This window comes from Mercurialis annua, linkage group LG7, assembly GCF_937616625.2.
Source record: "Mercurialis annua linkage group LG7, ddMerAnnu1.2, whole genome shotgun sequence".
Lineage (NCBI taxonomy): Eukaryota > Viridiplantae > Streptophyta > Magnoliopsida > Malpighiales > Euphorbiaceae > Mercurialis > Mercurialis annua.
The window spans coordinates 29,653,215-29,797,393 of NC_065576.1; the positions used below are offsets into that span (position 1 = coordinate 29,653,215).

Sequence of the window (144,179 nt, forward strand, 5' to 3'; positions counted from 1 at the left end):
AAATGAAAAAATAGGTTTTTGTCTCGCACAAACGCAATTTATAAGCCTGATTTTTAGGTCCGCTTCACTCTTAAATGAGAAACAACGAGTAAACTGAATCTACAGTCGGTTTAACCCAGAGGTCCGGTTCGTAGGTCCGGTCCACTCCAAAAACACTCCAAACGACGATTCCAACGGTCGAATGCAAGATAATACTCTTAGGAATAACATATCCAAAGATGAGCCCGATCTGATGATTCAATTGCAAGATATGAATGTTTTAATAAACCATGACAGGTTTGGAAAACACACTAACATTGTTTCGATAAGGCCTAATTACTTAAAAGCCATCCACCTTTAACTGTTTTTGCATTTATACTCTGACTTAGAAAAAAATTCAGTTGTACCCTTATTTGGGTTTATATGTCTCACCTCTACCCTCGAGGTATTAAATTGACCTCTTTTCATTTGACAAAAAATTTAAAAGAGTCCTTCATTTTTAGCATATATTCTAATTACATGTTAATGTTATTAATTATACAAAAACACCTTCTTCTTTAAAAAATTCAACTAATAATAATTATTTAATTTATATTAATTATCAATAATTTTTAAAAATCAAAAACTGTAAAAAAACTAAAATTTACATAAAATAAATAAAATATTTCCGTCGGACCAGTTAACTCCGACTTACCACCGTACTTCAATTTAAGAACCCGCTATATTCTCAATCAATGATTTATAAGTAAATGGATTCATTAAGTACTATAACCACCTATATTACTCTTTAATCGCTCCATCATTAAAGTATTTTTTATCGGAAAAAGACAAGAATAGAAATGAACTAGCACTACATCTAGGTAAAACTCATTTCCCATACCACTTAATTAGTCTTGCATTAAGACCTCACTCATAATGACTAGTCTCTCCTATCCAAGACGTACGCAACGCTCAAAATGGAAAACTAGCATGAACATACTTAACAACATCGGCCTAACCAATGTAAGATCAATCAAACGACAATGCCAAAAAAAGAAAATTTGGTAAGAACAATTACGAATTTGTAAAATTTACAAAGTGTAATATTAAAGCGTAACTTATCAAAATCCACGAGTTTTAAAATCAAGATGCAAGTCTTAGTAAAACACGTGGAATCCCCAAGTCAAGCATCATCTTGAAAATATAGCGAGTAAAAGAACAATGTACCAACTTGTAAAAACTTCACACACTAAGCACATGAAAAACAATAATATATGGCCCTATTATCGAAAACTTTATAAAAAAAATTTCCGAGTATTTGACAAGCAAAACACAAATAAGTTTTTGAAATTCTCAACCTTCTTGTAGCATGATTAATACACGTTAATTAATACCATAATTATACTGATGATCTTACCACGTCCTAATTTATTTAACATATGTAAGCAATAAAAATTCATAATCGCTACCACACACAACTCCTTGGTAAAATATAATCAAGTTGGTCAACACTCAACATAACTGAATACCACACTTTCGCTCTAGCAACACTTACGGTTATAAACCTTCCGTGTAACCCCTTCTCTCAAAATATATTAAAATTTATTCAAAAACATAATTGAAATTTATTATCATAAAATCTCCTGTTCATCGTATATTAAGTTTCTCAAAATAATAATATCTCAATAAATCCACAAAATAAAAATATAGTCTCAAAACAAAAGACACGTAGATTAATCAAAGTAATAAATAGATGTTCTAAACACTCCCCAAAATAACTGTTGTAAAGAAAAAGAAATCTAATTTGGATGACATCCTTGACCCACCTAACCAAACCAAATCAGCTGACTACACGAAGCTAAATAAATGGATCACTGTAGTCTATCTCCTGAAAAATAGGTGGCAAGGGGTGAGCTGTCTACTCAATAGAATATAGCTAATTATATTTATATATATATATATAGGCCTAATCACTCAAAAACCCCTCACCTTTAATTTTTTTTTCAATTCCACCCCGACGTTGAAAATTTGTCAATTTTACCCACTTTTGAATTTTCCGTTTTCAATTGTACCCCAATATTTTAATTTTTGTTAATCTTTTTACTTAAATGATGAAATCATTCAATTAATTAAGTCTAAACATGAAATTAAATTCTTTTTTATTCAAAAAAGTACAAATAAGTCCTTTATTTTTAAAAACTAACTAAAAACCATAATCAAATTAACACTAATTTAAATTCTTAATTAATTTAACTAAATTTAAATAAATTTTAAAAATATACAATTAATATATGCGAGACATGGAGAATGTTTTAAACAAATTTCCAAACGCAAAAGACGTTAATTTAATTTTTCAGGGTACAATTGAAACACAAAAATGCAAAATAGGGTAAAATTGACAATTTTTCAACGTCAGGGTATGATTGAAAAGGGGCTAAAAGGTCGGGGTTTTTTAAGACATTAGGCCATATATATATATATATATATATATATATATATATATATATATATATATATATGATAACAACAAATAAAACAAACAACATAATATCATTTAATTAAACCATAAACCCATCAACTCTCATATACCATCCCAAATATATAATCAGACAAATTAAATCATTATTTATTTTACTTCTTTAATTAGGGCCCTGCTTAACCTATCTGAATCATATCCAATGGTTTCTCTCAAAATATATTAAAATTTATTCAAAAACATAATTGAAATTTATTATCATAAAATCTCCTGTTCAACGTATATTAAACTTTTCAAAATAATAATATCTCAATAAATTCACAACTAAAAATATAGTCTCAAAACAAAAGACACGTAGATTAATTCAAAGTAATAAATACTCGTTCTAAACACTCCCCAAAATAACTGTTTGTAAAGAAAAATAAATCTAACACGGATGGCATCGTTGACCCACCTAACCAAACCAAATCAGCTGACTGCACGAAGCTAAATAAATGGATCACTGTGGTCTATCTCCTGAAAAATAGGTGGCAAGGGGTGAGCTGCCTACTCAATAGAATATAGCTAATTATATTTATATATATATGACAACAACAAATAAAACAAACAACAGAATATCATTTAATTAAACCATAAACCCATCAACTCCCATATACCATCCCAAATATATAATCAGACAAATTAAATCATTATTTATTTTACTTCTTTAATTAGGGCCCTGCTTAACCTATCTGAATCATATCCAATGGTTTGACGGCCATTAAAATCACATTAATAATATATATCGCATAAGATACCAAACACATTAGTATCCCGACACCACCCCAGTGTCTAACAAAAACGCACAAGATATTCTTTGCTTCCGAGAATATCCCGACACCAAAGTTCCTAGCAAAACTTTTATCACATCATTTGTCTCATCGTTCCAATTTAATCGTCACATCTCTAACCATTGTATATAATCAGTCCTAGGTAAGCAAACTACCAACTTCCTTAATTATCGAAATTTATTTAGAAACTGTCTCATCAAACATAACCAGTTACTGACAAACATGTATCCAGCATAATCATACCTCTCAAATTTGACAATCATATAACATATTTAATGCAACCAAAAACAAATAGATAATCCTATGTGCATTCAGACCTCTAGCATATAACAATCATGTACCACGATAAATGACAACCACTTAGTAACATAACTCACAATTAGAAATTAATTAATATACATAAATATAATTAATTATACTTACTTCAATTGTGCAACAAACTAATTACTTGTTGGTTCTACTCGACAATCTACATTATTCTCGCCTCCTAAAATATTTATACCGTAAATACTATTAATTATATATATATCAAAAGAAAATATTACAAATCATATATATTATTATTATTATTATTATTATTATTATTATTATTATGCTGTATTTAAAAAAAATATGTATCTCTGTCTAAATATTTTACCAAATACTCTCGGTGAACTAAATTTTTGAAATCATGATTTTATTGATTAAATTGTAAGATTATAAGCTTTAGGGGTTTATATATTATTACTTTAATAAATTTAAGAATCAAAATCATAATATGTACACATACAAATTCTCAAATAAATAAATTGAAAAGTTATTTTTATGGGAGTAATATATTTCGGAAACCGTGACAATTAAGAGTTACTTTTTATATAAAAATATCTTTAAGAATCAAACTATATTCTTTGTCAAATCTAAATGGTTAATCTTTAATGACCAAAATAGTTTTGTGTAAACTAGAACCAAACCAAAAGAGAAAAAGATGGTCACGGTTTTTCTCAATCAATTGGTGAAAAGTTATGATAAAGTGGGGCCATATTTCTCTTTTACTATTGTCTTCTTCTCTCCATTTTTCTTTGATGACAAAATTATTAATATACAAAGAAAAAGATTTCAAATAAATAACCATCTAAAAGTAAAAAGATAATACTTACGATCTATTAATCGTCAAATAAAATAAAAATAAGATCCAATTCAGAAGTATCAGATGGTGTACGTTTTCTTTCGTTATTGCAGAGAAAAATATTATTTGCCAATGAACAGAATTTTGTGACGGCTGTGTTTTCTTTTCCATTAAAATAAACTTCTCTCCTTTAAATAAATTTATATTAGGTTTAGGGTTTTATTTTACTAAAACTTTCCAACTTTACCCTTTAAGAAATTTTTATATAACTCCTACCATTATTATTATTATTATTATTATTATTATTATTATTATTATTATTATTATACGGACGTTACATTCCGCCCTAAACATTTTAGGTTATATTTTGAGATTCTATTTCCAATATATAGTCAAGGTATTTGGCACAAGAAAATGACATGCAAAGAGGAGTTCCAAAAACAAATTCTAACACCAAGTTTTTTTCCGATAAAATCATTGCATCCGTAAAACACACTTATGTGATTAATTCCTTAAGATCATCTATAAATGATCGACTCAACGTAACTCAATAGGTACAAAACTCATTTTAATTCAATACTTGCTTCTAAATCTAATTACATATACGTGTTAGAAAATTAAATTTTCTCGCAAAACTAAATACTTAAACAATTCCCCTTTCGCTTGCAAAAAAATTTACCTTCAAAAATTTTCTTTCCTTAGGCCGAGATTTCACTCTCAAACCCGAATCACTCTATTAAAATTTCACTCTCAAAGAATTTAATTTACAGAGACACGTACTCCAGCACGGTTTAAAAAAATATTTGACACAAATTTACAAATTTTAGTAAAGCACAACCCGAGTCAAAAAAATCTAAATGAAATCTTTTGATGAAGATACAACTAGTGTTAAAATCATCCAATTCCTCAGATTTCTAGTATGTGACGAGTTTTCAAATCATTTTCCAATATAAATTTAAACGTTTCAAGAGTGGATACAATGTAATTTGGTTCCAAAATTTATTAAAGTACCTCATCGGTCAAATTCTCTCGACTTATAGTTCGATAAACACATCGTTGGGAGAAGCAAACAACTCCATGCTTCTATCCCAAAATCAAATTCACAATTCAAAACTCTATAATTTAAACGGTTAATTGCAAATAAATTCACCAATTTTGGCCTAATTTGCAATTACATCATAAACTTTCAAACTTAACAATGTCATCAACGAACTTTATAATTTGACAAATAAATATGCCGATATATTTCTGGAATATTTTTGCTGAGTTAGAAGTTGGAATTGTCATGTATAATGACACAATGGATTTCAGTATTTGCCATGTAACTTAGAATGTTGAAAATTAAATCACGAACTTTAGTGTAATTTGCAATTACAACACTAACTTTCAAATTTTGGCAAAAACAGGCATCTACTTTTACTTTTTGGAAAATCAAAAAACCGTTTATTTTGCAACGTGTCAACCTACGTGGCAGTACCGGCTTCCAATTCAGCATATTTTTATAAGAAAATGGACGGTGTTTGATTAGCCAAAAAGTGAAAGTTTGTATCCGACACTGCCAAATTTTAAAATTTATGTTGTAATTGCAAATTACGCTAAAGTTCATGATTTAATTTATAATTAACCTAATTTAAAACACATCAATAAGAAAAAATGTTCAATATCCAGAATTTACAATAAAACATTTGAAAACTCTTAATATATTTTAAAACCAAAATGGAGCATAACCACACTCAAACAAAATTAATCCAATGCAACTCACCAAATCATTTAAAAGCAAAAATGGTAAAATAGAAGTCCTCCCGGTAAATGAACGACGACGAAAAATCTTGAGTTTTAAAGAATTTAATTATGAAGCATATTTTTGTTCTCGAGTTTCAAGGAATTAAGTCAACTCCACATAAGACTTGAGAAAAATAGCATTTAATGATCTCCTAAAATTGGATACCTCAAATAACACTTATCACATGTCTACTCTTAGAAGAATTTAACGCTTGGTCAAGGCATCCTCAAAGTCAAGCATACTAAAACCTCGATTTCATAGCGGATCATATCTCGTCCTATTATTCAAACGAACACACTAACAACTCACAATATACTCAAATAACTACTTGGCGAAAAAGAGTCCTAATTTGCAATCATAAAAAAGGATATCAGAGAACCTATTGGTCGAGGATATCCGAACAAGCGTACCCTCTAACACACATCGACGCTACTAACATGTTCTTAACCTACAGAGTCATACTATCACTATTTTGAACGCAACTAGCACAACACAATTGAAAATTGCCAACTACTACAAACCATAAAACAAACTAGTCGACCAACGCATCTCAATAATCCCCATTACCTTCATGTTTGAGTTCACCGCACTTGCCATAGAGTCCATGTATGAATTCCAAGACTTTTAAAAAATAAAACCTTTTCAAAATTGTTTGACCCGCCGCAATGTTCATTCCAAAGCGTGAGTATGATAAACCGAAAATAATCCTTAAACTTTTGAGTATTAAAACATTTGCGTATTGTGCACTAGAGTGATGACACCTCTCATCAGTAAAGAGTTTGTTTAACTCAGCATTTATCTACCATACATACAATGCTCGTGATGCATGTAGTCATTTAACTTATATTTTTTTTCGTTAGTTTTCATGCACTATGATTCATGCCATACTACTAGTGTTATTGCATAAAATAAATATGACGGGTATGAGAACAAATTATGCAACTAAAAATGGTTTATTAAAGTCAAATTCAAAATGGTTTGACAAAATGTTTTAACAAAACCTCATTTTAGTAAGTTCCTCTAGGACTTGAACTCCATGTATAGCAACCTCAAACAACTACACTGTTCTAACCATATCACCAATTAATGCCATTACCGTACAACATGTGAACTCAAAATACGGACTAAACACAACAACTTTGGTCAAAACAAGGACATACGACTATATGGCCGTATGATTAACATTGATCATACACCTCATATATTTTAGATCGCGACAACAGCCAACAATTTTGAGGCAAAACAAACCAATAAATATATCACAAAATTACACATCACTCAATCTTTAACACATTAATTCGAAATGCGTAAAGTGAATACCCTTGGAACGCTTCGATCACAATGTCACATCAAACCAATATGAACCATATAAAACAACATATTTGAACAGTACATAAACTTATCGTTCAACACATCATGGTGAACACATGACCATGTATCGACTCACACAATACAACTATACCAACAATATAAAACAATCATACATATGAACCTCATTTAACACGTATACTTCTCACGTGCATACAAGTGAAAAGACAATCAATCGATTCCAATAGGAAAACAATTATCCCAACATGTATATCCTACTATAAGTGTCATACCTCGCCTTACTTAGCACGAGATTGAAGGTTATTTAAAATATATTTATCTCCAAATCAAAATTAAATAAAACGTGTTCTATAAATAATTAAGCACAAATATATAAAAACCTTTTATACAACATTTTAATTAAACCACTGTATGAAAACTAGGTATCGTTACAAACTTTTATACATATGATTCAAAATACATCTATAAGTACAAATACGTTTATTATAAACCAAAACATCAAGGCATCTCAAAACTCGGAGATGTGGCCAACCTCTATGTCTCAAGCCCAAACTCTAAGCCCAACTCCCTCTCTAGTCAACTGTACTGTAGATTTGCCTTGCTAACTGAGAAGGTTTTTAAAACAACTAAAATGAGCGAAAACTCAGTGAATAGACATAACAAGCATAAAACATTTATATACTTAAAGTAAGTATATCATATAATAACGAATACTAGAAAACAGTTCAATACAACACAAAATACTTATAAAATTCATCACGAACACATTTACAAATATAAACGATATCAAAACAATTTCACTTTAAATATGAAATGTAGTTCGTATCAATCATCAATTATAAGATTGATATATAACCCTGTAACAATAATATAAATCATAGACCTGTAATCAGGAACACAACACTGATCTACAGTCTAACCAACATATCTAGGAACACTTGATGGCTAACCCTTCTCCATCATTAGCATGGCTCGACCCTTCTCCCTTCACTGACCATCAACCAAGTGCCCTGTGTCAAATGCGCATAAACACTCACAATATCTCACATGTGCATATAACTATCTCAGCACATAACCTGGTGCATATCACAACTCAGCAGCTCTCAAATATATCGTTACAGAGTAGCCATATCACATAAAATAAATCTCAATTCATTTCATCAAAACTCAATACAATTCAATAATAAAACCATTTCAAATTCTCATTCAAAGTTAACCAAATCAAACGACTATGCATTACACTTTCATATTCAATAAGTTAACATATCAAAAGGATAATATATAAACTATAATCAATTCCACATATTGATTTAAATCAAAACATCTTTCATTTATAAACAACATTGCATAATGTATCATTTAAACGTTCAAAGAAACATTTTATCGAATACCTTTCGTGCATTATCCAAACAACCATATAGAACCATTTAAAACATAATAAACCTTAACACTTTGAATATCAAAATAGCATATTGATTTCAGTAGCAAGGGCTAGTATATCTACTCACCACACAACAACCAAAACTAGTCCAAAACATCGTCAAAAGCTGCCTTACTTTCTACTTGCACCGTCGTTGCCAAAACGAGCACCTAAATGAGTAATGTAAATCACAAAACACCATCACAATCATATAAACATACTTATACAGATATCTAATACTGATTTTACCTAAATTCAGATCCTACAAATGTATTTCTATAAGATTTATGCATGATTATAAACTTGGTAACAAACCTACCTTAGTAGGCAGAACATTAAGCCTCTATTCAAACATGTCATGCGAATAGTATAGATATAATTATAACAAACCCTTCGGTGAACCTTTATCTCTTTGAGTATAAAATCCAAATCAAAAAGAATGTCATCATTTCAATATCTAATCAATGAGTTATACCAGGTTTAGTGAGGTGAGGTCAAACTGTTTTCACAGTTGAAGCAATAAAATGTCATGGTCAATTACAGTATTAATAAGACCGAACCATATTAACCTAAAAGAATAACAGTTGTAGTAGACACGCTAAAGTTTTTGTGAAATCAAGAATTACTCAATTTGGAGTTATAGAACTCAAGATATGCATCTCGCACTAAACTGAAAATACTAAATTCAAAAACAGAATATGATATCACTAGGTAAACTTCAAATACACAAACTATTTAGATGGAATTACTTACCAATTGACCTTGAATATCTTCCTAAACCTTGAGAACTCAGAGAATATGTATTTTAGAGTTTGTTTTGGGTTTGAATAAGATGAATTTCGTTTGAATTCTCTCCATCATAATATATACACATTAATTAGTAATTTACTAAAATAAACATAAGTAATTATCCTAGATTGGACACACATGTCATTCTTATGGATAAATTTGAAATTTATACATAGATGGATAGGCTTCATACAAATGTCCTTTTAAACCATTAATGATATATTAAACATATCTTTTAATTCTTGAGTCTTTTCTTTCATTCAATTAATACCGATTCAATTAAACTAATCGTAATTTTTGTTTTCAATTTAGTTTTGACATCTAAAATGCATATATCCTTATTTCAATTTCTCTTTTATAATAATTAGACATGATATGCAAATGCATAATGAATTCTAAATGAAATTACTTATTGAATTCTAAACGAGATTAGGTTACAGTTATGACAATTCTCCCCACCTTAGGAAATTTCGTCCTCGAAATTAATCTAGAATAAATGAGGGTATCGACTTCTCATATCCTCCTCTCGTTCCCAAGTTGCTTCCTTACTTCCGTGATGTTTCCACAATACTTTTACTAGAGGAATAACCTTATTTCTTAACCGTTTATCTTCCTTTGCTAAAATAGTAACTGGTTCTTCTTCATATGATAAATCATCCTTAAACTCTATAGGCTGAACTTGTAAGACGTGACTAGGATCACTCCTGTATCTCCGTAGCATTGAAACATGAAAGACGTTATGAAACTGCGATAACTCTGGAGGTAAGGCTAATTTGTAAGCCACTGGACCAATCTTTTCAATTACTTCATATGGACCAATGAATCTTGGACTTAGTTTCCCTTGCTTGCCAAATCTTAGTATCCCTTTCCATGGCGAAATCTTGAGAAACACTTTATCACCCACACTATACTCAATCGGCTTCCTCTTCAAATCAGCATAGCTCTTTTGTCTATCTTGGGACTCCTTGAGGCGATCTCTGATAAATTGTACTTTTTTTGTAGTGATTTGAACAATTTATGGGCCTATTAACTGTTTTTCCCCAATTTCATCCCAACACACTGGTGTTCTGCATCTTCTACCGTACAATGCTTCATAAGGAGCCATTCCCAAACTTGAATGATAACTATTGTTGTATGCAAATTCCATGAGTGGCAAATTGTCACGACCCAATCTTAGAGCCGAGACCGGCGCTAGGGAATGGGAGTGGTTGCTCCGAAACCCGTAGCAAGCCTAAAAACGTGAAATAATTTTTTGCGAAACACAAACGTCATGCATGACATAAGCAAACACGTGTCATGCAGAAGCACACATGCCAGGCACACATACCCTCTGGCAGTCACAATATATATAACGCAGCAAGCGTAAAACGTTTAAAACTTTAAAACGTTAAAGTTATTTTTACAGAAAACTACACCCACAAGCTGACTTACAAAACACTTATCTACTGCAGCTCTAAGAGTAAAGTACTGTTTCTTTACATACTCAAAAATACAGACTTCTGGAAGTAGGATAGAAGTCCGTTGCTTCAAAGCGTCTTTATCCTGAAAGGAAATCTGTGAGGAGTCAGTATATTGGGATATACTGAGTGAGTTCATACATTTACTAATAAGTATTCAAATAAAACATAAAATCGTAATCAACCATATGCAGCCATGTATAGGATCCGAATGAAACCTTAATCCTCAAACATACTAATAATCAATCGATCAACCCAATCATAAATATCAATTGCGATTCCAACTCGCTGGTGGCCCAGCCACTAGATACGGGGACTTCCAGGCTACACCGTAGCCGAGTTCACTCTCGTATCGAAATCATAACCCAATCGTAAATTTCATATTCATCATCAGCTCCCAGCTGAGTTATATCAAAACTGGTTATCACACAGTCCTATTGTCGCCTAATAGGTAGCACGTTCCATCGGATCAATAATGGTTTCATATCAAACATATGCAATTCATAAAAAGAATTCGCATATAAAACATGCAATTCAAATATAAAGCAATATAAAATAATTGCTTAAATAAATACTTTAAAAGCAAATCGTATAAACTCACAGAAAACGCTTATCAATAAAAATACGTCGGGGCTTTAGAACGTCAAGCTTCCCGAACTCCTGGTCCAGCTGCTTCTTGCCTCGCCGGATCTAAAACAATTTCAAAACATTTGACTCACATCAGAATCCTATTCTAAGATTGACTCTAGACTCAAGACTCGACACGTTTTACTTTCATTAATCGTCGTGCTTCTCACGCATATCCCATTAAATGATATCAAACTCGTTTACGGATCGCAAATTACTTCTAATTCAATCTTCTTATAACCTCATTAGGTTAACTACTATTCGATTTCCGATTCAATACGTGAATTCCATTAATTCAATCGAGGTACGAAGATTTAGGGTGCGAGAATAGGAGGGTGCACGCTCGTGCAGGGAGGTACACGTTCGTGTACCTTGATGGTACACGTTCGTGTACCTTGGTACACGGTCGTGTACCACATGTTGGTACACGTTCGTGTACCTTGGTACACGGTCGTGTACCACATGTTGGTACACGTTCGTGTACCTTGGTACACGTTCGTGTACCATTGATGGTACACGTTCGTGTACCACAAGTACACGATCGTGTACTGTCGTGCACGATCCCCCAGAATCAATTTCCGGGGTTTCCGACCTGCTATATACGTAAAAACGCTCCAAATTCAACCAAAACGCATATTCTAAGCTCAAAACGCTATATATCAATCCTATACTCAATAAAACGATAAAATCATTTCGTGGCCTAAAACTTTGAATCGATATAACTCAAAATATAATCAACGAAACGGTAAAACGTCAAGCTTACCGTGATTCGCCTCGAGAATACGATCAATTCGAACTATTAAACGTCAAAAATGGACGAGAAACGGAAACCGCGCGACGAACCGTAAACCTTCGTCGAAGAAAATGAGAAAGGAGAAGAAGTTGGAGAGTGAAGGATCTGGATCCTTCAACTGAAGGAAATATTATGTATAAAACGGCTAATTTGCACTTTAGTCCTTGAAACTTTTCAAAAGTTTCAATTTAATCCAAAACCTATTTAATTAATCTTTCTATTAATTCAAATACGTATTATTTATATCCGAATAAATAATACTAACTTAAAATATAGATTTTTATCGAAAATCCTCCAATTTCTATTTTCGGGCTTAATTGGCTAATTTGCACTTTAGCCCCTAAACTTATCAAAATTTACAATTTAGCCCCAAAATACCTCCACATCCAAATTTTCAAAATTAACTCCTTAAATTCCGCTAATTGACTCATTAAATTTTTATTCTGAATTTCCGATATAATTAAATTAAATTCTCCTTAATTTAATTTATCGGAAATTTCGACACGTGGCACGACTTAATTATCTTAAAATACTTTGGGGTATTACATTCACCCCTCCTTAAAATAAATTTGTCCTCGAATTTAAAATCTAGCCACGTACCTTGAGTAAACAGATATGGATATTTCTGCCTCATATCCTCTTCTGTCTCCCACGTGCACTCTTCTACAGATTGACTTCTCCAAAGAACTTTCACCATTGGAATTCTTTTCGTTCGCAATTGTCGTATCTGCGTATCGACAATCTGCACTGGCCGTTCTTCGTAAGTTAGTTCCTCGCTCACGTCCACCACTTGCGGTTGAATTATTCGAGAAGGATCTGGTACATATTTCCGAAGCATGGAAATATGGAAGACAGGATGAACTTGCGACATTTCCGGTGGCAAATCCAGCTTATAGGCAACCGAGCCTATGCGTTCTACGATCTGGTAAGGTCTGACATATCTCGGTGCCAATTTACCCTTCTTTCCGAAACGAATTACTCCCTTCATCGGTGATACTTTGAGAAACACGTAATTTCCGACCTGAAATTCGATGTCCTTCCTCTTGGGGTCCGCGTAACTCTTCTGTCGACTGGAAGCAGTATTCAAACGCTGCTTTATCAACGGAACTTTCTCTGACGTAATCTGGATGATCTCTGCTCCAGTGAGCTTTCGTTCACCGACTTCGTCCCAACAAATAGGAGATCGACATTTTCGCCCGTATAATGCTTCGTATGGAGCCATCTCGATGCTCGAATGATAGCTGTTGTTGTAGGCGAATTCGACTAGAGGTAGGTACGTATCCCAACTACCTCCAAAGTCTAATACGCAAAGTCGAAGCATATCTTCTAACGTTTGAATCGTCCGCTCAGACTGACCGTCTGTCTGAGGGTGAAACGCAGTGCTAAAATTCAATCGTGTTCCTAACGCGTCTTGTAAGCTCTTCCAGAAATGAGAGGTAAACACGGAACCTCTGTCTGAAACGATTGACACGGGAACTCCATGTAGGCTCACGATCTTATCGATATAAATCTCTGCCAACTTTGCTGCAGAATAAGTCGTCTTGATAGGAATGAAGTGCGCTGACTTCGTCAAACGATCCACGATTACCCAAATAGAATCAAAACCTTTCTGCGTCTTGGGCAATCCGATTATGAAATCCATCGTGATTTGCTCCCACTTCCACTCCGGGATGGGTAACGGCTGAAGAAATCCGTAAGGTCGCTGATGCTCCAATTTGACTTGCTGACAAGTCGGGCATTTCGCCACAAACTCCGCGATATCTTTCTTCATTCCGTACCACCAATATGTTGTCTTGATGTCGTGGTACATCTTCGTGGAACCAGGATGAACGCTATACATCGTTCCATGAGTCTCCTCCATGATCTTTTGTCTTAAATCTTCCATATCTGGAACGCACATTCGATTGCCGTATTTCAAGATTCCGTTGACGATACAGAAATCTTGACTCTTTCTTTGTTGAACTTCCTCAATTAAATGCTTCAATTGAGGGTCGTCTGCTTGCAACTCTTTGATCTGATCTATCAGCGTCGATCGTATCGTTAATTGAGCCATTAGGTTTCCGAGAGATGAGATCTTAAACTCAACCCCTTGGCTAAACATCGTATGAATCTCGTTGATTAATGGTCTCCGCCACGTCGTTGTAACGTGTGCGAGACTTCTTGCCGAATTTCTGCTTAAGGCATCTGCCACTACGTTGGCCTTGCCTGGATGGTACTGTATCGTGCAGTCGTAATCTTTTAGTAGCTCCATCCATCTCCGCTGTCTGAGGTTTAATTCTCGTTGATCAAAAATGTACTTCAAGCTTTTATGATCTGTAAAGATCTCACACGTAGCGCCGTATAAATAATGTCTCCAAATCTTTAGCGCAAATATCACTGCTGCTAACTCTAGATCATGCGTCGGGTAGTTTGTTTCGTGCTTCTTGAGCTGTCGCGACGCGTACGCTATTACTCGACCATGTTGCATAAGGAAACATCCCAGTCCAACTCTTGATGCATCACAGTATACTGTGAATCCTTCCGTTCCTTCTGGTAGCGCTAAGACTGGTGCCGTCGTCAGACACTCCTTCAGTTTCAGAAAACTGAGTTCACATTGGTCCGTCCAGTTGAATTTCGCGTTCTTTTGAGTTAGCTTCGTTAAAGGTACAGCGATCTTCGAAAAGTCCTGTACGAATCGTCTGTAATATCCCGCTAAACCAAGGAAACTTCTAACTTCCGTAACTAATTCAGGCCGTTTCCACTCTATCACAGCTTCAATCTTCTTTGGATCAACCTTAATGCCGCTTTGTGAAACCACATGACCTAAGAAAGCCACTTCCGTTAGCCAAAATTTACATTTAGAGAATTTGGCGTAAAGCTGATGCTCTCTTAGCGTCTGCAGTACTATCCGCAGATGTTGAGCGTGCTCTTCTTCTGTACGCGAATAAATTAAAATATCGTCAATAAACACGATTACGAACTGATCCAAGTATGGTTTGAATATTCTATTCATCAAGTCCATGAAGGCTGCTGGGGCGTTCGTCAACCCGAATGACATAACGAGGAACTCATAATGTCCATATCGAGTTCGGAAAGCAGTCTTTTGTATATCATTATCACAAATCTTCAATTGATGATAGCCTAATCTCAGATCAATCTTGGAGAAAAACTTCGCTCCTTGTAACTGGTCGAACAAATTGTTGATTCTAGGTAACGGATACTTATTCTTAATCGTCACCTTATTCAGCTGTCGATAATCGATACATAGTCGAAGCGATCCATCCTTCTTTTTCACGAACAACACTGGTGCACCCCATGGGGATACACTCGGTCTGATAAAACCACGATCAAACAATTATTCTAGCTGATCCTTAAGTTCTTTGAGCTCTGCTGGCGCCATTCGATAAGGAGGTATCGATGTCGGCTTCGTGCCGGGAGCCAATTCGATACAAAATTCAATCTCGCGATCTGGGGGTAATCCAGGTAATTCCTCTGGAAAAACGTCTGGATATTCCGACACAACTGGCACGTCACTTAAATTTACACTTTTCTTCTCCACGTCACGTACTAACGCTAAGAACCCTTGACATCCTTTCTTCAACATTCTACAAGCTTTAATAGCTGAAATGATACTCGTAGAAGATTCCATCTTATCACCCTGAATTGAAACCGCTTCAATTCCAGGCGTGTTAAACGTCACCATCTTCTTCCGACAATCCACATTAGCGTAGTGCTGAGCTAGCCAATCCATTCCTAATATGACGTCAAAAGCTAATACTTCGAGTAAAATCAAGTCAACTAACAAATTTCGTCCTTGAACTTTCACAGGACAAGACGGGTAAACGATACTAACTTCCACACTTTCTCCAACTGGGGTAGCTACGGATAAGGGATTCCTAAGATACGATGGTTGCACTCCTAACTTACTAGCGAAACTAGGCGAAACAAACAAATGCGTAGCGCCTGGATCAAATAAAATTAATGCGTCTTGAGAAGCGATAGAAAAGGTACCTTGCACCACCGCATTGGAAGCCTGAGCCTCCTGAGGACTCAGTGCAAAGACCCTAGCTTGACTTCCGCCAGCCTGCAAAGTCTGACCAGTACCGTGTCCTCCGCCATTTTTGCCTCCTCGATTCGCATAACCACGGCCTCTCTGGCCAGTAAAGGTACTTCCTCTTTGATCATATCCTGACGCTATCTGATGCGCAGTTCTCTGCTGCTGATAAGAAGGCTGTACTACAGTAGTCATCGAACCCTGGGGCATCTGCCTTGGACAATCTCTAGCAAAGTGACCTCGTTGACCACAGATAAAACATGCTCCATTAGCAGTGTAACACGCGCCATAGTGCCTCCTATTACAGTTCAGACATAAAGGAACTCCGTCTCCCATGTCACTCATCGATCTGGCACTAAATCCGGTGCCTGAAGTACTGACTCTAGTTCCATACCGAGCTCTCTTATTTTTCTGCTGACGTGATGGAGGTCGAGAATAACTCCCAGCATATGATCGGGTAGGTGCGCTCTGTACGCTGCGAAACGTATTATCTCTCACAGGTGCAACATTGGAAGGGTCATGAATTCTTCCAAAACGGATAAGAGAAACTTCCATTTGCCTAGCACTATCAATCAGTTGCACTAGGGTTCTTCCTATAACAGACGTCAGACTCACAAATTCAGCTCCTAGACCCTCTACAAACCTTGAGTTCACTCTGACTGGGTCTGTAGTCAGGTCTGGTGCAAACCTACTCACTCTAGTGAACTCCGTCACATACTCCTGCACAGACCGATTGCCTCTACTCAGGGTCAACCACTGACTACGATAACTCTCCGTCACCGCATAAGGTAAAAAGTACTCCCTAAAATGGTTCGCGAATTCAGCCCAGGTCATAGTATCCATGGTTGGCCGAATATGCTGCTGAAACCAATCTTTCGCAGGTCCTTTCAATGACATTTCCACCATAATGATGGTCTGTCTCTCATTAGCTTGCAGACGTCGAGCGTTTCGTTCTACTTCTTCGAGGAAATCGAGAGCATCACCTGTACTGTCAAACTTAGTTGGCTTGAGGCGCATATAAGCCAAAACGATATCTCGGTCAGTGAAAGCCACATTACACAACTGTTGCTGCTGTAGTTGCTCACGATGCATATTTTGCACCTCAGCCTGATTGGCTTGCATAGCCGCAATTCCCGTAAGAAACTGATTCAGATCAAAACCCACAACATTAGGTTGCTGGGCTTGCGCTTGCACTCCAGGTGCCTGCGCTTGGGCCTCTTGGCCACCACCTCCTCCCTGAACAGAAGACTCATCTTGAGCTTCTGGATGGACGTCATGCGCCCCTTCTATAACGTTACGTGCTGCAACGGCAGCTCGCTCTACTTCTTCTCGTTGGTCAGACATCCTGACCAAGACAAACAACGTTACTTAGCCACATAATCGCATATTATCGCAAACGCACATCGTAATAAACGCACATCTCATCACAAGCGAACACACACGTAAGACAGACTCACATCCTAAAAGGAAAAACTGAAAGTTTAAAAATCAAACGAATACGTAACAAAGACAAAATTCGAATCCTATGTGCTGCAGTAGAATCCTAGGAAAATCAATCACTCTTCTGACATAAGCAATGGTAACTGGACCATGCTCTGATACCAACATTGTCACGACCCAATCTCAGAGCCGAGACCGGCGCTAGGGAATGGGAGTGGTTGCTCCGAAACCCGTAGCAAGCCTAAAAACGTGAAATAATTTTTCGCGAAACACAAACGTCATGCATGACATAAGCAAACACGTGTCATGCAGAAGCACACATGCCAGGCACACATACCCTCTGGCAGTCACAATATATATAACGCAGCAAGCGTAAAACGTTTAAAACTTTAAAACGTTAAAGTTATTTTTACAGAAAACTACACCCACAAGCTGACTTACAAAACACTTATCTACTGCAGCTCTAAGAGTAAAGTACTGTTTCTTTACATACTCAAAAATACAGACTTCTGGAAGTAGGATAGAAGTCCGTTGCTTCAAAGCGTCTTTATCCTGAAAGGAAATCTGTGAGGAGTCAGTATATTGGGATATACTAAGTGAGTTCATACATTTACTAATAAGTATTCAAATAAAACATAAAATCGTAATCAACCATATGCAGCCAAGTATAGGATCCGAATGAAACCTTAATCCTCAAACATACTAATAATCAATCGATCAACCCAATCATAAATATCAATTGCGAGTCCAACTCGCTGGTGGCCCAGCCACTAGATACGGGGACTTCCAGGCTACACCGTAGCCGAGTTCACTCTCGTATCGAAATCATAACCCAATCGTAAATTTCATATTCATCATCAGCTCCCAGCTGAGTTATATCAAAATTGGTTATCACACAGTCCTATTGTCGCCCAATAGGTAGCACGTTCCATCGGATCAATACTGGTTTCATATCAAACATATGCAATTCATAAAAAGAATTCGCATATAAAACATGCAATTCAAATATAAAGCAATATAAAATAATTGCTTAAATAAATACTTTAAAAGCAAATCGTATAAACTCACAGAAAACGCTTATCAATAAAAATACGTCGGGGCTTTAGAACGTCAAGCTTCCCGAACTCCTGGTCCAGCTGCTTCTTGCCTCGCCGGATCTAAAACAATTTCAAAACATTTGACTCACATCAGAATCCTATTCTAAGATTGACTCTAGACTTAAGACTCGACACGTTTTACTTTCATTAATCGTCGTGCTTCTCACGCATATCCCATTAAATGATATCAAACTCGTTTACGGATCGCAAATTACTTCTAATTCAATCTTCTTATAACCTCATTAGGTTAACTACTATTCGATTTCAAATTCAATACGTGAATTCCATTAATTCAATCGAGGTACGAAGATTTAGGGTGCGAGAATAGGAAGGTGCACGCTCGTGCAGGGAGGTACACGTTCGTGTACCTTGATGGTACACGTTCGTGTACCTTGGTACACGGTCGTGTACCACATGTTGGTACACGTTCGTGTACCTTGGTACACGTTCGTGTACCATTGATGGTACACATTCGTGTACCACAAGTACACGATCGTGTACTGTCGTGCACGATCCCCCGGAATCGATTTCCGGGGTTTCCGACCTGCTATATACGTAAAAACGCTCCAAATTCAACCAAAACGCATATTCTAAGCTCAAAACGCTATATATCAATCCTATACTCGATAAAACGATAAAATCATTTCGTGGCCTAAAACTTTGAATCGATATAACTCAAAATATAATCAACGAAACGGTAAAACGTCAAGCTTACCGTGATTCGCCTCGAGAATACGATCAATTCGAACTATTAAACGTCGAAAATGGACGAGAAACGGAAACCGCGCGACGAACCGTAAACCTTCGTCGAAGAAAATGAGAAAGGAGAAGAAGTTGGAGAGTGAAGGATCTGGATCCTTCAACTGAAGGAAATATTATGTATAAAACGGCTAATTTGCACTTTAGTCCTTGAAACTTTTCAAAAGTTTCAATTTAATCCAAAACCTATTTAATTAATCTTTCTATTAATTCAAATACGTATTATTTATATCCGAATAAATAATACTGACTTAAAACATAGATTTTCATCGAAAATCCTCCAATTTCTATTTTCGGGCTTAATTGGCTAATTTGCACTTTAGCCCCTAAACTTATCAAAATTTACAATTTAGCCAAATACCTCTACATCCAAATTTTCAAAATTAACTCCTTAGATTCCGCTAATTGACTCATTAAATTTTTATTCTGAATTTTCGATATAATTAAATTAAATTCTCCTTAATTTAATTTATCGGAAATCTCGACACGTGGCACGACTTAATTATCTTAAAATACTTTGGGGTATTACACAAATATTTATCCCAAATACCTTGAAATTCAATCATGCATGCACGTAACATATCCTCTAAGGTTTGAATAGTCCGTTCTGATTACCCATCTGTCTAAGGGTGAAACGCTGTACTGAATTTCAATTTAGTACCTAAAGCTTGCTGTAAGCTTTGCCAAAATCTAGATGTAAATCTCGGATCCCTATCAGACACAATAGAATATGGAACACCATACAGTCTAACTATCTCCCTAGTGTAAATCTCAGCAAGTTTATCAAGAGGATAGTTTACCTTTATAGGAAGAAAATGTGCTGATTTTGTTAGTTTATCAACAATAATCCATATCGCATCATGTCCATGTCGAGTCCTCGGTAACCCAAGAACAAAATCCATAGTCACATGTTCCCATTTCCATTCAGGAATAGAAAGTGGTTGTAGCAAACCTGCTGGATGCTGGTGTTCTGCTTTAACTTGCTGGCATGTTAAACATCGAGACACAAATTCTGCAATTTCTTTCTTCATTCCCGACCACCAGTAGTTTTCCTTCAAAGTACGATATATTTTTGTACTCCCCGGATGCATAGCATAGGCTGAATTGTGTGCTTCCTCCATTATTTCTCTTTTTAATATATCAATATTAGGAACACCTAATCTACCCTTGTATAGTAGAGTACCATCATCAGAAACTTTGAAATCATTCATGTTATCTTGTTGAACTTCACCCTTTATTTTCACTAATTTGTCATCTTCATTCTGAGCATCCCTAATTCTTTCAATCAAAATAGGACAAACCTTCAAAGTAGCTAATAAAGCTCCATTTTCACTTTCACATAATTCTACATTAAGTCTTCTCAGTTCAAGCAATAATGGAATCTTTACCGTGTGTATATAAAACAGATTACCTGAAGATTTCTTACTAAGGGCATCAGCTACTACATTAGCTTTTCCAGGGTGATACTCTATAGTAAGATCATAATCTTTCAGAAGTTCTATCCATCTTCTTTGTCTCAGATTCAATTCTTTCTGACTCGGTATGTACTTCAAACTTTTATGATCAGTGTAGATAAGACATTTCTCGCCATATAGGTAATGTCTCCATATCTTCAAAGCAAATATCACTGCTGCAAGTTCTAGGTCATGTGTAGGATAATTCAATTCATGTGGTCTTAACTGCCTTGAAGCATAAGCAATTACCTTTCCCTGCTGCATTAATGCACAACCCAACCCATTCTTGGAAGCATCACTATATACAACATACCCCAAATCTGTAACTGGAAGTATCAAAACTGAAGCTGAAGTTAAACAATCTTTCAAAGCATCGAAGCTATTCTGACATTGTTGACTCCACACAAACTTCATATCTTTTCTTAGTTGCTTTGTTAATGGTGAGGCAATAATAGAAAAGTCTTTTACAAACCGTCTATAATAACTAGCCAAACCTAGAAAACTACGTACCTCATGTGCATTACTCGGAGAATTCCAGTTAATTATAGTTTCCACCTTTTTAGGATCAACATAAATTCCCTCTAATGGGATAACATGGCCAAGAAATACAATTTTCTCTAACCAGAACTCACACTTGCTAAACCTGGCGTACAACTGTTTTTCTCTTAAAGTCTGCAAAACAAGTCTCAAGTGTTATTCATGCTCCTCCTCGGATCTAGAATACACTAAGATATCATCGATGAATACAATTACAAAGCTATCTAGATAAGGCTTGAAAACTCTGATCATCAAATCCATTAAAGCAGCTGGAGCATTAGTTAACCCGAATGGCATAACAAGGAATTCATAGTGACCATATCGAGTCCTAAATGCAGTTTTAGGAATATCTGGATTCTTAATCTTCAATTGATGATAACCAGATCTCAAGTCAATCTTGGAGAATACTCTAGCTCCTTGTAGTTGATCAAATAAGTCGTCTATTCGAGGCAATGGATACTTGTTGCGAATTATAACCTTGTTTAGTTGTCTGTAATCATTACACAATCTCATAGTTCCATCTTTATTTTTCACAAATAACACCGGAGCTCCCCAAGGTGAAAAACTAGGTCTAATGTAACCTTTATCAAGCAATTCTTGCAACTGCACCTTTAGTTCTTTCAACTCAGCCGGAGCCATTCTATACGGAGCTTGAGAAATAGGGTTAGTGCCTGATAGCAAATCAACACTAAATTCAATCTCTCTATCTGGTGGTAAGCCTAGTAGATCATCAGGAAATACATCAGCAAATTCATTCACAACAGGAATATTTTCAAGTTTTACCCCTTCTTTTTCTGTATCTATAACATATGCCAAGTATGCTTCACAACCCTTCTTCAACATTCTTCTAGCAGTTAAAGATGATACCATTCCATAGTGTTCTGAACTTTTCTCACCTTTGAATACAACTTCACCATGTTCTGGTAATTGAAAATGCACCCTCTTTCTATAACAGTCAACAACTGCTTTGTATTTGGATAAAACATCCATACCAAGTATAACATCAAACATCTGAAGAGCTAAAGGAACTAAATCTACCTCAAACTTATGATCCTCAATTTGTATCTCACAATCTTTATAAACATGCTGACAAACTACAGACTGGCCCACTGGCAAATCTACAACTAAAGCATGGTTCATCACACTCTTGTCTCGAGGTATGCATGATATGAATGATGACGCAAAAGAATGTGTTGCACCAGGGTCAATTAATACATAAGCATCCCTACCAAAGATAGGTAACCTACCAGAAATAACATCTGGAGAAGCCGTTGCCTCTTGTTGAGTCAAAGCAAATACTCTAGGTTGTACAGCAGGTCTAGTATTCTGAGTGCCTTGCATAGGTTGTGTTGAAGTTGAGGCTCCACCTTCCTTATTCGCGTTAAAGCCAATTCCTCGACTTGAACCTCTATCAAAGCCTGATGTTCGACCACCTCTATTTGCAGTACCTTAGAAACTTCTACCACGACCTGAGCTAAATTGCGCCATACTAGGACAATCCCTCTTAATATGTCCCATGCCACCACATTCAAAGCAAGTTATGGATCTCTTCTTACTAGCCACACTGCTAACACTAGATGCTGGTTGTCTCGCTGAGAAATTGCTATCATGTGACTGAGGTCTTTGTGAACCAGACCAAGACCAGGGTATTATGTTACCTCTAGATCCTCCAGTATCTGATTTTCTTTGTTGAAATGAGCTAGTTCCCTTGTTAAATCCCCCTTGTTTTCCAGTCCAAACAGAAGCTTTTTGTTTACTCTCTTGTTCAAGCTCTTCTCTCAGCTTTTCTTTTTCTATCGCCTTCTCTACCCAGCCTCTAAACTGTGTTCCCTCATACAATGATAGCTCATTCTTCAAAATAGTTTGCAGCCCCTCTTTGAATCTGTAACATTTTTGAGCTTATGTAGGAAAGATTTCTGAAGCAAACTTGTAAAGTTCTTCAAATTTATCGATGTATTCCCGCACTGTCATTGAACCCTGTTTTAGAGCAATAAACTCATTCTGCCTTTCTGCATTGTATGCTTCAGTTAAATACTCCCTGCAGAACTCGGTCTTAAATATCTCCCAGGTCAACTGATCTCCTAATAGCAATCTGATCCTAACAAACCATGCATCTGTTGTATTATGTAGCAAGCCATAAACATTACTGACCTTCTGCGCATTTGTCAGCTCTAAAGTATTAAATGACTTATCTGTAGCTCTAAGCCATCTATCTGCTTCTTTGGAATCAATGGAGCCATGAGAATCAAATGCTCCACATTTTTTAGCATGTTCAATGATATCCCCAGGTTTTCTTCTTATGTCTTGAGCTTGTAGAGTAGCAATGATAGTTTGTGCTAAGATAGCAGGATCTAGCTATAGGATAGGTACAACTGGGGGTACATGAGGTACTGGTTGATTAACTACATGAGCCCTAGCCTCAGACTCTAGTTCATGATCAGTACTACCCCTAGACTCTGCCTCATCCTCTAAATTCCTACCCTATTGGCCAATATTCTCACGTTGAGAAACCCTATCTCCATGACCTTGAGCTTCCATGGTCCTATAATCAAAATTAAATAAAATAAAATATCAAAACCCAAAAGTGAAGAGTCTACATGACCATCAAACTGAAGCTCTGATACCAAAATTGGCATACCTCGCCTTACTTAGCACGAGATTGACGGTTATTTAAAATATATTTATCTCCAAATCAAAATTAAATAAAACGTGTTCTATAAATAATTAAGCACAAATATATAAAAACCTTTTATACAACATTTTAATTAAACCACTGTATGAAAACTAAGTATTGTTACAAACTTTTATACATATGATTCAAAATACATCTATAAGTACAAATACGTTTATTATAAACCAAAACATCAAGGCATCTCAAAACTCGGAGATGTGGCCAACCTCTATGTCTCAAGCCCAACTCCCTCTCTAGTTAACTGTACTGTAGATTTGCCTTGCTAACTGAGAAGGTTTTTAAAAACAACTAAAATGAGCGAAAGCTCAGTGAATAGACATAACAAGAATAAAACATTTATATACTTAAAGTAAGTATATCATATAATAGCGAATACTAGAAAACAGTTTAATACAATACATAATACTTGTAAAATTCATCACGAACACATTTACAAATATAAACGATATCAAAACAATTTCACTTTAAATATGAAATGTAGTTCGTATCAATCATCAACTATAAGATTGATATATTACCCTGTAACAATAATATAAATCATAGACCTGTAATCAGGAACACAACACTGATCTACAGTCTAACCAACATATCTAGGAACACTTGATGGCTAACCCTTCTCCATCATTAGCACGGCTCAGCCCTTCTCCCTTCACTGACCATCAACCAAGTGCCCTGTGTCAAATGCGCATAGACACTCACAATATCTCACATGTGCATATAACTATCTCAGAACATAAACTGGTGCATATCACAACTCAGCGGCTCTCAAATATATCGTTACAGAGTAGCCATATCACATAAAAGAAATCTCAATTCATTTCATCAAAACTCAATACAATTCAATAATAAAACCATTTCAAATTCTCATTTAAAGTTAACCAAATCAAACGACTATCGGATTGCCAGAAGGCATTACACTTTCATATTCAATAAGTATTCATATCAAAAGATAATATCTTAACTATAATCAATTCCACATATCGATTTAAATCAAAACATCTTTCATTTATAAACAACATTGCATAATGTATCATTTAAACGTTCAAAGAAATATTTTATCGCATACCTTTCGTGCATTATCCAAACAACCATATAAAACCATTTAAAACATAATAAACCTTAACACTTTGAATATCAAAATAGCATATTAATTTCAGTAGCAAGGGCTAGTATATCTACTCACCACACAACAACCAAAACTAGTCCAAAATGTCGTCAAAATCTGCCTTACTTTCTACTTGCACCGTCGTTGCCAAAACGAGCACCTAAATGAGTAATGTAAATCACAAAACACCATCACAATCATATAAACATACTTATACAGATATCTAATACTGATTTGACCTAAATTCAGATCCTACAAATGTATTTCTATATGATTTATGCATGATTATGAACATGGTAACAAATCTGCCTTAGTAAGCAGAACATTAAGCCTCTTTTCAAACATGTCCTGCGAATAGTATCGACGTAATTATAACAAATCAAAAAGAATTTCATCATTTCAATATCTAATTAATGAGTTATACCAGTTTTAGTGAGGTGAGGTCAAACTGTTTTCACAGTTGAAGCAATAAAATGTCATGGTCAATTACGGTATTAATAAGACCAAACCATATTAACCTCAAAAAATAAATGTTGTAGTAGACACACTAAAGTTTTTGTGAAATCAAGAATTACTCGATTTGGAGTTATAGAACTCGAGATATTCATCTCGCACTAAACCAAAAATACTGAATTCAAAAACAGAATATGATATCACTAGGTAAACTTCAAATACACAAACTATTTAGATGGAATTACTTACCAATTGATCTTGAGTATCTTCCTAGACCTTGAGAACTCAGAGAATATGTATTTTAGAGTTTATGTTTTTCTTGCTCGTTAGCGCTTTCGTTTTCTTCGGTAAGGGGTAGCTCGTCAGTACCAGGTGTTGATTTAGTCACGTCTTTCAGTACTCGGACTGAAAAATGGAAAAAGGTTTTTCATTGAGTGACCGTCTCCCGCGTTCTCGCTTCCTTTGAGAAAGTCGAGCAAAGACTGTTAAGCATGGGCTGCTAGCGGAATGGAAAGAAGGACTTTTCCTACTGAAATTATGGCTTCGCTTCTTCCTGGTGATGGTGGGTTTGAATGAGATGAATTTCGTTTGAATTCTCTCCATCATAATATATACACATTAATTAGTAATTTACTAAAATAAACATAAGTAATTATCCTAAATTGGACACACATGTCATTCTTAAGGGTAAATTTGATATTTATACATAGATGGATAGGCTTCATACAAATGTCCTTTTAAACCCTTAATGATATATTAAACATATCTTTTAATCCTTGAGTCTTTTCTTTCATTCAATTAATACCGATTCAATTAAACTAATCGTAATTTTTGTTTTCAATTTACTTTTAACATCTTAAATGCATATATCCTTATTTCAATTTCTCTTTTATAATAATTAGACATGATATGCAAATGCATAATGAATTTTAAATGAAATTACTTATTGAATTCTAAACGAGATTAGGTTACGGTTATGGCAATAAGTATATCCGACCATTAGGTCAAGGAGAAACCACATGCCAACCATATCAATATGGCTAAACCCATCTAGGGGCCCCTGTACTACACACTTTTTTTTATTTGGTTCCTGTACTAATTTTTCACTCGCCTAAGTCCCTCTACTTACTGTTTTTTATTTAAGAGGTCCTTTTTTAACGGAATGAAGCGTGCATTGTCTCACACCCCGTCTAACTGACAAAATTCTCTTTTAATAAAGTCACGTCAAAAAAATGTTGACATGAAGATAAAATTAATTATTCTTTCTCCCTCTCCCCTAAAAGCTTTCTCTCACTCCACACTTTCTTTTTGATTCGCTTTTCAAGGAACTCATTCTCATTCTCAAAATCAAAGACTCATGTACTGCACTCCTCCTTCCTGTCACTCTTTATTGCCCATTATCCTTATTCTTTCTATCACTCCTCATTGCTCATAATCTTCTCTGTTAAAACTCTTTACCAACTAAGAAAGACTATGGAACTTATAATCATAATGAGCGGTTTAATTATATCTCTTCTTGTGTTTTCTTCTCCCTAAATGAATCTGATCTTCACGACTTGCAACTCTCATCATCGTCGTCTTCTTCTGCTCACAGTTGTTTCTCTGCAGTTACATGAGACGACTCTTTCTATGAATTGTTTTCGGTTTCATTCCTCCTGAAATTAGTTTTTTAAACAAGCTTGTGAATCTTACTATCCCTGCGCGTAACCTCACCGTAAAGCTTCCTTAGAAAATGGCTCACCTCAATTCTCTTAGAATTTTGAACATTTATAATAATGGCTCCTAAGACTGCTGAGATTCACATAAGCTTCCATCATAGCTGTGTAGGCCATCACGTCAGGCAGGCGGCCTTTATTTTTAATTTGAAAAAAGAGTTCTAATGCTTCGTAGGTTAATCTTTCTTTAGACAATACGTCGAATACCTTGACTGGATTTTTGTGCAGGGATTCAGACAACATTTTATGAAAGATTAAATGCAAATTGTTAGGATCTTCATAATTATCGGTAATGGGTTTCATGTCAAAAAGGATTGTACGACGAATGGAGTTGGGTTTTGTCAATCTGACGTGGACAACCTTCTCTGGACAAAATTTGTAGGTGGTGATCCTGCTCTGTTCACTGGGAGTCCCTCTGTTTTTAAGACACAATTATGGAAGTTCATAGGGTATGTGCCTAAGAAGTTTAATTTCAGCTATAGGCAGTTTCCCTGTTGGGATGAAAAAGTTGTTAGTGATCTCAAAACTGACTGTTAGAGTTTGTTCGAAGATCATGTTTATGAGCATTCATGGCTGCAAATAGAGATGGAAATGGTAGATAATGTGTGTTTAAAAAGAGATATTTGAGAGAGAGTGAGTGTTTAGAGTGAGAAAGTTTTTAAGAAAGAGGGAGAAAAAATAATTTATTTTATTCCAAGTCAGTATTCTTATTGACATGGCTTTATTGAAAGAGAGTTTTGTTAGTTAGACGGAGTTTGAGACAATGCACACCTCATTCCATTAAAAATGACCTCTTAAATAAAAACGGTACGTATAAGGACTTAAACGAGTGAAAAATTAGTACAGGGACCATATTAAATAAAAGTGTAGTACAAGGGGCCCTTTGATGAGTTTAGTCTATCAATATCAAGACATAAATGAGGCCAAAGCCAAATATAATCATCATAGTAATCCAACAGTCATACCAATAATCATAATCATAGCACGACCGACACACAAACTCTATAGGTGAAGGTGGAATTTCAAACGAAAACGATAACGTTCAATGACATGACAAGAATCATAATTCCGCAGTAGTCCCTCTGACACGACTCACAGATTATGCCAACAAACATACACAATCATTTATAATACATATGGCCTAGGTTTCATAACCATGGGCTCTGATACCAATTTTGTCATGACCCAAAATTTGGGGACTGTAACCGGCGCAAGAGAATGAGAGTGTTGGCTCTGAAACCCGTAGCAAGTCTAAACATACATATAATACAATCCGTACATTCATCATGTAACAGCAATAATATAACTAGTGTTCGGGGGCAATAGAGACTCCAACATCATGCAATTATTATGATAATCATACCAAATGCTCGGTGTCAACCTTCTCGATAAACCTTCTCGATAACAAATTAACTTCGTTATCAAATTAACTTCGTTAAACCTTCTCGATAACAACAAAATAATCTCTTATTAAAAGAAGCTCGACATTTTTCCTTTCCAAACCAGTTTCCCATTCCCAGTCAGCTAAGTTTTCAACTTACCGCTCGACGCTATTGGTGAAACCTTGACATCCGTAAACCAGCCGGCTCAATACCTCTTACTAACCCGGTTATTCTCACGGACTCCGAAACAATTCCATATATTTATTTTTGCATGTCGAGATTTAAAAATTCCATTTTTACAAAATATCTCAAAAAAATTAATATTTCTATCCAGGAGCTTAAATCAAATACTTTCCCATTTTAAAATATCATTTTCCAGTTACATTCTTTAACTTGGCCTTGTAGGTTCAACTCATATAATTTTGGTTAAAATATCAAAAACACTCTAAATTTTTCAAAATTTATAAATTTGGTCCTTAGCCAAATCTTAATTTTCTTAAAACTTATTTTTTTACTCTTTTAGGGTACTCATCTCAGTTTCAAATTTTAAAATACATCCTTTTGACACAATAGCCACTTAGGCTCTTAAACTTTATTTTTGACCATTTTATTCCAAATCACCAAATTTCAATTTAAACATCTTTAAAAAACTTATTTTCAAATCAATCCTTTGACGTTAAAGCCATATCAATTCAGTATCAAATTTCCAGAAATAACTTTACATGTTAAAATTACCAAAAAGTCCTTAACTTTATAAAATCATCCATTTTAGTCCTTTAACTTTAAATTCCATTTTAATTTCTTTAAATAATTTTAAATACTTCAAACATTTATATTCCAGTCCTTATGAACTTATAAATTAAGTTTTTATAAAAAATCACAACGCATACTTTAATTTTAACAAAATTGCCAAAGTACCCTTAAACTTATACTTTTCACCAGTTCCACCAAAATTACATACAACTCATACCAATCAATCCATACACTATTCTAATCGTACAATTCCATAAAAATTAACCATCAAAATACCTAATCCATGCCACTAAAATCATTAAACTTAAATTACTAATTTTCGTGCCAAATTTCGTACAACTCATAATTTCATGCCTTTACAACTTCATACTCAATCTTTAATTAAAACCTAATTAACATGCATATCCATTAATTACTTCAAACCAACCCATAAAATTTAACATGCAAACCATTTTCATGATTGATCTTCAAAATTACTAAAAATTGCACTAAAACCTTAATGATCCCTAAATCACAAACCATCCACCCAAACACAAAACAAATAAAAGGGTTTGTAGTAGCCTACCTCTTGAATCTCTTATCCAAATATTTAAGAAAAAGTTTGAAAGATGAGAAACTTATGGAACTTTGAAGTTCAAGGACAAAAATTAAAAAAATCTTGATTCCCGAGCCTTGATCATCACATGCAAGCTCTAATTCTTGTTTAGATCGTCCACATATTAAGTTTTGATAGATTAGAAACATTTTAGGAAACTCTAGTTTTAATCTTACGGTTTGCTTCTCTCTCTAGAAGTTCTGAGAGAAAAAAGATGATGAAAATGAACATCACTCATTTCTATTTTTTTATACAGATCGTTTTAAACGATTATTTACTTTTTTGGACAGTTTTAAATATTCATGTAATACCCCAAATATTGTAGAATAATTAAGTTGTGCCACGTGTCGTGAATTCCGATAAATTAAATTAAGAAGGATTTAATTTAATTATATCGGGAATAAAGAATAATATTTATTACGCGGATTAGCGGGAATTAAGTAAATAACTTCGGAAATTAATATAAAATAAATTATAAATTCCGAGATAATAATAATTTCGCCAAGGTCCGCGAAATATTTTGTAATAGTTATGGTAAAAGTTTCAAGTCAATTGGAGACTGTTCAAAATTTGGACGCGGATACGTTTTGGACTAAATTGTAATTTTGGACAAGTTTAAGGACCAAAATGTAAATTAGCCAATTAAGCCCGATAATAGCGATTGAAAGATCATTGATGAAAAATAATGATTTTGGGATTGCATTATTTATTTGGATATAAATAATACGTACGTAATTGAGTTAAAGTAAATAATTAATCGTTAAGTTAAAATAGAAAGTTTAATAGAGAATTGGTTTAAGTTAAAGAGTTCAAGGACCAAAAGTGACATTTAGCCAAATATATATATATATATATATATATATATATATATATATATATATATATATATATATATATATATATATATATATATGAAGGAATTGTCCAGCACCATATCATCAGATCCTCTTTTTCATTTCTCTCGCCGTTTCATTTCGGTTCCGCCGCTCGATCTCCGTTTCTCGTCCGTTTCCGACGTTCTATAGCTCGAATTGATCGGATTTCAACGGGTAATTACGGTAAGTTTGACGTTTTTCCGTTTGAATCGATATTTTTATAGTTACATCGAGTTAAATTTTTAGGCCACGAAACAATTATATCGTTTTAAACGATATTAGAATTGAATTATAGCGTTTTGAATACAGATTAAGCGTTTTGGATGCGTTAGGATCGTTTTTATATCGAAAGCACGTCGGAAAGGGAGCCGGGGTGAAAACCCGCGGCTGTACGCCGCACGGTCCAACTGTGCGAACGCACAGCAGGACTGTGCGAACGCACAGTCTTGGAAGACTGTGCGAACGCACAGTGAGACGTGCGCTCGCACAGTGTTTTCCAATCGACACGTTTTGGGGAATTTGGACGTTTTCGCGTAAAATTATCGGACTTGATTAGTTTATCGAATAATAATCGATTAGTTCGAATTATTCAACCTAACGAGGTTAAAAAAAAGAATTTATTCAAAAGAGATATTGAATCGTAAACGAATTAGATATCGTTTATCGGAATGTACACGTGAGAGACACGATAATCGATAAAAGTAATGCGTCGTGTCTCGAGTTTAGAATCAATCCTAGAATAAGATTCTAACGTGAGTCAATTATTTTAAAATAGTTTTATATCCGGCGAGGCAAGGAGCCGCTGGACTAGGAGCTCGGGAAGCTAGACGTTTCTGAGCACCAGAGTATTTTGGATAAACGGTCACTGTGAGTTTATACAATTTTCTTTTAAAGTATTTATTCAAGCAATTACTTTATATTGCCTTATGTTTGAATTGCATGTTTATAATGCGAAATTTTTATATGAATTGCGCATACGCTTGATTTGAAACCAGTATTGGTCCGATGGAACGTGCTACCTATTGAGCGGCAATAGGACTGCGTGATCACCAGTTTTGATTTGATACAGCTGTGAGTTGATTATAATTATGAAATTCAAGATTGGGTGTATGATTTCGATACGAGTGAGCACTCGGTTACGGTGTAATCTGGAGTCCCCGTATCTAGTGGGTTGGACCCACTAGTGAGTTGGACTCACAACTTGATATTAATGATTGGGTTGCATGATAGATGATTAGTATGTTTGAAGATTAGGGTTTCAGTCGGATCATATACTTGGCTGCATGAGGTTCGAACGTTATCGCATTGTTTTATGATTTATAAATTACTTATTAGTAAATGTATAAACTCACTAAGTATATTCCCATATACTGACCACTCACATTCTTTCTTTCAGGTCAAAGCGTTTTAAAGGACGGACTTCCTTTTCTTGTTCCGGAAGTCTATGATAGTGAAAGAGTATGTCAAGGGAAGTTTTCTTCGTAAAGCTGCTGTAGTCGGTAGATGTCTGTATGTAATGTGGGATTTAAATTCAAACGGTATACTTAAATGGGCAACTCTGATTTGATATAAAAGTATATTATATATTAATTGTTTTTAAAGATCGTATTTTAACCGTTTGATTTCCTTGACCAATTTCCATGAGTGGAATTGGTCGAGATCATGATTAGAGACAGGGCAGTGCTGGACATGAGGTGTCGCTCGGTAAGACCCTAATCTATAAGAATGATTCGCAATGGTTTTCAGAAAGCAATAAAGATAAGGCGATAGTTTTAATAGTAATGTTAAAAAGGTATTCTGAAAATGTTTTATATAATATAATATATTTAATTCGCGAAAAATTCATAGTGATTTTAGGCTTGCAACGGGTTCCGGAGCTAACACTCCCGTTCCCTAGCGCCGGTCTCGGCTCAATAAATTGGGTCGTGATAATTCAGCCGAGTTATTTTCTTCACAGACGATTGTTCATCCTTTTGGACGACTGTTTACTTCCTAAGAAGTCAAATCTTCTTGAGTTGTTGACCAAGACACTTATGCACACACTCCCACATGTAGCCTTTGACTTTCCTACCCTTATACTTATTCAATATTTATAAGTATGTCATTACTCCACTATGTTCCTTTGTTTTCTCATTTAGATCCTTTCCGACATTTTCCGTTCACGCCGATTTTAACCCTTACGTCGATTTTTCTCCAAGTTTGGCATTGCTAATTCCAATACTTACGTCATAAAAATACAGGTTACTACAGTACAAGGGCAACATAAAATAGATATCAACATACATCGGACAGCCCGAGTAACGTACAAAATAGAACTATGACTTCTTCGGTCTAGAGTTTAAAGCATTTGTACATTTATATTTTATAAAATAACCTCCGAAAAGAAAGATTCATAAGTGACACTGCACTCACAAAGATAAAACCTGAAATTTGGGAAAACAATGGGGGGTCCATTAAAACTAAGTGAATTCATAATATTGCAATTAATTACCATGTGAAAAATCAAAATTATTGAAATCATATATCAAATTATGTTAACCATTACGGAAATATATGAACCCTATACAACAATCCAAGTAACTATAATATAAATAATCCTCAAATCAATCATTTATCCAAAAGGCCTTGTCCCGAGAGCGGAGGTCCAACCGAGTTACCAGCGACCGCACTTGAACCGCAAGTGTGAGTTCCTAAAGTTAGGCTCCAATCGAGTTACTCAACCAATACGAATCCCGAGAACAGAGCTCTAACCGAGTTACGTAATCACATATGTATCTAACACCAATCATATATCTCAATGATCATAATCGGTGCGCACAGTCCTAATGATGCCCATTAAGTAGCACTTTCCAATAAGTCCATAACGATTTTTAAAAACATTTGAAAACAATATATAATATATATAATTTTTATAAATGCTAATATGATTTACTTAATAAATCAAAAGCAATAAAACTCACAACGTAGGATGACTAATCCCAAATTCCACCATGCTCCATAATCTATGATCCGGCTCCGTCGCTCGATTAGTAAACGAGTCTAGGAATAATACACAATCAATAAACATTTCAAATACACATCCTAACTTTAGAGAATTCTAGACACAACTCGGCCACCATATATCTCAACATATAAGTCATAACAACACAAAAACTCAAACAACAACATTGATACATAAATAACTAAATGATAACATTCGGGTCCTAGTTGTGCTCCAAGATTTTAAAGTTCAAAGTATGGAAAATTATTTTTGAATTGAAATGATTATAATTGAAATAAAACCACAAAATTCCATGAAAACCATAGTGGTCGAGCTTTCACAACTCCAAACCAAAATCGTCAATTTGGGAGACTCAAGTCAATTCCGCAATAACCATGAATTAAGCATATTCGGAAAATACATTTTAAACATAAAGTCATAACCCTGTTTATAAAATAGAGGAGCACAACCTAATCCAAACATTAAACCATCACAATTGGACAACACATATTAAGGGTTTAATCAACAATTCAACGCATTGCCAAGACATTCAATTCAATCCATAGCATAAGGCAATCAATAATTTCAGCTCCATCTGGGAACCTAAGTTCAAACACATAAAGTCTTACATGGGTAGTAACCATATTCATGCCAAAGACTCCATATAAGACCCAACACATGTGAGAAGCATGACATTCAACAATTCCAAACTCAATTCATTCCCTCAAACCAATAACAATCAAATCTTAAGCATGTAATCCAACCCGATAAACACTCGAAAATAAATCAAAACGACATCGAACGCTTAAAGCTTCATGGGGTACTCACAAGACACTCATCAAGACACACCTAAGGCACCACATGTTCTAAACCTGAAATATAACATTTCAGAATCAAGTCGGAAACACAACAAGAACATGAAATTGTTAAACAGACTGAATCGATTTATATTAGTGTTTTAGTAATTTAATTTTAAGAAATTTGGACATTTGGTATTAGGGCTGGAATTAATGAAATTCAGTATTAACCGAACTGAAATTTTTGGTTCGGTATGATTTGATTTTTTTGCCTTCAAATCAAAAGTTTTGTTCGGTTCAATTTGATATTTTTCCAAATTTCAGTTGGTCAGTTTTTGAGAATTTGCGACCAAACCGAACGAGCCGATACTCAGCCATATTTGGTACGGTTTGGACAGCCATACGGGTAGCGACTCCATAATGGAAGACCCAGTCAACACTGTCCCCTAATGAAGTAGGACCCAACGGAGAGTAGATTTGAAAAGTATAATTATTATTTTTTGCAAGAATTAAAGAAAGAGAAGAGGAGCATGGAGACCGAAGTTTCAGCGTAAGTTACCGAAACCTTTTTTTCTTTGGAGTTGATTTGACTATTGGGAAATTGAAAGTTGTTTATAGCATTTGCAGATTTGAGAGCAGCGAGATGGTATCGTGTTTGCTAGCATCGACACCCTTGTTAACGGAGTCATGGAGACTCTGCGATTTGGCCTCCGCCTCTAGTTTTGTAGCTGAACTCGTCGGAAGTACTGGGTATGCCGCCTTTTTTGCTGCCCAATTGGAGGAGAGCTGTGCCCATCTGGAGCCTCTGCCTCGCGGCCTTTTCTTTCCGTTGCATCACCAAACTGATCAGGATGAAGCAGAGGAGCCTCTCATGGTCCATTCTGGCTTCTTGCGTCTTTTCCTTTCTATCTATTCCACTCCAACATTTCAAAACCAGGTTATCTTCGTCTTTTATGCGTATGTTTGAGACGTTTTCGAAGTATGATTAAATTGAAAAAACGTGTACAGGATATGTGGTCTTATATAGGTGATATGAATATGAATTAGATGATACTATAGATGATTGGTAAACTAGATAGAAGCTAACGAGTGGTATTGCACGCAGATGTTATCAATCATGAATATTAGATGATACTATAGATGATTGGTAAACTAGATAGAAGCTAACGAGCGGTATTGGTCGCAGATGTTATCAATCATGCAGAAAAGCAAGTGTGTTGTTATAACAGGCTACTCTACAGGAGCAACACTGGCTTCTCTTTGTGCTCTCTGGCTCCTCTCTTACCTCCAATCCATTTCTTCTACCCTCTCCGTTTTATGCATCACTTTTGGTTCTCCATTGCTAGCCAATCGCTCTCTTTCTCGGGCCATTCTCCGCCAAAGATGGGCTGGAAACTTTTGTCATGTCGTATCCAAACACGACATCGTCCCCAGGCTACTATTCGCTCCTCAACTACACTCCTTTCGATCACTTGCTGCCGATTTACCTAATCAAACTAAAGCTGAAATTTTGCACATTGTATTGGCTTCACTTGACCAACACTCGGAAACATCTTGTTGCTTTTGGCCGTTTGGAAACTACCTTTTCTGCTCTGAAGATGGAGGTATATGTATCGAGAATGTAACGTGTGTTATCAAGATGATGCATTTGTTGCTTTCCACCAGTTCGCCCACCTCTTGCATACAAGATCATCTCAATTATGGATACTATATCGGGAAACTCTCTTTCCAGTTCTTGAGCAAGAGAAGTTTCCAGCCTGCTGGTGTGCTTCCTGATTCAAGCTATGACGCAGGTGTAGCCCTTGCTTTACAGTCCTCTGGAATAGCATGCCAGGTATTCTAAATTTCTTTAATTCATAATTCTCTAACACATAACTGATGTCATTTCTTTTTCAACCTAACTTGCAGGAGCCTGTTGCGCGACCAGCTGAAGATTGCCTAAAATTGGCTAGGCCAATGGGACGTACACCGAACCTCAACTGTGCTAATTTGGCTATTAAACTGTCTGAAATAACACCCTATAGAGCAGAAATAGAGTGGTATAAAGCATCTTGTGATCTCTCTGATGATCAAATGGGGTACTATGACTCGTTCAAGCAAAGGGGAGCCTCCAAGCGGGACTACAAAGTCAACATGAATCGGCATAAGCTGGCGCAGTTCTGGGACTGCGTAATCAGGATGTTAGAGAACAATCAGCTCCCTCATGATTTTCAGATGCGAGCAAAGTGGGTGAATGCAGCCCAGTTCTATAAGCTCCTGGTAGAGCCATTAGATATTGCAGAGTATTATAGAACAGGTATGCACCGAACCAAAGGCCATTATATTGGGAATGGAAGAGAGAAGAGGTACCGGATTTTTGATAGGTGGTGGAAAACAAGAGGGGTTCAAGAGGAAGAGCAGAATAGAAGGAGCAAGTATGCAAGTTTGACGCAAGATACCTGTTTTTGGGCGAGCGTAGAAGAAGCTAGAGAGTGGCTAGATAGAGTGAGAAGTGAGAATGATCCGACAAATCTGGCGCTGCTATGGGAAAGTATTGAAAGATTCGAGAGATACGGTAGAGAATTAGTGGAAAGAAAGGAGGTGTCCAAGGATGTAGTGGCAAGGAATTCGAGCTATTGTGTTTGGGTGAAAGATTATAATGAATTGAAATCACAGGTTGCGAGATTCTGTCCTCGGTTTCCGAGTTTAATGAACGGGGAAGTTGTTCCTTGATTGTTCCTGCTTATCCTACGACAACGATTTGCAGCAGGCTCATAATGAATCTCACTGTTGCTAAGCTTTTGCACCCCTCTTGGTATATAGTATTAACAGGAGTCATGTATACAAGATAATTTTTGATCTTACATAAAGCAGATGGAGTCCATGAAGTATATATATATAAACAGAATAGTTATTCTTTTACTTGTTGAGAGAAACATTTATTCCATAAAATTATAAATAAAGAAGAAAAGTAATTCTATATGCAATAGCTTTTTTTCCTTTGAAATAGCTGTTTTATCTGTTTCTTGCATATTTGAATCAAACATAATCTGTTGTCTCATACTGACTTACAAGGAATGATAAAAGTGATAAAAGAAAGAAGATAGATTAAAAATAATCAAAAGAGATGGACGCTCCTGCAATTCGCACTTTCACTATCTGGTTTCTTGTCAAAAAAGAAAGACGCAACATATTAATTATTTAAAGGCTTAATGGCATAAAAAATCATAAACTTTAGCGTGTTTTGCAAATTTAACATAAACTTTCAATTTTGGCAAATTAATACACAAACTTTTGATTTTTTGCAATTTTAGCACCGATCAATTCTCCTTTAAAAAAATAGAGAAAAATGCTGATGTGGAAGCCGGAATAGTGGTTATTCCGGTGTACACATCAGCATTTTTTTCACGAAAAATTGATCGGTGCTAAAATTGCCAAAAATCAAAAGTTTGTGTATTAATTTGCCAAAATTGAAAGTTTATGTTAAAGTTGCAAAATGCGTTAAAGTTTGTGATTTTTTACGCAATTAAGCCTTATTTAAATAATCTTTAATAATTTTATTATTGTTATTCAAAATTATTTGATAAATAATTAAATTTAATTATTTTTGAAGATATGCTAATTTAAATTTATTATTTTTTTGTTAAACTTAAAAATAAAAAAATATGTGCTAATTAGCCATAAAATTAAAATGTGTGCCAATTAACCATCACAAAGAGTACGCGCCAAGTCATGTTAAAAAATAAGGATTATATCATAAAATTCACCAATTATACATGTCAATTTAATCACCCTTTTTCAAAAGAGTCATAAAAATACAACTTTAATTTTTTTTCCAAATTCATACAGAGACATAATTTGCTGAGGTAACAGCCGAAAAATGGCCTACAACTCAGCAAATTACACTATTAAAAGAGTGTCACCTCAACATCATATATAGATTTTATAACAAATTTCAAAAGGCATTATTAAATTGAAAAAGCATACAAAGTTGGTAAATTTTTATGACATTGACCCTAAAACAATAGGGCAAATGATAAAAAAAATGATAGTTAAATGTATTTATGTATATAATGAAATTTATCATATTTTAATCAAAAAAAGGTCAAATTTCAATTGCTATTTGCAAGATGATGATATCAACCCAAACAACCTGAGTTTGCAAAACCTTAAACCAGATTATCCAATGAGGCTCTCCCTCTTGTAAATTAGACCTAAATAAATGACAGAAAATGAGATGGAAGGAAAAGGTAACTGGGAGATCTCAAAGAGACGCTAAAAGAAAAAAACAATTACCATAACCAGACCTAAACAACAAGGCAGAGCATGAGCTACTGTAGCCAGTAAGTTACTAATTTCTAGAGGTTTCTGACATTCTACAGATCACAATTCACAGCCTATGCACTATCTTACAACCAACACAAAATAAGGATCCTAAATCCCTGCAGCTATGCTAATGCTCCTAAGCTTCAGCGAGTGCCTTGTCGATAGCTTCCACATGATCTCGAAGCACATTCCACTGCGCACCGAGAAAATAAGTTAACACCGAGTAAATCCACCAAAACCATAGACAAATCACTTAAGTTTTATCAAACGTACCTGATCTACATTTAATGATATTCCTGTAACAAAAAAAAACAAAGTTATGATGCTGCAAGTGTTTAAGTACAAAAAGAATCCGGAACATAGAATAAATGAAATGCAATAAGAAATTGATCCTTAGCTTCCATGCATCTTTTCGTACAAGAAATATATGACGAGTGAGAAAAACTGAGAGGCTTCAAGGTCTCTTTGAAAAACAGTAGGCAGGTAAGACTCTTGACTATAAGGCAGGAGCTGGCATGGATTTTGATAGATTCTACAAAGCTTTCTTGTAGAGACGTTAGAGAAGATGAAATTTAAGAGACTTAAATTTAATATAGAAGCGCCTTAAGACAATGATTCAGCATGTCTCTCTTCTAGATATTACATCTCAAGTATAATGGAAAGGAATCTCCAATCCATGTGTTTGTTTGTCCAAAAGAGGCAATTAATAATTGTTCCTTTAAGCATCAACCCACAAGAATTAACACATACGTATGATTGTCTCCTGTCTTATCAAATATCAGTTAGTTCACTCTCAAGTTCGTCACTAGGCATTCGAAGTCATTTTTTAGAAATTATGAGTATTTACGTAATTTCCAGCTGTGCTGGATGGACTAGTCATGATGATTAATTCATATTAGACTTTATTTTATGGGATTATTACAATTTACCCCCTTAATTTAAGTCTGAAATACTACTATCCTAACCTTTGGCTTCTAAAAGGTCAACAATTTTCCGCCAACATTTGATCAAAATTCACTATCATCCCCCTTCTGCCATATCCCTTCGTTGTATTTTGGACCCAAAATGAGGTGATAAATAGTAAGTATCCCTTATTAAATGTATAGTCTCATTAAGGTATCTTAATTGGTTTAATATTTTTGTAGTTAGTATTAGTCTATGTTTTTCTAGTTTAAGATTCCCAGCTCTAGTAATACTAGGATTTATATCCATAAACATGTAAGCTTGTCTTACTTTATACTCAGATTCGAAGAGTTTAAAAAAAATTCAATTTATACTACTATAAATTGTATTGATTCAACTCACAGGCCTAAGTGCAATTGCATTGGACCTCAGGCGCGATCGCCTAAATCCGTCTAGAATATTTAATTATTTTCTCTTAATTTCTGAACCTGGAATTCTAAATTTAAGGTTAGCTTCCACAGTTTTTCTACTCAAAATTATGGAGAATAGATTTATCCAATCTGACCTACATCAATTTGGCATTCGAATCAGTGTAATAATGGTGACAGGTGCTGAATTGAACTCTAATTTTGAAGAAGAGTTTGCAACTATACAGGCAAACATTGATTGGAGCAAACAAATTTCTGCTAGTGTAAATCCATTTGGGGATTTGCAGGCATAAAGCAGAAGAGAATGATACCTCTTTTGCCAGGAAGTAGCTGGCCATCTTTGACGTAGAACTCGCGGATATCGACCCACACCTTTCCTTGCCAGTTCCTCACCGTCACTCTCCTGTTCTTCGATACCTGCAATTTCAAATATCAAACCCTAATCTTCATTCTTAACAATCAAAAGTCAAAACACACCCACCACTTTTATTACCTCGCAAACCACCAGTTCGTCCGACTCATCAGCAGCCGCAATCTTCGACGCTTTCTTGGGAGGCGCGTGTCCCTCGCTATTCTCATCCAACGCGCTCTCTTCTTCCTTTCTTTTTCCTCTTCCTGACATTTTCTCCAAAACTCTCTCTCCCTTCTGCTACTTGGGTCATTTCAAAACATCTTATATCATTGCTACTGTATTAAACAAAATATTTATTTTAGTTCCTCGATTGTTTTATCAATTTCTCTTTACTCCTGAACTTAAAATTATTTTCAATTTCGTCCATATTTCTTATCATGCTTAATACAAAATTAATAATCTCCTAATTAGTAAAATAAACATTAATTAATTTATTCTTAATTAAGAGATTGATGAATAATCCAACTAAGAGATCAAACTCTAATAATCCATTAAAGTTGTCTTCTTTGCATAATGTATACATCAACTCCTAAAGCAATTCAGCTAAAATTATTTTACATTTCGCTATATATAATCGATGTATGGACTCGAGTAATGAAAAAATAAATTAAGATCTTATATTGGAACCGAAAGGTTTTATAATAATTGGGGTATTAAGATGAATTGTGATTACAATTTGTTAAACGGTTTGGTTGTTGATCAGAATTGCATTTCCACATAATTCTTGAAGGAAAATAGATGTGAAATGAGTGATTTATGAGAAGGCATTATGAGTAAATTTATTTATTTACAATATATACAACTATAAATATATAAATATTATTTATTTGTTTTTTATGTATATTTTATTCATTATTGCTTTTAAATACTAACCATTCATTTTAATTTTTTTTATATCAATATATGACAATATCTACCACATATATCAAAATTTATGGTAAGTTAAATGAAATTTTTTCATTTTAAGTATAATTAATCATTTAAATTAAGTTTAATTTTATTTTAAACTTAATTTTAATCATTTAAATTTAATTTTTATAATATATGTACTTTTAATTTTTTGAACCGGTCAAAATAGAAACGGCAAACCAGGACCGGCTCGGAACCGTCCAAATGGCGGTTCAGGGTCGGTTCAGGTGTTCCTTAAATTGTGAACTCACAGTTCCGAACTGAAACTGTCGATTTGTGAAGAGTGTCCACCCCTATCATTGGTATCATCATTATCATGTTTGAATACCTTTATGGATTAATAAAATTAAGAAGGAATTATAAAAGAGAAAATTAGATCCAGTACCACCAAAAGCCTACTTAATCTCACTTTTACAGTCCGGCCCAGATCATTGAAAATATACGATTGTTTTCTTTTTCTTTTCACATCTATACCATCTCCGTTCCTTTTTACCGTTAAACATTTATAATAATACAGTTTCTAGCAAAATTCTGATTTCTCGCTACAATTTAGAATTTGTGTTTGCATGCGTTTGAAATTTGAATTCCACACATTTCCTTTTCAACCACTCCAATTTTTATCCTTTTTTTTCATTTTTTTTAAACTGTCTAGCCACGTTTGATCATCGTGTTCTAAATCCAGTTTTTAATTTTTTTCGTTTTTTACTATTGTTCTCAATACTAAGGCGATTACTAGGTCTGTTTCCAAAAAATCACCTAAATTTGCTGCTGTAATGCCTAAAATAAAAAAAACCTTTAAGCAAACAGAAGATTCAGTTTACTGAGAGTAGTGGTAACAAAGAGAGAATTGTAGATGAAGACGACGACGATGATTTCGAAGATGTTCCAGTTTCAAAGAAACAAAATGCTAAATCTGTTATTGCTTCTAATTCAAGGGTTGTGCGTATTGTGAAGGTATCATTTGATAGTTTTAATTTTTGTGCATTTCATATATTTTGTTAGTTATTAGTTAGTAATTATGGTATTTTATTAATTTTTGATATGTTTTTTAGTTTGTGAATGATTATTAGTTAGGTGTATTTGTTCATTTTAACAATAGTTTTTAAAAATAAAATTTTATTTTAGCTTTTAGGAATTTTAAATTTCATATTCCGCATTTTTTTTCTAATTCAAATGTTTGAGTTATGATTTTGTTTTTGGATACTTAAGTTTACAACTTATTTACCTATTCTATAGTTTACTTAATGTTAGTTAATGGTAATCTATTGTGTTTTGTGGTTCTTTGTTTGTACTTGATATGTTTGGTTCCTTATATTAAAGATTTGAGATAAGTTTACTAAATATTTTCTTTTAGTCTACTAGTGTTTTTTTTTTAATATATTGTACTCTTTTATTTGCATTTGTTCACGACTAGGAGTATTTCATTACGCATGAAGAGCATTTTCATTCAAAGATTATCTATAATGCTGGTGTTGATGTCATTTCTAATATTAAAAAGACTTTAACCCTGAAAACTCTAGAGAGATTTTCACAAACTTGCTTTGGGAAGTTTTTAGCTATGAATTTTTTTTAATTCAAGGGCAATTGATCCACTATTTGCTTCTTCCAGAGGTAAAATAGCATGTTTTTTTATGAGTTATGGATCAAAGTGCCTGGTCAGTTGTTAAAATTTTCTATTGATGAATTTGCTTTAATAGTGGACTGAAATGTATTGGTAGTGTTGATCTCAAGTTGTACCAAAATGAGGCTTCTGATTTCAAAACTAACTGTTTTGGAAATATAAAGAAAGTTCCGAAAAAGTTTTTGGAAGATAGCTTTCTTTCGAAGCGTTAGAGTAACAAGGAAGAGGCTTTTCAAATGGTTGTCTTATATTTCATTCAACTGTTTTTATATGATAACAAAAATGAGATAATTGTTCGTGATGAACATTTTAACCTTGTTTGTAGTGGCGACTTTGAAAAATTTCCCTTGGAGAAAAGATTTGTTTCATGCTACTTTGGGATTTTAAAAAGTAAACTCAGTTTATGGAGAAACTGTGATTTTTTAAAGAAAAAAATGAGAGCTTCTGGTGGTCCACCTTCAAGCCAATATTACGGATTCCCTTTAGCCTTCCAAACTTGGTTTGTGAGTGTTTCCCTGCTCTCGAAGGTGGAATAGCTTCTTGCTTTGGAACTCAAATTCCTCGCATTTTGCGTTGGAAGGTTACAACTCTTCTGAATTTGTCATATTTGTGCCGAAACCTCTTTGATCAATCTGCTGAACAGGTTTACGTTTTATATAATTTAATTAAATTATATTGAGTTTGTTTATGAACCTTGGTTTATTTTATTTATTTTAATAAATACTTCGTAAACTGTTGGAACACTATTGGTAGACTATTTAATAGAATTTTTTAACTCTATGTATATAAACATGTATATGAGTTTATTTAATTGTTTATTATATGATGTTTTCCTATTTTTTGTTCAGTTAAAATTTTGCAATATGAAACCAACCGACGAGGAGAGGTCATTGTTGAACTTAGAGGGGTTGTTTGTTAAAGGAAAGCGTAAAGTCGAAACAGGGCTAGAGGATAATGAAGGAGTTTTTTTGAAAACCAAAATTCATAAATTGGTTTTGAATCAGTCAAAGATGTTCAATGAATTCTGCTTTCAAGACATTTATAGAGACCCAATTATCTGATGTCAAAATCAGTTTTCTAATGTCAAGAATCAATTGATTGAATTGAAAAGTCTAATCACCGCGGCTGCCCGTCGAGATACTATTGAGGTAAACATTTAGTAGTCCATTGTTATATAGCTAGTAAACTTTTTATGTAATTCATTTTATACGTGTACTTTACTTTGTTATTCTTTGTTTTTGATATTTTGTGCAGGTGGATGCTCATGTTCTTATTTCTTCTTTCGAAGAAACTGTTAGTGAACATTCGATGAAAACTAATCAAGAAGACAAAACTAATAATGATGACATTGATAACAAGGGTGATGAGAATGAGAAGAATAAGAAAGTGGAAAATGATGACATTTTTTGGAAGGATGATGCGAATGATCCTACTGACAAACCGAAAAGTGATGACAGCGATGACAGCGGTGATGATAAGGATCATATGAATGACCATACTGATTACATGGATGATGACGGCAGTGAGGATAAGAATGACCAGCCTCGCAATAATGAGGAAAGTGATGATAGCGAAAATAGCGACGATGACATGATAGATGATAAGAGTGAAAGAGATGGTAGAGAAGGTAATAAAAAAATGATGATGAGAAAAAGGATGACTCAAGTTATGGGAATGCAATTAACTTTTCCAATGTTGGTTTAATTATGGGTACAAAGATCGTGAGGATGGTGAAAGTTCTAAAAATGAAGTCGATGAGGGTAATGATGTACTAAAAGAGAATAAAAAAAGGTCATACAACGAAGCAAAAACGTAATTTTTCTTGCTATTTGTATTTTTTATTAAATTATTTCCTGACTTTATATGGTTATTAACTTTTCATTTTTTTTATGTAAGGCTGATTCTGGTGATAATCGTCCTACTTTCAATCTTTTAGAAGCAAGTTATACTCAAGGGACTTCTAGTACATTTGATTCAGTTGAAATAATGACTTTTACCAAAGTCGTTGATCTTGCTGAAAGGGAAGCTGACCTTGTTTCTACTGTAATTATTAATTATTTCTGTTATCCTGTTTCAGTGATTATTATAGGTTTATTAATGGTTTACTTATGGTTTACTAATAGTTTGCTAATTGAAATTTAATTTTCATTTTTTGAAAAATACTTTTGTTGTTGTTTGCTTGTTATTAATATATTGTTTTTTCAATTTTATAAGGTGATGATGTCGATTCTTATTTTGAAAAGAAAGTTGACGAGAGGATTAATGTGATGTAAAAGGGTGAAAATGATATCAAAGATAACGGACAAGGTAGAATTGATTGCCATTAGTCTTTTAAGTAATTTACTTGTTGTTTTTTTTTTCTTATTAAATTTTTATCTTTTCTTTTTTTAAGGTTGATTCTGTTGATAGTCGTTCTACTCTCAGTATTTTTGAAGAAAGTACACAAGGGACTTCTAGTACATTTGACTCAATTGAAATAAGTGCTATCGATAAAGCTGAAAGAGACGCTGTAGATAAAGCTGAAAGAGACGTTGGACCTCTTCTAAAGGTAATTGTTTATTACTTTGATTTTGTTTTAAAGTACATCACTGTTTTTTTAACAATTTATTAATAGTTTACCAATCGTTTACCAATAGACATTTTATTTGTATTTTTCGTAACTGAATATAGTTTATTCTTATATTTGTTTGTCTTTGATAAAATCATAAGCAAACCTTAGGTAAACTCTGTTAATGTACTAAATGAAATCTATGTTTTAGTAAACTTCCAAATTTATGCTTTAAATGAAACATAAACTTACCTTATGGTATATTGTTGGTAAAACATAAGTAAACTTAAAAAAATAAAAGTAAAAATTGAATGTAAAAATGTACCTTCATTTTCAAAGAAATTGCATCGTTATCTCTGAGATCATTTTATGCTTTGCTTGTCAACTTAGTCATTGTACAAATTGTAGAATTGCTATTCGTGTAAGTCCATTTTTGCGTCAAAAATCTCAAATATTCAAGAAGTGTCACTATTGGTAACTCCCTAACTACCTTGATAGCTGCATCTATAGATTCAGCTATATTTGATCGAGAACCTATTGTCTGTGCAATGTGCTCTTGCCCATTTTCCGAACCCAATTCTTTCCAGGTAGGGTCAAATTGTAACATTTATAGCATCAAGTTGTTCCATGAAATAGTCAAAAGTCTGAACTGAGTAAGAGTTTGTAGCTCCATTTGCATTGTTTTTCTTTCCAAACCATCGATTAACATAGTTTAATAAATGGTATATTCAAATTCCATGACTTGCTTCTGGAAAAACGTTTCTGGCTGCCTCAGATATGCTTTCGTGCCTATTTGATACTATTCACAATCCATCCCTCCGACCAAAAGCTTCTAGCAATTTTTTTAAGTAAAAGTATTCCCAAGAAGCATGATTTTCAAAATCAACAACAGGAAATGCTAGGGGGAAAATCTTATTGTTCCCGTCTTGGGTGGATGCTGTCAATAGCATTCCACCATTGGTTGATTTCTGTCACGACCTAATCACAGGACCGAGACCGGCGCTAGGGAATGGGAGTGGTTGCTCCGAAACCCGTAGCTAGCCTAAAATCGTAAAATAATTTTTCGCGAACATAAACGTCATGCATGACAGACATAAACACGTGTCATGCTGGAAGCACATGCCAGTCATACATATCCTCTGGCAGTCACAATATGAAAACGCAGCTAGCGTAAAATATTAACAAACTTTAAAACATTAAAGTTATATTTACAGAAAACTATATATTATAAGCTGACTTGCAAAATACTTATCTACTTCAGCTCTAAGAGTAAAGTACTGTTTCTTTACATACTCAAAAATACAGACTTCTGGAAGTAGGATAGAAGTCCGTTGCTTCAAAGCGTCTTTATCCTGAAAGGAAATCTGTGAGGGGCCAGTATATTGGGATATACTGAGTGAGTTCATACATTTACAAATAAGTATTCAAATAAAATATAAAATCGTAATCAATCGTATGCAGCCAAGTACGAGATCCGACTGAAACCTTAATCCTCAAACATACTAAACATCAATCAAGCAACCCAATCATTAATATCAAATTGTGAGTCCAACTCACTGGTGGGTCCAACCTACTAGATACGGGGACTCCAGGCTACACCGTAGCCGAGTGCTCGCTCGTATCGAACTATACCTCAAATCTCAAATTTCATGATCATAGTCAGCTCATAGTTGTATCAAATCAAAACTGGTGATCACACAGTCCTATTGCCTCTCAATAGGTAGCACGTTCCATCAGATCAATACTGGGTTCAAAGCAAGCGTATGCGCAACTCATACAAAAATTTCGCATATAAAACATGCAGTTTAAATATAAAGCAATATAAAATAATTGCTTAAATAAATACTTTAAAAGCAAATCGTATAAACTCACTGAAAACGCTTATCCAAAAATATGTCGGGGCTTTAGAACGTCAAGCTTCCCGAACTACTGGTCCAGCTGTTTCTTGCCTCGCCGGATCTAAAACAAATTTTAAAATATTTGACTCATATCAGAATCCTATTCTAAGATTGAATCTAGACTCGATACACGATACTTTATATTATCATTAACCGTCGTGATTCTCACGTATATTCCGATAAACAGTATCTAAATCGTTTACGGATTGTATATCATTTCTAATTCAATTCTCGTTTAACCTCATTAGGTTAACTGCTAACATTAATCGATACCTAATTGTTTTCAATCGATTTTCAATCTTGACTCGCGTATTCTAACGAACATTCAACAATAAAAATCGGGGTGCGAGGGTCGGAGGGTACACGTTCGTGCAGGGGGTACACGATCGTGTACCTTGATGGTACACGTTCGTGCACCATGTATTGGTGCACGTTCGTGTACCTTGGTACACGTTCGTGCACCATTGATGGTACACGTTCGTGCACCATAAGTGCACGATCGTCCCCCGGAATGTATTTCCGGGGTTTCCGATCTGCTATATACGTAAAAACGCTCCAAACTCAACCAAAACGCGTATCCTAAGCTCAAAACGCTATATATCAATCCTATAATCAATAAAACGATAAAATCGTTTCGTGGCCTAAAACTTTGAATCGATATAACTCAAAATATATCCGTTTAAACGAGAAAACGTCAAGCTTACCGTGATTCGCCTCGTGAATACGATCAACTCGAGCTATTAAACGTCGGAAACGGACGAGAAACGGAAACCGCGCGACGAAACGTAATCGTTTGCCGTTTTCGGATCGAGAGAAAAGAAGATGATGAAGGTTCTGTAACCTTCATAAGAAAGGTTTAATTTATATATGCAATCCGGCTAAATTGCACTTTGGTCCTTGAAACTTTTCAAAAGTTTCAATTTAGTCCATAACCTATTCGCGTCCAACTTTTAAACGATCTCCGATCGACTCGAAACTTTTACCACTAATAATATAAATTATTTCACGGACTTTGGCGAAATAATTTCCGTTACGGGATTTATAATTTTTTTTATATTAATTTCTAAAGTTAAATCCTTAATTCCCGTAAAATTGCTTAACAAAAATTATTCTAAATTCCTGATATAATTAAATTAAATTCTCCTTAATTTAATTTATCGGAAATCATGACACGTGGCACGACTTAATTACCTTAAAATATTTTGGGGTATTACATTCACCCCCCCTTAAAATAAATTCGTCCTCGAATTTAAAACTTAGCCACGTACCTTGAGTAAATAGATATGGGTACTTCTGCCTCATATCTTCTTCTGTCTCCCACGTGCACTCTTCTACGGATTGACTCCTCCATAAAACTTTCACCATTGGAATTCTCTTCGTCCGCAATTGTCGTATCTGCGTATCGACAATCTGCACGGGCCGCTCTTCGTATGTCAGTTCTTCGCTGACATCTACCGCTTGTGGTTGGATTATTCGAGAGGGGTCTGGTACATATTTCCGAAGCATGGAAATATGGAAGACAGGATGAATTTGCAACATCTCTGATGGCAAATCCAGCTTATAGGCAACTGAGCCTATACGTTCTATAATCTGATAAGGTCCGACATATCTCGGAGCCAACTTACCCTTCTTTCCGAAACGAATCACTCCCTTCATCGGTGATACTTTAAGAAACACGTAGTCTCCGATCTGAAATTCGATATCTTTCCTCTTGGGGTCCGCGTAACTCTTCTGTCGACTGGAAGCAGTATTCAAACGCTGCTTTATCAACGGGACTTTTTTTGACGTAATCTGGATAATCTCTGTTCCAGTGAGCTTCCGTTCACCGACTTCATCCCAACAAATAGGGGATCGACATTTACGCCTGTATAACGCTTCGTATGGTGCCATCTCAATGATCGAATGATAGCTGTTGTTGTAGGCGAATTCGACTAGAGGTAGGTACGTATCCCAACTACCTCCGAAGTCTAGTATGCACAGTCGAAGCATATCTTCTATCGTTTGAATCGTCCGTTCAGACTGGCCGTCCGTCTGAGGATGAAACGCAGTGCTGAAATTCAATCGCGTTCCTGACGCGTCTTGTAAGCTCTTCCAGAAATGAGAGGTAAATACGGAACCTCTATCTGAAACGATTGACACGGGAACTCCGTGTAGGCTTACGATCTTATCGATGTAAATCTCTGCCAACTTTGCTGCAGAATACGTTGTCTTGATCGGAATGAAGTGCGCTGACTTCGTCAAACGATCTACGATTACCCAAATGGAATCAAAACCTTTCTGCGTCTTGGGCAATCCGACTGCGAAATCCATCGTTATTTGTTCCCATTTCCACTCCGGGATGGGTAACGGCTGAAGAAATCCGTAAGGTCGTTGATGCTCCAACTTGACTTGCTGACAAGTTGGACATTTCGCCACAAACTCCGCGATGTCCTTCTTCATTCCGCTCCACCAATACGTTGTCTTGATGTCATGGTACATCTTCGTGGAACCTGGATGAACGCTATAGATCGTCCCATGAGTTTCTTCCATGATCTTTTGTCTCAAGTCTTCCACGTCTGGAACGCACATTCGATTTCCATATTTCAGCATGTCGTTGACGATACTGAAATCTTGACTCTTTCCTTGTTGAACTTCCTCAATTAAATACTTTAATTGAGGGTCGTCCGCTTGCAACTCTTTGATTTAATCTATCAACGTCGATCGTATCGTTAGCTGAGCCATTAGGTTTCCGAGAGATGAAATCTCGAACTCAATCCTTTGGCTAAACATCGCGTAAATCTCGTTGATTAATGGTCTCCGCCATGTCGTCGTAACATGGGCGAGACTTCCTGCTGATTTCCTGCTTAAGGCATCTGCCACGACGTTGGCCTTGCCTGGGTGGTATTGTATCGTGCAGTCATAATCTTTTAGTAGCTCCATCCATCTCCTCTGTCTGAGGTTCAATTCTCGCTGATCGAAAATGTATTTCAAAATTTTATGATCTGTAAAGATCTCGCACGTAGCGCCGTATAAATAATGCCTCCAGATCTTTAACGCGAAAATCACTGCTGCTAATTCCAGATCATGCGTCAGGTAGTTTGTTTCGTTTTTCTTAAGCTGTCGCGAAGCGTATGCAATCACTCTACCGTGTTGCATAAGGACGCATCCTAGTCCAACTCTTGACGCATCACAGTAAACTGTGAACCCTTCAGTTCCTTCTGGTAGTGCTAAGACTGGTGCCGTCGTCAGCCACTCTTTCAGTTTCAGAAAACTGAGCTCACACTAGTCCGTCCAGTTGAATTTCGCGTTCTTCTGAGTTAGCTTCGTCAAAGGTACAGCGATCTTCGAAAAGTCCTGTACAAATCGTCTATAATATCCCGCTAAACTAAGGAAACTTCTAACTTCCGTAACTGATTCAGGCCGTTTCCATTCTATCACAGCTTCAATCTTCTTTTGCACAAATAGTACTGGTGCACCCCACGGGGATACACTCGGTCTGATGAAACCACGATCAAACAATTCTTCTAGTTGATCTTTAAGTTCTTTGAGCTCTACTGGCGCCATTCGATAAGGAGGTATCAATATCGGCTTCGTGCCGGGAGCCAATTCGATACAAAACTCAATCTCGCGATCAGGGGGTAATCCAGGTAATTCCTCTGGAAAAACGTCTGGATATTCTGACACCACTGGTACGTCGCTTAAATTTACACTTTTCTTCTCCACGTCTCGTACTATCGCTAAGAATCCTTGACATCCCTTTTTCAACATACGACAAGCTTTAATAGCTGAAATGATACTTGTAGAAGGTTCCATCTTGTCACCCTGAATTGAAACCGCTTCAATTCCAGGCGTGTTAAACGTTACTGTCTTCTTCCGGCAATCCACATTGGCGTAGTGCTGAGCTAGCCAATCCATTCCTAATATGACATCAAAAACTAATACCTCGAGTAAAATCAAGTCAACTAACAAATCTCGTCCATGAACTCTTACAGGACAAGACGGATAAACGATATTAACTTCCACACTCTCTCCGACTGGAGTAGCTACTGACAAAGGATTCCTAAGGTACGCTGGTTGCACTCCTAACTTACTAGCGAAACTAGGCGAAACAAATGAATGTGTAGCGCCCGGATCAAACAAAATTAATGCGTCTTGAGTAGCGATAGGAAAGGTACTTTGCACCACCGCATTGGAAGCCTGAGCCTCCTGAGGATTCAGTGCAAAGACCCTAGCCTGACTCCCGCCAGCCTGCGAAGTCTGGCCAGTACCACGTCCTCCGCCATTTCTTCCTCCACGATTTCCATAACCACGGCCTCTCTGGCCAGTGAAGGTACTTCCTGTCTGATCATATCCTGACGCTGCCTGATGTGCAGTCCTCTGCTGCTGATAAGAAGGTCGTACTACAGTAGTCATCGAACCCTGGGGCATCTGCCTCGGACAATCTCTAGCAAAATGGCCCCGTTGACCACAGTTAAAACATGCTCCACTAGCAATGTAGCACGCGCCGTAGTGCCTCCTATTATAGTTCAAACATAAAGGAACTCCGCCTCCCATATCACTCATCGATCTGGCACTAAATTCGGTGCCTGAAGTACTGACTCTAGTTCCATGTCGAGCTCTCTTATTTCTCTACTGACGTGACGGGGGTCGAGAATAACTTCTAACGTATGATTGGGTAGGTGCGCTCTGTACGCTGCGGAACACATCACTCCTCACAGGCGCAACATTGGAAGGATCGAGAATCTTCCCAAAACGGATCAGAGAAACTTCCATTTGTCTAGCACTATCGATCAGTTGTACTAGGGTCCTTCCGATATCAGACTTCAGACTCACAAAGTCAGCTCCTAGACCCTCTACAAACCTCGAGTTCACTCTAACTGGGTCTGCAGTCAGGTCTGGTGCAAACCTACTCACCCTGGTAAACTCCGTCACAAACTCTTGCACAGACCGATTACCTCTACTCAGGGTCAGCCACTGATTACGATAACTTTCCGTCACCGCATATGGTAGGAAAAATTCTCTATAACGATTCACGAATTCAGCCCAAGTCATAGTGTCCATGGTTGGCTGAATGTGCTGCTGAAACCAATCTTTCGCGGGTCCTTTCATTGACATTTCCATTATTGCTGTTCTACTCTGATAATCCTTCTGACGTATTTCTAGAACTTTCCACTTCTCTATTCATCTTACTAAATCTTGAGGGTATATGAGTTTCCTCATTATACTTTCTTTCATATTATCCACAATTCTTACATTTACTGACACATATGCCCATACGCGTGCTTTTCTCCTTATGCTAGAATTTTACAACTTAACTTTTCTCCTTTCTGTTAACGCAACTTATAACTCTTAATGCTGATATTAGTAACTTTACTTAATATCAGTCATATATCATCATTATCTCTCTTGATCTATCCAAATTCGAACCTTCACATCTTACTGGATTATCTTCTTCATCGTCCGTATCCTTCCTCTTTCTATTTCTGTATCTTCAAACGCTGATATTGATAAGGTTATATATCCATTAAATATCGCTTCATGTTCATCATTCATAGTATCATCTTCTTGTTCTTCATACTTTTAATCTCTCTCCTCCAATATGTCCCTCGATTGCTACATTACTTATATTGACATAAGAATAATCATTATACTCTTCATCCTTTCGTATTTGTTACGTTTCTTTCATCTATCATGACTCTCTGTCATTTCATCTTTTATTCTATCATAAGGATAAATACCGTATCCTTAAATATTGCCAGCGCATCGCATCTTGTCTGCATATGCTCTCCAGCGATAACTCCTTATTCACATTCTCCTTTAGCTTCACTAGCTCTGCTGCAAATAATTGTTAACATGGCTTTATTCTGTTATTGGGGTCTATTTTATATGTCTTATTCTTATTTATTAGAAATCTTTTATTATTCGTCGCAGAGTTTCACATCTGAGTTTACTTATCAAACAAAAGATTTCAAAACATTCTTTGGCTGGCCAGCTCTTTAAAATCACTTTTCATAAATCGTTTGAAATCGTCAATACAATTGTAGCTCAGAGTGATGACATCTCTCATCACTAAAGAGTTGCTCGAAATCGCATTTTCTTTTATCATTACAAAGATATGATGCATGATCTAAATTTTTGAAAATTATTCTGTTATGCATTCATATCGTGATTATGTGATGTTATATGCGATGACTGAACACAATTGTACCTTGAAAAATCATAAAAACTTTCAAAATTTTCATGAAATCGTAAGTTTACTCTAGATTGTACACTCTGCGACTATCAAAGGCTTTCTTTATACTTATTAAGTATATTTCAAATTTTTGTGTTGCTGTCATTTTTCTGGCTATTCTTCTGTCACATCACTTCTTTCTCCATGTCTCTGATAACTCAATTTACTTCAAAGTTCTTTATTGCTGTAATCACCACATCCACTTCTTCAACACTCTGTACCACGTCATATACAGACGCAGGTACCGATGTTCCACATCGATTTCCTTATCTTCCCATTTGGAAACAATCTCCAACATGGAAAGATAAACTCTATCTTAGGAAGACGAGACTATTTAGGAAGACGTTCCTAAATAGGACTCATGTCTGAATAAGGTAGATCACGACAAATCATGGTGAATCCCTACAAAGTAGCTCGATCCCTACAAAGTAGGATTCACTTACCTATTATGACTCTACAAGGTATGCATTCATCTACTATAAAAGGAACATGAGGTATGCCTAGAATCACAATTACATTCATATACTCAAAACGCTGCTCAAAGCTCTAAACTGACTTTAGCATCGGAGAGTTAATCGGACCAGCACCGTCCGGTTAGCTTCTATCCTGTTTTGCAAGTCTCATTCACCGGTTCAGAAGGCAAACTCCATGAAGAAGCATAGCTTATGCTAAATTTTCCTTATATAAAATGCAGTTCAAGGTTTTTCTAATCTTAAATATTATTTGATTTATATATAAATTAAGTGATAATTTTCTGAAATATATGTTTCGATAATTTATTTACATTTTTACCTGTGAAATTTTGACTTTTCTTTTCTGACTTCTCTTATTTACAAAAAAATACTTTTTTTTAATTTCACATATACCTTTTTCGGTTTCCAATTTTAATTTTCGGTTTTTGTCGGTTCGGTCGACCGAACCGACTGATTGCACAGCCCTATTTTTCAGTTTTTAATAATTTATTCTCTTTTTTATAGATTTTTTCCTGGAAGGTAACAATAGATATATATTGTTTTTATAGAGTAAGATTAGTGGATATATAGCATATATTTAGTGTATTTATAGTGTATTTATGGCATTTTGTAGTGTTTTTGTGGTGTATACTATGAAAACACTGCAAATATATCAAACACTGTAAATTCATCATATATATACTAAAAAACGGCAGAAATACACAAAAAAACATAGATATCCCAAAAAATACCAGAAATACACGATAAATACATCAGAAAAACACTAAAACGGATATATATTATAAAATTACTACAAATGCACCATAAATCAATTTGTTCTTTACAAAATCAGTAGCAATAAACAAATTTATGAATAAGAGAAAGACAAAATAAATAATTCTATGAATAATAAAACAATTTTATAAACAAACAATTAGAAATTTACAATAATTTATTTACAAAATGTTTAAATCATTACAAAAAACCTAAAAAATTACACAAATCTAAAAACGAGTCGAGAAATCCATAGCACGAACGGAAGAGACGAACTGACTAGCGCGAACGGAAAAGACGAACGGAAAAATGACCGAAAACGACGAAAAATCTATCAGAAGTAGACGAACTGAAGCGCGAACAAAAAAGACGAACAGATAAGTAACCAGAGAAGACAAACTTAAAAATCAAAGGAAAAAGAAGAAAAAAAAGAAGAGAGAACTTTGAGAGAGAAGAGATAAAAAAGTGGTTATGTAAAAATTTAACTTAAAATGAGATAAAACTTTTATATATAGTGCGTATTTTTATAAATTAGTTAGAAAAATAAGTAGCATAAAAAATAAGGGAAAAATGACCCAAAATGGTATAATTAAATTTGAAAAACAAATATTTAGTGGGAATATCCCATAAATTAATAAGAAGAAATTAGCTCAAAAGTATTTCAAGTTTTCACCATTTTGAAAAGACACAAAAATTTATCAACCATATCTAAATATAATATTCGACAACAAAATTTGTACTTTAAATATATTATATTAAATAAATAATTAAAATTAATAATTCATAATAACTTAACTACTAAATTAAATTTAAATTAAACAATTGTTTCTCAACTGTTAAATTTTTATATTTATATTTTAATAATATGTTCAAATATATATATATATATATATATATATATATATATATATATATATATATATATATATATATAAAGTAAATATGTAGTCTCTAGCTCAAGTATGTAGATATTTTAATATATTGTTTTACCTAAATCAAAAAAATGAATAGATACTATTTACGTAAACTTTAATTTAGTGACTTAAACCTACTTTTGTATAGTTCCTTATTTTTTGTTGCTAAAACTGTAGGGCTGAGCATGGAACAATTAACCGTCCTTAAATTTTATTGGCTTAAATGCTCCAAAAATCACCAACTTTCGCGTGTTTTTGGTATTTAACACGAATTTTTAATTTTGGTATATAAATACATGAACTATTTAATTTTTGCAATAATAACACGGACACTGTTTTTGATAAAAAAAAATGTAAGCACAGTCTTATATGCAAAAATTAAATAGTTCATGTATTTATATGTCAAAATTAAAAATTTGTGTTAAATACCAAAACAAGTGAAAGGTTGATGATTTTTGGTGCATTTAAGCCAATAAAATTTATAAATTGATTTAAGATATTTAGTTTTTAAAATTAAAAATTTGCACCTAACATTTTAAATAGTTTACCATTTAATCGGTTAACCATTTAAAACTGTTGGATTTTGGTTTGAAAATATATCTGAAAAATAAGTCCATAATTATATAATAACAAAAAAGTTCAATTTACTTATTTTTTATTCTCTTTATAAGTTCATATATATACAACGTAATCTGAAATAAAACAGCTAAAATTGAAACATAAATACATTATATTTAATATTTGTCTTATGCCTAACGAATAAGTCAATAAACACGCATATAATTATTTTTATATAAACAATGAAAAAGTTCAATTTACTTACTTTTGAATTTTAATTTTTTTTTAATGAATTCATATGCCAAGTTAACAATAATTTATGTTAGATTAATGGATACTGAATCCTATCTTAACTATGATGGAGCCGAGTCGCAGGAAATCCACTCTCAGACGATATCAGACTCCTTCCAGAAGAACCAAACATATAAGGAAGACAGCCGAATCCACAGGATTTGCCTTGATACCATTCAACAAGACAAAGACCGAATCCCCGAGGACTCGGGCAAAGCGCCTCGGCCCCGGGATTCGGATAGATTGCCAGATCTACTACATAATCTCGAAGTATCTTTCCTATTTGGATGCAAATTCCAACTTAGGAAGATAAGCTCTAACTTAGGAAGACGAGACTATTTAGGAAGACGTTCCTAAATAGTACTCATGTCTGAATAAGGAAGATCACTCATAATCAAGGCCAATCCCTACAAAGTAGGATTCACTTTCCTATTACAACACTACTAGGTATGCAATCATCTACTATAAAAGGAGCATGAGGTATGCCTAAACACACAACTACATTAATATACTTCAAACGCTGCTCAAAGTTCTAAACTGACTTTAACATCAGAGAGTTAATCGGACAACCACCGTCTGGTTAGCTTCTACCCTGTTTTACAGGTCTCATTCCCGTCTGTGGGAAAAGCTTAACTAAACTTCAAAATCGAAGGAGCTTCTCTGAACTCAAAACAAATACTATTGAAAAAGATGACTTCTGAATGAATGAACCTAAAAGACAAGCAGCCAATGGACACCAAAAATACACCGGAGATCATTAATGTTACTGAAGACGGGATGCACAACTTTGTTGGGAAGAGCGATGTCGATGGAACCTCCATTTCTACTCCCCAATACCGGACAATCCCGATGAGAGGAAGCTATCCAATTGCTTTCAATCTAGGAACTGACGAAGAACGAACGCCAGCCATGGCAGCTCAAGACCTCTACAACGATATGCTAGGAAGAAGCGAAAGGAGAAACGAGGACAGAAACGGAGGAAAGAATGAAGAGAGAAACCAGGGAAGAAATGAAGGAAGGAATGAAGAGAGAAAACAAGGAAGAAACGAGGGAGGAAACGAAGAGAGAAACCAAGGATGACACGAGGGAGGAAAGGAAGAAGAAAACCCAGAAAACCATGAGCATGGAAGAGACGATTCTGAAGAAAATCCAAGAGAAACGCCCATAATTTCCTTTTCCTTTGTCTGACTGGGGTGGCCGCTTCTGCTACGTTTAAGTCGTGGGTGATGACGTGCGGGTCGATTCCAACGATCTCCGAAACTTTTACGGCGAATGTTCCGATGTTCTTTTTCAGCATTGTAGTGATTTCTCTTTTGATTTTGGGTTTCATGTTTGCTCCCAAATTCACTCTTTTTTCCTCGTTAAGTTCTAACTTCTTCGTCTCGCCTTCCAGAGCTGTTTCTTTTTCTTCAATGTCGTGATTGAGAATGCTACGACCAGGCAATAATGGAATCTTTTGAAACATTGTCGATTGAAGAAATCCTCAATCACGACACTGAAGAAAAAGAAACAGCCCTGGAAGGGGAGACGAAGAAGTTAGAACTTAACGAGGAAAAAAGAGTAAATTTGGGAGCATTCATGAAACCCAAAATCGAAAGAGAAATCACTACAATGCTGAAAAAGAACATCGAAACGTTCACCGCAAAAGCTTCGGAGATCGTTGGAATCGACCCGCACGCCATCACCCACGGCTTAAACGTAGCAGAAGCGGACACCCCAGTCAGACAAAGGAAATGGAAATTCTCGGAGGAAAAGCAAAGAATAATAGCTGAAGAAGTAGAAAAACTCGAGAAAGTTGGATTCATCAGAGAAGTGCATTATCATGAATGGGTAGCCAACGTAGTGATCGTAAAAAAAGCTAACGGAAAAAACAGGATGTGTATAGACTACACCGACTTGAACAAAGCTTGTCCCAAGGATAGATACCCGCTACTTAATATTGACCAACTCGTGGATTCTACTGTTGGACACGCAATGTACAGCCTACGGACGCCGCCCAAGGCCATCACCAAATACAGATGATAGAGCAGGATCAAGAAAAAACGTCATTCATCACTGAAGGAGGGACCTATTGCTACACGGCGATGCCCTTCGGGCTGAAAAATGCTGGAGCAACGTACCAAAGGCTCATGGACTTTATGTTTAAAGCTGAAATCGGAAAGCGAGTCTAAGTATATGTAGACGACTTAATCATTAAAAGCGAGAATGAGGAAAGCCACGCAAAAAACCTAGAAAAAACATTCAAAATCCTGAACAAATTTGGGATGAAACTGAATCCAGACAAATGCACATTCGGAGTACAATGAGGGAAGTTCCTGGGATTCATGATATCCCAGAGAGGAATAGAGGTGAATCCAGAAAACATCAAGGCAATAATGGACATGAAGGCCCCTAGAAGTATAAACGAAGTCCAAAAGCTAAACGGGCGAATCACAGCACTCGGAATATTCATGTCCTTCTCGGCCAAGAGATTTCTGCCATTCTTCAATGCCATGAAAGGGACACAAAAATTTGAATGGAACAAAGATTGCGAGGAAGCATTCGAAGAACTGAAAAAATTCCTAACCACCCCACCATTGCCCAGTCGACAGCTATAAGGGGAAAAACTCTACTTATACATCTGTGCAACGAAAGAAACCATAGGGATTGTGCAGGTAAGAGAAGAAGACGGCGGGCTGAAATCGATTTACTATATAAGCCAAGTATTGAAAGGAGCGGAAACGAGATACCCAGAGATTTAAAAAATGGCGCTCGCTGTAGTAACCACAACTAAAAAGCTAAAATACTACTTCCAAAGCCATAATATGGTGGTGAGAACAAATCAGCCCCTGAGAAAGGCGATCCAAAGACCTAAGACATCCGGGAGACTCGTCCATTGGTCCATCCAACTTAGTGTGCACGATAGCCGATACGAACCCCGCCCAACACTAAAAGCGCAAGCTTTGGCGGATTTCGTAGCCGAAATAACCCCCGGCAAAGCGGAAGAATTTGTACCAGAATTAGTATGGAAACTTCACGTAGATGGAGCTTTGAATGAAAAGGGAGAAGGAGCGGGAGCCATTCTCAAAGGACCCAAAAAGGTGAAAATGGAATATGGAGTAAATATCCAATTCACCGCTAGCAACAACGCTGCAGAATATGAAGCCCTGATCGCAGGACTCGGTTTAGCTCTGGAAATACAAACAAAAATCTTGAAGATATACAGTGACTCTCAGCTGGTAGTGAATCAAGTCAAGGGAGAATATCATGCCAAAGAAGCAGGAATGATCGAATACTTGGAAAAAGTCACAAAGCTACTTCGCCAACTAGAAGCACAGGGAGGACAGTGGGAAATCATGCAAATCCCACGAGAAGAAAATACCGATGCTGACGCCATCGCCAAGTCAGCGTCCGAGCTGGGAGATCTATTCACAAAAATGCAGCTAAAAGAAACTCTCGCTTCACCAAGCATAAAAAAAGAAGCAATAATGACTATCGACGAAGCCGACTCCTGGATGACCCCGCTAATCAAATACTTAGACCAAGGAGAACTACTTATAGACAACGTTGAAGCAATCCGGACCATCCGCAAATCAGCCAACTACTCATGTCATAACGGAGTCCTTTACCGGACCTCCCTAAATCATCCTTGGTCAAGATGCGTCTCGCCAAAAAGTGGAAGCTCAATCCATAAGAAAATCCATGAAGGAATATGCGCGGCACACGAAGGAGCGGTCACCATTGCAAGAAAAACAATGCTTCAAGGGTACTACTGGCCAACCATCAAAGAAGATGCGAAAGCACTGGTGAAAAAATGTGATAAAGGCCAAAGGCACGACAACGTCAACCACCGGCCAGCAGTACCAAAGGGATCCCTAGAGAGTCCTTGTCCGTTCGCCACATGGGGAATTGATATAGTAGGACCATTCGAATCTGGAAGAAACCAAATGAAATTTTTGATCGTAGCAGTCGAACACTTCACAAAGTGGGTTGAAGTAGCGCCAGTCTCAACAATAACCGCGGCTAGAGTGGAGGAGTTCTTTAAAAACGAAGTAATATGTCGGTTCGGCATACCTCATACAATAGTAGCAGATAATGGAAAGTAGTTCGATGGTAAGAGATTCAAGAAATTTTGCGAAGATCTAATGATAAACCTAAAGTTTACATCGGTAGCGCACCCCCAGACAAATGGGATGATCGAAGTAACGAACCGAACCATAGTGCAAGGAATAAAGAAATGACTGGCCCAATATAAAGAAAATTGGATAGACAAACTCTATAGCGTCCTGTGGGCATACAGGACGACCCCAAGAAAAGGAACGGGCGAGACACCCATCAGGCTCGCCTATGGCACTGAAGCGGTAATACCTGTAGAGATCGGTATACTGAGTATCAGAGTAAACTACCCGGAAGAAGAGGCGAACGAATAAAAAATAAGGCTATGCCTTGACCTACTAGAGGGGAGAAGACATCAAGCAGGAATTCGAGCTGTGGCTTATAAGAAACAAGCTGCCAAGTATCACAACAGGAGAATAAACTCGAGGGAATTTCAAGTAGGCGATCTCGTCCTACGAAACGCCGAAATTGGCAGAGGAATTGCTGGAGTAAATAAAATGCAACTGAATTGGGAAGGACCCTACATAGTGGAAGAAACTACTGGAAAAGGCGCATACAAGCTAAAAACAATGACCGGATCCATGGTCCCAAGATATTGGAACGTAGAACATCTAAGAAAATACTACCAATAGTCTAGCTCGTTATGAAATAAAGAAGATTCGATAATGAGATACATATAAATTTAACAGACTCGTTTGAGCACTAGTTAAAACAAAAAGACTCGTTTGAGTCCAAAAACACAAACAAGATCCGTTTGGACCTACAAACAAATTATATACATCTGAATCTTAATTGGGTTCGTGATTACGCATTCATGAAGTTTAAATTAACTTCGCGAAATAAAAAGCAAGAATAACGAGTTTAGATTAACTCGGGAAAAAAACACAATGGATAATGAGTGGAAAAAGATCATATATTAATCAGAAGTAAATTACAACGCGATCTACATCGGATCCGCCATGATCCCATACAAAAGTCAAGAAAAAAAGGAAAAGCTAAGCTATCTTCTTTAAAGCATCCTGTATTTGCTTATCCAACTTTGCCTTCACCTCTTTCGCCAATGAGGCCGGGTCGAGCTGCGAGTAAAACCCCCAGACTCGCCCAATCAATGGCGAAGGTGCTCTTCCTCCTTCTTCAGACCATCCCGTTCCTTTATAAGGGAATTTGAAGAAGACTTTAGAGTCTGGTTCTCTTCGGACAAAGTCCGAACCCGAGCCTCTAAATCCGAGATCTCCTTCTCCTTGGCGGCCTTGGAAGAGCGCAATTGTTGATTAAGACCATCCGCTTCACCAAGAGCTTGTTCCATCTTTAATTTCTTCGATTGCCAGGACTCGGAGTCTTCCTGGAGTTTCTTCAGCTGAGCCACAGCGTCTCGACGGCGTTTCTCTAATACGCTGATCGACTGAACCAACTACGAAATAAAAGAAGAGATAAGTACAAGACAATAAATGACAATATAGAAATAAATGAAATAAAGCTTACCAAAAAATCGCCAAGACAGGCAAATTCAGCGAGACCATCACCATGGTCTCGATCTATGGACTCTATGTCCTACTTGATCATAATATTCTCCATGCAAGCATGAAGGATAGCTGCGTTCGACAGCCGAGGCGGATCTTGAGCATCCGCCCATGCAGCAAAGCGAGGCGTTTCGCCACCAGAGGTTTCCTTTGAAGCCTTCCTCTTCCTGAGCCGTTTAGAAGAAGGGCCGGTCTGATCTTCAGAAGGCCGTTTCTTGCCAACAGCTGGCACCTCCTCCATAGAAGACTCTGAGTCCTTCGGATGAGACGAAACAGACTCGGGCCTAACAGGTGGCACCTGATCAGCAACAGGAGAAAGGTCTATTGAGCTCGAGCTCGGGATAGCAGCAGAGGTGGGGACGACTCCACTAGTAACTTCGCCCATATCTACAGTCATATCAACAGTACAATTATGAAGGAGATGATCAAGAGAAGTTAACATCCTACCAAAAGACAGAAAATAGCAAAAGTTAGAAAAATACCTTCTAACGGAAGATCCGCCAAAAGTAAATCACGACGATGTAAATATCGCTCTAAAAGAACGGTGTTAGGCTTGTCGACCCGACGATTTGAAAAAAGTGCTTGGGCGAAGTCCCTCTCTTCGTCAGATAAAGAAGGAATAGAAGAAAGCGAAACTTTACTTTGAGCAAAGGTTCGCGAAAAAGAAGAAAAGGAAGTATGTTGGATGAGGAAAAATTCGAAGTCCAGCCCTTTAAAGAAGAAGGAAGAGAAAACAGAGACCGATTCGGTCGACCACCAGCAAAAATAAATTCCTCATCCTTTCGGCAGGAGAAGATATAAAAATAATTAAATAAATTAAGAGAAGGCTCTCTACATGACTCAATAAAGGAGCAAATAACGCAAATCGCATTCGGATGAAGCTGACCAAGAGGAACATGTAAATTATGACAAATGTCTATAATCAAAGACTCGAGAGGAAATCGAAGATCCGCCGAAAACTGTTCATGAAAAACAATAATTTTCAAAGGCGAATCGGTACTATGATTCGCCCGATACGTTTTCCCACGCTTTACAATAATATACGACTCGGGAAAATCAAATTCTTTAGTAAAATCTGTTATTTGTTTAACAAATAAAGAACTTCGGGTATGCTCTAAGTCATCACAAGCACCCCGAATCCTATCTATCGTTTCTGACATTTTAAAATTAAAATGGGGGGAAAACAAGGAAAGATGATGAAATTTCGATTTCAAAAGATCAAAAGAGGAGAAAAAAGATGAAACAGGAAGAACACGAAGAACAGACAATGAACGAAACCCAGATATTAAAATAGAAGATCAAAAGAAGCAAAAAGAAAAGCACAAATACCTCGAAATAAATACGCTGGATCAAAGGAAAGATATGGAGCAACCTGAAAACGAGAAATCTTGGAGACAAGTAATGTAATAGAAACAGCAAATTGCTTGAAGAAATATGAAAGTTTTTTGCAAAAAAATGGAAGTAAAAGAAGAAAAATGACAAATGAACGTTTTAATACGCAGAAGGAAGGACCGGGAAGTTGAAGAGACGAAACCCTAAGGGTCGTGTCGGATGAATGACAAATGTCATACAAAGGAGACACTTGTCTCTCATCCAGGAACCACAGTTCGCCGATGAATGCCACATGGCAGAAAGAAGAAAAAATAAAAAAAAAACAAAACGACTCGCCAGAATACAAAATGACTCAGGTCCAAAAGAGGTAAAATTTACTAATGCATAAATATCAAGACTTCAGCTCACTTGCAGGGGGGGGGCTAATGATGGATACCGAATCCTATCTTAACTATGATGGAGCCGAGTCGCAGGAAATCCACTCTCAGACGATATCAGACTCCTGCCAGAAGAACCAAACATATAAGGAAGACAGTCGAATCCACAGGATTTGCCTTGATACCATTCAACGACAAAGACCGAATCCCCGAGGACTCGGGCAAAGCGCGTCGGCCCCGGGATTCGGATAGATTGCCAGATCTACTACATAATCTCGAAGTATCTTTCCTATTTGGATGCAAATTCCAACTTAGGAAGATAAGCTCTAACTTAGGAAGACGAGACTATTTAGGAAGACGTTCCTAAATAGGACTCATGTCTGAATAAGGAAGATTACTCATAATCAGGGTCAATCCCTACAAATTAAGATTCACTTTCCTATTACAACAGTACAATGTATGCAATCATTTACTATAAAAGGAGCATGGGGTATGCCTAAACACACAACTATATTAATATACTCAAAACTCTGCTCAAAGCTTTAAACTGACTTTAGTATCGGAGAGTTAATCGGACAACCCTGTCCGGTTAGCTTCTACCCTGTTTTGCAGGTTTCATTCACCGGATCAGAAGGCAAACTCCATTAGGTATAAAATAACTAAAACAAATATGCTCTGTTTTACAAGTATACAATCATAGACTATATATCAAGTACATATTTTATATTAGAAAAAGAATATGGATTTTATTAAAAAAAAATATCAAATCGCACAAGCAAATTTAATAAATTTCATAAAATATTAAGAGTAATAATTCTCAGTCCACAATTTATTATAAATAATTGTAGACAAATTTGTAAAAAGATAAAAGATCAATGGACAATACAAAAAATTAGATTTTGACTAATTAAATATATAGAATATAAAATGCAAGTAAATATATCAATTTTTGTCAACATTTTTATTTTAATACAAAATTTATTTTAACTCCGCGCAAATGCGTGATCTTACGACTAGTACATATATAATTGTGAGGACTAAAAGAGGCTTCTCATAGTTTCTAACTTTTTCAAACCACTTATTTTAATTTTAATTTTTATTAATTTATATTTATCCAAAACTCCTAATCCTATAATTATGCAAACTCTCTCCGAACTAATCCCTTTTCTTATTCTAATTTACTTTAATCAAAAAATTTAATAAAAGTGACATTATAGACATATTTTTTAATTAATTTGATGGATAAATGCAGTGTTGAATGAGAAGGCATCCTCGGATGCATTAAATACTAGAATTGTTGCTGAAGTAAGGCATCCTCAGATGCATCAAATACCGGAACTGTTGCTGAAGTACTATTTATTATTTGGGTTAATTACTGATGGATACCGAATTCTATCTTAACTATAATAGAGCCGAGTCGCAGAAGATCCATTCTCAGACGATACCGGACTCCAGCCCGTAGGACCAAAACATACGAAACAAGATGGCGAATCCATAGGATCCGCCCCGACTTATTCGACAGGAATAATGCCGAATCCTAGAGGACTCGGACAAAGCGCGTCGACCCTGGGATTCAGACAGATCACCAGATCTACTGAATATTTTAGAGTATCTTACCTATTTGGATACAAACTCAAACTTAGAAAGATAACCTCTAACTTAGAAAGACGAGACTATTTAGTAAGACGTTCCTAAATAGGACTCATGTCTGAATAAGTAATATCACTCCTAATTAGGATTAAACCCTACAAAGTAGGATTCACCTTCCTATTATCACTCTATAAGGTATACTATCATCCACTATTAAAGGAGTATGAGGTATGCCTAAACACACAACTACATTCATATACTGAAAACGCTACTCAAAGCTCTAAACTGACTTTAGCATCGGAGAGTTAATCGGACAACCACCGTTCGATTAGCTTCGACCCTGTATTGCAGGTCTAATTCACTGGATAAGAAGGCAAAATCCATCAATTGGCGCCGTTTGTGGGTTTGTGGCCCTTTTATAGCGTGTGTGGCGTGCTTTGTTTGCTTCTTTCCTAGCCGATGTGGGATTTATGGTTATCCTGTTTTTACTTGGTTTATTTGTATATTCCATCATTAACCCCCCCTGCTTTTTATCGTAGTGACTGGGTATTTATGTCGAGCCTTGATCATTACGATCAATGAATTTTACGTCTTGTCCTGCTCTCTGGTTGTGGATGTCGTCACGTTCGCTAACTTTCGTATCTGCCGACATATGCATCTTTTCCGGATGTCCGAAATGACCAGTTTGGCTTTCGACTTTCTGTCTTTTCTATTCTTGGGTTCTATTTGTGGTTTTTGTAGCATGTTTTGATTGTCTAGTTTGGTTTAACCCAACCAAAACAGGCTACAATGAAGCTCAGGAGACCCCCTGCTTTGTGGAAGTTAGAACAACCTTCTATTATTTCTCTTCTCTTTCTTTTTTATTTTTTTGGGTTCTTCCTGTGCTTTTCGTAGCTTACTTTGGTTGCCTGGTTTTTTTTACCTCAATTTAAGAAAGCTACAAAAGGCTCAGAAAGACTCCCTTCTTTATTTTATTTTTAAATTTTGCGTCTGGTATTCTTCCTTTTTTCCCCTGTATTTATAGTGCCGTGTTGTAGTGCATTAATGGCTGTCACGTCTTTCTGACTCTCCCTCTTTTCTCGCGCGTCATGCTTCTCTCTCCAGACCACTTTTGACGGTTGGGTTGCTTGTGCCTCTTCGGTTCTAGTGCCATAGTGGTTACAGTTGATTTATTGCCATTTATTTCTTCTGTATTTTTCCTCTTTTGTCCTTCTATTTTTTTCTTTTCCCTTCCGAGGAAAGCTTATAAATAGTTTCCCTCTTTGATATTTTCCTCTTATACTTCTTTTGGGTTTTCCTTTTCCTTTTTCTTTGCTTTGTTTTTACTTCTTTCATCAGAATGGCCAAAAATATTTTCGATGCTATGGATGTGGGTATGTTGAGTGACGATGATGTCACCATTATTATACTCTTCCTCTGGAAGATTGGTCGGCAACACCTTTTATTTATCTTTTGTCGACACTGAGGATGGGCTATTTGTTTCTACAGGCGATCTTCTTCCGTCCACGGCTGATGCTTCTCTAACTTCTATCCCGATCGTCTTGCCTGTTACTGCATCTTCTAGGGCTCTCTCCTCTGTCGCTGTAGATTCCGTTTCAGTGGTGGTGGTTTCGTCTCCTGCGACTACGTCTTCCGCCTCTTTTCCTTTGGTTTATTCTGAAGAGACTTAGAAGTGACCTGCTACCGGCCCTCCTGATTCGTTTGTGGAGCCTGCTCCTCGTCCGCGCCGGGACGTTCCTCGTTCCACCTTTGTTTTTAAGGGAAGCGTTGTTGATCGGGGTTGCTTTATTCTGCCGAAGGGCTCCCCACTTTATTCCAACCATGTACGGAATGCAATATCTGGCTATCTTCGAAACCAATGTCTAGTATATGTTGCTGGGCAAGTTCTTGTGTAGGAGGTGCGCCATCCATCTATGCCACCTGTTTTTGTCTTCTTGATGATGTTCGTCGATTAGAGGATGATAGGACTCGTCTTTCAGCTTATGCCCATCCTCGCTCGGAGGTTGACTCTCATTTTGAGGAGATGTCCACGCTTGTGAAGAGGTTGCAGGAGTCGCATAAGCGGTAGTCAGAGGAGCTTCTTTCTTTGAAGGCTTCTAACGAGTCGTTGAAGATTAAGCTTTGTGAGAAGACCGTTGTTGCTACTTCGTTGGAGAAGCAACTTGATCAGAGGGAAAAACAGGTGGAGTCCTTGCAGTGTTCTGTTCAGTTGCAGGAGAATCACGTCGCGAACCTGGAGGATTCTTTAAATAATGTCTGTCTTGATCGGGCGGAGGTGGAGTCAGAGCGTTCTCGTTTGAAGTGTCGTAACCAGGCTTTGGAGAACCAGTTGGAGGAGGCTTACCGCGTGGTTCCCTTGATGTTTTAGCACTACCGTCGGTCTATTACGTGGATTATTTTGAAAGAGTATCTAGTGGCAGATCTCTCCTTTCTTTATGTCGATTTAGCCCAGTTTCGTGGTCAGTGTCTTGCCCAACTGGGAGCTCAAAGATCTGCTAATGAAGCACTGATTAGTACTTCTCCTTCTCCTGGGGTTATGTCCTCCATTCTTCCCTTGGCTGTGGGTTTTACTTCTCCTGCTTCTTCTCTGGTTGCTGTCTCTTTTGCTCCCTCATCCTTGGTGACTGAATGTTTGCCTACTTTGACCGGTGGCGTTTGATTTGAGATTTTTGTCTTGTTGTGTTGTTGTTTATTTTATATCTTTTTTGAGAGTGTGGCCTCTTTTTGTGCCGCGCATGTATTTTAATAATGTTTCTTTATTTTTGATTAGCTTTCTTTAGTTTGCTTTTTCTTGCTTGTGTTTCTGGTTGCTTGATCTTTGCTTTACAGAATTTGCTCCTTTTATTCCTGTTGTTTTCTTTATATGCTCCGTTCCTTTCTTATTTTGTTGTTGCCTCAGCCGACATGCGTTATTTTTTTACTATTCATATAAGTTATGTATCACTGTGTTTTAGTTTTCTTGAGGAGGTACGTATCTTCTTTGTTTGTTTGTTGCCTTTGGAGATGTGTATTTCTTTTGTTTGGCCATTGCCTTGAGGAGATATGTATCTCCTTTGTTTGGCTGTTGCCTTAGGAGATATGTATCTCATTATATTTGGTCGTTGCCTTGAGGAGATGTGTATCTCCTTTGTTTGGCTTTTTCCTTAGGAGATATGTATCTCTTTATATTTGTTCTTGCCTTAAGAGGTATGTACCTTTCCTGTTTTGGTCGTTTCCTTATGAGTTGTGCATCTCTTTTGTCGATTGTTTATGCGCGTTTGTTTGCGTATTTTGATTGTTGCTATCTGTTGTTTTAGTTTACATTTTTCTACTTGGATAAAAAGAGGACTTTGATTATATTGAAATTGACATAGAGAATTTTAATTATAACTAAAATAAAGGCTGATATCCTTATCTCTTTGCCCTTCTGTCTTTGACACCTTTCTTGTGGTGGCGTTCTATCCTCTGTTTCCTTCATGGTGATAGTGTAGCATTTGGCGGCTCCTGATCTCCTTTTTCGCTGATTACTCCCTCTGTTGTTGGTATTTTCATGATCAGGTAGCGGATGCTAGTGATCGCCCTCGAAGAGTATAGGAACGGCCTCCCTGGTATCCCGTTGTAAGCCAGTGACATATCGACTACTAAGAACATTGTTTTAACTTCCTTCATCTCTCTACCTCCTCTTCCAAATTCCACCATTATTTCCGCCAGACCCCTGGGTTGGATTGGTGTTCCTCCGAGTCCTATTATCGGCACCGGGCAATGCTTGAGCTGTCCTAGTGCTCGGCCGATTCCTTTGAACGTTTCCCACGTTATCAGGTTCATTGCGCTTCCTTCATCTACTAGCAATTTCATCACCAGGAAGTTGTTGACGATTGCTTCCACCACCAGCGCATCATTGTGGGATCCTTTCGCATGTGTTCCGTCTTCCGCTGAGAACGTGATTACTTTTGCTGCTTCCGCCCTTCTTCCTGCTTGCTCTGCTACCTGCATTATCTCGCCCCTTAATCTTTTTCGCCCTTCTTTAAATCTTTTTCCTCCAATAATGACATTGATGACTCCCGCGATTTCCTTCTTTCTTCCCCTCTCTTCCTCCTTCTTTTCTTCCTTGTCAGTTCCTTCTTTTCTCTGTTCCTTATCTTCCTTATGACTTGTGAACTTCCTTAGTGCTCCTGAATCTATCAGTTTTTTTATTTCTTTCTTCAAATCATAGTATTCTTCCGTGTCGTGCCCATAGTCCTCGTGGAACTTGCAGTATCGGTTTTCATCTCTCGTTCCGATACTGTGGATCATCTTCCTGGGCCATGTTACCGGCATCCTGTTTTCTTTGACCCACATCAGGACGTTCGCCCTTGTGGTGTTTAGTGGTGTGAATGCTTCCACTCTGTCGCCATACCTATCTCGATAGTCGCCGGTGTATCTATTGTCATTTCTCCAATGGTTGCTTTCTTCGTATGGTGTGTACTTGCTGATGCTGCGGTGACTCGTGCCATAATCCTTTCGTGAGTGCGGCGATTGTCTTTGAGAAGCGCTTCCCTTGCTTTCTTCCTTCCTTGGCACTTCGCTGGTTTTCTGCCTTCGTCCATCGTCTACGTTGATACACTTTTGAGCTACTGCCATGACTTCCTGGTAGGTTTTTGATTTCTTCGAGCTTAGCTTGTCGCCTAGAACTCCCATCTGAGTCCCCTTTTTTAACCTGCACCACTGTGTCGTTGTTGAGGTCTTCAATTTTCATGGCTTCGTTATTGAATCTTTCGATGTACGCCCTTAGTGTTTCTCCATCGTCTTGCTTGCACCTGTAGAGTTCCTCCGAGCTTCTTTTAGGTGGGATGTTTGTGAAGAACCTTATCACGAATTCTTTGTTCAACTATCTCCATGTGGCTATCGATCCGGCCTTCAGGCTGTTGTACCATCGTTCCACTGTATCGCTGAGTGTGTTTGGGAATGTCTTGCACAGTATTGCGTCTGATACATCTAGTAGGACCATCTTGTTGTAGTATTTAGTGGCGTGGATTTCCGGACAACCAGTTCCGTCGAAGTTGTCAAAATTTGGTATCTTGAGTCTCTCTGGCCACTTCTCTGGCAACACACTTACCGCTATGAGTGATTTCCCGTCCGTCATGCTGCTGGTTTGGACATGTTCTCTTGATTTTTCCTCAGCCACTTTCTGCATCGCTTTTGAAATGAGTCTCTGAACCTCCTTCAAATCCACGCTGTCCGTTCCTATTTCCGAATATCTAGGAGCGGGCAAGTCCGCTTCTTCCCTCTTGTTGTCTTCAACCGTGATCACTTCTGGATCCTTTCCCTCTGGATTGTCTATTGCGTCAGGCGTTTTTTCTGTTCCGATCGTCCGTTTCTGAGTGGCACTCTGGTTCTTGTTGCCAGGGGTTTGTGACCTAATTGATTCGGTCGCTTTTTCAACCATTGTGGCCACTTCCTCTCTGAAACGCCTCATTGTCCCATCCATCGTTCTTCCAAGAGATTCCTGAAAGTCCTGACCACGCTCGTTTTCCGGAGTGGGGGTCGGACTTCCGAATCTCTAGAAAAAGATTCCCAATCTCTCGGTTGCCCCTGGGGCAATGGGAGTTCGGGGACTGTCTTCGTTCAATACTCCAGAACCGCCAGGCAAGGTGCCCTTTTCCTTGGCCGCTTGTTCTGTTACATCTTTACTTGTATCCGCAATAGTCAAATCTGATCAGTGAAATTTGTTCAGGGAGTTCCACAGACGGCGCCAAATGATAGATTCAGATGTCGAATGTAGTTAATGACTTAGGGATCTTAGGTCTTGGTACCGGGTATTAATCTAACGATGAACGATTAAGTGTATGGGATGTTTTGTTGTTCGTATTGCATGTCCTGAACTTGTGGGTTTCTGGCCCTTTTATAGCGTGTATGGCGTGCTTTGTTTGCTTCTTCTTTCCAAGCCGATGTGAGATTTATGGTTATCCCGTTTTTACTTGGTTTATTTGTATATTCCATCAATAGATATTCAATATATATAAAAATAAATTATAATAGAACTGAATTACGTCATATCCAAATAGAGTAAAAATTTATTAGTAGCATGTTTAGAGTAAATTATATTTACGTAGAAATTCAAATGTGTATCCAACATAATATAGTTTTAATAAATAAAATAAAAACTATTATTACAATAAAAATAATATTTTATTGATTCGGCACATTTGTGCGGGCATACGGCTAGCTTTTAAAATTTGAGAGGTTTTTGCAAAAAATAAAAACATAAATCACTAACATAAACAATTGAGATAAATGGTGACTTCATTCTTCATACAAACTCATCGTTTAGACACATTATTCCTCATCTGTTTTAGACTACATTGATAATTAGAATTTGAGATTGCGTGAATAAAACCTGCCACCTTGTATCCCTATTTATTTGGTCAACACATTATTAGAAAACATAATCCACTATTATTTATTTTTTTTCACAGCAAAATTATAGAATTAGTAAGTTGGTCTAATGTTTTGTACAATGATTTTCTTTCATTGGATTTTGAGACTTATATCCGAAAAGAATTCACTTAAGTTTTTCAAGAGCTTTTTGTACAAGGTGAAGAACTCTTACACCTTTTTATCTTATAAATACAATAACATAATCTTTTCAGTCACACATCTGAGTGCAATGCCTCTCCATCAGGACAAGAGTTCATGAAGGCTGATGAACTCAAGCATGCCTTGCCGGAAATTCTGGACAAGATAAGCCGTGCTATGTTCTCAGCTGCAACAGCACTTGTCTCCATGGTGCTAGCGGCATTCTCAAAAGCATTAACATAGTATAAATGATGACCATCCAAAATAAAGGGCGAAAATACTTCAGGAGCTTTATAATGAGGGTAAGCACCCCAGTTCATTCTTATCGTCTCTTTCCTCGTACTGTAAGCAGCATCAACAAATTGTCAGTTAATAGTCTTTTCAAGACATAGTTTAACAGCAGTACTCTGTTTTTCGCCCTAGATGCAGGTTGCATAGAAAAGGTCTTGGACAAGGGTCAGACAAAATAAAATTTTAAATGCATATTTAGGTTGTACCATGGTGAAAGAATAAAACCCAGAACATTGAACAATTAATTCTTTCTCAGTACCGCTACTTCTTACTGTATACAATTGTCAATCAGGCATGAACCTCGGTAATTAAGAAATGAAGCTGACCCCTCCAAGATTCATAGTTAATGCAGGAATTATGTTACAAAATGGCACATATAAACTTTCTAATAAAAGAGTATGATTCATTTCCAATGCAGTTATATGACTGGTTCAAAACCTTACCTAAAAATGCTATCGAGTAGTGAATCGGGCATTGGTTTCCGAGAGAAAATTTTGTAAATCATATCTGTCTCATTGTGCTGCTTAAGGACGGAAATGCTCGAGAATGGAAGTTCAGGATCCTCTATTGTGCCCACAAGTTGTGGAATATCTGAAACAGCTTTCAGGCCAAAATATGCCTGTTCAAAGTAAAAACATCAAAATTTGATTGAAAACAGGATCCATAAATATACGGAGAGAAATGATTGTTGCGATAGGCACAATGCAGAAAAGGATACATTTATCATAGGAACTATAAAATTCACTATTGATAGAAACTTAAGATGCTTACAGGACTTAGGAGGCCCCTCACAAAAGTAGCATGCGTGTGCTGTAAATGCCTCTCGGGAAGAGAAATTGGAGGTGAAAATTGAATATTCAATTCATCAAGTGGTGTGCCAACAACTGCGACTTCACACTTATAACTTCTTCCTTTTGTGGAGTTGAGCTCATAATACTCCCCTAGGTAAGAGATAGAATGTATTTCTTCATGGAGGTGTAATTCAACATTTGAGCTATTAATTAGTCCACTAGCCATCTGCCAATTCCCTCCTTCAATCGCCCATAATCCTCCACCAGACCCGGCCAAGGAAACTGCTCCTGCAAGTCCACTGATGTACACACTTTGACCATAATTAATTCTTGTAATGACCTGCACATAAATTCAACAGAATTCCAAACTATGATGACAGTCTCAAGTCCTCAATAATCATCAATGGTATACCAGTTATGATAACTTCCAATTCCAAAAAGTTTAGCCTAATGTTACCAATGGTTATAACAACTATGGGTAATTAGTAATTACTACCACCCTCATGATGTTACGTTAAAATTACTGTTTTCTCCCTATGTCTCAAAAAATCATTGTTTCTTCCCCAACATTCTAATTCCATGTTATTGAAACTCCCGTCTTGTGAGGGTGGTTTTCAATTATCTAATATCTAAAAGTCCAAGGGAAACAATGATTTTTTCTAAATGAAGGGGAAAACAGTATTTTTTACAAAACTTTAGGAGGCGATAGTAATTATCACTTACAAATATTTGTAGGCCAATGTGTTGTCAGTGGTCATTAAACATCAATTCATCACACAATTTCCTCTTCACAAGCACATCAGGTTATCTCAGTTCCGTATTCTTCACTCGTCTAAACTTAAACAGGGTGAATCTAGGCATAAATATAGTTTCGAAAGAATCCTGGCCAACTATGAGCTAGTGAAACCATAATATCTAAATAGCTAATTTTGGAGGACATATGATAAGAGAGAGAGAGAGAGAGGGTAGGGAGGTTAGATAAGAGTTTATAAGTGAGAGTATCCAATACTCAAACTCATTCCACATGCTATTTTTTATTTGAAAATTCAGGCTGGCTCAGAGCATAGCCGGGTTTTGGTTAGGGTCACAATTGCTACAAATCTATGACTTTACATGTTAATTTGGGACTACGGAGGTTCAGTGATCAGGAAGTAATCTAGTGATGGTCACCGGTTAAAATTGCGCCTCATAAGAACAAAATTCTACAACTTCCTGAGTACTCACATGAACGAGAATTCAACTGCTTGGATGCATGTGTAGTCTATATTTAGAAGTTCAATTTTAACATGTTGAGAAACTATGAGGTTTGTCAGACTTCAGTTCCAAAAAGATGTGACATGACATACTTGTATGCTAAGCAAACAAATGTTATTCTTTACCAATAACTAAATGCAACAAATGAAACTTCTCTAATTCCCAGCAATGGAGTAAAAGGCCCATTACATGCCTAAGTTGCACGGAAACGGAAACGGCGAAACATATTTTTTCAAAATATAGGAAACGGAAACGTGGGGGGAAACTTGTATAGGTCCTTTTACATATAGGTAACCTTTTTAGGGTTTTTTTAACTGTTTAAGAATTTTTTTTATATAGGAAACAAGTTTCCGAATTTTAGTATTGGGCCCGAAACGTTTCCAAAGAGTTTCTGAGAGTTTCCGAAACGGAAACTTTTCTGAAATGGGGAAACTCAACCTACATAAAGTTTCCGTGCATCCTAGTTACATGCAATAAAAAAAAAGTTTACATGTCATCCTTGTATTCAACTAAAATTGGGGTGTTCACCATTGTCATTTAATCTGAAAAACTGAGAACATGCAAGACTATATACTAGAGTGAAAAATGTAATCCAGGAAACTTGTTATGACATCTATGTATCCAAAAGAAGACAAAACAGGCAAATGACAAAGTTGTGTTTGGAAAAACTGAAAGCAATAATTTGGAACTGAACTGTCCTGTGGCTGTAAGATAATATCAGAATCAATATTTAATAACCAGTACATTTGACTATCCAAAGTGAAAAAAGTAGGCACACAACAGCAAAAATTTACAAGTTCCCACTGCAATCCTCTTTTGCCTCTTTCATATAAACTCCGAATAACATTCTAGGGAAGTGATCCTATAGAACATTTGACATATGCACCATGCCTCCTAGAAAGCAGGCCATATCACACATAGTTTCTAAATTTCATTTCTATGCAAATCAAGATCGACAAAGGATTGCTTCTTAGTTTAGAAGAGAGCGTGAAATCCAGTAAATAAAAGAATTTCCATGCACGTAACACAATATTCCCCAACTAGAAAGAATGTCTATGTATAATGTCAGCCAAAACAAATTCTGATATCATAGTTCCATGAAAGGAAGACATGATAGTTACATCTGTAAATGGTGTTTGATTCTATTAAGCTAAGCTGCCGATAAAAAGGACTAATAGGCTAAATCTCCTCCCAACTTATGAAAAGCACATAAGAGTTGTGAGTTTCAAATGAAGGAGCAATAATAGGTTCTATTTGCACCCCATAACAGGGGCATACAATATGATAAACATAATTCACATATGCAAACTCCAACCTTACAATATGCAAACACACTTGGCCTTATTGCAATATTATTGGTATTCAGGATCAATGAAACATAACAACGCAGAAAACAGATATAACTAACAGTATAACAGACAAGAGCGTAGTTATTAGAATGCTTACAGTGACAAGTTCCTGTATCAACAAAGGAGACAATCCAAGAGCCACGAGTTCGTCGAGCAAAGTTTGAGCAGTGAGGTTATACAAACCAGACCACTGAAGCATCTCATCTACAGTCTTGAAAATGGGTCTGGTTTCAAAGCTCTCATAATACTTCAAGAACTTGTTTACAGTAACCTCCACGAGGTTGCTCATTTTCAGAAGTGAGAATCCATAGCGCATGAACATATAAATCTCATTAGCAAAAGAGACCATCTTTTGCACAAGAGGAATGTTAGAGTCAAAACTGATGGTTTTGAAAACAAATTTCTTGCCGTCCCAAATCCCCAGAGAGAGGGAGCTCTCGGAACTGGGAGGCAGCTTCCGCTTTAAGTTAAGCAAATGAGTGAAATTGGAGGCGTGGTAGTTCTTTGGGTGGAGAATAGAGGCGCCCGCCTCGAAGGTCTCGCCGGAGATGGTGACAGTCGCCATGCGGCCTCCCACGACGCCATTTCTTTCGAAGATGAGGATTGGGGAGGCGGATGATGGTGAGTAGCGGCGGAGGAAGTGGGCTAAAGAAGAGCCAGCGATCCCACTGCCGATGATGCATATGGTGGGTGAGGGTGATGATGCGTCTGGTAGGACAAAGAGAAGAGAAAAGAGTGGAAGTAATAAGACGATTTTAAGAGACATTGCTGATTCAGATCCTTTTACTTCTCAAATACTCATCATCTAATATAATATAACTGGATTGCTAAACACCGCCCCTTTTTACTTAGCACCGCACAGCCCCATTACATATTTACTCTTTTCACTTTTTTAATAGAAAACCAACTCATAAACAAAAAACCTAAATCCTCTCAACTCATTCAACTATATTCAAATTCATATTTTACGAAAATATCGGATTCCAAACGAGATGAAAATCGACTACGCCCGATAATTTTTTTTTTAAAATTTCGATTTTTTTTAAAATCGGTTAAAAATATAGACGTCGCGATTTCACGTCCTCTCCGAAGGAGGGGACGCCGCACGTTCCCTCCGGAAGAGGGAACGTGGATTTCCCATGTTCCCCCTCCGGAGGGAACGTGCGGCATCCCCTCCGGAAGAGGGGATGCCGGTTTTCACGTCCCCTCCGCGGGAGGGGACGTGAAAGCCGTTCGTCCCCTCTGGAAGAGGGGACATGGATTTCCCACGTCCCCTCTTCCGGAGGGGACGAATGGCGTCTGGAGGAGGGGACGCCGGACGGCAGTTTTTCCGGCACCTAAAAAAAAATAAAATAAAAATTAAAAAAATAATTATTAAAAAAATATAACTTTAATAATTATTTTTTATTTTAAAAAAAGTTATAAAATAAATAATTATTTTAAATAAGTTAAATAATTTTAGAAATTTATTTAATTTAATATATATTATATATTATTTCTACAACTTATATTTAAATTTTTATAATTGCAGGGCGGAAAGCGTAGGGGGAAGTCGTTTTTGGCCCCAGAATTAGGGGGGTCGGGAGCCCGTCACGTTACTACGCGTAATGTTTCTGCCTCAGCTCGACGGAAGAAACAATCGTCGCATACTTCTCCCGATGACAGACGCATGTCTGTTGAGAATCTTAGAGAGTCTGATGATTTTGAGAGCTCAGAGGACGAGTCAAGTGAAAAAATTTACATTTCTAAACGGAAAAAGGGTGCAGGTGGTCGGTTCGTTGGCGACTCGTCATCAGGTAAATATAATTAAATGATTATAATTAATTTAATAATGTTGTTAAAAATTTAAATGTAATTTAATTATGTTTAATGTTACTTTCAGGGTCGAACAGACGACCCGAAGAGGTTGACGTGTGGACCGTTACTGGTCCAGTACCTGGTGCACCCGAGGATGACACTGTTATTCCTAGTTTTCTCGGACATGTCGCTTCTCGGCTATGGGATGGGGCAGACAGAGGCGTGCTGAAGTGTCAAACTAGACATGGAGCTCTGAAGAAGCTGAGACAGTGGTATGAGACGGTCTCAGAGGAGGTTAAGGTGCTGATAGACGTGACTGAGTTATCACATCTCCCGTTTATCATGTTTGATCATCTGGATATCCCGCTCCTTTCTGCATTTGTGGAGCGATGGCAGCCAGATACAAACTCTTTTCACATGCCATTCGGGGAGATGATCATCACATTACATGACGTGTGGCATATTCTTCGCATTCCAGTTGGTGGGGCTATGGTTTCAGGTGCGATATTCTGTTATATTTTTCACATTTAAATTTTGCGTTAAAATTAACATTTATTATTAAAATATTTAATTTGAGATTTTGTAATTTATTAGGTTTAATAATTGTTTAATTAGATCTCATTATTATGTTAGGTAAATTTAATGTTATTTAGGATAAGTAAATTGTTTTAGGTTATTTAATAAAATATTTAGACAAATTAGTTGTTTAATGTGGATTGTGTTTTGGTTTGCGAATTGTAATTTCTTTGCATAACTTCCCTGAAAAATGGGTGATGCTCATTTTTAGGGAAAGTGCTGTCCAATTTTTTCTAGAAATTTAATGTACCTATTGCGTGATATTAATTTAAATTGCAAAATTATGTTTTCAGGTCAGTCGAATAAGGCTCAGCTGATGGCTTGCTGCGTACAGATTTTAGGTATTTCACCAGAGGATCTGGTGAGTAAGACGAGCAAGCATTTTGCCCAGGGAGGTGTGCTGATTGAGTCAATTATCAGCTTATGTAGGCATGGCCGTATTGCAGAGGTGGAGGCGATAGCCTGGATCTGGTTGACGTTAGGTTGCACTTTATTCACTGACAAGAGTGGCCATCGGATTAGACCTGCAACCATATGGGAGGTGCGGGATGGAGTCACAGATACGAGTACAGTTTCCTGGGGCTCAGCTACACTTGCTTATCTCTATCGGAAACTTGGAATCTCTTCGAGAGGAGACTACTCGGGTTTGACTGGGTGTCTCACACTGCTGCAGACATGGATTTATGAGTACTTTCCATGCTTTCGGCCCCAGCGAGAGCGGCTGTTGATCGAGTCTCATCATCCTCGAGCTTCTAGCTGGAGTGCTACTGCGTCAGAGTGTTCAGCCACCCGACTTCGGTCCTTACGAGCTCGTTTGGACCTGCTGACTGCTGAGGAGGTATGTAAATTTGTTAATTTATTAGTTAAATTTGATTTTATTACGATCCCTATATCTTAATTTTGGTCTTGTGATTTTTTAACAGATCACATGGCTCCCTTTTGGCGGCGAGCCTGCTGCCAGCGTAGAGCACACTGCATATTATGGGTGGATAGCGTACCGGGACATTGTCGAGCCATACATGCCTTCTAGGGTGCTGTGACAGTTGGGTTATGTGCAGACTGTACCTGTGCCAATTTGTCGGCCAATAGGGGCTGTTAGGTCCTGGAAGTTACTCAAGTACTCTGTGGACATGAGTGTGACGATTGCGGTTGACATGTGGAACGCTTTTCCGACCATGTACAAGCTGCCGTTAATGGGATTTGAGGAACCCATGTTATTGCTGGAGGATGCCATCAAGCGTACCTGGACTAGTTCGAGCGGCATTCGCACCCCCGTGTCCTTCCTGGCAGAGATCTTCCACGAAGACATCCTCCCTGCAGCAACAACAATTATGTAAGTTTTCATTTTATAATTTAATGAATATTACATATATTTAACATATTGAATTAACTTGTCTATTTATGGTATTACAGTGGATGACGCTGGTGACCACCGAGTTCGAGCATTTCATCGGAAAAGTCAGCACGATTACCGCCCAACATAGACAGCACTGCGAATTTGACGGCATTCCGGAGTTGGAGACTGAGACGGAGGAGGCCAGCACTACTTTGGAGAGAGTCATTGCCGCTTGGCGTAGTGCTGACTGAGTGCTGTTAGTATATGTTGTATGTTTATATTATTAGTACTTTTTTTTATTATGGACTTGTTTTTTTTTTAGATGTGAGTTTCTAGAGAATTTTTTAAATATTACGTAGGTTTTTGTTTTTATGCAATTTCATAAACATTTTAATTTGTTAGATATGTTGTGGGTTTCAAATATATTACACGTATAATAATAAAACACACAGTCAGCATAATTACCGAATATACATTTTACAATCAACTCAATCTGCCATACCTATCAAACTATCCCATTGCTCTCTCCTATTAGCATATGAAGTATGCCAAGACTGAACAGTATGGTCCCTATGCTGGAACCACAAGGTGGGAATTGGTGGGACATGGAAATTATCCTGTAAATTCAACCTAATAAAGTGAGCGCGTCCACTAATATACAATATCACTATCTCCTTCGATGGTCGTGAGTGAACCTTAGAGGAATGCAAAGGCAGAACAGTAAAGGAAGAGAACCGCGTCTGTTATAACGTTCCGCCTTGTATGTAAATAACAGCTGCATTGAAGATAGTGGCAATAGGGAACAAATCATCCAATACCTGCATCCATTTAATAAGTCAGAATATAAATATCATTTTTAGAAAAATAAAATAACTTTGTGATAAATTTATATAATTCAATTAAATACCTGCATCCAGTAGCGAGGGCCACACTCTCCCCCTTCCCAACTAATACGTGTAATGGCCGCTTGCAACCCATTAATGCAAATACCCTCGTATCGATAAGGGTGGGCGGAGAGTTCGTTTGCAATGTTCATTCTAGTCATTCCCCACATCTCCTCGTCACCATATATGTGGTCTGCCACCACGCGAAATCCACAGTTGCCGTCTCCACGCACGTCCACAAGCTCGTCAACGAATGGTAAAAGGAATCCTGGAATAACCTCTGCATTTTGCAAACCAGTTGCGGGAAATAAAAACAATATTATTATAAATAATAAGGATACTACTATAGTAGACGTACATAACGAATATTAGTGGATGATAATTACCTGACGCGGATGCACGATTTTTCTGACCTTTGGAAGATTTAGGACGACCACGTACACGGTTTTTGTACTCATGACGACTCGGATCCCGCTTCGTTGATTTTCTCCCCTTTGGTCGACCTCTGACATTTGTTTTCACTTCTGGTTCCATGTAGCCTAAGTCTTCGGGGTGAAGTCGCTCTCGGACTGTTGGGTTTTATTGGTTCATAACGCAGCGGAATTTCAAAAATTTATCTAAAAACCCAAACAAAGATCCATGTAATTCGAATTAACAGAATAAGTACTTACTAGTATGTCGAATTCAACAGCAATGTAGGAAGGAAGGAGGTGGTTCACTTTGGTGATACCTGGCCTCGGATCAGAAACGCCTCCAAAAGAACGCGTCCTCTACGAGTATCCACACGAACAGACCTTAGCCAAAACTAGTGCTTGTGTGCTAGCACTATTGCTTCACAAGCAATTCCGAATTTTAGTGATTTAGTGAATAATGAATTTCGTGATTCTCAAACCAATTGCTTAATGAGTATTTATAGTGATAAATAACACTAGGGTTTGAGACAAATTCGAATTTCAATCTCATTGCAATTCTACAAGTTTATGTTTATCAAAAACTCCTTTTTGATAACTATCCATATATATTAATTACTATATTTATTATCTTCCAAAAATAATAAATTAAGGAAAAGGCATGTTCTTAGTGTGCGACTCTGTAGGTTCATATAACGTTGGCAGTAGGCTCGAAATCCCTATTTCAGCCCACAAGTCATAAGTGGTCTCTAGCAAGGCATTATGACTACCCAAGTTATATGAATATCGATAATCCGATTTAACCATTTACAATAATATTTTAATCCCTTTGTCTCTCGATATCCAGATTGAATATAAGGCATAGTTATGTCATCCTTATAACATTCAATCATTAGTTTCTTGACTCTAAGTAGACTGAAAATGATAACTTCTTATTAATTAGCATGGCCATGCATTTTCTTCAGTTTATCTTCTTCAAGGGGCCCATAGATATCTTACTCAAATAAATGAGGGACAAATTCCTTCTCAGTCACTCACATTTCTCACATAATTACTTTCATATCCAATGACAATCTATTCCATTATCCTGTTAAAGATAATGTAAGACTGTATCAAAATATGAAATAGCTATGTAGAAATCCATGATGATTTCAAGGTCAAAGGATTATACTAATAGAACTGTAATGAGAATTACTTATGACAGTGATCTATGTAGTATTCTCACAGTGGGTCATCCAGTGCCTTATTTCTCAAATAGCACCTATGATTTGACTTAATATCTCATATACATGATTAGTAAAACATAATCATCAGTCAACATCATACTAGTCTCAATGTTCTATTAAGACTAGGGATAGATGATATATAATTCTTTTATTAAACCTAAGGGTTCTACTATCAAGTACATACTCGATGACCTTAGAAAGAATTAACCGTTCAAGTATTTTAATCATTAATATAAAATGATAAAAACTGCCAATCAATAAATAATAAAATGATGAAGTCAAAACATGGTCAAACATGATTGACCTAGTGCATATCACTAACAATCTCCCACTTGCACTAGGCCCAATCTACATTAAATCTAATTCCCATGGACCTAGTATGACTCTCATGCTTAGGCTGTGGAAGAGCCTTAGTTAGCGGATCAGCAACATTATCATTTGTCGAAACTCTGCATATCTTCACGTCTCCTCTCTCAATGATTTCTCGAATGAGATGATAACGTCTAAGTATGTGTTTGGATCGCTGATGTGATCTGGGCTCCTTTGCTTGTGCTATGGCCCCATTGTTATCACATAACAAGTTCACTGGATCGGATATACTAGGAACAACTCCTAATCCAGTTATGAACTTTTTGATCCAAACAGCCTCCTTAGCTGCGTCTGAAGCAGCTATATACTCAGCTTCTGTTGTAGAATCAGCAACGGTGTCCTGCTTCGAGCTCTTCCAGCTAAAAGCACCTCCATTCAAACAAAACACATATCCTGACTGTGATTTATAATCGTCAATGTCAGTTTGGAAGCTAGCGTCTGTGTAACCCTTTACAAGAATGCATCCTTGGTTCTTCTCAAGTACTTAAGGATGTTCTTAACTGCTGCCCAGTGACTTTCTCCTGGATTTGACTGGTATCTGCTCGTTGTACTCAAAGCATACGAGACATCAGGTCGAGTGCACAACATTGCATACATGATAGATCCAATAGCAGAAGCATATGGAATTTTACTCATGCGGTCTCGCTCATCCTGTGTCTTAGGACACTGAGTCTTGCTGAAACTGATGCCATGTGACATTGGCAAGAATCCTCTCTTAGAGTCTTGCATACTAAACCTGTTTAATACCTTATCAACATAAGTGCTTTGACTTAGGCCAATGAGTCTTCTAGATCTATCTCTATAGATCTTGATGCCTAATATATAAGCAGCATCGCCCAAGTCTTTCATTGAAAAACACTTCCCTAACCATGATTTAACATTTTGCAGTATGGGAATGTCGTTTCCAATGAGTAGTATGTCATCAACATAAAGCACTAAGAAAACAATCGCGCTCCCACTAACCTTCTTGTACACACAAGGTTCATCTTCATTCTTGATGAATCCAAACTCTTTGATTGCTTCATCAAAACGAAGATTCCAACTCCGAGAAGCTTGCTTTAATCCATAAATGGATTTTTGAAGCTTGCAAACCTTTCCAGAATTCTCTGGACTGGCAAAACCCTCAGGTTGTGTCATGTACACATCCTCAAGTAAGTTTCCATTAAGAAACGCTGTTTGACATCCATTTGCCATATCTCATAGTCATAATATGCAGCTATGGCAAGGAGAATTCGAATGGATTTGAGCATAGCAACTGGTGAAAAGGTTTCATCATAGTCTATACCATGTATTTGTCTGAAACCTTTTGCAACTAGTCTTGCTTTATAGGTATGCACATTGCCATCCATGTCAGTCTTCATTTTGAAGATCCATTTGCACCCAATGGTTTTTACACCATCCGTTGGGTCAATCAAGGTCCAAACTTGATTATCATACATGGATTGCATTTCAGATCTCATGGCTTCGAGCCATTTTTCAGAGTATGTCAGTCTTCATTTTGAAGATCCATTTGCACCCAATGGTTTTTATACCATCCGTTGGGTCAATCAAGGTCCAAACTTGATTATCATACATGGATTGCATTTCAGATCTCATGGCTTCGAGCCATTTTTCAGAGTCATGACTATTTATGGCCTCTTGATAGGATGTGGGTTCTTCTTGATCCACAATCATCATATCATTGTTCTCAGTAATGAGAAATCCATATCTCATAGGATTATGACGTGTCCTATCAGACCTCCTTTGGCCTTGTGGTACTTGTACTGGTTCAGCAATTGCTTGTTGATTCTTTTGAGGTTCCAAACTTGGTACAATGCTATTTTGTGGTTCTTGAATTTCTTCAAGTTGTACTGTACTCCCACTGGTTCCTTTGGAAATAAATTCTTTTTCCAAAAAGATACCATTTCGAGCAACAAACACATTGTTCTCATAAGCATTGTAGAAGTAATATCCTTTAGTTTTTTTAGGATATCCTACAAAAAGGCATTTGTCAGATTTGGGTGCTAATTTATCTGAAATTAGTCGCTTCACATAAGCTTGACATCCCCAAATCTTAAGAAAAGACAAACTAGGAGTTTTTCCAGTCCATATCTCATATGGTGTCTTTTCAACTGCCTTTGATGGAACTCTATTCAAAATGAATGCAACGGTTTCTAAAGCATAACCCCAAAATGATATTGGAAGATCAAGTTGACTCATCATTGATCGAACCATATCCAATAGAGTTCGATTTCTCCGTTCAGACACACCATTCCATTGTGGTGTTCCAGGTGGAGTCAATTGAGAAACGATCCCACAATCTCTTAGATGATCTACAAATTCTTGGCTTAAATATTCACCACCTCGATCAGATCTTAGTGTTTTAATATTTTTACCAAGTTGATTTTGTACTTCATTCTTAAATATTTTGAACTTTTCAAAAGATTCAGATTTATGTTTCATCAGATAAACATAACCATATCTACAGAGATCATCAGTAAAAGTAATGAAGTACTGAAATCCACCTCTAGCATTTGTACTTAATGGACCACATACATCTGTATGTATAAGGCCCAATAAGTTTTTAGCTCTTTCACCTTGTCCAATAAAAGATGTTTTTGTCATTTTGCCCATTAGACAAGATTCACATGTTTCAAATGATTCATAATCAAATGAATTCAAAAGTCCATCTCTTTGAAGTTTTGATATGCGTTTCTCATTTATATGGCCTAAACGACAATGCCAGAGATAAGTAGAGTTTAAATCATTTGACTTAAACTTCTTAGCATTGATGTTATAGATTGATTTTTCATTAGTGTCTTCAACATTTAAAATATAAAGACCACTACTGCGTGGAGCATATCCATAAAGAATGTTATTATGCGAAATACTGCATTTATTATTCCTAATAATAAATTCAAAACCATCCTTGTCCAAACAAGAAACAGAAATAATATTCCTACACATGGTAGGTACATAATAACAATTGTTCAAAGATAAAATAAGTCCACTAGGCAAAGATAACTCATAAGTCCCTACAGCTAAAGCAACAACTCTTGCTCCATTGCCAACTCGTAGGTCCACTTCGCCTTTTGTCAAACTTCTACTCCTTTTGAGACCCTGCACATTAGCACAAATGTGAGATCCAGATCCAGTATCTAATACCCATGAATCAGAAGTAGAAAGATTAATTTCTATAACATGAATACCTGAAGTGGTAGTCTCACTACCCTTGTTCTTCTTCAGATCATCCAGATATTTCTTGCAATTCCTTTTCCAATGTCTAGGTTCCTTGCAGAAAAAGCAAGTTCCTTCCTTTGGCGGTTTTGCTTTGGGTTCATCCTTGGTCTTGGGCTTGGACTTGGGTTTAGACTTCTTGAAAGCCTTTCCCTTGCCCTTACCATACCTTTTCATACCCTTTCCCTTGTTGACCATAAGAACATCCTTAATCTCATTCTTGATGTTCTTTTCAGCAGTTTGAAGCATCCCATGCAACTCTGTGGTGGTCTTCTCCATATTATGCATATTGAAGTTCATGATGAAACCATCATAAGCCTCAGGCAAAGATTGGAGAATAATGTCCGTAGTCAACTCTTGGGCAATTGGGAGACCGAGTCTGTCCAAATGTTTAAGATGACCCTTCATCTTCAAAACATGAGGACTAACTGAGCCGCTAGTAGTCAACTTGCAAGAAAGCAAATCCTTGATGGTATTGAACCTTTCAATTCTTGCTCTCTCTTGGAACATTTCCATGAGATCAGTAATCATGGTGTTCGCATCCAATTCCATCATTTTCTTTTGGAGTTCATTCTCCATGCATCCAAGCATAATGCATGTGACATCAGTAGAGTCATTGAGATGCTTCGTATAAGCATCCCTTTGAGCTCTAGTAGCAGCAGGAGCTGGTTCCTCAGGGAGGGGTCGATCAAGGATATATTCCTTTCTTTCTTACCTAAGAACAATTCTTAGTTTTCTGTACCAGTCCAGAAAGTTAGTGCCATTGAGCTTATCCTTCTCAAGGATTGATCGCACTGATGAAGTATGTGTAGTGTTTGTAGCCATCTCTACAACAATAAATATACAAGTAGCATTTAATAAAAGGCACAATAAAATTCCCACAACATATATCCATAATTCATATAAAAACCCTTAATGTTAATTTCAACAATTAAAAAATAATAGTGGGACAAGATCCATATTTCACCCTACTTCAAGTAAGATTTGGCTTATCACTTTAAGTGTGGTTTATTTAGGTAGGTAACACTTTACCAATTACATCTCATGCAATTCTTGAACATAGAATATTAACATCACATGTAATCTTGATATTCTATCTTATACCCTAGGTTCAAAACTATTTTGATAACCTAGTTAAATCTAATCAAATCAAACATATGGATATCACTTTTATCCAACTTATCTTACTTAGATGACTTTATACATCATGCTTTGGCATAGCCAATACATAGCAATCTAAGTCTTGATAAGTGTTATTACAATGTGAGGTATATTGAAGACTTAATATTAAATAAGGGTTTGTTATTTATCCTATTTAGTTATCCTATCTTATCACATGTAAAATAATCATGCAAAGCATATAACCAATAAGATAAACATTAAAAACATATTATTTTACTATTTTAAATCATATTTAACAACAATCATATAAATATGTTATTCATGATAATTTAAATCATATTTAAAATTTATCATTAAAGTATTAAAATAAAATACATGACAAAAACACGCCGGCTTAAAAGGATAACGATCCTTAATGGGGTGTATCAGCGGGGTCCAAGGGGCGCGGCCCCTTGGCGGGGTCTGGGGGCAGCGCCCCTAGCGGGGTCCAAGGGGCAGCGCCCCAAGCGGGGTCCAAGGGGCAGCGCCCCTGGCGGGGCCCGGGGGCAGAGCGCCAGGCGGTGGTCCAGAAATTTTTCTCACATGTTACTCTTAACAGAATTAAAATTTCTTTATCCGAAATCAATTATCTTAACTGATTACGGTTTATTTTAATATGTTCAAAACAGATTAAAATAACCCCAAAACCCTAATTACTGCATCTTAAAAACTGTACAGAAACAATTTATTTAACACTTAAATAACAACAGTTTCATTAATTCGGCTCATAGCAGAATTAAATACAGTTTTATAAATTATGTTCATAACATAATTAAACACAGTTTTATCAATAGAATTAAAACAGTTTCACAAACAGTTTACTAATCCTATTTTAAAACAGAATTACTAATAGAATCAAAACAGTTTCACAAACAGTTTACTAATCATATTCAAAACAGAATTACTAATAGAATTAAAATAGTTTCACAAACAGTTTACTAATCCTATTCAAAACAGAATTACTAATAGAATTAAAACCAGTTTCACAAACAGTTTACTAATCCTATTCAAAAACAGTTTTATTATTCTGTTTCCCCTTTTCTTATCAATTCGTATGAACATTAATACTACGAAACCTTTAATCAAATTAAAACGTAATATTAATTTAGAACAGTATATTCGAAGTTTTAATCACATTAAACGATTAATCAAATTAATTCTTCATACTATTTTTCATACAATTAATCACATAAATGTTTTATGTATAATTACAACGAATTATAATTCCTTCAAAATAATTTCGAAAAACAACCCCTTTTTCAAAACAGAACATACAATAAGCATATATCACATATATACTCAGAATCTAATTAATCAAATTACAAGCAGCTTCGATACCACTGTTGGGTTTTATTGGTTCATAACGCAGCGGAATTTCAAAAATTTATCTAAAAACCCAAACCAAGATCCATGTAATTCGAATTAACAGAATAAGTACTTACTTGTATGTCGAATTTACTTTGGTGATACCTGGTCTCGGATCAGAAACGCCTCCAAAAGAACGCGTTCTCTACGAGTATCCACACGAACAGACCTTAGCCAAAACTAGTGCTTGTGTGCTAGCACTATTGCTTCACAAGCAATTCCGAATTTTAGTGATTTAGTGAATAATGAATTTCGTGATTCTCAAACCAATTGCTTAATGAGTATTTATAGTGATAAATAACACTAGGGTTTGAGACAAATTCGAATTTCAATCTCATTGCAATTCTACAAGTTTATGTTTATCAAAAACTCCTTTTTGATAATTATCCATATATATTAATTACTATATTTATTATCTTCCAAAAATAATAAATTAAGGAAAACACTTATCCTTAAATTTCGAATTAATATATATATATTACGAATTATATATATATATATATATATATATATATATATATATATATATAATTAATCACTTAATCACATTGGGCTTGTACAACCCATAACTGTTTTGGGCCTGTTCTTAGTGTGCGACCCTGTAGGTTCATATAACGTTGGCAGTAGGCTCGAAATCCCTATTTCAGCCCACAAGTCATAAGTGGCCTCTAGCAAGACATTATGACTATCAGAGTTATATGAATATCGATAATCCGATTTAACCATTTACAATAATATTTTAATCCTTTTGTCTCTCGATATCCAGATTGAATATAAGGCATAGTTATGTCATCCTTATAACATTCAATCATTAGTTTCTTGACTCTAAGTAGACTGAAAATGATAACTTCTTATCAATTAGCATGGCCATGCATTTTCTTCAGTCTATCTTCTTCAAGGGGCCCATAGATATCTTACTCAAATAAATGAGGGACAAATTCCTTCTCAGTCACTCACATTTCTCACATAGTTACTTTCATATCCAATGACAATCTATTCCATTATCCTGTTAAAGATAATGTAAGACTGTATCAAAATATGAAATAGCTATGTAGAAATCCATGATGATTTCAAGGTCAAAGGATTATACTAATAGAACTGTAATGAGAATTACTTATGACAGTGATCTATGTAGTATTCTCACAGTGGGTCATCCAGTGCCTTATTTCTCAAATATCACCTATGATTTGACTTAATATCTCATATACATGATTAGTAAAACATAATCATCAGTCAACATCATACTAGTCTCAATGTTCTATTAAGACTAGGGATATATGGTATATAATTCTTTTATTAAACATAAGGGTTCTACTATCAAGTCACATACTCGATGACCTTAGAAAGAATTAACCATTCAAGTATTTTAATCATTAATATAAAATGATAAAAACTGCCAATCAATAAATAATAAAATGATAAAGTCAAAACATGGTCAAACATGATTGACCTAGTGCATATCACTAACACGAACAATACGAGAAATATCACGTAACACTGAAGGATCCTTAGTCATGACCTCCTCGGCGACCTCGTGAAAATACTGATGTTCCTCAGTCTGAAAACCAGCAAAATCGGCTTGCGCAGATGTGTCCAACCCATCGCCGAGAATAACAAGTTTCGTCCAAAACGGGTGAATACTGTCAAGGCTGATCGGGTTACCTGCAAATAACACATATTAGCTTTCAATAACAATATTATTATTTTTAATATTAGTATTCAATAAAAGTGGTGCGTGATACCTGAATCGACCACCGCTCGCAGCTCACATGCACAGGGGATCTGATGTGTTGATCTAACCACACAACCACAACGATCATAGACATCGGTACTCAATTCTCGCATACGCCTTAGTTCTTTCGATATTAAATCCAGACAGTAACGCGACACTCTGCATGAGAGCTTATCAAATGGAAAACCGCGTCGATGGACGCCAATAGTCCGTATGGAGTCCTCAAGTGTTTTGCTGCAATAATTTTAAAACATTTATATTAATAATAATGACAACATAATTTATATAAGTACTACTATTACTCGACAAGAATATTACCGGATATCTGTCAGCTGCGACTGTATAACTTTGTCGACCTTCGTCCAGAGCACCGGTGCTAGAGTTGAGCCACTGCTTAAGCTGAGCATGTGCACTCTCGACTCTACATGTGGTGGTGTTTCCAAAATGTAGGACTAAGTCCGTCCAGCAAGATACGAACTTCTCTCTTTGTCCCAGCCAAGTCCCCTCAATGTACTGTATCAACCCCGGAAAACCTTTAAACCGATCTCTGAAGTGTTCCACAACTATGTTATGTTGATCAAAAGTTGGCGCTCTGATAATTTTCTTCCAGGTACTATTCTTGAAAATTTCAGCAAATTCTTGGTTTTTCCCACTGATTCTGTACACTCTATCTTCTACATCCTTATTTATGTGCCACGTACATAGTAGATGAGAAGAACGTGGGAAAACCTCTAACACTTGTCTGATAAGTCCCAATTCTCGATTAGTAAGAATAGCGCTCGGATGAATATGTTCCCCAATCAAGCACCTGCATTATTGCCCGATGATTTAATAAGTAATTTGAATTTGAATATCATTAAAATATTAAATAACATAATTATAATCAAATACCTCAGTCTCTCCAATACCCATCTGTAGCTCCCTTTAGTCTCATCCTTCATAATTGCATATGCAATTATGAAGTTCTTGTTGCAAGGAGTCATTCCAATAATCTCAAAAAAAGGCAACTTGTACTTGTTCGTCTTGTACGTGGAGTCCATGCCGATGATCCAGTAGTACGTACAAAGTAGTCTCACTGAATCAGGATGAGCCATGAAAATATGGGTCAACACACCTGTATCCTCCTCAGCAAGAGTCCAGTGTACATAATCATTTTGCTGAGCCATGTGATAAAATTGCGCAACCACATCTATACCCTCAAAGCTAGACTTTCTCAAAGTCTCTCTATAGTTGTACACTTGCTTTATTGTAGGGTTGTCAGATGGTACTCTTTCTTTTAAAGCTGCCATAATAGAACACGGCTTCGCTTGTGCCGCACTCATATCTCGCACAATTTCTTTCGCCTCGCCACTCAGCCCACTCATCTGACGGTATCCTTCAGGATACACAGCTAAAGCATGGTTGTGTGTACTCAAAATACCAGGATCTGTAAGTATAAACCATGCAGTCTTTCCTAATTTGACAATAATTTTAAATTTTCACTGACACGCTTTTGTCTTCGTATTTTTCCGTACGAAGGAATCAGAATCTGTGAATGAACCTCTGTAACGCTCACCCCGAGCACATCGCAGAAGCTTCTTTTTCCCCTCGTTCTTATGTGACAAAATGACTAATTCAAATCCAATATTTATAGCAGTACTCTTAGCCCAAGTAATTGCTTCAACATCAGTATCAAATCCATGGTCTAGCTTAAACTAATCGCTGTAATCAATTCCGTCACCGCCATAATCTTCTAAATGAACCTGCAAAACATAAATACTTATGTTTAACAAATCGTAATAATTTGTAATAAAAAGTCGTAATAATATGCAATAAAAAATCACTGCAATTATTAAAAAAAATCATTTTAACGTTTTTTTTTTAAAAAAAATTAATTTCCGGCCGCGACATTTCGGTCGCGGCCGGAAAAGGGGGACGCCGGCGTCCTCTCCAGAGGAGTGGACGCCGGCGTTCGGAGGGGACGTCAAATTCCACGTCCCCTCCTCTAGAGGAAGGGACGCCGAAAATTGGCGTCCCCTATAGAGGAGGGGACGTTGGTTTTCACGTCCTCTCCTCCAGAGAGGACGCCGAAAATAAGGATGTAGAAGATAGAGAGGATGTGAAATGCAATCGTCCCCCTTCAAAAATTTTAAATAAAAATTTAAAAAAACTATTTTTTACCTCGGAAAAGCCGAAAAACTTGTTTCCAAACGTCGATACTCGTTTCCCGACGAATTATACTCGTTATCCGTCATTTTACTCGACTTTTTACGTATTTGTTCGAGTGTGTTCGAATGAGTTGAGAGAACTTTTTTTTTTAAAAATTTTGCTAGAGGGGCAGAAATGTCTTTCGCCTGTGCGGTGTTAAGTAAAAGCGGACGGCGAATAGCAACACCCTAATATAATGAACAAGAATCACTTTACCCCCTCAACTTGGCACAAAGTATCAAAAATATTCAAATTAAAAAAACCGGATCACTTTTACCCTAAATTTGGCAAAACTGGCTCAAAAATACTCATATACTGACATGGCACCTTAATTAGAGAATGGGTCTCTAGTTAATTATAATTTAATCTAATTAATTATATTTAAACACTAATCAATCATAAAATCTGAAGGCTTTTTAAAACAATTTTCCAAAAAAAAAATATAACTTTTTTTCAACTCCGGCGAGCTGCTACTCCTGAGGAGCAGCAGCTCCGCTCCTCGCCTGAGGAGCAAATTGCTCCTTAGGAGAGGAGCAGATTTGATCCTCGCCAAAACGAGGAGCAGATCTGCTCCTCGTTTTGACGAGGAGTCCGATGAACAGACCCATCTACTCCTTGTTTTGACGAGGAGTACGATGAACAGACCCATCTGGGTCTGTTCATCCTTTTCTTCTCCAAGAAGAAAATGGTCTGTTCATATCAAATGGACGAACAATTTGTTCATCCATTTGATGAACATACACGATTTTGTGGGTATGATCTATGGGTATGTTCTAAATTTTTAAAAAAAAAATTGTAATTGTTTTTGTTAAATATTTTATTTTATTGTTAAAAAAATACAAAATTTGGGGGATAATTTGTTATATGTATAAAATTTGGGTGATACTTTATTATATATATATATATATATATATATATATATATATATATATATATATATATATATATATATATATATATATATAATTTTTTGGGGTTAATTTGTTATTTTAAGTTTTAAATTAAAGGAATTAAATTGTTTTTTTTTAATTATTAGATGTTAATTTAAAATGTTAAAAAAATAGGACCATTTTAAACCGTTTTTATTAAAAAAATCACCTTGAAAAATCGGATAGTGTATACTCTCTTGGGTGAGAGTGGGGAGGGGAGTTTTGACCCGATTTTGCAAAATTTAGGGTAAAAGTTACCCTATTTACTAATTTGAACGTTTTTGATATTTTATGCCAAGTTTAGGGGGATAAAGTGATCCTTCATTCATAATCTAATCATTCAAATGCCTATTTGAACATTTAAATTGCAAGTCACTATCAATTTTAAAAAATCATCAAATTTCGAGCAGATCACTATGAAACCCCCACAAATTTCATAATTGGCACTTTCATCCATCTTATTTGAAAATTAAATAATACAGTCTTTTATTTTTGTTTTCGTCGATATTTTAATCGTTCCGTCCATCTTTGATATTAGTTAACTTAGTTAAAGAGTTTAACTTAAAAATTAAAATTTTCTTAAATTTATTTAGGGGTTTGCTATTCGCCGCCCCAAATTACTGGCCACCGCCCCAAAATTTATCATTTTACCCTTATTGTAAAAAAAAAATTCTGAACCAAAAAAAAAAGTGTTCTCTCAAATGAATTTACTAATTCGATTAAAATGACGGATAACGCTCGTAATTCGTCGGGAAACGAATATCCACCATCCGAAACTAGCGTATCCGAATTTGCCGAGGTATTTTATCTATTTTACGTTCGTTTTTAAATTTTTTAAATTTTTTTTAATATTTTTAAATGGTCCATCGCCATCTTTCGGCGATGGACCATTGGGCCATCACCCAATGATGGCGATGGGCCATACGATGGCGATGGCCCATTGGATCAATTGTCCCTCGGGGACGATTCCGTCCCTGAGGGACAATATTTTTCATTTTTTTTAATTTAAATAAAAAAATAAAAAAATTTAATTAATGAATTTAATTAATGAAATAAATAATTAAATGTCTTTAAATTAATTAATTTTTATTAGTTAGAGATTAATTAAATTATATTAGTTATAATATAAGTTTAGTGTTTCATTTAAATTTTATGTGGACTACTATTTATTTGTTAGTGTTTTTAATTAGAGTTTCGATTAAATTTAACTTTTTTTGTTAGCGAGTTTTTGTATTCATGTGTTTAATGTTATTTTATAATTGTGATTTTATTTAACTAGTGTAATTTTAATTTATTTTTCTGAAAATTGTTACAATTATTTACGTTTTGCAGGTTAATTTAGAAGATTATGGCAGTGACGGTATCGATTACAGTGAACGATTTTTTTTATGAAAACGGGTTTGAAAGTGATACCGAAGCAATAAATTGGGCAAAGGGAATTGCTATACGGATTGGGTTTGAGCTGGTTATTTCGTCTCACAAGAAAGGGGGGTTGGTAAAACTTTTGAGATGTTGTCGGGGTGAGAGATATAGAGGGTCGCACACAGATTTAGATTCTTTTGCACGAAAGAATACGAAGACGAAGGCCTGCCAATGCCCTTTCAGGATTGTGGTGAAATTTATTAATGGCACATGGACTGTTCTTGCGAAGTCTGGGATTTCAAGTATGCACAATCATGCGTTAGCTGTGTATCCTGAGGGACACCGTCAGATGAGCGGACTGAGCGCTGCGGCCAAAATGATTGTGCGGGATATGAGTGCGGCACAAGCTAAGCCGTGTGCTATTTTGGCGGCTGTTCAAGAAAAATTTCCATCTGACAACCCTACAAGAAGACAAGTTTATAATTACAGAGATAATTTGAGAAAGTCCAGCTTTGAGGATAGAGATATGGTAGGTCAGTTTTTTCATTTGGCTCTAACGCACAACTATTTACACTGGACGCTTTCTGAGGAGAGCACAGGTGTGTTGACCCACCTTTTCATGTCGCATCCTGACTCCGTGCGGTTAGTCCGAACTTACCCCTGGGTGATCGGTATGGACTCCACGTATAAGACCAACAAATACCACATGCCTTTCTTTGAGATTATCGGTATGACTCCTTCTAACAAGAACTTCTTAATTGCATATGCAATTATGAAGGATGAGACTGAGGGGAGTTACAGATGGGTGTTGGAAAGGTTGAGGTTTTTGATTGGCGACCTCCTACAGCCGACTTGTATTTTTACTGATCGAGAGTTGGGGCTGCTTAAACCAGTGAAAGAGATATTTCCATATACTCCTCATCTGCTTTGTACGTGGCACATAAATAAGGATGTAGAAGACAAAGTGTTCAAACTGTGTGGGAGAGACACCGCAATAACTGATACTTTCATGAATGGGTCGTGGAAGAAACTTATTAAGGCTCAAACAGAGGAACAATACGTAGCAGCTTTGACCACTGTGAAAATGCGGACTAGAGCGTTTCCAGCTGTGATACAATATCTTAACCGTACTTGGTTGGGGCACAAAGAGAAGTTTGTATCATGTTGGACAAATAAAGTCTTACATTTTGGAAACACCACTACGTGTAGAGTGGAGAGTGCACATGCTCAGCTAAAGCAGTGGCTCAACTCTAGTACTGGTGCTCTAGACACAGTTTGGACGAAGGTGGACTGCGTTATACAGTCCCAGTTGACTGATATTAGGTATGTTTCTGTAATAATTAATATTTTCTTAATAATAAAAAATAACGTTGACATTATCATTAATTTAGTGTGTTGTCTATATTGGCAGGAAAACACTCGAGGGCTCCAGACAGACTATAGGCGTCCATCGACGAGGTTATCCATACGACCATGTCTCCTATAAAGTGTCCCACTACTGTCTTGATTTAGTGGCAAAGGAACTAAGGCGTATGAGAGAGTTGAGTTGCGATGTTCTAGTTCGTTGTGGTTGTGTGCTGAGAACAACACATCAGATTCCGTGTGCATGTGAGCTGAAAGCAGTGATTGATGCAGGTACAATGCAATACTTTTTATTTCGATATTAATATTCTTATTGAAAGCTAATATAAGTGTCGTATATAATATTGTCAGGTGTTCCGATTAGTCTGGACAATATCCATTCATTTTGGAAGACGCTTGTTATCGGTGACGGGGTTGAAACATCAGAACAAGCCGATTATGCCGCTTTTCAGTCAGAGGATCATCGGTACTTTTGCGGGGTTGTGGAGGAGGTGATGTCTCAGGATCCCTCTATTGTGTGCGACATATCTCATATTATCAACGAGCGACTTCATCCCGAAGAATCTGCTTATCTTGAACCAGAAGTAAAGAGCACGGTGAGAGGTAGACCAAAGGGGAGCACATCCACCAAGCGGGACCCGAGTGTTTGGGAGTACAGTCGTGGTCGTGGTCGTGGCCGTGCCAAGTCATCACAAGGTCGGGGCTACAGTGCTCCTACATCAGGTAAATATATTTTTTATAACAATAATGCAGTGAAGTTAATATATTGTGTATAACAATATTGTCAATATATGTTTTATGCAGATTTTATCCCGAATTCAGAGCTTATTCCTGGAATCATATTGCCATTTGTCACGAAATATGTGGACGTGGATGGCGACGGGAATTGTGGGTTTCGCGTTGTCGCAGATTACATATACGGTGATCAAAACAAGTGGGGTTTGATAAGAAGAAGCATTGCAAATGAACTAGCCGGCAACCCTGGCCTATATGACGGTCTTTGCAGTGATGGGATCCAAGCGGCCATTTCACGTATTAGGTGGGAAGGGGAGGCATGTGGGCGCGAACACTGGATGCAGGTTATAGATGACTTGTTCCCCAGCGATGGTCTGCTGCACCATCGCCATCGGCCGGCGATGGTGCAACCGGTCATCGCCGGACGATGACCGGTTCCCGTAAAAAAAAATTAAAAAAAATTAAAACCGAAATTAAATTACTTACCGGAGGTCCCCGTCTTTTATCTTTCGTCAATTCCGACATAAATCGGCTCCGATTATTGCTTGAGATTTTGTAATGGATTTTAGAGAATTTTGATTTGAGAGGAAGTTGAGAGGATGGTTTTTTTGTTTTTTGAGTTGAAAAAAGATTAGGGGTAGTTTGGTCAAAATTGGGGCGGTGGGTAGTAATTTGGGGCGGTAAATAGTAGTCCACTTTATTTATGATAAAAATTATAATTATAATTTATGAAAGTCAATAGTAATAATTCAATTTCTTTATTTTTATTTTTATTTTTAAAAATTATTTTTTCATAATTATTTTATTTTCATACTTCATTTAATATTTAAAATTAAAAAATTATTTTAGTCCCTTTAAGAACTTACCTAATTTTTTTTCTTCTAATTTAGCCCTTTTACTCAGTTGACTAACACCAATAATGGATTAAAGGACTAAACTATAAACAAAAATAAAGTTGTGTGAGAGAAACGGGGTTTCGGGATCGCTCGCCCAGGATTATGGTCGACTTCAAATTTGAAAAGGTTTGAAAAATGGAGTCGCCATCTAGTTCAACTAGGATATGCCTTTTTATACCGAACAGATAACCTTACTCGCTTATGGGTAAGATTATCGTGCATCGGACCAAAAGACCGGGTTCGTGGACCTCCACAAGACTCATGTGCTTGCCTTATAAGTTACTAGTTTTATTTACTTGACATATTCGATTATTTTCATCTCAACATACAATAGCAGTCCATAGGATATAGTACTGGAAATGTAAATAAGTTTGGAAAAGCGGTAAACATGTTTGATGTGCATATGACTCGATCTGGACTGGTCATACAAAGCAAGTAGCAAATACTCCTAAGCATACATCTAAACCCGCGGTTTCTAACAAGTAACAAAAGTCTGCCTGTTCTAGATTGATAACATGCACAAAGCCTAAACTGGGAGTTTATGTTTGATTGATTTTATTAGGTGATCTTGAAATCTTATACAACCTCTTACTACTTTTTCGTGGCAGGCCTAAAATATCTAAGTGATTGGCTGAAATTGATTTGATTTAGCTAATTTAACGTGGTTAGTCCTTTAGCCTGACAATTATGGATTTTGCATGCTTTTGAAAATCGATAAACATTGCAAATGTGCTCACAGGCAGTTGGTATGCATATAAGATGAGGAGTACTTTTAAACCTCGTTGACTTTTGAGTGCCTAGCAGTCACACATTTTTGACCATCGGTGTGGTCAGAACTGGTTCTCAGAATGAACATGGAAGTTGTCTGTCTCATCGATACGGTTCGATCACTTCAAACCGGGGTCGATTTCTAGTTCAGAAAGTCCCTGAACTCGACCTGAATGTGTCTGGGTTTGCTGGTTGTGATTATACTTTATGTTACATATTTGGAATTCGAGGTTCGGATTACATCGGGTCTGGCACGTTAAAGTGCATAATATTAAAGTACATTGAATTCCCTACGTCTGGGTTCAAATTGGGACTAATTCTGAGCCCAAACGAGCCCGAAAACCTAATTGCAAGTCTGGATCAAAGTTTGGAAAATATGAAAATCAGTTCTTGGGAGGGGAGGATGAAAAGACGATGTCGCCACCCATAGTGCCTGCGGCGGCATCGTGTACTGAGGTTCCCGGCAGTATAAGCTGGAGTCGCCAACAGTTTGTGGCGGCGACAGCGGTGTTTGGAGCAAGGAGGACAGCAGGCTGTTTTCACTCGTTTTTGGCTCCGTTTTTCTTGCAAAAATAAAAAAACGGATAAAATAAAACAAAGTATGCAAATATGACAATTAAAGAGTGCTTAAAGCTGATTTAGAACACAAAAATGGCAATTTGCAGCAACTTATAGGCAAATATATTCATGGAAAATAAGCTTAAACACAACCTAAACATGCATTCTAGGTGTCTTAGAATTGAGCATACAAAACACTTTAATTTAGCTATTAACATGCTTCTGAATAGATTTTCATGACAATTTCATAAAACCATAAAATTTGACTATAGTGGCAATTTGATGGCAAAATCAACAAAACAATCTAGTATGCATCCTAGTACATGCCAATTCAACATACATGATTATTATGATATAAACAATAATATGAGAATATAGAGGATCCATAGAATTACCGGTCTGAGTCATGAGCTCGTTTGCTGGGAAAGAGGTTGCAGAATCTAGCTTCGAATCTGTGTAGGGTTGTGTTCTTAGAGAATTGAAGCGTATTTAGGTGTTTCTAAGACTGGAATTGAGTGATTTTGTGTGTGTGTTTGGTGTGAGGGTTCGGCCAACTTAGGTTTTTAGGGGAATTCAAATTTTTCTAGGGTTTTGGTGCTCTGGTCTGACCTTTAGTTAGGCTTTCTTAATGATGTATTTATAGAGAAAATTAGGGTTTTTAGGGTTAACTAGATATTTACCATTTTTCCTAGTGGGAGTTTAAGTTAAAGTGGAAAGTGTGTTAAGTGATAAGCTATACATATTTATTTTTAATATTAAAATTAGTATTTTATTATTGAAATTCGTACTAAATCTTGGTGGCTAAGCAAAGTGCTTCTAAAAGTTAGTTTTGGTGTCCGAAAGTATTAAAAATGACCTTTGGGACCATATGGGTTTGGATATGGTCAATTTTAGTCCATCAAACCAGCAAATTGGACCATAAACTTCTAAGATATTGCAATTAGTCTAATTTTTGGACTTAGACTACAATCTCTTTAGATTTTTATAAGTCATATGCAGCTAATTACGTTTCAATCCTCCAATTTTGCAGCTATGCACTCATTAAGTCTGCTTGGATTCCAGCAAACAAATCAATACCTCGTCACCCGGACAAATTTCTCTGGAAATCATCATTGGACTCTTCAGTCCCTTATCACTACTTACTTGTCCGGAAAATAGGTGTCTACAGTTTACCCCATCTTTAACGAGAATTGACAAAGTAGGTCAATTCTTGTTAAGGAAGTAACTCGCTGTTAGATAAGCGATAAGGATACTGTCCACCAGCGGAGGTACTCGCTTGCTGATGGTTTGGTTCCCTAGCTTGAGCATTACCTGGCATGGTGCATGACCCTGATTTCATGCCCCCTGGTTCTGGTCTACTCCGGAACTGGCCAAGAGTAGGTCTTCTCAACTGTCCTGAAGGACATTCACTGTGCTTGAACTGCCTGTTGTGCGCCTCGTGGAAAGGAGCTATAAACTCTCAACCGTCTTGAGAGTGATCCAATAGCTTGGACCTCTGATAATTATTTTGTTCGGTACTTCTTAGCTTTGTAGAAGGGACAACACCCCCTTGGACATCCCAAGACACCTTATTGCGTAGGTGCCTGGTATTATCCTATTCAGAGCCTCTTAGATCTATAGAGGAAACTGTTATATTCGATACGGGTAGGAGAAGACCCCGACTCGGTATTCTTGAAAAAATAGAGAAATCTAAACAATTCTTTGCTTTTATCTAAGGCAAAGGAAAAGTTTCAATTTAACAGGAAAAACCATAAAAACCACCACTATAGGCCTTTGAAAGGCAAGCAACTAGTCCGACTCATGAATCCATAATAAAGAATCAATAAAGAAAGATCTTCCTTCAGAATTTCCAACATCCTCCTGGTCTCGTATTTATCCCACAACTAGCGGCAATGTCTGAAGTTTATTTGAACTATTACTGACAATATCTGGGGTGTCTTCTTGACACTAAATCCTCCTCTGTCCGGAGTCTGGCACGTAGAGTTAGACTGCTGCTATGCTATTATGGGAATTGTGTTATGTACATACCGGATGGCGTGGTGATGTCTTTCTATCGTTGGCCAATTTAATCCCATCTCTTAGGCAATTTTTCATGTCTGATTCCTTGGGAATGTTCATGATTTGTCCTCTGGGCAGATGAGCTTATAAACTAGTCCTCTGGGGTGTTGGTCTTCTAATTTCATCCTTTGGGGCGTCTCCATTTCTGATTCCGATTCTCTATGGTGTTTGTATTTCTAATTTCTACCCTCTAGGGCGTTAGTGTTTCAACTTTCCATCCTCTAGGGCGTCTGTATTTTTGATTCTGGTCCTATGGAGTGTTTGTATTTCTAATTCCCATCCTCTAAGGCGTATGTATTTCTAATTTCCATCCTCTTAGGTGTCTGTATTTCTGATTTCCATCCTCTAAGGTGTCTGTATTTCTGATTTCAATTATGTAGGGTGTTTTATGTTCTGAATTCTGTCTTGTCTTCTGGCTTTTGGAGAAATTTTTTGATATGACTCTCTGGGAGTGTGATTTTGTCACATCCTCTAGGGCGTGCGTGTTCCATGTCCTCTGAGGTAATTTTTTGGCATAACTCTTTGGGAGCGCCATCTTTCGTCCTTTAGTGGCCTTGTGCCTTTTAATAGAGCATTTCTTTCATTTTTCATTTTTATTTCTCTAAACTTGCAAAGTTGTCTTTTCTTTCGGACCATGGCAACAATCTGGGGTTTTAAGGAGCCGTGTAGAGATCCTGACCGGCAATCTCTCAAGTACGCAGCAATACTAGGGGAGAGCGGGGAAGTCCCACTCTTACTGTGTTTGGAGCAACACTTATGCACCAACGTTCAATCTGAGGTGCGTTCTACTATATTTTAGCTCGTAGATAGATGTTTTTGTTGCTTGTATGTCTGCAATATGTCCGAAATTTGGTCAAAATTGGGGCCAGACCCTGAAAAAATTCATCCGGGGAGGAGGAAAAAGTGGTGACGATGCCAAAGTGCAGTGGCACCGCCGCCACTATACACTAGTGGTGCCGCCAGAATATAATGGCGGCGCCGCCAGTGTAACTAGCACAATGGGGGTGGAACCTATCCTCATCTAGCACGCGTTCTCTGGCATATTTTCTGGCTTCTCCGGTATGTTTTCCGATGTCTCTGACTCCGGTTTTGTTCCTTTTGTGTTTTCAAGATATGGATGAGTTCCATACTTCTGGGAACTTTGTTAACACGTGTATTTGGTACGGTTCTTTGCCCCCTGTTGTTCTGTCCCGGGTAGATGCTGCAGGTTTTGGCCGTTTTTCCAATGTTTTATTTACCGCGGCGACAATATGTGATAGTGCTTCTCTACGTGCACTTACGGAACGGTGGATGGATGCCAGCCATACATTTCACCTGATAGATGGGGAGTTGACCGTGACTCCTTTGCACTTTTTCGCTTATCACGGGGATAGCCTTTCGAGGTCCTCATGTGCCTTGGACAGAGGCTTAGCAACCTATTATCATAGAGATGCGTACATCTTAGGGATGCTGGGTTTTCTGTTTTAGATCTGGGCCAACCAGATGGGCCTCTTGACTGGGTTTGGCAATCTTTTGGGATGAGGGATCCCTTTGCTGGGGTTTTGGGATTTTTCATGTACTTTGACGCTGAGTCAGAAAGCTGAGTGTAAAGGCCGGCTGAACGAGTTAGTGTGGATAAGTGTGAGCACCGAACTCCGTTCTTGAATTATTCAGTATCTGGACTGTAATGTTAACCCGTGTTACTACTTGCAAGTGGACACGACCTGAAACACTCCACCCGGAGATCGTTGGCATTGGTGGGTAGAAGGATCTACAGATAGGTCGGGCTTGCGTTATCTTATGCATGGTCCGAATTGTTGGTCTTGATTTTTGGGGGAGCGCGTGCTCCACTAGTGGGTTGGTCCACGTGCGTGTATGGTCTCTGGAGGACCTCCTCTATCGATGCTGCATGGCAGGGATGTTGAATCGCCGACTATTCGACCGAACCTAAGGGGTTATCAGGCTACATATTTGGTATCTGCCCCTCATCTGAGTTACGTGGACGACCTTGTGAGGAATCGTCTTCTGTGGAGGTTGCCTCTGGATGGGGCGCCTGTCACTCCGGTTGTTCAAGCTCAGCGAGCTGCAATAGGGCACCATATATCTTTTTGTTTCTCTGGCTTCCTTTTTTCTCAATATTTATATATGCTTGAGTTTTCTTTCTGGCGATCTCTCAGGGATGAGCTAGACGCGAGACTCATTCTGTCCGTGCTAGAGTTGAACTTCCTAGGTCTCCTAGTTGAATCCCTACTGGTGAGCGAGCTGGTGCTACTGACATGGTCTCCGGTTTCTTGAGGCAGATGTCGAAGAGGTTTGCTCGCAAAGATAATGCGCGTGGGCCCATACATGATTCTGTTCATTTGTGCTACATGACGCATTCCTTCACGCCAGCTGACTGTACTCAAGTGAGTGTCTCTTCTTGTGTTTGTTTAGAGGATCTATTTATCCCCTCGGACTGAGTGTCCTTTTCTGGTGTTTAGGTACTGTGTATGAGATCGTTCAGTTGCCTGATGCTGCTTACTGTTGGCGCGATCGACTATGTGCTGTCTCTGTACAGATGAAGGTAAATATGCCAAAATAGGATTAGGTCTAAGGTTTTAGGGTGTATGTTCTTTTTTGTCTGATAAGTTCGTTCCCCCTGGACTAGTGAGTTTAAGTTGTCAAATAAGATTAGGTCTAAAGTTAGCTAGTGTTCATATTAAGTGCTTAGATTAGCTTAAATGCCTATTTTAGATAAATACATGCTAAATTCGTATTAATTTATGGATGTAGTGGAAAAGGTGGCTAGGAGGCTATTTTGGTGCCTGGAAATATCAAAAAGGGCTTCTAGGGCCACAAGAGTTTGTGTATGGTCAATTTAATCTCTAAAACTTACAAATTGGCCCATAAACTTCTAAGTCATTGCAATTAGTCTGATTCCTTTAAACTGTTATTGCAACCGCTTTGGACTTTTATAGGTTATGAACGGCGAATTATGCTTTAATCTCTCAAGTTTTTCACTGTGCACTAATCTGGCCCGCTTGAATTCAAACATTCGGATCGCTAGCTCGTCATCTGGACAAATGTCTCTTGAAATCAGTCTTGGAGCTTCAATTACTTATTATTTTTTATCAGTCCAAAAAATAGGTGTTTACACCGAGTATTTACGTCTCACCAGACATATAACATGTCTACAATATATGTCTAAAATTTTGTCAAAAATGGAGCCAGACCCCGAAAAAAATTCATATGGGGAGGAGGAAAAGGTGGCGAAGGGGCCAAAGTGCAGTGGCACCGCCGCCACTATACACTAGCGGTGTCGTCTGAATATATTGGTGGCGCTGCCATTGTGACTGGCGCAATGGTGGTCTTGCTAGTCCTCCTTTAGCACGCGTTCTCTAGCATCTTTTCCGGCTTTTCTGGTTTGTTTTCTTATGACTCTAACTCCGGTTTTGGTTCTTTTGTGTTTTCAGGATAGGGAGCAGTTCCTTACTTCTGGGAACTTTGTTGACGCGTGTATTTGGTAAAGCTCTTTTCTCCGTGCTATTCAGTCTCGGGTAAATGCTGCGGTTTTGGCCGTTTTGCGAATGCTTTATTTACCGCGACAAGGGTATGTGACAGTGCTTCTCTTGGTGCGCTAATAGAGCGGTGGATGGATGCCACCCATACATTTCACTTGATAGCTGGGGAGTTGACCGTGACTCCTTTGGACTTTCTGCTTATCGCGGGGATAACATTTGGAGGTCCGCCTGTGCCTTTTTAGAGCGGCTTAGTGACCTATTATCGGAGAGATGTGTACATCTCAAAGATGCTGGTTTTTATGTTTCAGATCTGTGCGATCCAGATGGACTTCTTGACTGGGGTGCGAACTCTTCTCGGATAAGGGATCCCTCTGCTGAGGTTTTGGGATTTTTCATGTACTTTGACGCTGAGTCAGGGAGTTGAGTTTAGAGGCCGGATGAACGAGCTGGCGTGGATAGATGTGAGTACCGAACTCTGTTCTTGAATTATCTGTATATGGACTACGATGTTAACCCGTGTTACTACTTGCATGTTGACACGATATGGAAAACTCCATCCGGAGATCGTTGGCCTCGGTGGGTACAAGGAGAAACAAATAGGTCGGGCCTGCGTTATCTGAGGTATGGTCCGAGTTGTTGGTCTTGGTTTTTAGGAGAGCGCCTGTTCCACTAGTTGGTTGGTCCACGTGCGCATATGGTCTCTGGAGGACCTCCTTTATCGATGTTGCGTGGCAGGGAAGTTGTATCGCCTGCTATTTGACCAGACCTGAGGGGTTATCCGGCTATATATCTTGTATCTGCCCCTCATCTGAGTTACATGGATGACCTTATGAGGCATCTTCTTATGGGGAGGCTGCCTCTGGATGGGGCGCCTGTCATTCCGGGTGTGCAGGCTCAGCGGGCTGCGACAGGGCCACATGTATATTTTATTTCTATGGCTTCCTTTTTTCTAAATTTTTATATATGCTTGATTTTTCTTTCTGGTGTTCTCTCAGGGATGAACTAGACGCAGGACTCGTTTTGTCCGTGCTAGAGTTGACGTTCCCGGGTCTCCTAGTCGAGTCCCTACTGGTGAGCGAATTGGTGCTGCTGACATGGTCTCCGGTTTCTTGAGGCAGATGTCGGATATGTTTTCTCGCTAGGATAATGCGTGTGGGCCCATACATGATTCTGCTCCTTTGTGCTACATGACGCATTCCTTCACGCCAGCTGACTGTACTCAAGCAACTGTCTTCTTCTTCTTATGTTTGTTTAGAGGATCTATTTATCCCCTCGCACTGAGTGTCCTTTTCTGGTGTCCAGGGTCCGGTGTATTAGATCGTTCAGTTGCCTGATGCTGCTTACTACTGGCGCAACTATGTGTTGTCTCTGCACAGATGAAGGTAAATATGCCAAAATAAGATTAGGTCTAAGGTTTTAAGGTTTATGTTCTTTTTTGTCTGGTAAGTTCGTTCCCCCATGAACTGGTGAGTTAAGGTTGTGAAATAGGATCAGGTCTAAGGTTAGGTAGTGTTCATACTAAGTGTTTAGATTAGCTTACAAGCTTATTTTAGATCATTATCATACTAAACTCCTATTAATTAATGGATGCAGTGGAAAACATGGCTAAGAGGCTATTTTGGTGCTTTGGAAATATAAAAAAGGGCTTCTAGGGCCACAAGGGTTTGTGTATGTTCAATTTAATGTGTCAAACTTACAAATTCGCCCATAAATTCCTAAGACATTACAATTAGTCTGATTCCATTAGACTGTTATTGCGACCGATTTGGACTTTTATGGGTTATTTGCGGCGAATTACGCTTTAATCTCTCAAGTTTGTCACTGTGCACTGATCTAAACCGCTTGAATTCAAACATGAGGATCGCTAGCTCGTCACCTAGATAGGTGTCTGTGGGAATCATTATTGGAGCTGCAATTACTTATTATTTTTTATCAGTCCGAAAATAGGTGTTCACACTGAGTATTTACGTCTCACCAGACATAAAATGATGATTCTGTCACTGCTTGTATATCTCTCAAAACGAAACTATAGATATTCAATAACGTTAACTTATTTTTATACTATTTATGTTTATAAGATTAAGATTTATATCTTCTTAATATGTGTGTAACTAACAAAAACACTTTTTAGAAGGGACATAAATTTTTAATAGAAAAACAATAGTAGTTTCATTATAATAAAGGCTTAAATGCATAAAAATATCACCAACTTTCACGTGTTTTTGGTATTTAACATGAAATTTTAATTTTGGCATACAAATACATGAACTTTAAAAAATTTGTAATAATGACACCGACACCGTTTTGGGTGTAAAACTGTGTCGTTTTATATGTAAAACGACACCATTTTGGATATAAAACGAAACCGTTTTAAATGAAAAAAAAACCCAAACGTGATACATAATTACAAAATTCTCATATTAGTACGCTAAAATTAAAAGTTCATGTTAAATACTAAGAACAGGCGAAAGTTGGTAATTTTTGATGCATTTAATCCTACTAGTTTCGCATTACGTGCTATGCACGTGACTCGTAACATAACTCGTCAATGTACATATTAGTAAATTTATTATAATTATATCAATATTTTATTTATAATTAATATTAAATTAGTTAAGAATTTTTATAAAAGTAAATATAATATATTCGGTTATTAATTTTTTTTTCATACTGAATTTATTCTTCTTTTGGTTTTATAGTAATCATAATTAAATAATTAACTTAATTTTATTAATAATATCTTTAAAAATAATAAGATTGAAATTTAAATAATAATATATTGACCAAATACAGTGTTTTAATTTTGTAGTTTAATCAAACTAAAAGATAGGTATTCCTACTAATTTGGAGACAATTTAGTTATTTTTTACATACTAAAAACTAAATTGGAGATAATTTAGCTACTTATTCTAATTAGGACTTTAATTATAATAGTGATTAAGTAATAACTAATTAGTTAATGACTATAAAACCTTTATTTAGTAATAACTGAAAAGAATTATTCAGTAAATTTGCCTGTCCCTCCCCCATTCATCCGTGATTTTATATATAATATAGATAAAAGATGAGATAAAGATAGTATATATTTTATAATCAAAAAAAAGATAGTATATATTTTTTCAAATCAGAGCAATTTATTTAGGGTTTTTTTTATTTAAAATACTATTTTTCTACAACATTCACTTTCTTATTATTTTTTTTAAATTTTTACATTTTGATACTATTTTTTTTTTCGTTTTTATACTATTTTTTCTAAGACTTAACTTTCTATTTTAACTCTCATTTCCAACATTTTCTTTCATTATTTTCAATTTTTTCACCATTTAAATTCTGCACTTAATATTTTTCATATATTTAATTTTTAGAATTTTTTATTTCCTTTTTATTTTGTTTTGACTTTTATTTGGATTTTGACTTTTTTTGACTGTTGGCGTTTTTCGTCAATTTTGATATCAAAATAATATCGACACAATATCAACAACACTTAATAAACCGGGTAATATTAATTTCTAAATTTTTTTATACAAATGTTTTCATTTTTATATTTTTTAACCTTTATATTTTGCTTATAATTAATCGACATTTATTTTTACCATATATTTAATTTTAATTTTTTTTCCAGATATCAACAAAAAATCAACATGGAATAAACTAATTAATTTAAATTTTTAAATTTATGTTTACACTAATTTTTATTTTTCAACGTTATTTCAACATAATTTTAATTTTTTTATTTTATTTCACGTACAGTATTGTTGGACCAAGTCCCATTTGAACCCAAATTTTGAGTTTGACAATCAATTTAAATAGCCTAATCATGTTCATTAGTGTGTAGGAACATATAAAAACCATCCGGGGTCGAATCAGAGCTTTCTAGCGAGAATCGAAAAATCGAGTTTCCGACCAGTTCTAGTAGCATTTCATGCCCAAGATGGCTTTGGCATCGCGGGCGTGATACATTGATCTTGGGCGCGATACATGGCCAGAATAAAACCGGCCAAACCCATTCCGGGGGCCCTCTACTCTTCACCTTTTTTTCATTAGGTCCCTATAATTCAATTTGACGTTTCCGTATCCCTGTACTTTCATTTTTGTTGTTATTATACCCCTACACGGATGGAATGCAGAGAGTGTGCTACACTCCCCGTTAACTAATAAAAGTTCCGTTAAATAATAAAACTTCTGTTAACTAATGACATGTCACCATTAATTTTAAAAATAAAAAACAATTTGAAGGACCGAAATTGTTATTTAACCACCTCAATAAATCCACATAGTCCACGTCATATCATCTTCTCTAAATAAACCCTATCCCAAATTCTTCAAATTCAATTGTGGCTCCTAGATTTTTTGGTTTATAATTTTGTTTTTAATTTTACATGCTCGTTGAAGGCTTAAAGCAAGTAGATCCAGAATAGTAAGTTGAACCAAATGGTAAAGAGAAAAGACGATAACGACCAGTACTTTTGAATCGGAAATGGCGAGTGCGAATAAAAAGGAGCTGCAGCTGCTGGGTAAGAACAAGAGTTGCTGTCGGGAAAGACAAAGACATTTCTGTTGATGACGAACAGTTTGTTTCTTCTGCCGGCGAGCTATTGGCCGCCGTTTGTTGGAGATTGCTGGTTGAAGAAGAAACCACAGCTGCCGCAGGTGAAGACAAGGTCGCAAAATAGCTTGTCGGAAGCTGCAGATCGCCGTTAATACCGCTGCGAAGAAGAAGTGTTGATGTCCGGAAAATAAAAATGGGTGGCGGTGGTTGTGATTTTTTAGGAATAGAGTTAGCTTTTATGGTTTTCATTTTTTATTGAAATGATGTGTGATTAATAAAGTTAGAAAGTGATTCTTATTAATTTCTTGTGTAATTCTGGTTTTGAACTGCAAATTTGATCAAAAGATAAGGTCGGATACGGTTTGGAAAGTTGAACAATAGAAAGAGGAAGAAGATGGAAAATTTATTGTTTTGCCATTAATTTTAGTTAATATTACAATTTAATTTTTAAGTTAAGATTTTGAATGAATAAGCCCTTAATTTATGCCACCTAGACATTATTTAATGTCATCAATTTTTTTCACTCTCAATAACAGAGAGTGAGAACCACTCTCTCTATTCCATCCATCGAGGGACGTACTGACTAAAAATATTTAAGTAGAGGGACATATAAATAACAAATTGAAATAGAAGGACCTATTGAAAAAATAGTGAAAAGTAGAGGGACCTGAGGATGGGTTTGGCCAATAAAACCCTTTAGGGTTTTGACTTTCATCTCGGGCGCTACACAAGCATCACAGGCACAATGAATGTGATCGTTGGAGATCCAACGGCTTTTTCTGAGCACCCCTACCAAAGGGTGACATATGGCTTGCACCAATTGGACGAATCCCTGAATTTTGAATATCTTGGGCGCATAGGAGAGGATTACGGGCGCGCCATGGTGATTTTCAGCAGAAAATTGAGTTTTTTTTTCTAGAAGACTCAAAGGCTTGGTAATGGGGTTATAAATACCCTTTGTATACCACATGTATTTATATAAACACTTTATCAACAACCAAAATTACAAAGCATCCAAATTTTTTTTTTAAAAAATATTTATTGTGCATCAATTTGTATTGATTGCTTCTCTTTTCTTTGTTAATTATCAATTGTTTTATTAATCATTTAGTGTTTGTGGGTTTGTGATTAGCCTTAAAAAATCACTTTGTGAGTTTGAGATTAGCTCTGGAAAATCTTTTTGTATTAGTTAGTGTTAAGCTTTAAAACACATATTTAGTGGATTATCAAAATCTCAATCTTTGATTGAGTAGTGGAGTAGGATCGAGTTGTGATATGAACCACTCTAAATTCCTTGTGTCTATTTTCTATCTCTTAAACTCTTTTAGATTTTTGAAATACCTTATTCACCCCCTCCCTAAGGTAGCATTTGTGATTTCAATTGGTATCAAAGCTAAATTACTCATCGTATTACTTAATTGCGAGTTCTTCGATCCAAATGGCTACCGATAACTTCACTCATATTCGTCGTCCCTTCTTTAATGGAACGAATTATCCTAGTTAGAAATTCCGTATGAAAAATTATCATGATATGGATGGTGTATACTTGTGGCATATGGTTCTTGATGATTATGTTGCTCCTACTCAAGTGAAGAATGATATTATCATACCTTGGCCAGGAAAAGTGTGGACCAAGGATCACATCCAAGCTAATGCTCTCAACCGGAAGGCTATTTGTGTGATTTTTTTTTCTTTGTATAAAAGAAGAGCAAGGAAGAGTTCAACATTAACGACTAAAAACATGTAGAAGATTTTTTAGAACTACCATGAAGGAATGGTTCAAGTCAAGAACAAGAAGTTTGAGCTTCCCATTGGAGAATATGAAGCTTTCAAGAACAAGAAAAATGAGAATGTCACCGATACCACCAATAGACTTCATGCTATTAGTAGATATCAAGAAGCTTGGTAAACATTATACTCTTGGTCAAATCAATGGAAAAAATTTCCGTTCATTGCCTCTCCTAGATTGGCAACCAAAGATAACTGCCATTGAAGAATCTCATGATTTGAGCAAGTTGAGAACCGATGAGCTTATTGGAAATTTGCTTCTCCATGAGATGACCTACATGAAAAGTATCAAAGAGTTGAAGAAGGCTCAAGAAGAGAAAACTAAGGGACTTGCTTTAAAGGCTAAAGCAGTTGAAAGCAAGGTTAAAGAGGAGATCAATGTGAGTGAGGATGAAGATGATGAAAACATGGTTTTGATTTCTAAGAAAGTAAGCGAATGGAGATTGAGGAAGAAGTCCCAAGCTCAAAAATATGAGAAAAAGGGAGAGTTTTCAAATTTCAAAAGATCATCTACTCCTAAGCAAGAGACCTCTACTCCAAGAAGGGATATCACTTGTTATGCATGTGGCTAACTGGGTCACACTAAACCGAAATTCCGGCAAGGAGCAAAGAAATCCTTTCACAAGGATAAAAAGGGATTCTTGACTACTTGGGATTATTATAGTGATTATCAATCCGATGAGGAGTGCCAAAAGGAGGCAAGAGCAAATCTTTGCTTCATGGCTCTAGTTAATGAGCCATCATCCGAGGTAAGTGATCTACCCTTTCTCTTTTGGGATGGCATAGACATAGAATCTCATGATAGCTCTTGTGATATTGTTGTTATGAAAAATGTTACTAGTGTTTCTAATGTTCTCAATATTGAAGATGTCTTGGTTGATAACTCTTTAGTTTATGAGATTGATGATGAATGCCATGACATCATAAATGAGCTAACTAACAAATATAGTAACTATCATGCCAAAATGAAGCTTTTCAAAAAGAAAGCCTCTAAGGCTAAAAATGAGATGCTCAATTTGAAGAGAGAAATTCAAGACTTAAAGTCTTCTTTAGAATCTATACCTAAGCAAGATGTCAATGTCTTGCTTAAGGAAAATAAAACACTAAAGAGTGAAATTCTTTCTCTAAATAGCTCTATCTCAAGATTTCACAAAGGGAAGGAATCTTTGGACAATCTTCTTGATTCACAAAGAAACTCAACCATAAAATTTGGGCTTGGCTATAGTCATAACCCCTTTTTCCTCAAATATGACTACTTATGTGAAGGCTTCTTCACCTTAAACTTCTTCTATAAAAGTTCATCCTTCTTTTGTCAAACCAAAAAAGGTGAAGAAGTATGCTCAAGCTCCCAAGGCTAAGCCATTTTTTTCTCCTAAGCCCAAGAGCAAGCTGGGTACAAGACCTCCTAGACATACTGATGCCTCTTAATATAGTCACAAATGGGAGAAGAGAGGTATGAAAAAGAATCATGTTCATTCATATCCTTATGCTCATTCTCATAACAATTCTCATTGCTATGCTCACACATCTGAGGCTCCTGGAGCCAAGACTTACCCATATAATGCTCACATGTCCCATAGGATTCAATGTGTTTAGTGCATGAAATATGGTCATAAGAATGTTGATTGTTATGTTAGAAAGGTCGAGTTGAGGTTAATTCTATTGGACTATTCTAGTGCTAACTTCCAAGGACCCAATGTTATTTAGGTACCTAAAAGTTGAGTTTGTTTTCTCTAGGTGCCAAAGGAAACCGTAGTAAATAAAACCAAATGGTATGCTGATAGCGGTTCTTCTAGGCACATGACCAGCCACATCTCCAACTTCACCCAATTGGAACATAAAAAGTTAGGAAATGTTACTTTCAGTGATGATGCAAAAATTCAAGTTGTGGGGATTGGCAAGATATGTAACTCTTCTTCTCCTTCTATAGAAAATGTATGGCTTGTAAATGTTCTAAAACATAACATTTTGAGTGTAAGTCAATTGTGTGACAAGGGATATATTGTCAACTTCGATTCCAAGGCTTGTTATGTTATCCAACCAATGGATAACACGATTATCTTCAAAGGAAATTGAAGGCAAAACACTTGCATAATTGACTTGAATACGCTTGAAAACCGAGATGAAAAGTGTTTACTATCACTTAGCGATAAGTCTTGATTGTAGCACCGTCAACTTGGTCATGATAGCTTAGACCTCTTAAATGAGGTTAGCAAGGATGAGCTTGTCAAAGGTTTGCCCAAGCTAAATTTTTCAAAAGACAAAGTTTGTGGACCTTGTCAAATGGGAAAACAACACAAGTCTTTTTTTAAGCTAAAAATATTCTTTCTACTTCTAGACCATCACAATTGCATCACATGGAATTCTGTGGACCTATGAGAGTTGCTAGTTTGCGTGGCATACAATATGCATTTATGATTGTTGATGACTATTCTAGATTAACTTGGATTCTATTCTTGGCTCATAAGAATGAAGCTTTTAACGGTTCTAAAAGTTTTACAATACGTGTTCAAAAATAAAAAGATTTATCTATTTCAAGTATTCAAATTGATCATGGAACCAAATTTCAAAATGAATCTTTTAAAGAGTTTTGTGAAGAAAATGGGATTTTTCATAACTTTTATTCTCCTAGAACGCCTCAACAAAACGGGGTTGTTGAAAGGAAAAATCATACTTTGGTAGAAATGGCTCATTATATGCTCAATGAGTATGATTTACCTCATTACTTGTGGCTGAAGCTATTAATACCGCTTGTTATGTTTCAAACCGTATTTTCAAAAGACCAATTTTGAACAAAACTTCTTATGAGCTTTGGGTAGGATGAAAACCCAAGATATCCTACTTTAGAGTTTTTGGATGCAAGTGCTTCATATTGAATACCAAGGATGATCTTGGAAAATTTGATTCCAAAACGGATGAATGTGTATTTTTTGGTTATGCCTTTAATTACAAGTCTTTTAGAGTCTTTAACAGACGTACCTTAGTTGTTGAGGAGTCAATGCATGTGGTATTTGATGAGTCCTCCAAGGATTTTCCGGAAAAGGACTCGTTTGCTCATGTTTTTTTTAGGTTCTTTTGAGGATCTCACTTTGTGTGAAGAGCAAGAAGCTCCTAGAAGTGTAGTATAAACACCTCAACCAACTCAAGAGGAGAACAAGGTGGAATCCGAATGTCCTCCTGCGGCTCAACCCATCCATGATCTACGTAAGGATTAGGCTTTCAAGAAAAGTCATCCTCAAGATTTGATTATTGGTGAAACTTCAAGGGGAGTAAGTACCCGCTCTCAATTCAAAACCTTTGCTAATGTTGCATTCCTGTCTCAATTTGAGCCCACTGAAGTTAGTGAAGCTCTAGTTGATGAATGTTGGGTGATTGCTATGTAAGATGAACTCAATGAATCCACAATGAATAAAGTTTGGGAGTTAGTCCCTCCTCCTAATGGTCATACCATTATTGGAACAAAATGGGTATTTCGGAACAAGTTGGATGAAAGCGGAGTGATTACTCGGAACAAGGTCCGATTGGTTGCCCAATGCTATAACTAAGAGGAAGCATTGATTATGAGGAGACATTTGCTCCGGTTGCTAGATTAGAATCCATTCATATATTGTTAGCTTATGCATAATGCATGAATTTTAAGCTTTTTCAAATGGATGTCAAAAGTGCTATTTTAAATGGTTTTTATAGAGGAGGAAGTTGGATATTAAACTCTCTAGGTCACTAAGGTTGCTTCAAATTACATAATGATCACTAAACTTCATTTTGTTACAAAATGGTCACTGAACTATACCTTTTATTACAAATGGATGTCACTCATATAAAAAGAAACATTTTTCCATACATGGCAAGCTATAATTACAAAAAGGGAAATAGTTCAGTGACATTTTTATAATAAAAAATATAACTCAGTGACTTTTTTATAATTCATGAAAAGTTTAGTGTTCTTTTTGTAACAACTTTAGCGTGAAAAGATGTGTTTTATATGGGTGATATCCCTTTGTAATTGAAGGTATAGTTCAGTGACCATTTTGTAACAAAATGAAGTTTAGTGATCGTTATGTAATTCGCGGTAACCCTAGTGACGTAGTGAGTTTAATATCCAGAGGAAGTTTATGTTAAACAACCTCCCGGTTTTGAAGATTTTCGGCATCCAGAACATGTATTCAAACTCAACAAAGCTTTGTATGGTTTAAAGCAAGCTCCTAGAGCTTGGTATGATAGATTGAGTAACTTTTTGCTTTCAAATGGTTTTTCCAAAGGCAAGGTTGATACAACTCTTTTTACAAAGACTCATAAGCATGATATTCTTTTTGTCCAAATTTATGTTGATGAAGTTATTTTCGGTGCTACTAATGAGCTTCTTTGCCAAGACTTTGCTACATGTATGACTAGGGAATTTGAGATGAGTCTCATGGGGAGCTTAAGTTCTTCCTTGGACTCCAAATCAAACAAAATGATGATGTAATCTTCATCAATCAAGCCAAGTACACAAAAGAAATGCTTAAGAAGTTTGGCATGGAAACCTCATCAAGTAGCAGGACGCCAATGAGTACCACAACCAAATTGGACATAGACGAATCAAGTAAATGCATTAATATCACAATGTATAGAGGTATGATCGGTTCACTTCTTTATCTTACTGCTAGTAGACCCGATATTATGCTTAGTGTATGCTTATGTACTCGTTTTCAAGCTTATCCTAAGGAATCCTATTTGCATGCCGTTAAACGTATTTTCAAGTATTTGCATGGCACTTCGAACCTAGGTATATGGTACTCTAGAAATGTGGACCTTAGGTTGCTTGGCTACTCCGATGCTGACTATGCGGGTTGTCTTTTAGACCATAAAAGTACCTCCGGGACTTGCCAATTTTTAGGTCATAGTTTGATCTCATGGAGTAGCAAGAAACAAGTATCTATGGCTTTGTCAACCGCGGAAGACGAATATGTAGTGGCTGGTTGTTGTTGTGCTCAAATCCTATGGATTAAGCAACAACTTCTGGACTATGGTGTTACACTTGGTCACATTCCCATCAATTATGACAACACTAGTGCAAGTAACCTATCTAAGCACCCCATTCAACATTTTAGGAGTAAACACATAGATATCCGCCATCATTTTATACGTGATTATGAGCAAAAGGGAGATGTTGTAGTCGAATTCATCGATACAACTAACCAATTTGCAGATACTTTTACCAATTCTCTAAATGAGGATCGTATGAATTTTATCATTCAAGAGCTTGGTATTCTTGATGGGAGCTCTTTGAGTTGACTTGCATGTTGATTTTCTTATTGCCTTTGTATTTTTGCTTGTTTATTTGCTTAAATTGATTGGACCAGTACGTATGGTTATCCCATTTTATGATATTCACATAATTTTGGTGTTTATTAATCATTAATTATCCATATGTGTTGGAATCAAGGCTAGGCATTGAGAAAATTGCATGTTTTTGCATGTTTTTCATGTATCACGACCGTGATGGATTTATCACGGCCGAGATTTTCAAATAATAAGCAAAGAAATTTTCCACTGCTCGGATCTCGGGCGTGATCCATGTGTCGCGGGCACAATAGAAGCAGTTTTTGAATATAATGTCTATTTTCCTCTATCGCGGGCGCGATACATGTCTGTTTTCAATTTTTTTGACCGTTTTTTACACTTGTCAAAACGACAAGATTTTCAAAAATTAGCCGTTTATGCCTGTTTTAAGGCTTCCAAAGGCCTATAAAAACCCTTTTTGAGAGAATTTTTCATTTACAAACTCTCTCTCAATTTTCCAAGTATTTCTTAAGTAAAAAATCTTCATTTTAGTCCCTCAAATTCAATTTTTTGTGCATTTTCATCCCTCATTCATGCACATCATTCCATATGGCACCCAAGAAGGCTCCATCTACCATGGGAAAGCGTCCCATCGGCCAAAACTCTTCAAGCACTGAACTTCCGACTTTATAAATGGAAAAAAATTGCTCTTCCCCGTGGAAATATGGAAAATGCAGAAGTGGAAGGCACTCGATTTCCCGATCTCTCCAACGTGACATTTGATGGGCTTGCAGTTCAAGTCTATGCCTACATTGATGCCTTGAGTTGGAGGAAGTTTGTGGGAACCGCGAAGAAACTATAGAAGATTTGACGAAAAAGGTACTTTTCACTCTTCAAATTATTACAAATGAGAATTATCGATCCGGTTTCTATTGGGTTATCTTTCAAGTTCAAGGTACTATCTATAAGTTAACCCCTAAGAAAATCGATGATTGTTTCGATTTTGAAGAAGGGTTTGCTACTAGCTATCTCCGGGTTGAATAATTCAACATCAATGAGTTTTAGGCGGAGATTAGCGCAGATATGAAGCATGAACCAAGAACCGTCATTGCCAAGTCCATTTTTTCTCTTCCGCTATTTGTATTTCATCTAATAGTGACTTATTCCATCAATGGACGGCATGAGGGGAACGAAAAGGTCCCAATTAAGGATCTTTTCTTTTTGTGGTGTGCGGTTAGGGGAGAAAAGTTTTCTTGTGCTCGCTACTTTATAGAGCATCTTGTCTCTCTTGGCAAAAAGAAGGGAACTCTTAGGGTTGGCTCCTCCATCACCCATAGTCAAGAAGGCAAAGGCCTATACTTCCGCTCTTCGCCAAGGACATGGCTTGGCTATCGGTTGGAACAAGTCATTCTTCGATCTTGACTACTTTGTCAATCGAGTGAATGCCTTTCAAGCTGCGGGAGACCATTATGTCTACTTGTTTGGCGAAAGGTGGATCCAACAAGAGGTTCATCGCCTTGCTAGGAAGGGACAAAGAAAATTACAAAAACCGGCTCACCCCGAAGAATTTGAAGCCCATGTAGAGGAACAAGCGTTTGGCGCTTTTCAAGAACTGGAAATCCCGGCATCGACAATGGATCCGACTGGCTTCCTCCTTCCGGTTCTAGCACCAATCAAATGCTTTTGCTAATTAATAGTCAAAATGAGAGAATGTTTGGTCGCATGACTTTGTTGGAATCGAATGTGGATTCTCGATTCAACAATTTGAAGGACCGTTTCAGAAGGATTAAAACGGATATTGGTGGCTTGCGGTCCGACTTTGGTGACTTGAGGAACCGCTTCCATGCTCAATTCCCGCCTTCTTCTGGTCACACTCCTGTCATTGAAGCAGAGTTTGATGATGTTGATGAAGAGGATTGATCAATTGCATATTCATATCATGCATCTTTATGTTTTAATGCTTTAAGTTTGTTTTTGCATTTTTTTCATCTTTTTGTCAAAAATGCCTTGTATTCCTACCTAGTTGTGGATTACATGTTTTTATGTGTTTATTTTCTTTAAGCCTTATAATGCCCTATCCTTTTTAATATAAGTATGTTTCTGTTTTCAATTGTGGCTTTTATATGCTTTACATTGCTTATGTTCCTAATTTCTCTAATTTTCGCTCTTATATTGCTTTGGATTATGACATTTAACTCTTTTTGATTCTGACAAAGGGGGAGAGATATTTGCATTTCTAATTTTTTTTCCATCTCTCAAAAGTGCGAATTTTACCTGAATGCCTAAGTTTTCAAAATCGTATTTACTTTATGCTTGCCTCAATTTATTTAAATTACGAGTGCATAAAGTGAGGGGGAGCCATCTTTTGAACTCCCACAAACTTAGCCATTTACGTAAATTGATTGTCAAAATCAAAAAGAGGGAGATTTTTGGTCCAAGTCCCATTTGAATCTAATTTTGAGTTTGACAATCATTTTAAATAGCCTAATCATTTTTATTAGTGTGTAGGAACATATATAAACCATCCCTAGTTGAATCGTAGCTTTCTAGCAAAAATTGAAAAATCGTGTTTTCGACAAGTTCCAATAGCATTTCGCGCCCGAGATGCCTTTGGCATTGCGGGCGTGATACATGGATCTCGGGCGTGACCGAACCAATCTCGGGCGCGAATGGCCAGACTAAAACCCCTTATGATTTTGATTTTCATATCGGGCGCTACACAAGCATTACGGGCGCGATGAACATGACTGTTAGAGGTCTAACGACTCTTTCTCAGCACCCCTACCAAAGGGTGACACATGGCTTGCACCCATTGGATGAATCCTTGAACTTTGAATATCTCGGGCGCGATGGAGGGGATCACGTGAAATATCTCGGCTGATATGAAAATCATCTTTTTTGAATTTTCTTTCCTAATGCTAACATATCGTTCAACTAAGACTATATACTGATATGTTAGCATTAGGAAAGATAATTGCAGATCTGAAAACGAAGAAGAAGAAGAACGATAATCTTTTTTGCCTCAGAATCTGATCATATGCCTTCAAGAAAATTTTTAAAATCACTAAGAACTCTGATTCACTTTTCTCTTGTTCTTGTTATCCATATCAGATCTGAAAAAAGAAGCATGAAGGCAGCCATACGGCGACAGCACAACATAATGATGAAGGCGGCAGAGGAATGATCTGGTGTCACTGAGACTTGATGAAGGGCAGCGTTGGTGAAAAGGATGGAGGATTATAAAGTGACAGATGAGAGAGTAATCTAAGTTGACAGAAGAGAGAAATATTATTGATGAAGAGAGAGCAAATTTTTAAAATTATGATTGTTTGTATTATTAGGGTTCTATTTATATGAACAATATAAAAGTAATAAAATTTTCCGTATATGGTAGTTTTGAGATGTCAAACATGGAATCATATAAAAGCAAATTCTGACTCAATCTTGGTTATTTGGGTAAAAAGCCCATTTTTTTATTTACAAAGAGAAAATTACACCAAATCACTCAAAAATTGAAAAGTTTATGTCAGTGACTCGGAATTTTTTTTATTGCAACAATCTCTCATTTTAAAATTCGTTTACATAGTATACCTAGTTTTAAGTCTATTTTACCCTTCACCTAGAAATTAGCATATAGGAATTAGAGTTTACAAGGTGATGGTTCAGTTCAGCCGATGATGTTCCAGCTGATAGTGGCCTGACAAATGGTGGATGCGATATCAATGGCGGCGATGGTCGGACTGGAAAATCAGAGGGAGATATTTAAATAACACAAATCAGATGGAAGATGATAAAATTAGCATTTGTGTCATTCTGTGTACTTTTGTATTTTGAGTGTTTTAAAGAAAATCATATGCGTTATGATCAAAAAAATAAATGGATTTTGTTGTTTCTTTGTTTCAACAATTGATTGACCATGAGTATCGTCTTGGTCTTAGACTTAAACGACGGCTGCGTGTTAACCTAATTAAGGTAAGAAAAGGAAACTATAATTGTAGCTCTGCTATAGTGGAAAAATTCTAGGTAAAATGGAAATTTTAATTTGAATGATGAATTAATTGAGGATTTGATGTGTTGGGTTGTACTGCAAATCTGAGAAATTGAAATTTGAATTTGACTTGATTGTATGGAAGCCAAGCAGCAGTATTCATTGGCGATAGTCGATGATCGGAGGGCAAAGATGGCACAAGTAAACCTATTTTGCTTATTTTCGAATTGGTAACTGAGGACATCTATAGTTAGATGTGATTTCTTTTGAAGGTGTTTGATGGAACCAAAAATTATTAGAGTCCTAACTGTAAAATTTAAGAAAATGTCCTAATTGTTGTTTTGTATTTTTATGTATGCAATGTTTCAAAATTCTTTTTAGTTTTCTATCATCTTTTTGTTATTTTTGGTTTATTTTTTACTTGTAAGTTTATATTTAGGTATGGAACATGAATTGTGTAAAATGTATTTGACAGTCTTTATCAACTGAACTATCTTAATTCCGATTTTAATAAAATTTATCTTACTATTCTTTACAATCTTAATTCTTAAATGACATTATATATGGAGAGAATTTTGAGATTTGGTGTAATCACAAGTTGAATATCTCTGTTAAGTGAAATATATTTGACAATCTATAAAACCTGAAGTGAACCGGATTTGAACCTATATCAACTGAACTACCTTAATTCAATTTTTAATAAAATTTGTCTTGTTGTTCTTTACAATCTTAAATGACATTAAGGAATTATGAAATTTAGTGTAATTACAAATTGAATATCTCTTTTAAGTGAAATATATTTAACAGTCTATAAAACTGAAAATCAATATGATGGAAACCACATGTGAACCTATATAAAACTATCTTAATTTAATTTTTAATAAAATTTGCCTGATTACTCTTTACAATTTAATTGACGTTTTATATAGAATGAATCTTGATATTTAGTGTAATATATAAGTTGAATATTTTTTTTAAGGGAAATGTTTTTCACAATGTATAAATCAAAAATCTACCTGATGTGAACCAGATATGAACCTTTAAAATCTCTAGATCTCTTTCTTTGGAATCATTTTAATTTCAATTGTTTGTTTCACAAATTGAATAATTTATCCTAATAAAAATAAATAAAAATATGCTATTTAGTAATTATAAATTTGAAATCATTTAGAAGTAAAATATATACTGACTAGAAGTAAATTTTATTATCTAAAATCAAATATTAAATTAGTTTATTTTGAGTTTACATCGAGTTGACATTAAGTTGATTATGTTTTTATTATTTTAGGTTACCGCTTTTTCTAATTTTATGTTTAATTTTATAATATGAATTTGGTATTTGTAATTTTAATTCTAGTTGGATGTTTATTTTTTAGGAATATTTATACTCTATACCATAATAAGGTAAAAATTTACAAACATACTACCTTATTTTTCTCTTTACAAGAGTAAGTTCCATATTTCCAAACATACCACCTTTATCTCTTTTATTAGCAAACAAACGTTTTCCCCCTTTTTCTTCTTTGTTCTTTGAAACCCTAATCTTTTTTTTCTTTCTTCTTCCATTAATGTCCACCACCACCCATCATCAAACTTCATTTTTCAAAGCACACAACAATCATGCTTCTATCGCCGTCGCCGCTCGTCCCCTCCACGTCCACGCCGCCGCGTGCCCTACACGTCCACGCCGCCGCCGCTGTGCCCTCCACTTTCACGCCGCCGCCGCTGTTTCCTCCACGCCAAGCCGACGCTGCTATCCCCTCCACGGCCATGCCTCCGCTGTTATCTCCTTCACACCGCCGCCATTTGAGTGTAATATTTTAAAATTATATTTATATGTATAGATCTAGTATTTATATGTGTAGATCTATGATTTATGTGTATAGATTTTAATACCCCAAATTAATTATCTAATTGGACCACATGTCCAGTTTTGAGTTGCCGGAGTGGCGATATCAGAAAGTTTTCCGAGAAATTGAGATAACTAAAATTTTAGTAGGTCGATTTCAGAAAGATTATCGCGAGGAATTTAATATTATATTTTAAGTTAAAGTTGTAATTAGAATTAAAAGAAAAAATGTCAAGAAAAGTCACAAAACAAAGTTCAGGGACAAAAGTGGTAATTTAACCATTTAAGTCTCAGGAATGGAAATTTATAAGTTTTGACGGGAAAAGATAAATTATTGGGTCGTATTATTTATATCTATTCGAATTGGTTAATGTATTAATTGATTTAGTTAAGGATTAAATTGAATAAAAAAAGTTTAAAGGATAAATTGTATTCATTAAAGAAAGCAAGGGTTAAAAGGAGACATTAGCCAAGATATATATAAGAGTTCATTTGAAAGAAGAAGAATCAGAAGAAGAAGAGAAGGATCGAGAGAAAGCAACAAAGAAAACGGTGATCGCGATAACTCCGTCGCCCGACGTCCGAATCTCGTGTTCTTGGTGCCGATCTTCTCGAAATTGAATTTCTTATCGTGCTTGGGCATCAAATAGGTGAGAGGTTGATTATGAGTATGAAAATTTATGAAATGATGGCTGTTTTGTATTTGATAAAGTAAGGATTTTGATTTCGACGAAACTAGCACGGTTTTGGCATTTTCAGAAATTCTACGATACGGGTTTTGATTAGGAGAGTGTTGTTAGTAGGTCGGGAAGTCGGAAAGGTGAGGAACGGTCCGGGGAGAGTCCCCCAGAGCTGTGCGATGGCACAGCCATGCAGTGCGGACGCACAACCATGTTGTGCGGACGCACAATACCTCCTGTGCGCCCGCACGCAATTGGAAGGAGCTATTTGGGCTTTTTTTCCTATTTCGACCTAGATTCCTATTTTTCGGACAATAGTCCCTAAATAAAAACTAAGGACCCCAAGAATCATAAGTTTTGAGTTAAGCTCGACATTTTAAGTAATGAGCGATAATGGAAAACGTCGAGGAAGTTATATGATTCGAATACAAGAAACGGTGTTCGACATATCATAAGTGTGACTAAAGATCATCGGATTTACGAATATGTTAGAGATAGAATATAATCGACTTGAACCTAGAATTTAAAAGACTTATACGTATAAACATGAGATTCATGTCTAACCATTAAACGTTAATTAATATGTATCAGACGTGTCAGCAAGTGGTGAGGACGGTAGACGTGGATTAGTGCGAGCATATCATCTTATCGACCACGTCATAGATTGGATAGCGGTCACAGTGAGCTGCACTTTACTTTCGTTTATTATCTATAAAAGTTATTTGATAGGATTCTTGATATGTTATTTATCTAAACACATCGCATTATATATAATTTGTTGAAAAGTTATATGTTTCTATTAAGTTTATATGTACAAGGAACTAGTATGCGAACCGAAGAAGCTAGCTACATATTGGGTGTCAATAGGCTGTGTGATCACCAGTAATTGAGTCAATCAAGAGAGTCTGACTATGAGAAATGATTTGATATATATGCATGACTTGATTATGAATATGAGTTTCGAAGTTGGATATATGAATGTGATACAAACGAGAACTCAGTTAAAGTAACATGAGCCCCGTATCTAGTGGGTTGGACCCACCATTTGGGATTAAGAGGTTGGTCGCGGCTGACGTGGTTGAGTTAGAAATTACTCCCGGGTCGGACAATTTGGATCAGTTTGATTTGAATATTCGTAGGTCGTGTTAAGTTTCAGGATTTTAGTTTCGAACGGATCAAATACTTGCCTATATATATTTTCGTATTAATGCTTTATTGAAATGCGATGTTATGTTTTTATAATACCGTTAGTAAATTGCAAGTTCACTCAGTATTTTCCCAAATACTGACCCCTCAATTTTGATGTCTTTCAGGTGCTTAGTGTCTGGACCTAGCTAGAGGTCGTTTTTGGGATTCGGAAGTTAGCCGCATATGTATGGTTCTCGATTTCCTTGGTGCTGCAGTAGTGGTCTTTTCGTCTTGACAGCAGTATATTGTGATTATGTGTTTTACGTGTTGTCTTTGTTTATATATTTTTGTAAGCTACGTATGATGTGTTTTGTTTACGGCATCAGATGCCGGTATATGGATAGTTACACTAGCATGTATATAATCCCCTGAGGCCAGTTTATATGAGGTACAGTAACTAGAGCCCACGTGGATATCAATAAGACTAGTGTAAATATGTGTATGTGTTATATTTGCGAAAAATTATTTTACGTATTTAGGCTTGCTACAGGTTTCAGAGCTACCACTCCCATTCCCTAGCGCCGGTCGTGGCTCAATAATTTGGGTCATGACAATGTTGGTATCAGAGCAGTTGGTGCAGCTACCACTGCTAGTTTGTTTGAAATGTTTGTTCGAGTTTAAATACTCTGTCAATAAGTGTACCTAGGAACTACTGCAGTGATAGAGTCGAACCTTAGTTGCTTGTACTTGTTATATATATGTTCATTATTAGTAAGTTTTATAACACGCGCGTACCAAAATTGTTAAGCGAATAAGTGTTTATTATATGCGCATACGAACGACTAAGGTAACTAAGTGGTTATTACCTGCGCAAGGAGTATTTAAGTGATTGAGTGCTTGCGATTTGCGTGTGGATTGATTTAGTATGCACTATTTTATAGAATAACATTGGTATTTTGTGTGTAAATGGGCTCAGATGGTTTCTTACGCGTAGAAATTCTTTCTTTTTAGCATGTCTAGGCAGAACGGAGCTCAGTCACATGCTGCAGAAAAACAGGAGGAAGCGCCTCCTATATTTCAGAATGGATTTCACTATGAAGTAGGCGGACCATCTGAACTCCACCAGAATGGATTCCACACAGACACTAGGAGATCACATGAAATTTATCAGAACGGTTTTATGTCAATGTAAAAGATTGGTAGTTCTTCCAGGATTAGTGGCCGAACGCACTCATCAGAAATAGAATACAGTGAAGAAAGTGAGGAGGATCCAGAGGAAGAGTCAGAAGAAGATCCTCAGAAAGAAGATTTAGAGGAAGAAGAGCAGTCAGATGAGTCTGACGTTCAAGAATACCAAGGTGAGCGTTTCTGGTCTCACGTGCGGAGATACCGCAATCTGAGAGAGGATGCAGATATAGCTAATAGTCAGGGACATAATGTTTTGAGTCAAGTTAGGAGGCAAATGCGCTCCTTTTCTAGGGAAATGTTACCAGTGGGATTGTATTCCTCTGACTTTCTGCGTATGGTTGAAGGAGTCCCATACCTTAATAAAGATAACAGGACGATTAACCGTAGATATGTTAGGGGTTTGGGACCCGAGTTTGCAGAACTGTATGATTACGTTGGTGAGAACTTTGGAACGCATACTACGATGGTTCGTAGAATCGAGAGCAACCGCGAGTGGGATGGCAATCCCGTTTGACCCTACTTTTTCAGACGCGAGTTTCACCCTGACTACACTAATCAATCTTCTACTATCTGGACCAACTCTAGATTTGTGCATAGAGGCGGAGGCAACGCTGGTAGAAGAGTTAGGGGTCGACACACCGGTATAGTTATTAGGGAACCTAGTGTTCCACATTAAGCACCCCCGAGTATTAGGAATTTATATGTTTTGCGCATTTGTGCTAATATGTTTGCATTGTTGTGTATATATGTTTGTTTGCATTGCATAATAGGATATGACGACTAGGATATGTCTATAGGACAATACCTTGTGTAGCTAAAACCTATAGGGAGAGATATCGACGAACCCGCGTCTAATAAAATAATATTTAAACATAACTTACAAAAACAATAATATAATGAACAAAACATAATACATTATCGTGAATGTAATTCCTATATTATCTTTTAGAAGTTACGGAGGAGAAAGTAGATTACTGAAGAAGGATCGGTGTGAAGGATCGATACCTGTACTCGTAAATGATGCGATCCAAGTATATTGAAGAAGTGGATGTAGTGACTACAACTATCAGGAACTTTGGATTAAACAGGAGTACTAAAATATGAGAAAAGAGTTAATTAGCGAAAAAAACGTTTAGGAAGTATCAGAGGGTGATATCAATACTGAAAATCATATTGTACGCAATAAATAATAAAGAAAAGTTGTTAAATTGTCGCAGAATGTTAAATTGTCACAGAATTTACAATCTGAAGCAAACTTACGATTTTATGAAAACTATGAAATTTTTTATGATTTTAAAAGTTGCAATTGTGCTCAGACATCGCATATGACATTGTATAATCACGTTAAGAATGCATAAAAGAAGCTTTTCAAAACGTAGATCATGCATCATATCTTTAAAGCGATAAATAAAAACATGATTTCGAGCAACTCTTTAGTGATGAGAGGTGTCATCACTCTGAGCTACAATTGTACTAATGATTTCAAACGATTTTATGCAAAATGTTTGAATTGAAAGGCGAATCAAAAAGATGGCCAACCAAAAGTTGTTTTGAAATCGTTTTGCTTTGTAAGTGAACTCAGACGTACAACTCTGTGACGAATAGTTAAAGATTCTTAATAAACAAGAATGAGATTTGTAAATAAACCCCAATAACAGAATTAAGCCATGTTAACGATCAATTGTATAAAGGCTAACGAAGCTAAGGTGGAATGCGAATAAGAAGTCAGTGCCGGAGAGCATACGCAATCAAGATGTGATGCGCTAGCAATGCCTAGAGGATACAATATTTATTCTTAAATTAGGACAAAGGACGTAATGACAGAGAATCACACTAGAAGAAAGAAATGTAAAGGATACGAAACGACGGAGAAGATGATCTTGTAAGATGTGAAGGTTCGAAGTTAGGAGGATCGGGAAATAACCGACATTGTATGATGGATATCAAGTGACGTTCTAAGTATATACAACGTTACTAATATCAGCATCTGGAATTATAAGTTATGTTAATAGAAAGGAGAAAAGTTAAATTGCGAAACCCAGTATAAAGACAAAAGTAACGCATATAAATGTGTGTATGAGTAAACGCGAGGATGACGAGAAATATGAAGGAAGCGTAATAAGATACACATATACATTAGAGACTTTGCAAAATGATCAGAGAAGTGGAAGTTCTAGAAATATGTTGGAAGGACTATCAGAATAAATACAGCAACAATAGAGCTGTTATAAACAGATGGAAGACATAATGGATACAATAAGTAAAGGACAAGACGATACTTCATTACCATTGAATAGATAGGAATGAATTACATCTAAGAAGCCACAATGTCATAAGGACGAAAGTCGATATTAGTACAGAGAACCAAGTTGTTTAAAAGACAATTAGGACCATGTTATAAGTACTGGAGAAGCATAACGGGGCAAAACAATTGAAACTATTCCCTAATTTTGGAATTGATAAGGTTAAGTATGACCTATACGTTACAAATAGTTGGAAACACTTTAAAAAAGAAGGTGAAAAACAAGCAAAAATGAGTTAAGGAACGATTATAATCAGTATAAAGTTAATACTTGACAAAAGTAAGAGTAAAGTAAAGTAAACATTAGTAAGGAAGGATGAGAAGTCTGAAACATAAGATTTTAATTGTTCACATAACAAAGAGAATTCACAAAGAGGAATGTGATGAAAATTTGTGGAATTCAGTTTCAAAACAACTTAAGTGTAAAAAATAGATAAGTCAGTAAAGAACTATCAGGCTAGCTAAAGCTTAACGACAAGAAAGAAGTTAAGCAAATGCTAGCAAGTAAGAAGGATTCACAAGGAAGTTAAATGTTGAAGAGACATATGAAACTCTTATGAAATCAACGTAAATGAAGAATTGGAGCATAGTGGAAAGGCAGCTTTGACTAACAAGTCAAAAGAAGACTCGGAATGATATTCAAGAACCAAAAGAGAGAAGAAGAAAAAGGAATAAGATTATGGATAATATAAATAAGTAAAGATAACTACGCGAAATATTTAGTTAAGATCAACGTGAAACGGAATGTTGATGGCAACATTAACTGTTTTTTAATTAACAAAGTGACGTAAAGCTCGTCATAGCTTCGAGAAGGAATGAGAAAGAGAACCGAAAGATGGGAGGAGGTGTATTGAACTCAACTTCGCTAAGAAACAACGAATATGATAGACATAATACAACTTAGAAGGGGTTGATTGATAGAGAAACCGAGCATTAAATAGTGAAAGAGAGAAATAAGGAATAAAGATAAGCACTTAAGGAAGGAGAATAACGACAAGAAACGACAGCAAAGATTATAACTACAAATTTGCGGTTATAAGAGTAAATATTTTCTGATGTGAGAGCAGAGTAAGTGCTTCATCAAGAAGGTAACTATCACGTCGACAACCATCCGAGTACAAGTATATAAGCCGGATAATAACAAAAGGAGTACTAAGAAAGGAATACTAAGTCGATGGGATACTATTGGAGGGTTATACAACGCCAATGACAGTCAAAAGAAAGAGTCCCGACCAGAAAATGGCGACGCAAGGATTATAGTATTAAAGACACACTTAAAGTCATACCATTTTAGAAAGGCAAACGACGGAATGAGAGTAACAATGAGAAGATTTTCAGTTATGCCACGACGAAAAGATATTAGAGAAAGACAAGACCGTCAACACGTAAAACGCGATGAATCACAGCTATGAATGGATAAGAAATCAAACATTCAGAATGAAGAGTTAAGGGTCAAGGTAAAAGAACAAGTCGTTGCTAACGTATAGTAAAGGGTATTAAGAAAGGTATAAGAATAGAATTTCAAGATTTCAACAAGTTATATGAAAATTCGAGGACGAATTTTATAAGGGGGGAAGAATGTAATACCCCAAAAGATTTAATTATCTAATTGGACCACGTGTCCAGTTTTGAGTCACCGGAGTGGCGATATCTGAAAGTTTTCCGAGAAATTGAGATAAATAAAATTTTAGTAGGTCGGTTTCGAAAAGATTATCGCGAGGAATTTAATATTATATTTTAAGTTAAAGTTGGAATTAGAATCAAAAGGAAAAATGTCAAGAAAAGTCACAAAACAAAGTTCAGGGATTAAAGTGGTAATTTAACCAGTTAAGTATCAGGAATGGAAATTTATAAGTTTTGACAGGAAAAGAGAAATTCTTGGGTCGTATTATTTATATCTATACGAATTGGTTAAAGTATTAATTGATTTAGTTATGGACTAAATTGAATAAAAAAAAAGTTTAAAGGATAGATTGTTTTCATTAAAGAAAGCAAGGGTTAAAAGGAGACATTAGCCAAGATATATATAAGAGTTCATTTGAAAGATGAAGAATCAGAAGAACAAGAGAAGGATCGAGAGAAAGCAACAAAGAAAACGGTGATCGCGATAACTCCGTCGCCCGACGTCCGAATCTCGTGTTCTTGGTGCTGATCTTCTCGAAATTGAATTTCTTATCATTATTGGGCATAAAATCAAGGTGAGAGGCTGATTATGAGTTTGAAAATGTATGGAATGATGGTTGTTTTGTATTTGATAAAGTAGGGATTTTGATTTTGAAACTAGCACGGTTTTGGCATTTTCGGAAATTCTACGATACGGGTTTTGATTAGGAGAGTGTTGTTAATAGGTCAGGAATTTGGAAAGGTGCGGAACGGTCCGGGGAGAGTCCACCGGAGCTGTGCGATGACACAGCCAAAGCTGTGCGAACGCACAGTATACTGTGCAGACGCACAGTCAAATTGGAAGGAGCTATTTAGGCTTTTTGCCCTATTTCGACCTAGATTCCTATTTTTCGGACAATAGACCCTAAAAACAAACTAAGGACCTCGAGAATCATAAGTTTCGAGTTAAGCTCGACATCTAAAGTAATGAGCAATAATGGAAAACGTCAAGGAAGTTATATGATTCGAATACAAGAAACGGTGTTCGACATATCATAAGTGTGACTAAAGATCATCGGATTTACAAATACGTTAGAAATAGAATATAATCGACTTAAACCTAGAATTTACAAGTCTTATACGTATAAACATGAGATTCACGTCTAACCATTAAACGTTAATTAATATGTATCAGACGTGTCAGCAAGTGGTGAGGACGTTAGACGTGGATTAGTGCGAGCATATCATCTTATCGTCCACGTCATAGATTGGATAGAGATCATAGTGAGTTTCACTTTACTTTCATCTATTATCTATAAAAGTTATTTGATATGATACTTTATATGTTATTTATCTAAACACATCGCATTATATATGATTTGTTGAAATGTTATATGTTTCTATTAAGTTTATATGTACAAGGAACTAGTATGCGATCCGAAGAAACTAGCTACCTATTGGGTGTCAATAGGCTGTGTGATCACCGGTAATTGAGTCAGTCTAGAGTGTCTGACTATGAGAAATGATTTGATATATATGCATGACTTGATTATGAATACGAATTTCGAAGTTGGATATATGAATGCGATACGAGCGAGAACTCGGTTAAAGTAACCTCAGCCCCGTATCTAGTGGATTGGACCAATCATTTGGGATTAAGAGATGGTCGCGGCTGACGTGGTTGAGTTAGAAATTACTCCCAGATCGGACCATTTGGATCAGTTTGATTTGAATATTCGTAGGTCGTGTTAAGTTTCAGGATTTTAGTTTCAAACGGATCAAATCCTAGCCTATATATATTTTCGTATTACTGCTTTATTGAAATGCGATGTTATGTTTTTATAATACCGTTAGTAAATTGCAAGCTCACTCAGAATTTTCTCAAGTACTGACCCCTTACTTTTGATGTCTTTCAGGTGCTTAGTGTCTATACCTAGCTAGAGGTCGTTTTTGGGATCCGGAAGTCAGTCGTATATGTATAGTTCTCGACTTCCGTAGTGCTGCAGTAGTGGTCCTGAGTCGACAGAGTCTTAGCCTTGACAGCAGTATATTATGGTTATGTGTTTTACGTGTTGTCTTTGTTTATATATTTTTGTAGGCTACGTATGATGTGTTTTTATCACGGCATCCGATGCCGGTAATATGGATAGTTACACTAGCATGTATATAATCATGTGAGGCCAATTTGTACGAGGTACAGTAACTAGAGCCCACGTGGATATCAAAAAGACTAGTGTAAATATGTGTATGTGTTATATTTGCGAAAAATTACTTTATGTATTTAGGCTTGCTACGGGTTTCGGAGCTACCACTCCCATTCCCTAGCGCTGGTCGCGGCTCAATAATTTGGGTCGTGACAATAGATCTATGATTTGTGTGTATAGATTTAGGATTTATTGTTGTATGTATAGATCTATTCAGTTTGTTTTTAGATTTTCAGTTTGGCTTCATCTTCATCTTCTCCATTTTTCAGATTTTATATTTTCATTCTCAGATCTGAATTTTAAAAAACAAAAACATATATAATCTGTATTATATACGAATTATATACAGATTCTATACAAAATTAATGAATTGTATACAGATTATATACGTATTATATATCAAACAAATATAAAAACTGGGAAAATTGAATTTATATAAAAACTGTACTTTTGTAATTATTTTTAAAAAAATAGTAATGCTGTAATTATTTTTTTGTATTTCTGTTGAAAAAAAATGCATGTTGTATTTTTATAAATATTTTTATTTTTCCCGGTATTTGTAAAAAAACCTCTATTATATATATATATATATATATATATATATATAATATTTAACGTAATTTATTTATTAAATCATAAATTTCTATAACTTAACATCTACCTCAAATCAACTTCAATTTAATTATTAATATTTATAAAGAATAAAAAATTAAAATATGATGAAAGATATTAATTTGGCTAAAATATCAATTTAATAGCATTTGAATCAAAATGGTATATTCACCATCATCATCAACCTGTAATTTTTTCCCAGCTCAGAAATATCATCAGTAACCTGTCCCACCTTAGCAATTCAGCATCAACACAATCTAATGTTATAACACAAAAATTTAAAATTACTACTGAATACTAACTAAAAGCTAAGGGTTCATCCTCGAAATTATTCATTTGATCAATCACCTAAAAAACTATCATACTACCAAAAAAAATGGCAACATGAGCAGCTCGGGGAGAAGGCAGATCATTAGTAGGTCACGTTTTGTTTATATAACAATAACAAGAAAAACTAAGTTTAATTTAGCATTTAAAAATTAAAAATCAAAAATCAAATTAAATTAATTAGACATTTAAGAAAAGAATTATATAAATAGAAGAGGCAATAAAAACTAGACCTGGTTCATTTTTTATTGACAACTGAATTGGTGACTCCAGCTAATCCTACAAATCATTTTCATAATTAATTGAAGTGATTAATCAAGATGGGGAAGTCTAAGAAAATGAGACATATAGATAACTGATTGTTCGCCTAGAATTATTCCGGACTCAAATCTTTGAATTTATGAATGGGATCGATTTGAGGTTTGATGCTTTAACGAACCTATGAAGATATTCACAGGGCTTCTTTGGTTAAAAACACTTAACTACGTGATTTAAGTGATAATAATCTGGGAGTTAATAAACTCAGGCGAGATTAATACCGGAAAACTACTCCTAAATTAGAACAATCCGGAGATTGCGGGATAAAAAGCAATGGTCTTGGTTTTTGATCGATTAATTTGTTGATACCAAAAAATAATGAAGCTTTGAGCTACATATAGCTCTACAAAATTAAGAATTCTAATCTAACTATAACTAATATTCCTAAAGAGAAACACTTCTAATGGCTTGCAAATTCCCAATAAAAATAAAAGATAATCTGAAAAAGGCTTTCTATTAGGCTCAATTCCCTTGGCAAGCCCCTATGATGCTGTGACCCATAGTATTTTGGGCCGGTGTAAACAATGCCCCCAACAAGCCTGAAATAATCGTTTTGGGCTTGTTCCCTTCTCAGGCCCATATCTGATGCTTCTTGATCCACATCTTTGGCCTAGACTCTGGTGTATCAAATTTTTTAAAAGGGTGCGCAGCTATAAACCATTCGGTATCCCCTCAGAGCCACGTCACCTCCAGCTATTCCCCACGATGACACGCAGTAAGGGCATGAACTCTTCGGCTTCCACCAACTTTGCACTTTTAAGAAAAATACCAAGTCACTTTCTCATTACTTACTTTCTTTAAAAATCTCCAGACTTTCTCTCTCTTCTCAGCAATCTCAAGCTCTTTGCAACTCCCCTGGTAAGCGCTCGCCGCTTATTTTTATTCGCCTCCTCTTTCTATTTTTCCTAACTAGGGTGCTTTCTTTTACAATTACCATGTGCTCCTAATGATTCTATTGCTGCTCAAGTTACCGAAAAGATCAATGAAATTCGTGCAGCTGCTCCGAACCCAGATTTTCAGGTAATAGTCAAAATTGGCGATGATCAAGAATGTGTCGGCCCTATCCTTGTTTCGCCTAGCCACCTGTGTGAGGTTGCCACTCCGTTTCACGAAGATGTCCCACCACGCGTTTTGCTTCCCCACCAATCTTCTATCTGGGTAAACACCATGTTCAGAAACTGGCCGACTGAGCACAAAGTGTATCAAGACTGGATAAATAGACTGAAACCACATTTCGACAACTATGGAAGGATTTCGCCATATATGACATGATCGGCCTCTACAAGGCGAGCAGGCCCATAGCGAAGCATTACATCATGGGTACTTCACTTTTCTGGTCAAGCATTGTCAACTGCTTCTGCTTTAAGTTCGGCATTATGACTGTCACCCTCTTGGATGTGGCGACTATCTTCAACATTCCAGTTATGGGCGAACGTATTTATCCCAACTTGGATGCGGACACCCCAACATTCAAGTTAACTAAAGCTCAGAGAAGTTACGGTCCATTCGTCAAGTTATTCATGGGTGAAGAACCTTACAAACCTGATGACAGAGAAAATATTGTGTTCCTCGCCTTCTTTGTGGTGAAGTTCGTCCTATGCACTCCCTCCTTCAGAGTTACTACTGACTTGGGGAGTTTATGCTTGCTCATTTGTACAGAGGGCTCAACGATATCGCCCCTCACGGCGAAACCCGAGTTTTTCAATGTCCCAGTGGTCCTCTATGGGTCCTACAATTGTGGCTCGCCCTCTACTTCCCAAAGATGTTCGAAGTCGGACCTCAAATTAAGGCCAAGCTATGCGGATATCAACTAATTCTGGTTGGCACCCGCCTACCTCATGTTCTGGATGTCTTGGAGGTTTTCACCAACTCCGTCAGGTCCTCCTAACTATTTTTCCCAATCTTAACCTTGAAGTATCCCCCATCCTGGCTCTTTCTCGGTTGGGACGGTGATGATACAGAAGCTGCTAGGGCCGATCCCCAACTAAGACTCGGCGGCCAATACTGGGGCAGTTCTTTCAAGTCCCGTAATCTGATCGCCAGTCTGGAATATAGTCGTAGTAGTATAGAGGCATAATGTCCTAAATACGTTGCCTGTCAATTCGGCTATAATCAACGAATTCCTTGTCCTTTATTGATATCCGTCAATAATCTCGGGACCTATAGACCCTCTGTGGAAAATTATCCGGACCTTTAATTCATAACTCGCCTAAACCGAGCCTACCTTCCACCCATTTTAGAAATCTCCCGCCCTTTTGTTTCTTCAAATTATACAGCTGAGTATGAAAGCTTATGGGCTTCAGTCGTAGAGTCCTATTTCGACCTTTCGCCAAAAGAAATCCTCGCTCTTCATAATTTTTCATTACCTCCTTTATCGAGAAACCCTACTCATGCCGATCTGTTTCTTTTGCTGGCACCATAACGTTCCAAATTCGAATGTAACCTTTTCCATCTCTTCGAAATAGCTAAGTTTGAACGTTTTTATAAATTTAAATATGACCCACTTGATCGCCCTGGAATGAATCTTAGAATGCAACGCCATAGGCAATTAGCTAGGACTAAATATAATGAAAAAATGAAAAAGGTTTGGAAAAAAAGTACGAAAATACTTATTCCTACGAATTTTATTTAGTCCACCAGTACCCAAATGCAATATGTCCACCACAACCCCCGTAAATATTCCTAAGAAAAGAATCAAGAAGTCTAAGCCGAACATAACTAGTGAGGGTGTAACTTATACAGGCATCAGATGTCCTTTTGATGTCGAGGCGATAACTGAATTGATCAAAAATGGTTATAACCGAATACCAGGTAAACAAACACTCTTCTTTCACCAAGTACCATTTAGATCCATGTGCTAACTCCCCGTTTTTCTTCTTATTTAGTCGGCGTACCGCGGTGGAACAAAGACGATGTGTTGAACACTGATGGTGACAAACAACCTGAAGTGAAGAGGGCGAAGCACAAACGTCCAGTGAGCAAGAAATTTTCAAAAAACGAAAACTAGGCCAAGAAGGCCAAAAACAAACTGACAGGCTCCAGGTTGTTCGACCCCACTCAAACTGAAAAATGCTCGGCTCAGCCTTCAAAAAGTGCTCATTTGTCCTCAAGGGGCGATACTCAAACAGGCAACGAGCAAACTAGCAACGAAGGTCTCTCGCTTCAACAATCTCGGTCTTCCCAAAAGACCCCATCTGAAGCCACTCCTACTGTCTCTCAGATGTTGTCTTTTTTCTCGTTGCCTCCACTCCTTTCGCCCTTGGTTTCTTATTTGATTAATCTACCATCTAGGATCGCTGCTGGAACTGCTACGAAGGTATTTTAACTTGTTAATTTTTACCATAATAGTTTGGCTAGCAGCTGATCTTTTATTGTGGCCAAACTTGGCAGATTCCTGTTACTTCCCCGACGAATCAAGACGATGTAACGGCGAAAGTGGCCGCTTTCTTGGATTCTGACAGTGATGAAGACTCCCATATCCTTCCGGAAGGTGAGGTGGCGACAGAAGCAAGCAGTCGGTCTTTTGAGAACTGGGAAGATCATCTCGATGTAATGGCGCAAATGAAGAAAGCTGGTATAACTCTTTTCAAGTCTCCCGAGAGCGTCGAGAAACTGAAACAAGCGGTGAAAGCTTTAGCCGATGCCCCTGCTGAGATCCTAAATGATGAAGCTCGTTCTGCAGTGGCAAGCTTATCGGCTTCCATTCCAGCTTTTCAAAGGATGTATCATGAATCAGTGTCCATCCAAGCCGAGCAGGACAAGCTGATTCGGCAGGAACTTGAAGCAAACGAAAATCTGGACTCCCTTAAAGCTACCGTGAAGTCGGCAGTCGCAACACTTCAAGATCGCCGCACACATGCAAAGGAGTTGGGAGAAAAAATTACAGCCATGCAGCTTGAGCTTGACTCGGAGCAGAAGACCATCAGCGATTTGGAGACCTCATTGGATAAAGAGATGGTGGAGGGACTGGAAATTAAGAAAATTCGGAGCCAGCTGAAAGGGGAGCTTAATAAAATTAAGCCAAAAAGTGAAGTGGCAAAAACAGAATACAATCAAGTTCGCAGCAAATTAGGTACTTGCTTTCGCCATTTCTAAAATTCTTGTAATAATTCCATGTTTGAAACAATTTCTAGAAACGTTTGAATATTAATACTCTACTTTGATCGGCCCGATAGCCAGATCTTTTTTCCGTTTTGTTATGTATCGTTGTATTTTAATCGGCCAAGGGGCCGAAATTTTGAGATTCATTCTTATTGCTTGCTTTTGCTTATCATTCATCATTCTAGAATTTAGATTTTGATCAATTTTATGATTTGAGAACGAAGAAAAGGCAGAAATAACTCAACTTTATAAAGACATGGCCGAAATAATAACACATATAATCTTATATCGGCCTCAACAAACTTACTTATCGGTCTAAAAGTTTGATATTACATTTTGATTTTGACGCCCCTTTATATTAATGTCACGACCCAAAATATTGAGCCGCAACCGGCGCTAGGGAACGGGAGTGATAGCTCCGGAACCCGTAGCAAGCCTTAAATCACTAATAATTTTTCGCAAATAGTAAACAAATAACATAAAGCAACAGAAGCAAGTATACATAACATGTATACACAAACATTTACACTAACTGTTCTGTTATCCTCGCGGGCTCTAGTTACCGTACCTCGTATGAACTGACCTCGCGGTACTATATACATCAGTTAGTGTATCCAACATTTCACTGGCATCTAGTGCCGTGCACAACATATAAAACACGTAACTTACAAAACATATAATCTGGACTGCAAGTAATATGTACACTCAATGTGTACTGCTGTCTAGGCTACGACTCTGTCAACGCGGGACCACTACTGCAGCATTCACAGAAGCCAGATACTAAACATACACAGCTGACTTCTGGGCTTTAAAATTGGCCTCTAGCTAGGTCCACATACTAAGTACCTGAAAACATCAAAGGTGAGGGGTCAGTATTTGGGAAAATACTGAGTGAGTTCGCATTTACTAACGGTATTATTATAAAACATAGCATCGCATCTCAAGAAAACAATAATATAAAACATATAAACAGGTATTTGATCCGTACGAAACTAATATCCTAGCATGCGACACATCTCTCGAATAATCACATATCATTCAACCCAATCGTAAATATCAATTGCGAGTCCAACTCGCTGGTGGCCCAGCCACTAGATACGGGGACTTCCAGGCTACACCGTAGCCGAGTTCACTCTCGTATCGAAATCATATACCCAATCGTAAATTTCATATTCATCAACAGCTCCCAGCTGTGTCAAGTCATTTCTCAATGCAAACATATTAGACTGACTCGATACTGGTGATCACACAGCCTATTGACACCCAATAGGTAGCTAGTTTCTTCGGATCGCATACTAGTTCTCGCATATAGAAATTAAATAAACATATAACATCCAATCAATTATATATAATGCGATGCGTATAAACAGTATATATATCTATACAAAATAACTTTATATATATAATACACGAAAGTAAAATGCAACTCACAGTGACCGCTATCCAATCAATGAAGTGATTTATGTAATGATGTGCTCGCACTAGACCTCGTCTGGTGCCCTCACTGCTTGCTGACGCGTCTGACACATTAATAAGTCAAATACGCGTTTAGTACCTAAAAGTGAACCTTATAAACTTAAACCCTAAGTTATCATTCTTTTACTTTGTAAAACGATTCATATCTTGTTAAGCGTTAATCAATATCCCATATACGTTTAACACCTTTCGAGATATATTACTAATCGTTAAGTTTGTTGCTCGTTTCATATGTTTTCGGAGTCCACATAACGTTTATGGGTCGAGCTAGGTCGTGTCGGACCTCAACATGACCAACGGGGGTCGGCGACGGCTAGGCACATCGTGCCTAGCTTCTCTCACGTCGTGAGAGAAGGTCTCACGACGTGAGAGTCAGTCTCACGTTGTGAGACTTGGCCTCGCGTCGCGAGACCTTGGCCTCGCGTCGCGAGACACCGTCTCGCGTCGTGAGACAATGTCTCACGACGTGAGGCACCCGTTTTCAGTCCTCAAACGTCGATTTTTACACCGTAATCCATCCAAAACCATCCCGACATGCTTAAATACGCCTAAACCTTAAAACCCAACTCCAAAACGTTCAAAAACATCAATTTTAACATGTTTTACGTGAATTTGATTCGAACCGAAACGGCACAACGTAAAACAGCCAACTATTATCCATTTATCACCATGAAAACGTTCAACTTACCTTGCTTTAATGCTCGGGAAAGATAGGGGACTGAATTCCGAAGAGATTGCCGCGAAAATCACGCGAATCGGACGTCGAACGGAGAAACGGCGGCGAAACGATCGTATTCGGAGATTTCTCTCAATTTCTCTCGAAGCTTCCTTCTGTTCCTCTGATTCAATCTTTCTTTCTTATATTGAATGGCTAAAGTGTCACTTTGATCCTTGTTCTTTTTGTTTATTATCATTTATCCTTTAAACTTTTCTTTCGTACGATTTAGTCCATAACTAAATCGTTAAATCTTTTTATTACAACTTATACGTATTATTTATATCCGATAAATAATACGAAACTCGATATTAGCACTTTCCCGTCAAAATACAATATTTCTATTCTCGACACAAAGTGGCTAAATTACCACTTTGGTCCCTGTACTTTATTTTGGACTTTTCTTGACATTTTTTTCTTTTAATTTCAATTCTAATTTTAGAATTGAAATATAACCTAAATTTCACATAATTAGTTTCTCAAAACCGACCTACTTGAAATTTCTTTACTTTATCTCTTTTAGAAATTCTTCTGATATCGCCACTCTGGCGAATCAAAACTGGACACGTGGTCCAATTAGATAATTAAATATTTTGGGGTATTACATTCTTCCCCCCTTATAAAAATTCGTCCTCGAATTTTCATAAATCTTCTTGGGATCTTAACTTATCCTTATAGTTTCCTTGACGTACATTAATAGGTTTTGATCGCAGCTTTTCCATGCACAGTTATAATTTCATACTTATTGCTAATCGATTGTCTATTCAGCTCTTGATAGCTGTTTGCTGCTACGTCGTTGAGAATTCTCTTACTGGTACTTTCGTCTCATCTGTTATCTTTCCCGAAATAGTATGGTCCTTGGACGTATTCTTGATATCGTAGTCCTTGCGTCATTGCTACCTGGTTGCCGCTAATCATAATCTAATATTTTCTCGTTTCATCATTTCATTCTTAGTAACCGTAGGGTTGCTACTCGTCTCCTTTATACGTGAATGGTCACGACGTGTTGACTCCATCTTTAATAAGGTACTTACTTTATGCATATTCCTATGAATATTTTCTCTTGTAATCATAACTTGCAGTTATGATCTTTCCTATCGTCTGTAGTTATCACTTTCCTTTCTTAGCTAGTTCTTGTCATTTCTCACTCCTTGCTATCATTGTCTGACACTTTGTTTTTTTTTTCATTCAATCTTCTTCAACTTGCTTTACGTCTAACACATTCACTATCTCTTTACTGTCATCAAACATCTCATTCCTTATTAGCTAATCTTTTTCAAATTGTACCTTGCTTATCACACATGTTGCTTCTTAACGTAGTTGGGTCTGATACATCTTTTACTATCTTCAATTTATCCTTTCTTTGCTTATTTAAGCAATCGTGAATTTCACGTTGCTCTGTTGGTCGTGATCCTTCGTCCTTTACCATTGTCTTAAACGTTGCATTTCACGTTACCTTTAATTATATAGCTTATACAGTTGTCCTTGTTTACTAGTACTATTCGTATTCTTATCCTCTTCACTACTTTCTAGTTGCTCCTTTGAGGTTCGCCTCAAATCTCTTATTGACTTTTTAGTCAACGATGTTCTTCCTTTACGTTACAGTTTCCTATTCATGATAACCTCATAAGAATCTCATATGTTTCTTTACCATTTAACTGTTTCGAGAATCTTTCTCGTTAATTAACTTTCACTTAACTTCTTTCTTATCTTTAACATTTAATTAACTTCATCTTTAACTGATTCAGTAAATCCTTAATAACTTATTTGCTTTCTTAATCGTCATTCCTTCTTATTATATAATCAACTTCCTCTCTCTTCTTATACTTCTTCTTCTTACTTTCGAATAGTTTCGTAACTTTATTCTCATTCTTCAAGGTATTATCTTAATACTAATTACGATCATTTCTTAGTTTGTCCTTATTCTGTCTTTCATCTTCTTCTCGAAGTGTTTCCTTAGCACTTATATCATGATTCTAATTATTCTTTTAGATAACTTGATTTCTCTGTACTAGCATCATTTCTCGTTCTTGTGACATCACGACTCCTTAGATACAGTTCACTCCTATCTGTTTAATAGCAATGAAGTATCATCTTATCCTTTACTTACTGTATTTATTACGTCTTTTCTCCGTTTATAATAGCTCCATTATTATTGTTCTATTCTGATGATCCTTCTGACGTATTTCTAGAACTTTCTCCTCTATTCATCTTACTAAATCTTAAGGGTATATGAGTTTCCTCATTATACTTTCTTTCATATTATCCACAATTCTTATATTTGCTGACACGTATGCCTATACGTGTGCCTTTCTCCTTATACTAGAATTTTACAACTTAACTTTTCTCCTTTCAGTTAACGCAATCTATAGCTCTTAATGTTGATATTAGTGACTTCACTTAATATCAGTCATATAGCATCATTATCTCTCTTGATCTATCAAATTTCTAACTTTCATATCTTGCAAAATCACCTTCACATTTTGCAAAATCGTCTGCTTCATCATTCCGTATCCTTTCTCTTTCTACTTTTGTATCTTCGAACACTGATATTGATAAAGTTATATCCTTTAAATATCACTTCATGTTCATCACTCATATTATCGTCTTTTCGTCCCTTTTACTTTCAATTTCCTTTCTCTAGTATATTTCTCGTTCGCTACGTTACTTATTTCACCATAGGAATAATCCTTATACTCTTCATCCTTGTGTATTTGTTACGTTTCTTTCGTCTAACATGACTCTCCGTCATTTCATCCTTTATTTTATCATAAGGATAATTACTATATCCTTAAATATTGCCAGCGCATTGCATCTTGACTGCGTTCGCTCTCCGGCAACAACTCCTCGTTCATATTTCACTATAGCTCCCTTAACATTATTACAATTATCATTAACAGGGCTTTATTCTGTTATTGGGATTTGCTTTTAAATTTTATTCTTATTTACTAAGAACATTTTATTATCCGTCGCAGAGTTTCACATCTGAGTTCACTTACTAACAAAAGATTTCAAAACATTCTTTGGCTGGCCAGCTCTTTTAAATCACTTTTCATAAATCGTTTGAAATCATTAGTACAATTGTAGCTCAGAGTGATGACACCTCTCATCACCAAAGAGTTGCTCGAAATCGCATTTTCTTTATCATTGTAAAGATATGATGCGTGATCTATATTTTGAAAATCATTTTCTTATGCATTCCTATCATGATTATGCAATGTCATATGCGATGTCTGAGCACAATCGTACTTTGAAAAAACAAATCTTAAAAATTCTTCATACTTTTCATAAAACATAAGTTTACTCCAGATTGTACACTCTGCGACTATTAACGGCTTTCTCTATTATTATTGGGTACATTTTAATTTTTGTATTGCTGTCACCTTCTGTCAATTTCCTGACTATTCTCCTATCACATCAATTCTTTCTCCATATCTCCGATAACTTAATTTAATTCAACATTTTCTACTGCTGTAATCACCACAACCACTTCTTTAACACTCTGTACCATGTCCTATACAAACGCAGGGACCGATGTTTCACATCGATTCCCTGTTGGTAACCCATCTCTTTCTTCACAACTTCTAGAACGTAATACAGGAATTACGTTCGCGATAAATATATTATTTATCGTTTATTATATTATTGTTTTTGTAAATTATGTTTATATATTCATTTTTTAAGCACGTGTTTGTTAATATCGCTTCTTATAGGCCCTACCTATCTGAGGTATTATCCTATAGGTACATTCTACTCGTTATGCTCTATCATGCATGCAGTAAACATATACACAACAATGCAACATATAAACACAAATACTCAAAGCATATTAATCATTTATACCTAAGGGTGCCTGATGTGGATCGCTAGGTTTCCTAATAACTATTCCAATGTGTCGACCCTTAACTCTTCTACTGGAGTTGCCTCCACCTCTATGCACGGAGTAGGGTTTAGTCCTAATACCAGAGGATCAACTAGTATAATCTGGATAGAACGCACGTCTGAAAAAGTAGGGTCGAACAGGATTGCCATCCCACTCGCGGTCAGCCTCGATCTTACGGGCCATCATAGTGAGCGTCCCAAAGTGCTCATGAACATACTCATATAGCTCATCAAACTCGAGTCCCAAACCCCTAACGTATCTACAGTTAATCGTCCTATTATCTTCATTAAGGTCTGGAACTCTTTTGTCCATGCGCAGAAAGTCAGAGGAATACAGTCCCACTGGTAATATTCCTTTAGAAAAGGAACGCATTTGCCTCCTAACCTGATTCAAAACCACATGCCCCCGACCTTTAGCTATCTCTGTATCCTCTCTCAAATTGCGGTATCTCCGCACAGTGGACTAGAAATGTTCACTCCGATACTCCTCGACGTCTGACTCATCTGATAACTCTTCTTCTTCAAAGTCCTCCTCTTGAGGAACTTCTTCTGATTCTTCCTCTAGATCCTCCTCTGGATCTTCCTAACTTCCCTCACTGGGCTCCATTTCAAGCGAGTGAGTTCTACCTCCAACCCTAGAAGAACTACTAAATTTTGATACTGACATGAAACCATTCTAATATATCTCAGATGATCTCCCAATGTCTATGTGGAATCATTTCTGGTGGACTTCAGATGGTCCGCCTACTTCGTTGTGAAATCCATTTTGATAAATAGGACGCGCTTCCTCCGTTCCTCTGCAGCATGTGACTGAGCTCCGTTCTGCCCAGACATGCTGAAAAGAAACAGTTCCAAACGTCAACGACCATCTGAGCCCCCTTTTTCCTTGCTTAACTTCATTATCATCTCATAAGGCATCACAAACATTAAACTTTCAGTCAGTCTATACATAATTCATAAATATGGAATCACCTAATATTCCTTACACGAGCAATACACACTTAATTGCCTTAGCAGTTCGCATTTGCAAACATTAATCACTTTATTCGCTTAACTATCTCAGTTCACGCGCGTTATATAACATTCTACTAATAATGAACATATCAATCAAATGCAAACAACTAAGGTTTGACTCTCTTGCTGCAGTAGTTCCTAGGTTTACTTACTGACAGAGTTTCACAATTCTGACAGACATCCAAAACAAACTGGCA

The 144,179-nt window shown here is 36.6% G+C and overlaps 6 protein-coding genes across 7 annotated transcripts; 3 read left to right on the forward strand and 3 right to left on the reverse strand.

Moving 5' to 3' along the window:
- Positions 1 to 35,677: 35,677 nt before the first annotated feature.
- On the forward strand, positions 35,678 to 38,200 carry LOC126656199 (lipase-like PAD4). 2 transcript variants are annotated; one of them, XM_050350713.2, is made up of 4 exons: positions 35,678 to 35,784; positions 35,862 to 36,171; positions 36,421 to 37,068; positions 37,143 to 38,200. In XM_050350713.2, the coding sequence occupies exons 1-4, from the start codon at positions 35,765 to 35,767 to the stop codon at positions 37,944 to 37,946; spliced, it is 1,782 nt and encodes a 593-aa protein (XP_050206670.1). In that variant the 5' UTR covers positions 35,678 to 35,764; the 3' UTR covers positions 37,947 to 38,200. The 2 variants fall into 2 exon arrangements, with proteins under 2 accessions (XP_050206670.1, XP_050206668.1); XM_050350711.2 differs by having other exon boundaries at positions 35,695 to 35,784; positions 35,853 to 36,171.
- Positions 38,201 to 39,489: 1,289 nt separating this feature from the next.
- On the reverse strand, positions 39,490 to 41,531 carry LOC126657669 (RNA polymerase II transcriptional coactivator KIWI-like). The gene is made up of 4 exons (XM_050352398.2): positions 41,364 to 41,531; positions 41,182 to 41,287; positions 39,813 to 39,835; positions 39,490 to 39,732 (listed from the first exon to the last, which is right to left on the reverse strand). Exons 1-4 carry the CDS (start codon positions 41,490 to 41,492, stop codon positions 39,676 to 39,678), a joined length of 315 nt encoding a protein of 104 aa, XP_050208355.1. The 5' UTR covers positions 41,493 to 41,531; the 3' UTR covers positions 39,490 to 39,675.
- An 18,671-nt stretch (positions 41,532 to 60,202) lies between these two features.
- Positions 60,203 to 62,185, forward strand: LOC126656993 (uncharacterized). The gene is made up of 3 exons (XM_050351614.1): positions 60,203 to 61,539; positions 61,738 to 61,817; positions 61,896 to 62,185. Exons 1-3 carry the CDS (start codon positions 60,203 to 60,205, stop codon positions 62,183 to 62,185), a joined length of 1,707 nt encoding a protein of 568 aa, XP_050207571.1.
- A 7,640-nt stretch (positions 62,186 to 69,825) lies between these two features.
- Positions 69,826 to 70,689, reverse strand: LOC126656994 (uncharacterized). Its single transcript, XM_050351615.1, has one exon. It carries the CDS (start codon positions 70,687 to 70,689, stop codon positions 69,826 to 69,828), a length of 864 nt encoding a protein of 287 aa, XP_050207572.1.
- Positions 70,690 to 72,763: 2,074 nt separating this feature from the next.
- LOC126656724 (farnesylcysteine lyase) lies at positions 72,764 to 77,386 on the reverse strand. The gene is made up of 4 exons (XM_050351328.2): positions 76,689 to 77,386; positions 73,969 to 74,328; positions 73,641 to 73,816; positions 72,764 to 73,248 (listed from the first exon to the last, which is right to left on the reverse strand). Exons 1-4 carry the CDS (start codon positions 77,355 to 77,357, stop codon positions 72,981 to 72,983), a joined length of 1,473 nt encoding a protein of 490 aa, XP_050207285.1. The 5' UTR covers positions 77,358 to 77,386; the 3' UTR covers positions 72,764 to 72,980.
- A 17,117-nt stretch (positions 77,387 to 94,503) lies between these two features.
- LOC126656996 (uncharacterized) lies at positions 94,504 to 100,759 on the forward strand. The gene is made up of 11 exons (XM_050351617.1): positions 94,504 to 94,578; positions 95,122 to 96,464; positions 96,553 to 96,776; positions 96,855 to 97,226; positions 97,308 to 97,642; positions 98,697 to 98,757; positions 98,874 to 98,880; positions 98,939 to 99,132; positions 99,237 to 99,459; positions 100,491 to 100,605; positions 100,697 to 100,759. The coding sequence occupies exons 1-11, from the start codon at positions 94,504 to 94,506 to the stop codon at positions 100,757 to 100,759; spliced, it is 3,012 nt and encodes a 1,003-aa protein (XP_050207574.1).
- Positions 100,760 to 144,179: the final 43,420 nt, after the last annotated feature.

Excerpts from the sequence above, each read along its gene's own strand:
- LOC126656199 (XM_050350711.2), top strand. The coding sequence starts at position 35,765 with ATGGAGACCGAAGTTTCAGC. Across the intron at positions 35,785-35,852 it reads ATGGAGACCGAAGTTTCAGC|CATTTGCAGATTTGAGAGCA; the intron begins GTAAGTTACCGA and ends AGTTGTTTATAG. Across the intron at positions 36,172-36,420 it reads CTCCAACATTTCAAAACCAG|ATGTTATCAATCATGCAGAA; the intron begins GTTATCTTCGTC and ends TATTGGTCGCAG.
- LOC126657669 (XM_050352398.2), bottom strand. The coding sequence starts at position 41,492 with ATGTCAGGAAGAGGAAAAAGAAAGGAAGAAGAGAGCGCGTTGGATGAG. Across the intron at positions 39,836-41,181 it reads GCTACTTCCTGGCAAAAGAG|GAATATCATTAAATGTAGAT; the intron begins GTATCATTCTCT and ends TTTTTGTTACAG. Across the intron at positions 39,733-39,812 it reads TATCATTAAATGTAGATCAG|TGGAATGTGCTTCGAGATCA; the intron begins GTACGTTTGATA and ends CTCGGTGCGCAG.
- LOC126656993 (XM_050351614.1), top strand. The coding sequence starts at position 60,203 with ATGGCGCTCGCTGTAGTAACCACAACTAAAAAGCTAAAATACTACTTC. Across the intron at positions 61,540-61,737 it reads ATAGTAGCAGATAATGGAAA|GACGACCCCAAGAAAAGGAA; the intron begins GTAGTTCGATGG and ends GTGGGCATACAG. Across the intron at positions 61,818-61,895 it reads GGTAATACCTGTAGAGATCG|AGGGGAGAAGACATCAAGCA; the intron begins GTATACTGAGTA and ends TTGACCTACTAG.
- LOC126656994 (XM_050351615.1), bottom strand. The coding sequence starts at position 70,689 with ATGTGGGTCAAAGAAAACAGGATGCCGGTAACATGGCCCAGGAAGATG.
- LOC126656724 (XM_050351328.2), bottom strand. The coding sequence starts at position 77,357 with ATGTCTCTTAAAATCGTCTTATTACTTCCACTCTTTTCTCTTCTCTTT. Across the intron at positions 73,817-73,968 it reads TGAGGGGCCTCCTAAGTCCT|GCATATTTTGGCCTGAAAGC; the intron begins GTAAGCATCTTA and ends TACTTTGAACAG. Across the intron at positions 73,249-73,640 it reads CTACTCGATAGCATTTTTAG|TACGAGGAAAGAGACGATAA; the intron begins GTAAGGTTTTGA and ends TGCTGCTTACAG.
- LOC126656996 (XM_050351617.1), top strand. The coding sequence starts at position 94,504 with ATGACGGATAACGCTCGTAATTCGTCGGGAAACGAATATCCACCATCC. Across the intron at positions 96,777-96,854 it reads GAAAGCAGTGATTGATGCAG|GTGTTCCGATTAGTCTGGAC; the intron begins GTACAATGCAAT and ends TAATATTGTCAG. Across the intron at positions 97,227-97,307 it reads CTACAGTGCTCCTACATCAG|ATTTTATCCCGAATTCAGAG; the intron begins GTAAATATATTT and ends TGTTTTATGCAG.